Raw genomic sequence first — 136,091 nt, 5'->3', positions numbered from 1 at the left:
ACTAAAGCAAGGTGTTAGGTCAGACTTCAAATGCAGCACCACAAAGTTCTGCTTCATTCATGAATATCCTCAATTTGTCCTTTTCACATACATTTTGCAGAGGAAGGAGTGAAAATTCTTCTGACCTTTAAAACAAGCCATGCACATTTTCTGAAATTTTTTTTGCCTTTTTTTTCCCCTTGCTATTAGACTGCAGTTTTTTTCTCCATTTATCTGTACTTTGCTACGTAGCATCAAGTATTTTTCCTAGAAAAACACTCCCACAGTTAAGTTTGACAAATGTATGTTTGAAAATGGCAGAATCAGCTGCAGTAGAGTTACAGTTTTATAGATATATTTGTTGGGAATTGCACATCCAAAATTATATTTAACAGCTACTTAAATAAGCCCCTAAGCTTTCCTCAACAACTTAAAACAGTGAAGGGAAAAAAAAGTCTGATGAGATGGATAACTGTAGTATTGTACACAAGAATACAGTACTGAGAACCAATCACAAGGGTGTTTTGGGTTCTGTCCCCTTCCAAAACATCAGTTTACCAAACAATATTAACTCCCAGCACATGAACATATACAGAAGAAACATGAGCAAGTCATATAATAATAATAATCCTTCCTACTACATATTCAAATAGTAAGTTATCACACTATTTCACAAGCACAGTTTTTCTGCTCAAAAACTCAAGACACCACAACAAAATATTTCTTGAACACAGAGACTTCTCCATACCAATACATTTCAGAAGCAGAATACATATGCAGGTATTGTTTTTTATTCCCATAAGGAACAAGTACTTGCTATAATCATCCTGCAAACCAGTGTTCTTCTCACAGGGACTTCTTTTACAGTGGACCAGAGCTTTATCCATGTGCTTTAAGGACTTGCATTTGGAAAGTCTGTTGCAGAGGGCAGCTCCTTTGGTAGATTTGTTTTCCCCAACAGTATATACCAGGAGTGTTAGGCTCTGTCCGTAGAAAAGTGCCAGAGAGGCATTTACCACACTGCCCACAGGCAGCCCTAGACAGGGGCAGCAGTATCTTTCCAGACTAACACTTTCTAACCAAATGACTTCACACATGAGAAGCCTACAGCAAAAGCCTAATTTAGTTAAAGCCACTGATTTAACTTGGCTGTTTTCAGGCTCCTTGGCTTTTCTGAAAATCATGACCATACTGTATCTCAGTCACTACTTTCACATTTCAAAATTCATGGGTTTTGTTTGTTTCTACAGTCCTCATTTAATGACAGCAGGAGCATTTAGTGATAGCAAATTAGTACAAAGATTTAAGAATATCAGTCTCTAGGAAAATAAGCAGCTGTCAGTATTTGAGATTATAAAAGGCATTACTATAATGCACTAAGGTCTACCTAAAGCACCTAGATCCAAGTCCTAGGTCTTACTTTCCTTTTGTGTCTTTTAACAGCTATTTTGCACCAAAAGAAACTTTCACATCAAATTCCTTGAATATATTAAGGGGGGGGGGGGACAGGTAATCATTTGCACACACACTTAAGAGAAAGTTAGAAAGCTGGTTTATTTGAAACTGTGAAATCAAAGTCCAATAAATAAAATGTTTAACATCACCACTGGACACTATGTAGGAAAACTCTGGCAAGACTGGACTGCTCCCTTGGTGCCCCAAGCACGGATGAACCCTGAAATGACTTCCCAGCTCCCCACTCCAAGCCATGCTGTTACCTCAAGAACAATCTTTAACCGTTCATGGCAAGCATTCCCCAAATGCACGCTGCCAAATTCCTCCCTGCTGGAGTTTCACCAATACCAGCAGAACTACCCAAAGATGACAGGGCTCACAGTATCAAGGTTTTAAGAGTGAAAATGAGTGCCTAGATTTCAGAACTTCTATAGAGCATCCCTCTTCCTCACTCAGAGCCCTTCAAACTGGTTCACAAACTGTGCTATGCCCAAATATCATTTTTTTTCTTTTTAATGAGCTATTACTAGGCTACAAGAGCACACTGCTTCTTACTCACTGTCACTCTTTGGGGTGGGGCGTGCAGACGATCCCATAAATGGTGCTTATGTTTGTTCAACACTGCTATTAAATGACTAGGTTTTTCCAAATAGCAGATTCTCTCAGTTTAAGTTAACTGTATGTTACATATACATTAAATTTCTTTGAAGTTATCAATATGAAAATATCAAGATTGTATCCAAAATAGAACTTCAAACAGCTTATAGAACCTCAGGTGGACAGTCACCAAATTCTGTTAAAAATGTCATGCCCTTTTAGAAACGGCACAAAAACCAATTCTATATCTGTTTTAAAAACCATTGCACAGGGCAAAAGTATGCTTACTACTTAAAATAAATAGAAATAAGCTTGGGCATATCACCCTTTCCTTGTAACACTAGCACAAGTGAACTGACAGAAGAGCCTGCTCTTTTTTTTTCTTCTGGGAAAGATGGGTGGGGAGAGGGGGATGAAGAGGAGAAAGAAAAAATAATGCATATTATAGTTCATTTATTATAAAACTGGCTATTAATGAATATTGGAGGCACTGTTTGACAGGCCAGATGAAACCAAGCATATCCAAAAAGAAAGGACAGTACTAAACAAGGATGCAATATGGCCACCAGTACTATAGTTTGTTCAACTCAAGTGAACCTTCCCAACAGCTTTTCTGTTACCTGTAATAAGGATGCTAGTTCATATTGAACAAGACAGCCTATTTGGGTTTTACACTATTCTTGTGCTCTCTATAGGACAATAAAAAACAATCAGTACGCGGGTATCATTGGTTCAGGTACTCAACAGTTTAAAGCCTTGATGCTACCAATTCATCCAGTTTCAGTTTGTACAATTTCTGACTCAAGAGACTTCAAGCCACATATCTAATTTGCTGGGGAGGAGGCACTGCTCAGTTACTACCTCATACAACAGCCATTTAAAATAAAAATCGATTTTTCACCAAACTTCAGTGATATTTGGATAGGGCTTCTACAGATAAGTGATGTGCACAGAAGTCATATACTCCACGTATCAAAGCAATCTGACACTCTCCAAAGCAGTTCTGCTTTTTGAAAAAGAAACCAAATGCTGCTACGAAGCTTTGAACAATAGGTATTTAAACAACCAGGCTTCAATACCAACAAAAAGAGTAAACACTTCTGGTTAGCAAGATCTATTTAACAGATTTAACACAACCATTTCAAGTCAGTTCATTATAACACTTCAATAGGCACCCCCAAGCCCTTCAATCCCCACCATGTTAATACTAGTTAGATACAAGTCACCAGACTTACTGGCACAGGTATTTTGACTGAGAAAAAAAGATTGCCATGTATTTTATTGCTACCAGTGCACTGGGAATTTGAAGGGGCAATGGATGTAAAGGCTACAATCACTTCTTCAGTAGATAAAACGAAAATAGGTTAAAAAAATTAGGACTTAAAACCACAAATAATCAAATGGATATTTTTCACGTAGTTTACCTCAGTATTTTAACCAACATTATACATTTTATTGTTTAGAAAAGATGATGACATTGCAGAAAAATAAAATAAAATTTGTTTTTAACAGGACAAATGTTTTACATGGTGGTATAAAAAGTGTAATGGGAGCCTGGAGGGGAAGAAAAGGAAATGGAAAAAAAAAACAACCAAAAAGTCACTACTCTGGAAAAAGTAAAAAGCTAAAACAAATTCCAGATGTGTAAGTCTGAAGGTTTTAGCTTTTTCAAATACACAACTACGTGTGCCTTTCACAATAACAGTCACAACTGAATGGACTTTTTGTACTACTGCACCCTTCAACAGGCCAGTCTGCAAGTTAAAAAAAATAATAAAATAAACTGCTAAATCAATAAGTATGCAATTATGGATTGCTTTTAGCTGTTATAAAAAACTTGTTTACGTATCTAATGATTCATCTTTTATATTCAAACTGTGCTTAATATTTTTTAGTTCAGACATACTGAAACCCAGCAGCACAGATGGTTTGTGACTATTTATCGCCTTTAAGCATATATTCCTCCTTTTTCCAAAGAATGATGCAACATCAATTTTCCACGCATATAACAGTGAGGAAAGTAATTCCATCTCTTTTTTAGAAGGATATGGCCTCTCATGAAAGTAGTCTGTCAAAAACTGTTTTTGAGCCTCATACGAATTGTGATCATACTGTTTAGGATCTACTGCTAGAATGCGAAGACCCTCACTAGAAGGAAGCTTCTTCATCTCAGTCCTAGTATTAATCTTTTGTCGTTTGAAAGGCACTACCCCTGAATTCACTTTTTCTGGAGATAGAGCTATGCCAGTACTTAAGCTCAGAGGCTGCTGTTCCTTATTCCTTTGGTCTTCCGCAACAAAGCAGGAATCCGACTGCTTTCTTTTCAGTATCACAGAGTCATGCTTTTCACCATTCACAAACAGCAGCTCTTTCTTCTCAGTACGCTCAAGCTGCATCTTCACACTTGAGTTGCTGTCTTTGGGAGCACTTCTACAACGGAGCAAGTGTACAGCAATAGCTGTCAGAGTCATATTTCCAGTGTACACACCACAACAGTGGATGCACTTGAAAGCAGGAGACTTTAAAATTGTATGTACAGTTGGCATTATATGATGCCGCTCTTTCAAATGCATTTCATAGGTTTCTTTACTAACAAACGTACCAAAGCAAAAGGGACAGGTTAACACTTTTTTGTTGCATCTACTGTTCACTTCTGCTGTCTGAGGTTTCACTTTGATGTAAACAGGGACAAGTGTCCTTGAATTTAGTCCAGCAAGCACTGCCAAATGTACTTCTCTTTCACCAATGTCTTCTTTTGGTAACACTGTACTAAAATCAAAGTGTGGAAATACAAGGTCACCCTGAGCATCATTACCTAGCTGAAATCCTCTGTTGCTATAATCTGCATGTAACTGCTTTTTACCATTGTGTGTAGCTTTATTGTGCTCCACAAGGCTTTTTAAGTCATGGAAAGTAACTGTGCAAAACAAGCAAGCTAAGCCATGCATCAAGAGATGTTTCATGAGCTCTTCCTCACAGAGAAAGCATTTACAAGAGAAACAGCGGACTGTCTTTTCCGTCATCCACCTCAGAAAGGGCGCGCAAGCTGCAAGTTTGTCAGGTTCTGCGGTTTCCTCCATTTTTACTTCCCCATGTTTGTGGGCCACCTCCATGTGCACCTGGTAGACATTTGATGGGAAAAGCTCGTTGCAAACAGGGCAAGTCTTCCACTGCTTAGCCTGTCTGATAGCCTGACTTGTTTCAGGACCAGGTGGGGAGGCTTGTAACAATATATTCGGAGACGTTAAAACCACTGGAGGAGAGGGTGCACCAGCCGGTGACTGGGACAACTGAGTTACTGTCCCAGACTGCATTAGTTGGTTGGGCACTTGTGGTGGCGTAACAGTTGCTACTCCACCACCAGGAGGTACCGGCAAAGTAACTGAAACGGGGGCAAGCGTGTACGTAGGTATCCCATTAACTTGCTTACCAGTTGGAATCAACTGCCTAAGTATGGAACCTGCAGTCAAAAAAGTTGTGTTTTGAGAAACTGCAGGTTGAACTGGCTGATTTACTAGGATAACTGCTGGGGCAACAGGTTGATTAAGCTGAAGAAACCCCGGTCTGACAGGCTGTCTGACAGGAACAACGCCAGAGGCAACAGGCTGGTTAAGCTGGAGAACCCCTGACGCAACTGTCTGCGCCACAGGAAGGACCCTGGGACCAATGGGTCTATTCACATTAGCAAGTGATTGGTTGACAGAGAGAACTCCTGGTGCAACCGGTCGATTCACAGGGAGGACTCCTGGCGCAACCGGTTGATTCACAGGGCTGACAGGCTGTGTAACAGGTAGTGTTCCAGCTGCAACCGGACCATTTATAGTACCAATGGGATGATTAATAGGAAAGAGCCCAGGCCTGACAGGTTGATTAAGAGGAAGAACTGTGGGGGCCACAGTTCTATTTACGGTCCCAACAGAATGATTAAGAGGAACAGTTCCAGCTGTCACAGGCTGATTAAGGGGGAGCCTGTGGGAAACAATGATAGGCTGGGAAGGTGATGGCTGAATATTAACATTATTCTGACCTAGAGGAAGATTACTAGATACAAGAGTAACATGCGACGGGGTAGCAACCGGAGCAGAAGTTGTATGTGGAACGCTACCAGAGGCACTTGGAACAGTCAGTGACCTGACCGTGTTTTGAACTGCTTTTGGCTGCACCACACTCTGATTTTGATTATTCTGTGGAAATGCAAGCTGGATGCAAGCCGGAGCTGTGACGGAACCTGCTGGGGCAGTGGCAGGTCCTGCAGATGGAGCCGCCACTGCCACACCTTGGGGAGGCTTTGGAGCAATATGCATTTGTTTCACGAGTCCTGGTTTCTTAATATGTTCTGAAATCACAGACCGAAGTTTGTTTTCCAGGTCTCGGTGTGTTTCAGCTGTCAAGACATGATACATTAAAGAATCTTGGCTGTTTGCAGAAGCATTACATTTTTTACAGTAGTGCTCAATAGAATTCTCTTTACTTTCATCAGGTTTCTGGCCAAAATATGTACTTATTAAGTTTTGAAAATGGTTCATCAGCACATGTTTCTTCATATTGTAATACAATGTGTCTGTAAAGTGACATTTTAGACATGTAAAGTTTATGATGTCACTCCTGAATTGTTTCATGCCATCCAAAATGCTGACTGTATAGTTCTGTATTCTTTTATTAGATGAATGAAACATCCGGATATGTTTTCCCACTATTTTGGGATCAGAAGCAAATGCACATTTTGGGCAAGGAACCACCAGCTCTTGGTCCATTTCATCCTCATGGTAACGGTGCAAGTGATTCTTGAATGAAGTAAGCAATTTTGACGAGAACTTGCATAAGCTACAGCAGTACGGCTTTGTTCTGTATCTCTGCAAACAAAACAAAAACATCTGCTTAGAAACTGCCAGTTCCTAAATCCCTGTTATCTGTTTGAAAATAAGTCTGCACTATCACCTGTCAAAAATGCCTTCATTGGATGTATAGCATGTATCTTCTCAGTTTCATGGAGATCTGTTTTTGAAAAGCAGACTTAAAGATGACATACTTAAAGGGAGAAATATTTGTGCCCTTTTTGCTTCTCTGTAATTTATTAAGAAGCCTTAAGTGAGTTCATTTCTACTCCAGTTCACAAGAAGTAATCTGAAGCCTGTTTTTAAAGATGGGAATCACAGAACAAGCTAAGAAGAATTTGTATGCCACTGTACATAGGAGGTGAAACCTTAGCAATTAGGAATAGCAGCCCTTTTAATATGACACTTTTAAAGTGTCATTTATTTAGTTCAGGGCCACCTCCTATCTACTGGAGAAAAAGGGAGAAGAGAGAAGGGGTGGGGGTTTTTGTGTATTTCCATACCCTACCCTTCACTGAAAGCTCTCCAAAAGTACCTCTGCCAGCAAAGCCGTAAAAGACTAATTTTTTAAGAAAATTCTTTTGGAGCCAGATTAATAAGAGAAAGGAATAAAATCCCCTTTTATGATAAAGCAGCAATGACCTGTTGCTATTATCTCAACATACTGGACATCCAATCACAGTAATTTCTTTAAGAAATTTCCTCTAGCACACTCATTATGGAACATACAGATTCTTCTCAGAAAAATATTTTAACTGTATAAAAACCAACCTAACTATTTTCCACTAAACAGTGGTTTGCTCCCTCAGTTACATGTCACTTGACAGGCATTACTTTTCATATCCATATGAACATTATTTGCTCTTTCCAAGAAACTGGTAGACCTGTCAACCATTTTTTATGAACTTCCTAGGAAGTTCATAAACTTAACCCTTGTTCCTGCCAAAAACTACAGAATCAGTCACAGCAACATTCAGGTGACAAATCTGCCCTCTCAAACATCTAGTGGAACTTGCCTGTTCCCTCAGATGTGTTTTTTACCTTACTGACTTCTGCCCCTTATGAAACACCATCCAAACGGAACAAGCTGTTCCACCACTACAGCATCCAGCCTAGCTAGATCGCCCACATACATGTCACAGACACATTATGAAGAACTGTAGCAAAGATTTGTGCAGTTATTTTTTTGTCATTTCATATAGCCATGAAGGTGTCACCTATTAGCAATACTAGAAGAGTCTCCTGATGATAACCAAAAATCTAACCTCCAAATTCAGAAGACTGGGTCAGATAAAGCCACTGGCTGGCTAAGGCTGCTGAAGAGTACACTGTGAAGGTATCAGTGAATTATCTTCTTATCTACTTATACTCTTTAGGTATCTGGTCTCAGCTGCTAGTAAACAGCACCACAGCAAATTAGAAGAAGCTTCAATCTTACTTTTAAAGTATACCAAGTAGAGAAAGGCCACTGACACTACTGAACTAATGAAGCGTACAGAGCATTATTAAAAGCTGCACCTCACTAGCCTTACTTCTGATTAAGTCAGGTGACAAAGAGAGGTGACTGCTTGTTTTAATTGGTTGTCCAAGGCTTAGAAAAGCTTATATGTTTTTAAATACTGGGCGCACACAGTCTTTACTTCCCACCCCATTTCTGGTTTGGGTCTTTCTGTCCCCATAAACTCATACCACAGTGTAATACACTGTCAGTACTTCCTTGCTGCCAAGCCTGAACAATTGTCAGGTGCAGTAAGAACACTCTACTTTACAAGTAAGTGGTCCAAGTGCTGAATTAATTTACTATTCTGTAGTAACAATGTTTTTACTTCTTATGCAAACAAGTATTGCAGTATACCACTAAGAAACTGTAAATATAGGGGAAATAATGTTCCATGCCTTCTTAGATCATTTATTTTTTGATGGAGGTAAAAATTATGAGACTTCAGCAAAAGAAAAGTTCTGTACCTCAAGTTCTATTAAATTAGGACAAATCCTAAAGTCCCACTACATAGCTCAAACAACAACAACAAAAAATCCCCAAAAATTCTGTTTTAGCAGAACAGAAGTATGTGGAAGTCTGCTACTTTTATGTTTTCTGTATGAAATAGAGCTCTTCCACACAGACACCTTAGAAAATAATTTCGTTAGCATGTTCCCATTGCATACACATCTAAGCTGGTTTTTATGTTAGCAAGTGCTACTACAGTCTAATGGCATCTCAGTTTTACAGACAATTTGACAAAATAAGAATTCTAAGCCACTTAAGAAAAATTAAGTGTCTTGGAGATTGACCAACACAACCCTAAACTGTACAAATGGAATCCAGAAAGACTTATTAGAGGCATTTAGGAAAACTCAGTTAGTCCCACTCCAAAGAATATACCCCAGAATGTAGTAACACTTCTGTTGTGTAGTCTCGCATTCCCCACAACCTACAGATAAGCAGAAAGACACAATAGCCTCCAAAAACTGAAGTTCCTCCAGAATTATTAACATGTCCCTAAAAACAGTACTAATGGTAGAAACCACCAACTCATCTAAATAGACATCTTCTCCAGCCTACTGAGTTTCCAGTGTAGCTCAGACTACTTATCTTCCCCTTACAGCAACAACTCTGAAACAGAACATCCTGAAGGACCAATTTATTTTCTCCCAAATCTAGGCAGCATGATGCCAAGATATGTGAATGATATATATCAAGGAACCATGGTTGTTTAAAGAAAATGGATAGGAACAAGTTTAGTACCCAAAAGATGTAGCTTGGCAAATCTGTTCCACAGCAACATATTACAAACTCTACACAAGTTCATCAGATCAGATTCTAAACTTGTTTTTTGGACAGATATAGATACTACTGGTCATGCTGACTAGCTGAGTCAGGGTCTGTATTTCTCCCTTCCAGTAAGGGATCAGGTCTCTCTGCCTGGTCTCTCTCCAGACAATAGGGATGAAAGAAAATTCCCTGTCTAGTGCATGATTTTTAGTTCTTTTCCATTTTGACTAAAATGGCTAATCATTTTTCCTAAAGGACTGTGGAAGGAAGACAGCAAAAAAGAACAAACCCCTTCATCTTAAGTTTTAGGGAGCTTCACTTGCTCTGTCTTCATCCTCTTCTTCCCTGTTTCATGTCTGGGGAGGAGGGGGAACCTCCCCTGCTCATCTAACACAGATGATCTCCCAACACTGAATTTCTTTCTTTAGTCAGAAGGTGGAGGAAAAGGCAAAAAAGACAAAATCAGCAAGGCTAGAGATCAGATAGCATGCTGACTGGAGCCAGGAGACCTGATAAAAGGAGAAGTTTTCCATGCGCATAAAGAAGAAAGAAAAAGGGGGGGGGAGAGAAACACCATCACAGCCATTAATTGGATTTATTCCTTTCACCTAAACTAAAGGTAGTCTCGACTGAAAGTAACTGTAAGCCTTACCTTAAGTGGTGCTAAGAGGCTAGATGCAATCTGTCTCTACAGATCTAGTCAAACAACAACTCATATCTGACTCTTTCATCCACAAATTCATGTGAACAGATTGAACCTCCAGTCTTAAACGTGTGAACCCAAGTTCAGAAAAGGAGAACTAGAAGACAAAGCAGACAAAGGTCCTGAAGGGTGGGAGGGGTCACTTTCTACTAAATGACAGTTTGACAAAGACTGAGTGCCTTTGGTCAGCCTGTATGTTGAGGGCTTTGTTAAAAAAAATGCAACTACTGCACTTGGCAGCCTCAGTTTGTTTTAAAGATGGTAAAGGCAGATAAAAAAATTCCTGACAAACCACCGCCACACTATTCTAAACCATTACCTTTCAATTCAGGATGGAAAGAGCAGACCCACTGCTGTTTACATGCTGTTGACAGGCCTTCCTCATGGAAGCAGTAAGAAGCCCTAAGACTCTTCAGCAAGACTGAGAAAAGACTACCTTTCCTTCTGGATATACTCCTATGCTCTACACAGTATCTTAGAAACTTGCTAGAATATAAAATTATGGAAATCCTTTGGTTTGTTCATCTCAACCCTGCCTTTCTTGGAGATTCTAGCTTCACACAGCTACACAGAACTAAAAGCTGTTTCACATACACAAATCTAACTGGAATATGTTTTCCACTACGACACTATCCCAAGCCACTAATGATAATTTCAGCTTAATCTACTTACATCTATGCAATTACATTTTCACCCTTCCAATGAAACAAGAAGCATGTTGTATACAAAAGTGTGTTAAGACTACACATCAGATTAGGCTAAAAAGGCAGAACATTCATGTGACATGTTAAATACTGATGCTCAGGGTTGCACCCTTAAAGACAGCAAACGGCATACATAGTCCTTATAACCAGCTGCATTACAGGGAAGAACACGGAGGAAATGAAAGATTATTCCCTGACTAATAGTACTTAGAAAACAGATGTTAAAGCTATTTATTTTACCATTAAAAAGGTGTATTTTAACTTTTCCAGGAATTCAAGTGATAAAATTCAGTGACACCACATGCACGTCCACTCAGAATTTCTAACACAAATATACATACCTTCCTTTTGCCCACAGACTCCCAAGGAGAGACATCACTCCATGAAGTGTTACAAAAGTGTTTTTCACCTGGGTCAAAACTTTTAAGATTCTAAAAGAAAAAAGAAAACAAGAAATAATCTGCTTTTGCAGTCTGTTCTAAATACAAAAATACTCTCAATAGAGAGCAAGGAAAAAGAAAAGGAAAAAAAAACACACAGAGAGGATGAATGGAAAGTCCATACAGTATTTGGATACAGGTCTCAAAACTCAGTTCAAAGAAATTACTTCTTTGACCCCTCTGATTTATTTTGCCTCAAATACTTGTTCATATGACTGCCTCATAGTACAGTAGGAATTCTGAACACTTCATATTTACTGAAAATAATGTAAGAGTGAAAATATTTACACTTTAATTCCATTGCTTCTAGCCAAGTTCACAGTGAACACTGAAAGATATTTTCTCCCTCTACCTTCCTCCTCCTAAATCTGTAATAGTTCACTATTTACTTCCATTTATTAACTTACCACTATGGTTTACTTTGCAACAGGTTTTAGTGTTAAATCTTCATAGCATTGCTATGCTTCTAACTTGGAAAAACTAAGACATTCCCAGAAGCTTATTTCAAAGACCAGCAGTATTTTTCCTCAAGCTGTAAAAGCAACAATATTATTGTGTCTGGAACAACCCTGTCAGGGTAAACAACTTTCCTTACAGCATTCTTCTAATCAATCCCATCAGAGCAGTTTATGTTCCCCAAGTCAAAGCCAGCTACTACTCTAAAAATCTTAAATTCCTCTACAATTTTCTGAGGCCCACACATATCCAAACATAAACTTAACGAAAAAAGGTAACTAGATTCCTGCTTGCTAGGCATTTCTGAAGATCCTAGGATAGCTTCAACAGCACAGTAGAGCGTCTTAGATGAAACACAGGCTACAAATCCAGGCTTAACACACAGAAAACTAGCATCGCTTCTCCCCTCACATCCTCCTTCCCTTTCACAAATCCCTCTTCACTCAAAATTCTACAAGATGCTTAGAGAGGGCAAGATGTTTTCACCTCTGCACCAAACCATTGGAACAGCAGAAGCAGGTAATAGAGACCACTTAAGATTAGATCATCTTCAACAGAAATGGAATTCATAAATCTAATAGTTTGTGGTCAAAAACCAATGCAGTATTTATGTGAAATTTACAAGGAACACAGGATATACTGAGCAACAAAAAGAAACAAAGCCTCTAGCAGTCAAAACAAATACACAATCCTACTCAATGCAGGCCCTGTCTGCACTAGGCTCCTGTCCACACTGGGCAAACGTGACCATCCCTGTATGTGTAACAGATGGTAGTGAGCCAGGTGGTCATGACAGTGATAATTTAATTTAAATTAAATTATTCACGACTTTAGAAAAATGCAGCTAAATTTGCAATAAGCTTTCTAGCTTTTTCAACCTTCAAGTTTCCCCAAGGAGAATCCTGAAGAGCTCAGGGCAACAATAAACAAACCCCTTCCATTCTAATCAACATCTAGGCACTGAATGACTCATCTATTTGCCTTTCAGCCAAACCTTCTTAAAAAACACCTTAGAAAGAACCCTTGCATGGAACAAGAGAAATCTCACAGCCTTAGAGAACATGATGCTTTTCTTATGTATGTTTGATAGAGAAAACGAAGAGACTCAAGATTTATTAACAGTTCTTCAGCCGAACACACTGGAGTGAATTACACAATGTTAAAAAAGTTTTCTTGATGTTTATGACCTACCCCAAACACATTCTGCTTTCGGTTTGAGTACTCTCCACCAAGAGAGGCTCCTAGACTTGAACACCAAATTCCTACAAGCCAAATGTGTGTGATAGTAAGTCTAGCTCATTTTGCTGAACCAGCTACTTCCTACAGAGGAATATTCACTGATAAAGATAACTATTCTTATCACTACAATTAGTCAGTGCTGCGAATGGCTATTCTGAACTCTTGCTTTAAACACTGATCCATGTTGATGTCGCAGAAGCAAGCTTTGATTGGCTAACTCGTTATGCCCTTCCCACATTTCTCACTTCGAGCAGGGGAGGAAAACAGGAGAAGGGAAAGGTAACAAGAAGGGCATAAAAACCCTCTGAGAAGCCCGATTAATCCCGATGTATAGTGGGTATTTCTAAGTTTAATAGAAAAACATTTTAAAACTAAGAACTGTTCTCCCCTCTGTATTAAAACCATCACTGTTTTCCAGAACAAAAGGATAAAATGCTCAGAGTTTAAATGAAGACCTAAAGATCACAATATGTGAGAAGCTAAGATAGTTCATTAAAGGAAAGCCTCTGACGTTCTGGTGTACTTAAAAGTACTACTTTGAGAATCCAACTAGTAATCTAGCACAAAAGGCTCATGTTTTCTTCCTAGCAGAGATCAATTAAGAACTTTTAGCCTAAAAATTAATCCATTTGGTCTCCAAGCTACAGAGAGATACTAGTTTTAAGTGAAATTCCTTCACCTTCCTCACTAACTACCGTCCATTATCATGCTTTATTGGAACAGTTTAAGACCAATTTTAAGACCAGATGGCAGGTCAAGTTTGTATCATATCATTTCATACCATTTCCTAAATTGTCTAGCCTCCTCACAAGGACAACATCCAGAAATCAGTCTTAATATGAGGGAAAAAAACCACTTTAGCTATTTCTCACCTATTAAGACATCACACATCCCATTCTACCAAAAAGAAATAACATCATCATAAGAGCCAAGTACAACTCAAGTTCTAAAAAACATTCTTCTTGCTGCTAAAGTTATACCAAAACCAGCCCCATATTACCTGGAAGAAACAAACTGAAGTTATGAACTCGGTTGAGAGAGAATTATTTGAAAAAAACTAAAATGGTATTTTTTTGGCCCACATCTCACACAGCTTTTTCCAGAATGGAAATGTTTGCTGGGTGCCCCACCACCACCATTAATTAAAAATGAAACAAAACCACACACACCACCACCCCCAAAAAACCAAACACAAAACAACTTACTCCTCATTCACCATTAAACCCCATACTGGAATCAAAAAGTTACACTACAATCAATTTAATAGGAAAAACCTGGCATGATCAAAACATTTCTGCTTCAAAGGGTCAAGACAGAACAGCTTCTGACTTAGAGGTTTAATTACAAATCAATGTACAACACAATAAAAACAGTTAGAAAATGGAAATTACTAGACAAATACACTTTTCCATGAGCTCTTACAGCATTTAGATATATCAAACATTGTTCAACCGCAATAAACAAGAACGTTCCAAAATTCAACATGCATGTAGATCTTAAGCATGTTTTTTTTCCAATCGTTTACTTACGCAGTTTCAGAATAACTACCACAAAACACACCTACAGAGAGTTAACCTACTTTAGTACCATCATGCAAAATTAATCCAAACTCTTGACTACGGTCAATGCGAAGTCATGAAGATACTAAACAGCCAAAACAGCCTGTGTACCAGCTGGCTGAAATACACTACTGATGACTGAAATACACTATAGTGACACAACAGTGACTGCTGTGTCACTGAGTTGCATTACTGTGTGTTGTGGTTTAAACCCGGCAGGCAGCTGAACACCACATAGCCATTTGCTCACTCTCCCTCAGTGGGGATGGGGGAAGAGAATCGGGGGGGGGGGTGGGGGGGGAGAAGGTAAAACTCATGGGCTGAGATAAAGACAATTTATAGACAATTTATAATAGGACAGAAAATGAAGGGAAAATAATAATAATAACAATAAAAGAATATACAAAACAAGTGATGCACAATGCAATTGCTTACCACCCACTGACCAAGGCCCAGCCAGTTCCCAAGCAGTGGACCCCTAGCCAGCTTTTCCCCTAGTTTATATACTGAGCATGACGTCATATGCTACAGTCCTCCCTTTGGTCACTTGGGGCCAGCTGACCTGCCTGTGCCCCCTCCCAGCTTCTTGTGCATCTCCAGCCGCCTTGCTGGCAGTGCAGTATGAGAAGCTGAAAAGGCCTTGACTCTGTATAAGCACTGCTCAGCAGTAGCTAAAACATCAGTGTGTTATCAACATTATGCTCATCCTAAATCCAAATCAGAGCACTATACCAGCTACTAAGAAGAAAATTAACTCTATCCCAGCCAAAACCAGGACAATATCCACCTCTTATTCTAGACCATCTACATCATGCCCAGGTCCCACACTTTCCAATACATCCCAATTAAGGACTACCACTTTTTCTGTCTTTCGATATATACACACAGATATCATTCCCTTAGTTTATGGGCCATCCCTGTAAAACGTCCGTTGAGTTCATTTAGTCCTTGACTTTGGGCTCCATCTGTCATAACAGTCCTTCCGGGCAGGAGAGATGGCATGGGGTGTTGGACTGTTGCATGCTGAAGCCAGTGCTGGTTCCATCACCGCTGCACTTGTCTGGTTCTATCATCACTGCACTTTTCTCGGTTTCATCAAAATTCATTCTTCATTACTCTGGGTGATTCTTACTGTGATACCATTGATATGGCATATAGTAACCATAGTAGTGATGACATGCGGTATTATATAGCAATAACATCATACAATTCAAATCATTGACTAATCTCACCCAAAATCAAATCCCCTTGAGGTACACATTAGACTTCCCCATCCTTCCACATCACCCACCAAGTGCACCCAGGTCCTCAAGCAAAAGCAATCCCGTGGATGGGTTTGCCTTTGCCCGAGGCAGGAGTAACCCAGACTGTCTTCCCCAGCATATTTTTCATGTGCGCTACAGGGACTTTATCCCCTTCTGCGGTATGTAAAAGTTTTGCCTGGGCAGGGCCAGCCCGACTGGCAGATGCCCTAGCATTGACTAACCGGGTAGCTTTTGCTAACTGTGTATCCCAATGTTTGAATGTCCCAGTACCTATTGCTCTCAATGTAGTCTTTAGCAGTCCATTGTATTGTTCGATTTTCCCAGAGGCTGGTGCATGATAGGGCATATGGTACACCCACTCAATGCCATGCTCTTTGGCCCAGGTGTCTACGAGGTTGTTTCAGAAGTGAGTCCCGTTGTCTGACTCAATTCTTTCTGGGGTGCCATGCTGCCACAAGACTTGCTTTTCAAGGCCCAGGATAGTGTTCCAGGCGGTGGCATGGGGCACGGGATATGTTTCCAGCCATCTGGTGGTTGCTTCCTCCATTGTAAGCGCATGGGGCTTGCCTTGGCGGGTTTGTGGGAGTATGATATGATCAATCTGTCAAGGCCTCCCCATGTTTATGTCGGCCATCTTCCTCCATACCAGAGAGGCTTTAACCGCTTGGTTTGCTTGATTGCAGTGTGTGTTTCACATTCATGGATAACCTGTGCAATAGTGTTCACGGTCAAGTCCACCCCTAGATCACGAGGCCATCTATATGTTGCATCTCTTCCTTGATGGCCCTCTCTATCAAGTGAATCGGAAGAAGAACAATTTCAAATGGGGCCCTGAGCAACCACAAGCCTTTGCACAAATTAAACAGGAGATAGATCATGCGGTAGCCCTTTTGATGTTCTTCAGCGGCCCAACTCTTGGGTACGTGAGCATCTATGTGATGTACTTTTACAACCAGGTTCTCTGCCCCCAGGCAGCAACATCTTGCGACAATGCAGCAGCCCAGATAGGTTTGCCTCTGCGCTGCCAGTTGCTCTGCTTCCCTTGCTGTAACCACCCCCACAGGGCATTTGCCACCATCCATGAGTCAGTATAGAGGTAAAAGCACTGGCCATTTTTCTCAGTCAGCAATGTCTAAAGCTAGCTGGATGGCCTTCCCTTCTGCAAATTAGCTCCATTCACCTTCTCCTTCAGCAGTTTCTGCCACTTGTCATATAGGACCCCACACAGCAGCCTTCCACCTTCGATGCTTTCCTACAATATGACAGGACCCATCAGTGAACAGGCCATACTGCTTCTCATTTCCTGCTAGTTTATTATACAGTGGGGCCTCTTCAGCATGCACCACCTCCTCCTCTGGCAATATTCCAAAATCCTTGCCTTCTGGCCAGTCCATGATCACTTGCAATATTCCTAGGCAACTGGGGCTTCCTGTTCGAGCCCATTGTGTGATCGGTGCGACCCACTTACTCCATGTAGCATCAGCTGCATGATGTGTAGAGAGGACCCTCCCTTTGAACATCCAGCCCAGCATCGGTAGTCGGGGTGCCAGGAGGAGCTGTGCTTCAGTACCAACCACTTCCGAAGCAGCTCAAACCCCTTCATATGCTGCCAGTATCTCTTTCACAGCTGGAATATAGCGGGCCTCGGATCCTCTATATCCCCAACTCCAAAACCCTAGCGGCTGACCTCGAGTCTCCCCTGGTGCTTTCTGCCAGAGGCTCCAGGTAGGGCCATTCTCCCCGGCTGTGGTGTAGAGTACCTCTTTTACATCTTGTCCTTCCAAGGCTGGCCCAAGGGCTACTGCATGATCTATCTCCCATTTAATTTGTTCAAAGGCTTGTTGTTGCTCAGCGCCCCATTTGAAATCGTTCTTCTTCCGACTCACTTGATAGAGAGGGCTTACGATCAGACTGTAATTTGGAATACGCCTTCTCCAAAAACCCACAACGGCTGGCAAAGCTTGTGTTTCCTTTTTGCTAGTTGGCGGGGACATAGCTGTTCTTTTGTCGATCACATCCATTGGGATCTGATGACATCCATCTTGCCATTTTATTCCTAAAAACTGGATCTCCTGTGCAGGTCCCTTGATCTTACTTTGTTTTATGGCAAAACCGGCTTTCAGAAAGATTTGGACTATCTCCTTCCCTTTCTCAAAAACCTCTTCTGCTGTGGTGCTCCATGCAATGATGTCATCAATGTATTGCAGGTGTTCCGGAATCTCACCCTGTTCCAGTGCAGTCTGGATCAGTCCGTGGCAAATGGTGGGGCTGTGTTTCCACGCCCGGGGCAGTCGATTCCAGGTGTACTGGATGCCCTTCCAAGTGAAAGCAAACTGTGGCCTGCACTCTGCTGCCAAAGGGACTGAGAAAAACGCTTTAGCGATATCAGTTGTGGCATACCACTTGGCTGCTTTTGACTCCAGTTCATATGAAAGTTCTAGCATGTCCGGCATGGCAGCACGCAGTGGCGGCCTGACTTCATTCAGGCCGCGATAGTCTACTGTTAGTCCCCACTCTCCAGTAGACTTTTGCACTGGCCATATGGGACTGTTAAAGGGTGAGTGAGTCTTGCTGATCACTCCTTGGCTCTCCAGTTGACGAATCAGCTTATGGATGGGAATCAGGGAGTCTCGGTTGGTGCGATAGTGCCACCGGTGCACCATTGTAGTAGCGATCAGCACCTGTTGTTCCTTGACCCTCAGCAACCCCACAACAGAAGGGTCCTTCGAGAGACCAGGCAAGGTGGACAGCTGTTTAATTTCCTCCGTCTCAAAGCCAGCTATACCAAAAGCCCACCAGTACCCTTTTGGGTCCTTGAAATATCCTCTCCTGAGGTAGTCTATGCCAAGGATGCACGGAGCCTCTGAGCCAGTCACAATGGGATGCTTTTGCCACTCATTCCTGGTTAGGCTCACTTCGGCTTCCAATACAGTTAGCTGTTGGGATCCCCCTGACACTCCACAAATACAGATGGGTTCTGCCCCTTTCTAGCTTGATGGCATCAGGGTACACTGTGCACCGGTGTCCACTAAAGCCTTATACTCCTGTGGGTCTGATGTGCCAGGCCATCGAATCCACACAGTCCGGTAAACCCACTTGTCCCCTTCCTCCACCTGGCTGGAGGCAGGGCCCCTCTAGTCCTGGTCACAATATTCGTTACTCACTTCTTGTAAATATGAATCAGAAGTCCCTTTATTGAGATCGGGAATAAGATCAGCCCTTCTGCTCTGTCTGGGGAACTGCCCACTGGAAACTGGAGCAGCAATTTTCCTGGAAGAACCCCCTTTTGTGATTGTTTTTCCTTGCAACTCACATACCCGTACCTCTAGGGTCAAGGTAGATTCTCCATCCCACTTCCTCATGTCCTCTCTGTGGTCACACAGGTAAAACCACAGGGTGCCCTGTGGTGTGCACCCACTATATCCTCTCTTGAGCAGAGGAACGTTTACTCCTAATAGCTGAGCTACTGGTCCATACAGGTGAGGAGCAGGACATATGTTCTTTGAGTTGCTGGACCTCCTGGGACAGTTTCTCCACAGCCAAGATGCAGGCCCATAGGGAGGAAGAGAGACTTTCTTCGTATTGCCAGAGTTGGCCAGCCAATTCATCCACTGTTTGTCCCTCTCCATCTTTCCAAGTCATTACTGCCAATGAGTTGGCATATGACGATGGTGCACCCTGTACAAACTTCTGCCACAGGGTTGTGTGCACTTGACTTCATCTGGATCTTTGGATAACTGCTCACTGTCTAGCTCACCATAAATCACCTGCAGCACAGCTAGGTACTGGATACCTCTCTCCAAAGTGGTCCGCTTGCCTGGGTGATATGTAACATCTTCCTTGAAAGGGATACCTTTCCTTCATGCCTGACAGGAGTCGCCTCCAGAGGCTGAGGGCTTGGGCCCCTTTTCCAATCGCTTTGTCAATGCCCCCTCCCCTAGAAAGGGATCCCAGCTGCTTGGCTTCCCTTCCCTACCCTCTAATTCCAGGCTACTGTTCCCGTTATCCCAGCATTGGAGCAGACAAATTAGTCTCACAACCAGTAATTTTATCATAAGCCAGTGTCACACAGTACAGTAAAAAGATAACCTTAATCCAGCCCCCAGAGGTGATAAACAGCACAACAGGGAACATAGACAGCAAGGAAGGTGTCACATAACACAACTCTGAGAACAAGCACAACAACTCTGAGAGCAAATAAATCAACATTGCGACCAGCAACTATTAACCTAATAATGAATGCTTGTAACAAATTTCTTTGAACACACTCTGGTCAGATCTGTTGTTATCTCAACCCTTCGAGCCCCACGTTGGACTGTGATGGTTTAACCCAGCAGGCAGCTGAACACCACACAGCCGTTTGCCCCCGTCCCACTGAGAGGGAGTGAGAAGAGAATCGGGGGGGGGGGAGGTAAAACTCATGGGTTGAGATAAAGACAATTTAATAGGACAGAAAATGAAAGGAAAATAATAGTAATGATAAAAGTATATACAAAACAAGTGATGCACAACGCAGTTGCTTACCACCCACTGACCGATGCCCAGCCAGTTCCCAAGCAGTAGACCCCTGGCCAGCTTTTCCCCTAGTTTATATACTGAGCATGATGTCACATGGTATGGAACATCCCTTTGGTCACTTGGGGCCAGCTGTCCTGCCTGTGCCCCCTCCCAGCTTCTTGTGCACTTCCAGCCTACTCGCTGGTGGGGTGGGGTGAGAAGCAGGAAAAGTCCTTGAGTCTGTGTAAGCACTGCTTAGCAGTAACTGAAACATCAGTGTGTTATCAACATTATTCTCATCCAAAACAGAGCACTATACCAGCTACTAGGAAGAAAATTAACTCTATCCCAGCTGAAACCAGGACACTGTGTTTGCACTTCTTCTGGTATTGGGCTTGCTGATCTGATGGTGTGAATTCCTCCTGCACAATACTTTCTCCTGAGAGTGGCAACAATGGTACTAGGTTCACCATGATTGCCCCAGTACATTTGCATACGGTTTTTAAGATGCAGAACTGAACTACAACTCAGTAAGACAAGTTTGGCATTTTTCCCTCGACACAAAGTTTAGAGGCCTGCAAAAATATTACTGGGTCTAACTGCTTGTTCATTTTCAGAAATACTGACAATCTGTATATCCTTCACAGGCTTGCCCTTGATATGTGGCGGGATGCCTTTGAGCAGACTCAAGTCTTCATCGGCTTGCGATTTTAAAAGAATCGCAAAAACGTTGCTGCTGCGTAGTACACAAATAACATTTCATTATTCTGTGGTGTTTTTCCTAAAACTGTATTGTTTCCTTTTGTTGAAATATTACTAGCAGAGAATACACAGCACCATCTAGAACACATCTTGTTAAGAGAGATTCTTTCAATGTTATGTACTAAAACACTAAATTCCAACCCTGGCATATGAGTAGTCAGTCATGAGTAATCCTTCAAGTAAAGACCCCACCATGAAGATCTATGGCAGAGGAGTATCATATATACACTAAAAAGTGAAATATTTTCCAAGGGTTTATGTTTCAGACTGGTTTACATTATTTCAAATGCTTTACCTTCAACAATTCCCTGCAGCTGTCAAGCCCAAGATCCACAAGAATGCCCTTCACCTTTTTTCGAGCCTTCCTGATATTATCAAGATTTTGAACAGGGATTTGAAACATTTTGCACTTTTCCTGAAAAAGAAATACAAAGAAGTGATGGAATCCTTGAACACAGGTACTTGCATTTAACAGTATTTAAACAAAAACTGAAGTCTGAAAAATATATTTTTAAATATTAAAACCCAAAAGCCTTAAGCCAAAGAACTGGTCTTATTAATATTTCCCAGTTGACCACTTGCTTCCTCTTAAAGGAAACAGAATCTGATTTTGGGGAGAAAAAAATCCTTTACATTTCTTCTATCTAAACAAGATTCCAAGTTTTTCTTTCAGATGCCTTTGTGTCTATATGGCAGCTATACTGTGTTTTGTGGGTTTTTTGTAAGAGAACATGAACACCAGAATTTTACTAAGTTCTATTCAGAAAATTACTATAATCTCATTTAGGAAGGAGGAATTCAACACCTTTCACCTTGAATGTTAGTGTCAAGATGAGAAGCCTCTGATGATTTGGTTTGTTGTCATGTATGTACATGCTTAAAATGATTGCTAGTAAAATCTAAATTTCCTGCAGAAGTTTCTGCTTCTTTAAGCTGATATGGACCTTGGCATAAAACAAGCTACTACAATATTAATGCAGTAGAGATCAAATATAATTAATGTATGGCACTGATAGCTAAATATGCTGAAGTGGGACAACTTTTTTTAATACCCATATGCTTTTAGGTCTCCTCCTCTGAAGAATTGTGTGTAGCTATATCATCTTCCCCTACTCCAGAATTTGGATTTATACCCTACCCTGCTCCCTCCAGCAAGCTGCGATAGCTGGAGTCCAACATACAGAGGAGGATGATGACTGAAGCAAGATTATAGAAAGACAGATTATCTGCTGCGGGTCATCTATCTGAACGGTTTTGCGCAGCAGGGTTGCCCATCTGTCTAGAACATACCACCAGAAAGGGTCTAGCACTTCCCCAGCAGCTAGGCTTTTATCATTCCCCATGCAGCTGGGCTATGTACGCATCAGTTGCTCATCTTCCGCTCCCAGTACATCATAAGGTATCCCCATGGGCTTAGCTTTAGAAGTATGTGCCTTTATCACCTCCTCCCTAGATTACAGCAAAATGCAATTTAGACTGAGATTTAAGAAACAGAATGCAACAGAACTATCCTGCACTGAAAAAGGTCACTGGGAGCTTCGCAGGTAATTCTTTGTTCTTAAACAGCTGGCAGAGGACCCAACAGAGTTTAAAAGATCACAGTCCTTATTGCTAAACAATTCAGCCATCCAGGACAAGTTCTAACAAGAAGAAAAAAAAAATCCCCAAATAGTACTTCAGCCTTGATGGTCCTGAATGTCTTGAAAAGCTATATACTTCTCAAAAAAAAAAAAGCAAGATCACTGTCAACGTGAAATCCTTGCGTTGAAAGGCAAGACTTTCCTGTAAACAGTTGCAAAAAACCCTCCCACAGAAGACAAAAGCTACAAGCTAAGCCTCTCCAAAAGCAACCAAAAAACCCCAAAAAACCAAAACCAAACTTTTTCCACTCTGTATGTCATCACTCAAGAAGAAAAAAAAGCAAACCTTAATTTATGTACAAAACATACAATTGAGGTGGTTTTTTTTTAATAAAAATTCAAACAACTCACATGCTATTCTCCTCTTCTTCTCCCCCCAAAGGAAAGGTGTGTAGAGAGAAATGGAGAGGGAGCCCCATTTGACAGATGCTAGTCTTGTTTTCTAATATTTTTTATCGGTAAGAAGTCTGGAAGACATTCTGATACCATTGGGGTGGGTGTGGAACAGGAACCTATACAGAATGGAATAAATCAGAGTAACTAGTCTGGCATTCTGTCAAAATCCAAGGAGTAAAATTAAGACGTAAAATCCTCTTTTTAAAGTGAAGTCAACCAGGAATTTGTACAGTCTCTGGTTAAAGCTTTACGATCAGTCCCTCTATGATAGCAGGTTATGTGCACCAATCCCATGGTCCACTGCAGGTAACAACAGAGCTGACAGGATGTCACCATGCTCAGATCAGCCACAAGGAGACGCGATTCAATACAGTAGGCTCCACTGGAAACAGTTCGTCCTTCTCAGTCCTTTAACTGATACACTGATGCTACTGAAGAAGGTGAAGCACACATTTCTTGAGGCATGTCTATCTCACAAAAAAGAAACATTAGTCTACAAAGGTGGTATAGTATGTTAACATCCATGTATCTCAAGAGTTTTCTTAACCAGTAATCTTTCTGAAATGGAAGTCAATGGAAATTCAAGAAAGAAAGAAAGAAAAACAAACAAAAAAACAAAAAAAAGAAACTTTAATACAAATTGCTTATTTGCCAGTTTTCAAGTAGCTGGTCTTCAATCCAAAAAGATGTATTTTTCTGTATCACATGCGATGTCATTCAGCTGGTCTTTAAACAAACTGCTTGGGAGTATGACTAAGTTACTCATCTAACACCCTCTGTATCCATTAGACCAGTAATGCCCCATCATAAATGTAAAAAAATTTCAACCTTCTAAGCTTATACCTCAAGCCCACAGTTTCATTCCCTGATTACTATACAGTTTATTATCCATACTCTTTTACTACTAATTTATCTCTCTTGTATTTTGGACATTCTTCAAGCCTTAGCTTGCACTTTGTTTCCATGCATAACTACAGTCAATCTTTTGTTGGTACGCATCCCATTCTTAACCAGAAAATTCATCATTAAAGCAGTACAGTAAAATTAAACCTGAGTTACTCTAGCCCAAGAGCCTTGATCCTTTTACCGCGCTGGCTACCTAAAAGACAAATTTATCTTAAACTACTTTTAACTGTAGTTTCCAGAAAACTGATAATCTATTGAGTTTTCACAGACAGTACCTTTTCATAAACAGAACCAAAGCAAGTTAATAGCAAAATAGAAGAATCATTGTAGCAGCTGATTTTGCAAACTCAGTTCTAAAAAGGTCATTCAACACTCACTCAGGCATTTTCTCCATCAATCTATTCCTGTATTTACTATTCATTTAGATAACACCTCCGTAACGATAAAGCAAACTGGAGTTTTATACAACACTAAAGGTTCCCTTCATTTCTACATTTGTGATCATGTAACATCCAATTACGTTCAGCTTTTCAACAAAGATCACAAATGCAACTCTTCCAGTAGTACTGTAGTATTTTAGTACTAGTCTAAACAACAAAGTAACAGTCTGCACAGTATCTTACTAGTCAAAGACAAATACTACTAGTTTGCCAAGTAACTATGCTTGACTATAACTTCTCTGCATTAAAAAAAGAGAAAATACTAACATTTCACCTCTTCGAAGTGAGAAGTCACCACGAAATGGAAAGTTCCTATTCGCCTTCCTTTTAGTCTACTTCTTAGAGCAATATTCATTCACCTTGGAAGGGACCACAAGAGGAGCCTCTTATTCAAAGCAGGCTCAACAATGGATTGCAACCAGGGCACTCCGCATCTTGGCCAGTCAGGTCTTGAAAACCTCCATAAACAGAGGTTTGACAGCCTCTCTGGGCAACCTCTTCCAGTGATTGACTGTGCTCACAGTGAAAGGTTTTTTCCTTGCATTAAATCAGCACCATTTTAGTTTGTGTTCCTAAGGAAACTAGGCACATGCAATCAAATTAAATAAGAAGCTGGTATGGAGCCGGAGCAAGGAAGATGCACAAATGTGCCTTCCACGTGCATGCAAATACATCCAGCAAAATCCCAACAGCAAACTAGATAATCAGGCATTTCTAGTGATTTCATGAAAACAGGCAGCTAAAGAAAAACCCTATTAGAAGATGCACAGAGGAAAAGGCTACAATGTAACACTTTTTAGACACCAGATAATCTACACAGAAGCCAGATTCTCCAGATGTGTTCCTAGGAAGCTGGCTTTCACTAGTCTCTTGCTCATAGAACCACTTATAGTAGGGAAATTACGAAAAGCTTACGGAATTTTGTCCTTTCATATTATTTGCTTTGGAAATTCAATCAATCTTAGTTTTTATACCTTTTTATCTAGTAAACTGTCATTAGTAACTGTGGAAGAGATTTTTACAAAGACTTTCAGGTTTTGGGATATTTGGGTGGGAATTATTTTTAAAGGTTTCTTTACCAACTTACATTTCAGCAGTTATCAGAGTTGACAAGCACCAATAAAGAATTCTTTATTGTCATTTTAGTAAACTCATTAGAAGTTGGTAATGCAGTGTTAGTTGATAAAACAGTAAAAACTGCTTCATTCCTGAAAATGAAATGAGAGCGTGTGATCTACTAATTCTCAGAATCTGAAGAACACCACCACTGGCTAGCAAAGACAGCAACTAGGAGGATGGGCACACCGAGAAACTGTCTAGAAGAATGTGAGTTCAAGTTGGCTATGCCAAATTTTACTCTCATCAATTTTGTTTTGTTTCTGATAAGCTTACAAGCCCTCCAAGAAGTCATACCTGGATATCTGTTCAACCGCATATTACATGGACGGTTCCATTCCCTGGACTCTTATCTGTGCCTTCTGAGAGAGACCTAACTGGATTTAAGAGTACGTTGGCACCATCAAAGCTTATCCAGCCTTTGGAGGAAGAGGAAAGAAATGTATATAGCTTCCTATCAACATCTCTACATGTTTTAACACATTTGAAAGATTTGATTCCTGGAAAGAAAAACAGTAAACTGATTAGAATGGATACCATTCTTGTTTATTATTTCACTTGTCGTAAACTAAAATGAAGCTGACTACAGAAAAAAATAGGTTAATAAAACTCACTAAGAGTAGTTCTGGTCAACAAAATGCTGCTACTTTATTTTCTTAAATTCCAATCTCTATATAAGTGCTACTTGATAGAAATCTCAGGTAAAAAAAATTAAACATTTTTTTTGTGCAACCAACTCAGAAACCTTTAGGGGTCTCAAATTATAGATCTCATAGTCACTATAATTTTGCTCTTTTCTTGGCTAAACATCACATACCTGTTAAAACAGTCATCTAATCCAAAGATGGCCATTATTCAATAGTTGCTAGCACACTAAAAAGCATTAAAGTATGCGATTAAATAAAGATACAGCACATCAACCTGCATCTTTACCTAGAAAGTCAAATCAAAACAGACTTAGATCACTAACTTTAGCTACCGTGGTTTAAATAACTATTGTGATGCTTCATAAGCACACAATCAAGTCTCTGTTATCCAAGACTAGTTAGAAGAGAAAAAGGGACTACACCATTCAAACTCATGGAGCCTTCCTAGAGTACTGTGACAGAGCTTGACTCCCCTGGGGATCAGCATTAGCCAGAAATTGAACCCAGCAGGACCCAAGCTCATTCTAGATGACTTGAGCATCTACATAGAGCCTACTCAAATCCTGCAGGACTCATCAGCCCCATGCATATGTGAGCAAGAGAGTCACGCACCAAGCTGAAGAAATACAACTGCATTTGTATGGCAATAGCCAGCCTGGTATGACTCAAAGACACTTCATTCAGATACACAAAACAGTCCACAGCACAGATAACCCACAACCTGAATAATTCAGCAAGGGGACAGAACTGAAAAAAATAAGGCTGTGCTACAGGTTTCAGCAGAAGGATTGAAGTGCTTAAATACAAGCCAGCTCTACCAGCTTTCAACAAGACTTAACCCAAATCAACAAGTTCCCAGTGGTAAAACATAACGCATTATAAAACTGTGTTTGTGTGCTCTTCATTGTGACTGAAGATTTGCTATAATTTGGGGGGGGGTTGTTGTTTTTTACAAAACTTTCACGAAATGAACTATTAGAATTACAGATCTTATTACAGCTCATAGTATAGCATATTTATTACACACAGTTTGTCTAAATATTGCTCTAAAGAAATCCCCTTTTCTTGTTCAAAATTAAACTGAAAGTTTATCAAAAAGCGCACTAAGATTTCTAGAATATAGATTGGATTGGGGATCCCAAGAGTGAGTCTTTATAAGCATTTCATTACAAGTCTTTAAAACTTTTAGGGATTCAAACATGTATTTTTGGTGATAGAAAACCGTTAAGGAAAACAACCAATTCCCCCCCAATGGTTTACCTGTCAGAACTTAAGTATTTATCAGTTGAGAGGGAGTTGTTCATAATTTTGACAGGACCGAACTATGAACCGTTGCAGAAAAAGTCAAATACCTATTTTTTATTCCATTTACAAATCAGGACAAAAAGAACTTCCCGCTGCTTGCTCTCAAGCCCAAGGCAAGCATATCCAAATGGTTTTAATGATTTGCATTGTACAGGTTATGATTGTTTACATTATTCATAAACTTCTTTATTTTTTCAAAAATTTATGCATTGGTGAAGTACCACAAGAATATTTAATGCAATTTTGCAGTCCATTAACATTTGAGTTCTAATTTTGCATGCATACTATTCCTGTGCACATTAGTTTTCCATAAACTGTTTCAAATACCCATATTGTCTAGAAGTAGTTAAGACTTTTCATCCACAGACTTTGAGGCAACCTGTTAAATTGGTTCCTTAGATACCCTATCGCTTAAGCATTGACAGAAATTAAAAAAAAAAAGGGGGGGTCCTAAACAGCTGTTTAGTAACCAGTAGTCGTAAAGCAGTGAGTCTTCTCTGTGTTAAAATATCTCATTAGACTAATTTCTACTTCCGATCATGGGCAAACCCGGAAGTGCCTCGTCCGCTCATGTGCCCTGCAGGCAGGGGAAAGGGGGATTATTCCCAGGCAAGCCCACAAGGGCTGCCTTCAAGGAAACACGGCGGACACCGCTGTGGTTTACCGGAGTCTGCTACGGCGGGAGCACCCCGCAAGACACCGGCAGTCACAGCTCCGCCGGAAGGCAGGGTCCCCGCCGCCCTACCCCACCCGCACCCCGTTAGCCGGCTAGGTCTCTAGAGCACGCCAACCAGCACCGGCACTGGCCGGCAGCCTGGTGATCGCAGGGGAGCCGACAGCCCCGGGGCCGACACCCTCGGGCCTGACAGGAGCCGCCCCCGCCCGGGCCGCCTAGAGCGATCCAGCCACCGCGGGGGTTTCAGCATAAACGCCTCCGGCGCCTCCAGGTGCGTCCCAGGCAGCGAGACTCGGCAACTCCACTCTTGCGAAGGGGCAACACCCCCTGGCAGCGATCCGGCCCCGCGCCTCCCGCGGCACGGCTCGGCGCACGGAACCTCCCCGCCCGTCCCCCGGGGAAGCCCCCACCGGCGAGGTGGGCTCTGGGCTCGCAGCACCCCGCCAAGGCGAGCCGAGCACCGCCAGCGAGGCGCCGCTGAAGCCGGCGTGCCGCCTCGCACCCGCGGCCACAGCACCTCTGCCAGCGCAGGCCGCCCTGCCTGCGCCGGGAACCTCCGCCCCCGCCTCCCCGCGCCCCTCGGGGCGGGCCGCCCGCGGGCGCCGCCTGCGGGCGCCGCTAGCTCACCCCGCTGGCTCACCCCCCTGCACCTACCCGGCCGGGCTGCAGGGGGAGCCCGCCGCCGCTCTGCTGCCTCGCCGCCGCCGCTCCTGCCGCCGCCGCCGCCTGCCGGGTCGCGGCCCCGCGCCGCAGCCTCCGCCTCCCGCTCCTCACAGCGCTGGCCCCGCCGCCGCCGCCGCCGCCTCGGCCGCCGCGCCCCTCCCGCGCCGCGCCGTGCCCGCCGCCCCGCCCCGCGGCTCCTCCTCCTCCGCCGCCGCCTGCTGCCGCGCTCACTCCGCGCACCGCGAGGGCGGCGGCAGCAGCAGTAGCATCGCTGGAGCCCGGGACCGACCTCGGCTCAGCCCCCGCGCGCAGCGCCCGCCGCCCCACGCCCGCCCTTCGGCCTCCGCCCGCTCCTCATCCAGAGCCAGAAAGAGAAAATGGCGCTCGATTTATCCCAGGAAGTGACGTCGAGACTCATTTGCATGCCAGGCAGCCAGCCAATGGGAAGAGAATTGGGCCAATGCTCCCATTGGCTGCCCAGAGGAGCTGGGCGCGGCTGGGGGCGGGGCCTCAGGTGGGGGGGCCCTCCGGCCCCGAGACTCACCTGCGCTCTGGTCACCTGCCCCTCCTGCCTGCGCTCTCCAAGGGGCTGCCACTGGGGGCTCTCGCGAGAGCTGTAGGCGTGACGTCATAACGGGGTGGGAGGAGCCTGATGACATCGTGTCCATCACGTGAGGTCACCAGGTGACCACCCAGCAGCGGTCTCCTGATTTGCATGGAATGTTGGGTGAAGCCTCATTTTCGTCTGCTGGGGGCTGGAGGCCCCTCCCACCTCCACCAGCCAATAGGGCGAGGTGAGGCCTGGCAGCCAGGCTTCCCATTGGAGGATGCCCCACGTGCACCTCTGCACATGGCTCACACCTGCCCGCCCTGGTGCTCTTCTCCCAGGCTTGGCGGCCATGGCGGGGTTGGGGCTCCTGGAGGCCAGGGTGCCCTGGCGACGAGCTGTGGGAGCTGTGGTGCGGGTCCTGGGCAGAGGAGTCCCACCGGACACCTCTCCGGTGATGTTGTCTGGGAGCATGGTGGTATCATGCCCGTGGCGCTGGAAGGCGCTGCGGTCTGATGAAAGGTGCATCTGTAGGTCAGTCCCTTGAGCTGTGTCTACCAGACGTCTCCATGTCAAGCAGTGAACACAGTTCTTACTCCTACCATGATGGCAGATGGTTTCTAAAGAACACAAGATAGAAACAGAATTGATGCCCTGTGCTGGCGGGTAACAACCATACCAGAAGGACCAAGACAACCAGCCACATCAGCACCATGGGTGGCTCTCCACCGCTGAGACATCTGGTGTGGCTCTGTGGCCAGAGCAGGCAGGAGGCAGGTCGTGACAGGAGGTGCACTGCAGCGGAGGTGCGTGGGGCCATGCTGGATCCCATCCTCAGCACACTGGGACCTGCTCCCTGCCATCCCTGCCATTTTCCTGGGACAGCTTTTAGTCTTCCCCTTCCCCACAAGGTTGTCCTGGCTTTGCTCTGGCCATCTCCAAAGGGTTTGCAAACTAATTACTTCAACTAAAGTTTCTTTAAGTGTTCACCGTGTGAATGAAATGCTCATCACATGGAAGCCAAGGGGAATTTTGCCATTGGCCTTGGTAGCTGTCCAATTTCACTGTCTACATGTGCTCGTATGCAGGTCAATGTGTTGGCCAACTCCCATCAAAGCCTGTGAAGGCCACAGCAGTAGACTGACTGGTATCTTGTCAAAAAGTAATACTAATAAAATATTCACATTGGCAGAAAATTATTCTGTTTTTTTTACAGTAGTGACCACAAAAATTATTTACCTTTGTAGTCAACACTCTAATAAGTACATTGAAACATAATTAGTTCTAAGTTTTTTTGGGTGATAACTTTCTGTTATTAAAAATTGCTATGATATAAATCTATTAGCCATGTACTTTCTGCACCATTGTATATGCAGTAAGGGTGTAGGTAAGTCAAGACTCAAAAATATTAATGGAAAAAAGGGCAGCCATCTATGAAAGATAAATTATTCATTGTAGATATATGACCACAATATAAAAAATTGTTATTATACAGTGCAAGGAGGGATATGACCCAGTTAGTTAAAATGTAGCATTTAAAATAAAGTTATCAGCTGCTGTCTAATAATTCATAAAGTAAAATAATGAAATATGGCTCTGCCAAAATGGAAATGCCCAACGGCTCCCACATAATCAACAACACTAAACTTCTGTTGCAACAAAACATCACCAAATAATCGTGGAGCGTTTCAAACAATGGATATGTTAAAAAATTAAGTGAAAGATTAAGATTAAAACAGTTGTGAAAGGGTCTTTCACGGTGGAACATTACAGCAAAACTGTGGAATATCTCCTGGAGGCCTCTGGAGGCCATCTGGTCCAACCCCACCTGCTCAAGCAGGGCCACCTAGAGCCATTTGCCCAGGATCATGTCCAGATGCCTTTGAAATCAGCCAGTATTTTCTATCACGGTAGTAAAAATGGGAGCTACTTTATAAACAGCGTAAATTAAATGTACCTACATAATAGCTTTAGTTATGTGTTTATCTCCAGCTGTCAAATTGTGCAGTGTGCTCAGCAAACTCAGGTCCTATTTAAAAGAGCTGGAGTTAGCACTCATTCACTTGGGAAAGGAGGTTACGTTTTCACATTGTGGGACCAGCATTGAATTATACACATTGAAAGTCGGTCCATTACCCTCCAGCACACGCTTAAGACTTTCCAAAGTGAAAGCTGTGACTAGACTTCAAATTTCTCCCCTTGTAAAAAACAAATAGGATAGCAACATGCAAAATTAATTTAAGAGGAGGACTTGGAAGAATAAAAATGGATAAGGTTAAAAGGGAGGACCAATGTACATATTCATTTTTCCCATAAGTCAACAACAATTTCAAAATATAAAAATAAATGGGTTTGAGGACAACAGAGTGAAGAGAAGTCAGAAACACACAAGGTAAAGAAGAGTAAAAAGTAAAAAGATCAGTTAGTTTTTCTTAGATAAAAGTAATAGCTTTGATCAACTAAATCCAATGGGATTAGTGATTTGCATTGGAAATGTATTTCAAGACAAGTACTTCTCCAGCTAGGAGACATCAAGAAATTTGGGGATTGTGTTTTAATTACATGTAGCTTTGCTGTCATACTGGAGTTAAATATTTCTTTAGTTAGTTATGCCCTTTAAGTAACATTTTAAGTAACATTTAACACTAACATATTAAATAATATTTTTGCTTATACTGTTGGACAGTTCAGGGCCGGAGGAAGTGACAACAGCAAGAGAGTGCTTTGACAGCTCACAGTGACTTGTGAGCACCTTAGCCCTGTCTTCTCCTTCCTGTGGGTGAGATTCACAACTTCAACTCTTTCCCATTAGCTCTCTCCAAGTAGAACAGCAGGAGCAAAGAGCACCTACCTGCAGGTGTACAGCCAACAGTTGGGTTGGCAGAAGGGACTCCTCAGAGTCTAGAAAAGTCAGGAGAATTAACTTCTATAGCTGCCTTCCAGGTCCTGGAGTAAGATCCCAAACCAGTACTGACCTAGATGGCTCTTCTGGGGAAGTGCAAGAGGACAGAGGGGAGCTCTGTCTTTTTACAGGGATTTTCAGCCAATAAGTTTTCTCTTCAACTCTTCAGTACATTTTCTACATCAATTTATAGTAATGTAATGGTAGCAAAATTCTCCTTGCTTTTGAAGCAGATGCTGCAGCACATACCAGTCTCAGTGATCATTTCAAAACTGCCTCTTGAATATTTTCATTGGCCTATTCTAGAAGTTTAAAGATTAATGTAATTACTTTACAAAATCTCCTCCCAACAAACAGAAGTTACAAGTTCTCCCTTTGCATAGTCCATATGTTTAATTTGTCAGAAAAAGGTATTTCATTGATTGTTGTAGTGTTGCCATGATTCTGGAGAAACAGAAGACCTGGGAAGAGTTTCCAAAGGAGCCATGCGCCAGTCTTCCACTGCCATCCCATTCTTCTGCTCCCTGCAGGAGACCTTCTCTAATCCATCCTTCCTAAGTAACAATACCCTACAGTTATGACTCCTGAATTCTTTAGTTCAAACAAAATTATGTATTAAGAGCTAAAGTACTTTTCACTTAAGTCCAATTAAAATAGCAGGATACCTACTGTGCTCAGGGTTTGGTGATGCAAGCTGGCACAGCCCATTCTCTTAGATCAGCCCCAAATTCCACTGAAGTCTAGAAAGCCTTTTACTGAATGCAATAGATTTTCAAGCAAGTTTTTATCAAGAGCGAAGGAGCTTCTCTTCTAGGAGAAGAAAAGGAAGCCAAGAAACAAAGCACAAAGAAAAGGCAAAACACAATGCCAGGCAAGAAGAAGTTATGCAAAAAGTGACCGTATTCAAAAAGTCTGGTTGTTTTTACAGCTTAAAGCACATTGCTGAGTCACTGCTGGAGAAATTAAAAGGATGACAGAGTTAAAAAACTGAGTGCCATTGTAAAATAAAAAATGGATAGAGAAGCTCTTTCCCGGAGGCTATTCTCTCATTTACCACAATAAAACTTTTTAATCACAACTTGCTGTTTTCACTTTCTGCTGTGAGACACTGTCATAGCTAGGTGGCATGAGACTTTGTTGAGAACTCTTTAAAACCCAAGCTCTCATTTGCAAGGTACACAATGGGTCTTAATTTCTGTGCTGAAATTAGACACATTAATAGTGGTAATATAAACATGTGCCAATCTCTAGCCTCAGTCTTCATTAGGTAATATTAACAAAACCAATAGATCATGTCATATGCCAGAATACAATATCTCGGCCAAATTAACCTGTCCTTGATATTTATCCCTAAATCAGTTGTATTAGTTTGGATACTTAATTAAATTACCTCTCCTCATGTTCTATATGAATATTTTTAATATGAGCATAATGTAAACATTTCCAGAGGAAAAATTTATCACAATTGCTTGTTAATTATAGCTGAAGCAAGATCACTTCCTTTACTAAACAAAACAAAGTTTATCAAGATGTTTTTACCTACAAAAATAGATTTAAAATTACTGTTAAACTGTGTGACTTATTTGGCTAAAAGAAAGATGGATCTTAAAAATCCAGGTCATGTTGTAGAAAAGAATTAATAATTCAGACAAACTAAGAAGTAAAGGTAACCAGAAAAGAATGAGGAATCTTTCCAAGTCCATCCACTAATTAGTATCTCAGGCAATAATTCACACTTAAAATTAATCAAATTAATTTTAGAAATAATCTGGTATTTCTGAATTTCAAATATCATCAGCAAATTTTCAGTTTCATTTACATTAGAAGCACTTTAGCCAAATTTGAAAAAATTATGTCTAGAAAGATTAAATATCTGGTCAAAAAAATGTTAATCATAAAATGTGCACAGTAATGCAGGAAATCAATTCCTCAGTAGGTGCAAATATTTCTACTTTGAGAATTCCATTGGGAAACACAATTCAGTCTACTTTTCATAATTTCTACAGTCTGGAAATGCAAACAAGAAAATGGTAGAAAAAAATCAATCAATCACCACTGCTTTTGCCAACACTTTGCACATACAATTCTGATATTTTATTTTTCAGATGTTCCCTATTTTTAGAAGAGGAATTAAAAACCAGTTATAAAAATGTATTAGGTGTTGCCAATCATTGCCTATTTAATGTCAAACATCCCTTCAAGTTTGGTCCAATTTTCCCTAGGTTGTTCTGGAAGTACATGGGTGTATGTGTACCAACATCAAAGGGAGCTGAATAACTCTGTAGGAGTACATATTCGGTTCACACAGTAGGGCTAATAAGGCTAATGAAATCTACTAGAACTTCAACATTTCTACATTATTTTGAACTTTATTAAACTGGAGAATATAGTCAAAGAATGAGGTATATTTTTCTCACCTATATTTTCTCCTTGTTTAAGTTTTATCAGCAAATAAGTTTCCTATAGTGCTTGATGTCATATGTAATTTGTGTGATAAATAAGTACTTATACATGCAGATTATTACTAACCTACTCAGCCTTTCTGCTATGTTCCACTAAAGACAGTGTTTCCATCAAGCAAGTATTCTGAGAAATCTATAAGCCAGTATCATATAGCTTCTTTCTGAATTATGTACATATTACATATTAAGTATTTTTCTTTGTTCAGAAATAATGTTTAGCAAATTCTTAGAATAAATGTAATTCATGTATGTATTTATTTATATAGCCACAGTAGTTAGAGGGTAGTCTTTAAGGAAAGGCAACATTCCAGGAGGTGTACCCGGTCTCGGCTCAGCATAGTGTGCTGGACATCTGATGGGAGATAAAACAAATCATAAAATAGTTGATGTTTAACAGAGCTGCAGACTGATCTATAAGAGAATAATTAGCAGCTTGTTATCACTAGATTTAACATTAAGTGGAGTTTTTAAAATTATCTAACCAAACAGATAATATGCCTAGTCTTTGGCCAGGTGTAAAATCAACATATATCAGCTAATTCCAAGAAGCTGGGCTGACTTTGGCCAGTCCCAGCCCAATGTTTGTGGAGTTCTTTGAAATAAATTACAGCCTCATTTTTCCAGTTAGCATGCTGCATAAGTACTTGAAATAATTAAGTGAATATTTAAATATTTCATCTTATGCTATTCACATATAAAGGAATTTTCCCATTCATTTGAAAGGTAATAGCTTTAAGTCCAAGACAATTAACAGTTTTGTTAAATATGGTGCTATGAGTGTTTATCATCAATCTCAAGAAGTTCGAACTTCCTTTTTAAAAACATAATAATCACATTTGAATATTTCTAGAGTTGAAACTCCTTTGCCCTCTGCACAAGAGAACAGACATTTAATTTTACAATTATAGTGCTTTAGCTATATAACACCCTGAATAATCCCTCGTCTTTTATGGATTCAGAGGTTTAATGAAATATTGCTGGGGGAGGGGAGGGGGAAAAAATAAAGGTCACTTACTGTGGAATCAGAGCAGTCCTCTAGACAGCTTAGCCCGTGCCCAGAAGTGATGACTGGCAGACTTGCTCTTGGAAATGAGATGTTTCAGCTGGGTAAGTGAAAAAATGGTTGTGGTGCCGCCCCCTCTCCCAAAGTTGACATATAAATACAAGTCTCAATATCTAAAAAGTTTAAGTTTATTCCATTATACAACCTTTCAAATGCCTTGTCTTGACATATTCCTAAAGCAGACAGAAAGGTTTACCTTATATTTTGAGAGAGATTAAGTTTATGTTGAGTGTGAGAGGTACACAGGTCAGCTGATAGTACAGCAAGGAGATACCTTTTTGGTGGCTGGTCTTGACTAGAAATATCTGGGTTGGAAAAAGAATGGATTGGTTCTGTCAATGTATCAAAGTAAATTCTGAATAATTTAGGTGCATACAATTTCTTTTCTTCAAATTCTAAGTATTGCTTGAAAAGAAGACAGATGAAGAGGCCGATTTAGATGATATTCTAAGATTACTTTATCAAGATTAGGATCTTCATGTTATCTTATCCTTATAGTTTGCCACATACTGTGGTTTGTCTAGAGACGTCCAAATGAAGGCTGCTGGAATCTCAGGAAAATTGTAGCAGACTCATGGCCAACAAAAAACCGTTCAAGAAAGGTGGGAAAAAAGTGAGATTGTTGTGAAGTTGGGCTTAGTACAGCTGAACAGATTCAATTGGATTCAATGCCAGCAAAGGAGGAGCGGCATGGTGATGATTAGGAAGCGTGTATTTCTTCAAAGCGCAGCACCTAGAGGTGATTGTGAGGAGCCTAGTTCTGATAACGTTTTTAATACTAGGAATGTTTTTGAAGCTGCTGATATGAAAGCCCTCCAGACATATCATTTGTCCAGCCTCCTCACAGATCTCTGGAGTTCTCATCCTACCTGGCTGCTTAGGAACTTCTCCTTGAAGGAACTGTGTTTCACATCTAGACTCTGGATCTATTTCTAAGCTTAATCCAACTATCAAAGTCCTGTTTGCAAGCAGGTACCAAACTGCCAGTCCCAAGGTGGCTGGTACAGTTGCTTGAACAACCATCAGTGAGATAATTAGTGTTAGGGAACTTCATGTTGAGGATGTCTGGGCTAAAGGACTCTTCTTCCTGATTCCTCATCAGAGGAAGGGGTATCAATATCCTAGATGAGAAAAAGCCTAGATGAGCATGACACATATTTAAAAGAGGAGGGTTTGAGTTCCACCATGAGTTATGACAACTGGCCCAAGGGTGCTTTGCCTCACTCCATCGGCCAGGTTGGTGCTTAATTTCTCTTGTGTAAAACATGGAGATAGGTCGCATTTCTTCACAAAATAGGTTCCAAAAAGTTTGAAAAGAGAATCACATAGTGGACTGGATAGTTGCTGAGTTCAGACCTGCAGTCCCAGAGGCCTTGGTGAAGGCTGTAACTGTTCTGCTTTTCATGATCTTACATGGAAGTGTGGTTATTGAAGCAAACCCAGTATCATATGAGAGGCACTTGCATATCTGGAGTGAAAACCATGATGATGACATTGGCATCATTGTGGTGAACAGACACACTTTGAACTTGACTTGATATGGACGTTACTCCAGGCTTAATGTAACACAAGGTCAGATGCAGAAGAGGAGAGTTCAAAATCATTGCAGCCGAGCTGGACATCCCTTAACACCTATATAAATGTGAAGAAAAGAGTGGAAAAAATAATGCAAGTAAAGAGGATCAAATAGTTTTGGGAATAGATGGACTAATGAAGTATGCTTTCTTATGGATGTTATTTTATCATTGGGTTTCAGTGTCTAATAAGGTAAAAGCATCCCTCACAGGTTTCTCCACAGCTGGGGCTTGCAGAACACCTTGCTTTTATTTGGATTTTCTAGTGCCTAGTAAGCTCCAAGTTCATGCTGCAGTATTTTCTGTAGTGGGAGTCCTACCAGCCGTCTTGCCTCTGATGGGCTTCCTAAAGATTTACTCTTAAATAAAAAAGGTGATGTTGCTTACAGCTAAAAGGGATTGAAAAACAAAAAAATATATCTTTGTGTCAGGGCCCTGAATGCCACAACAGACTCTGAACCTCTTCCCCCACCTTCCCCTGAGAGTTTTGGCTGCCTGCACCCAAGGCCAGCTCTCACACAGCCCAGGTATGTACCTGGGGTTCAACTGCTGGGAGAGCTGGGAGAAGCCTCCAAGCTCAGGGCCTCACCTCCGCTAGGCTGTGGATATATCCCTGCCAGGAATCATACCTTGCTGACTTGCTCTTCTGGCTTGACCTCAAACCTGCCTCATCCCTATGAACCTGTCTGGTGACCGCTGGAGCACAGCTGTCCATGGTTACCATCATGAGCCCTGCTCTGGTCATCTTGCTCAAGTGCTGTGAGACCATGTCCTGTTGGGGAGCTCTGCCTGCCTGTCTCACTGTTCCCCTTGACTTCTGGCTCCTCTTGCTCTGCAGAGCTGCCCTGCTCTGGCTGTGCTCTGACTTTCAGCTCAGACAGCTCGATTGTGACAGGCTTGTCCTTGTCAGGGTCTGTGATGGGGGAAATATGTGAACCAAGCTCAAGACAAAAAATGTAGGACCTGAGGGCAGGAGTCTCATTTTCCACTGCTGCATCCTTCGTAGCAGAGCTTCTGAACAAGGAAAGACATCTACCAGAGCTTAGGCCTCTTCTCTAACTTCTAGTGTCTCCAACAATAGAGGAGAACAGATACATTTTGCAGATACCTGTTGGGCCTATCATAAAATCCCTGGAGAGTCTGGTGTTTAGGGAGTGGTCCTCCATCCCTCAACATGACAGATAGCTTTCCTAACTCATCTTGGGCACTTTTAGATTTCTTTTTATCACTCAGATCTCTGCATTATCTGCTCCCAGACTGGCTCATCCAGCTTAGATAGAGACCCACACATCAGTCGTTCAGGTACAGTGCTCTGCATCATGGTCCAGATTCCCAGTGAAAAGGGTTGCCATGTCCTGGGGGGAGAGGGCTCTCAAGGTACCAATTTCAAATCACCCTTAACGCCAGCCAGATAAAACAAACAGAGGATTTATTTGCAAGATCTAAGAAAGGCAACACAGACACAAGTGCCATAACTAAAGAAAAATATGCTTTACCTGCCTCCACTCAGAAGAAATCTGAAAGGTCTCTCTTTTTCTCCTTCTAGCCAGCTGACACCACCACCAGCCTCTTACCTAATCCATGTGGTCTGTGACTGAGTCCTCTTGCATTTCTGCTCCTCCATTGGCAGAGCAGGCTATTTTTAGACCCACAGGGTCCAGCCACATTCTCTTCCTCCTCCCAGAGACTACTGAGATATAATAATGCTTGGGAGGTAACTTTAATGCTTTTAATACTTTTCCCTTTACATAATTGACAGCCTTCACCTCTTTGGAAATGCTTGCGTCCCTTTGGCATGGTTAAAAGTGGTTAATAGCTATCTGGACAGTATATGTAGTCAGTCAGCAGTTTTCCTAGTGCTTAGTTAAGCTACAAGCAAATCACTAAACCATTGAGAAGATAATGTCCTTTTGCTCTGCATGGGATCCAATGAAGTTCACTGGGGGAAGCTTGTTTATCCCCAGAACCACACACATAACATAAAACATGTAATTTGATAAATACACTTTACATAACCATAAGCAAGGGAGGGCAGCCCTGTAGCCCTTTTCCCTGAGTGAGACTGTGGCAAAGCAATACAGGTAGAGAAGGGTATGGTCTGGACCAGTGCCTCCAAGTCTTTCCCACTCACCTCAGTTTTCCTGCTTCCTATGTCTTGTGTTGGACCACTGCTGCTACTCTGTTATACGCACACAAGCACTCATGCTTTTAACGTCCTCTGACCTGACAGTCTTCCCTGCATCCCATTCCCCCATACTTGGTCTAGCAGCAGCCACTTCCTACCATGGACTCTGTCCTGTTCCTCACTTCAGGTGTTAACCTGCCTGCGTGTTGGGTAAGAAGGGTCCAGAGGTCCAGAGGGCCTGCAAAAGCTAATTTCTCATACTGCCTTTTGCATTCACCACATGGTGTTTCAATCTGCAATTTCTGTCCATGTCCTCCTGAAAACGAGACACTTCCTCTCCAGGGAGGAATTTCAAACCTTGGGCTGACTAGGCTCCTACACAAAACGCTGAAAGAACTGGTCTCCTCAAAAGGGGATCCAGATGTGATCAGTGTCCATGAGCAGGGGACTCTGAACAGCTATCCAATAAACCTTGTTTTGATTTACAGAAGGCTATTCTGTTGGTAGACAGAACCACTGCTCTTAGCATGGTTTCTCTTACACACTTTGAAATGTCACAATATTTCTCAGCCACCCACACTCCCATCACCACCTTTGTGTCTAGTCTTCAACAAAAGCCAGAAATGTGCTGTGTGCATTAATTCCAGACGTAGTTGTAAGAGACATGGTTGCATATCATACAAGGTTCATATGAAACAGCTTTGACCAGGAGTTGAATAATGCTCAAGAAGTTCTGTCCCACAGTGGGCTAACAAACTGCTTAGGAGAGAGCCAGACATTATCTGGTCAGTTATTAGCACACTCAGGTTTGTGGTATGCTAAGTGTTTCCAGAGTGGGACCAGACAGCCCCTCATTATTTAGGACAAAGCTCAAAAATCCTTTTTATTTAATGGAAGGATTAAAAAATTATCCAGAGGACTGCAGAAGATATGAATCTCAATAACCATAACCATTTCTAGAGGACAAAAAGAAGTGGCAATCCCTAATTCCAGATCATCTCCCATGAAGGGTAACCTAAGGGTGCAGAATTGCTGACTGGCTTATCAGTCAGGAGGTTGAGAACAGCAAGCAGCCCGTCACCTTCAAAATGGGAGGAAGCTTAGATGCTGAAGGAAGAAACAGGAATGGCAAAGCTCTTTTCATTGTTTGTAATTGTTTCTGTAGATTCTGCACCTCCTGTGTTTGTACATACATTTTGTAAGGAAATTGCTTTCTTCATGTATAACTTAACATTAAAACTGAAGGGTGATTTCAGGGAATGGGTGGGAGTTACAGTGCTCAGTTCTTCCATGATGCCAGTCCTTGTAACTGTGATACATGACCACTGATGTGCTTCCCCCAGGCATTCAGCCAGTGAAAGGGTGCTCTTCTACTTATCTGCATGAGGAATTGGAAGGGAAGAGTGCTCTGTGGAGGAACTATCAGCTAGGGGTACCAGGTATTTCCTGGCTGCAGCTGACCATTGGGGGAAATAAGTAAACATTGAAGGGCCGCTTGTTATTTGTCATGGAGTTGCATCGGTAGAATAAGTATCAGAAGTTTTTCAAAATGAAGGATGCCAAATCTATGAATAGAAAACAATGTTTTCAGGTTATTTGGGCTTCTACCACAATTAGTTCAATACGCACAATGCCATTATGGATCTGAAATCTTTCTTACATTGTCAGCTGGGTCATGAAGCCAGCAGACTGTCTATGGCTATAAACTGTGTTGTTTTTTCATATTTGTCCCTGCTAGCATGAGCCAGTTCAGAGATGAGTCCAGTGCAAACACGTGTCCAGTCAGGCACACATTTGGATGGTCTAATCAGCTTTAAGCCTGCATAGAAATAAACATCTCTGATAGCACCTTTCAGCAATAACGCAGCAATGCTATTCTAACCAGCTAAGCAGTTAGACTGTTTTTTCATCAATATTAACCTTTAGACTTCAGCTAAGTGTTTATCCTGACTTCACTGAGGCCTGCTCTTGCCCATAAAAAATAAAAGCATACAAGTACTGTGTATCAGGATTGAGAAATTAATTTTTAAATATTTTAATTACTTAGAAGCTGTACTTAAAAAGGCCCAGACCTTTTAAAGAGAAATAGAGAATGGCTTTTCTTTTCAGCTTTGTAAGCACTCTTGCAACTTGCCTGTCTCCCTTTGCAACATCTTTTCGTAAACGAGATCCCAGTGGGTCCTGACAGATAGTGATTGCCTACACTTTTCCATGCTGGAATATCTGTACACGGTCTTGTGGAATAGTATTGGCACAACAGTCAGATAGCTCCATAGGAAAGGGTGCAGAAAGATAAGTTGTTTTCTAGGTAACACAAATGTATCTGTTGATACTGACTTAACAAGAATCCTTAATCATCTGCTGAGCCAACAGCAGCTTTTACATTTGCCCTGCTAGTCAGGTATTTTGTAACTTAGTGTAAATAAATGGATCAACATTTTTGATCATGTCTTGAATTAGATTTTTAGAGTGCTACTAATAATCAGTTCCAAAGTGCATACACTCAACACATACATAAATATATATGTGTATAATGTCTGTGAATAGCAGGGCACTTTGTGCAGAGCTACAGTGTGACACTGGAGACCTGCTAGCTGAGAGTCTCTGCCTCAAAATCAGAATGAAAAGTAACATTGCAGTGGAGTTTGTTATAGCTTGTCTGACTAGGAGGATGAAGTGGATGAGCTACAGACAACTATCAGAAGCCCCTCCATTGCAAGCCCTTGCCTTTATGTGGAATTTCAATCATCCAGATATCTTCTAGGACCGTAAAACAGGACCATGCAAGCAGTTCATGAATTTCCTAGGCTCCGCTCATGACAATTTCTGAATGCAAACGCTAGATAAGCTGACCAGGTAATGTGCTGCTTGACCTGCTTCTCACAAACAGGGAGGAAGTGATGGCAAATATGGCTGTAAACAGCAGTTTGGGTTGCTGTGACCACCAAATGATCCAATTGAGGATCTGGAGAAAGGCTAGGAAGGTAAGTAGCAGAGTTGGGGCTTGGACTCTGGGGGAGAGGACATTGGCTTATTCAGGGTAGAAAAGAAGCAGGGTAGGTAGGGCTCCCTGCTTTGCTATTGAACTGAAAGGCAAAAAGAGAGCATACAAGAGGGGAAACAATGGCAGGCAGAAAAGGAAAAGTGTAAGTACAAGGGTCTTCTGGATGAAATCAGGAAGGACAAAGCCAAGCTGAAACTAAAACTTTCTAGGGATAAAAAGGTCAACAAGAAGGATTTCTACAAGTATATTAGCAGCAGGGAGGTCAAGAGAAAATACGGGTCCATTGATGAATGGTGCATACAACTTATTGGTAGACAACATGGAAAAGGCTGAAGCGCTCAATGTCTTTTAACCTCACTCTTCCCAAAGCAAAGTCTCCTCTCAGACCTGTGCATACCAGCACAGTTTGGGAAGATGAGGGACAGCAAAACAGCAACTACTTAGAGAGGCTAGATGTCAAATCTGTGGTGCTGGATAGGGTACACCCAAGATGTGAGAAGGCCAGGTTGGCTCAGTCTGGTGAAGAGGAGCCTGAGGGCCAATCTAATAGCAGTCTAGAGCTACTTCAAGGTTAATTACAAAGATGAGAGGACCAAACACTTCTCAATAGTGGCAGACAGTAAAATGAAGGACAATGGCCACAAGTTGCAGGTCAGGATGTTTGGATTGATCATTAAGAAACATTTTCTTAATATGAAGGTGTCCCAACCCTGGAACTGGCCCAGGGAAGTTGTGGCACCCCCATCCTTAGAGGTTTCCAAGGCTTTAACACACCAAGCCATGGCTGGCCTAATTGTCAGCAGCCCATGTTTATACTCTGATTGCAATTAAAAATGAACACATGATAAAAGAACAACAGGTCCCTTGGAGAGATATGTCTGAACTTTGTGCTCACTTTGAACAGCTCAAGAACTTCATCTGAGAAAGACAGAATTAATGACTGAAGTGTTGCTGTTGGGAACAGGCACTTTCAAGAATTTCTCTTTCAATATCTACCACTTTTTGCAAGATTTAGTGTTTTTATAATCACTTGATGGTTATGCTTATTTGCTGCCCAGTCTAATTGTTGATACTGTATAGCACTGAGTATTTATATGCAGAATCACAGAACCACAGAATCACAGAATCGTATAAGTTGGAAAAGACCTTTAAGATCATCAAGTCTGACCGTAAACCTAACACTAGCAAGTCCACCACTAAACCATGTCCCTAAGCACCTCATCCAAACGTCTTTTAAATACCTCCAGGGATGGCGACTCAACCACTTCCCTGAGCAGCCTGTTCCAATGCTTGATAACCCTTTCAGTGAAGTAAAATTTCCTAATATCCAGTCTAAACCTCCCCTGGTGCAACTTGAGGCCATTTCCTCTCGTCCTATCACTTGTTACCTGGGAGAAGAGACCGACCCCCACCTCTCTACAACCTCCTTTCAGGTAGTTGTAGAGAGCGATAAGGTCTCCCCTCAGCCTCCGCTTCTCCAGGCTAAACAACCCCAGTTCCCTCAGCCGCTCCTCATAAGACTTCTGCTCTAGACCCTTCACCAGCTTTGTTGCCCTTCTCTGGACATGCTCCAGCATCTCAATGTCTCTCTTGCAGTGGGGGGCCCAAAACTTAACACAGGATTTGAGGTGCGGCCTCACCAGTGCTGAGTACAGGGGCGCGATCACTTCCCTACTCCTGCTGGCCACACTATTTCTGATACAAGCCAGGATGCCATTGGCTTTCTTGGCCACCTGGGCACACTGCTGGCTCATATTCAGGCAGCTGTCAACCAACACGCCCAGGTCCTTTTCTGCCTGGCAGCTTTCCAGCCACTCTTCCCCAAGCCTGTAGCATTGCATGGGGTTGCTGTGGCCCAAGTGCAGGACCTTGCCCTTGGCCTTGTTAAACCTCATACAATTGGCCTCAGCCCATCGATCCAGCCTGTCCAGGTCCCTCTGCAGAGCCTTCCTACCCTCAAGCAGATCAACACTCCCGCCCAGCTTGGTGTCATCTGCAAACTTACTGAAGGTGCACTCGATCCCTTCGTCCAGATCATTGATAAAGATATTAAACAGAACTGGCCCCAACACTGAGCCCTGGGGAACACCGCTTGTGACCGGCCGCCGACTGGAGTAAACTCCATTCACCACCACTCTTTGGGCCCGGCCATCCAGCCAGTTCTTTACCCAGCAAAGAGTACACCCATCCAAGCCATGAGCAGCCAGTTTCTCCAGGAGAATGCTGTGGGAAACCGTGTCAAAGGCTTTACTGAAGTCTAGATAGACAACATCCACAGCTTTTCCCTCATCTACTAGGCAGGTCACCTTGTCATAGAAGGAGATCAGATTGGTCAAGCAGGACCTGCCTTTCCTGAACCCATGCTGGCTGGGCTTGATCCCTTGGTTATCCTCTACATGCCATGTGATAGCACTCAGGATGATCTGCTCCATCGGCTTCCCCGGTACCGAGGTCAGGCTGACAGGCCTGTAGTTCCCCGGATCCTCCTTCCGGCCCTTCTTGTAGATGGGCGTCACATTAGCTAATCTCCAGTCAACTGGGACCTCCCCAGTTAGCCAGGACTGCTGGTGGAAAGGGGCTTGCTGAGCACATCTGCCAGTTCCTTCAGTACTCTCGGGTGGATCTCATCAGGGCCCATAGACTTGTGAATGTCTAAGTGGTGCAGCAGGTCACTAACCATTTCCCCCTGGATTACAGGGGCTCCATTCTGGTCCCCGTCCCTATCTTCCAACTCAGGGGGCTGGGTACCCAGAGAACAATTGGCCCTGCTATTAAAGACTGAGGCAAAGAAGGCATTAAGTACCTCAGCCTTTTCCTCATCCTTGGTCACTGTGTTCCCTCCTCTGTCTACTGGGGGCTGGAGAGTCTCCTTAGCTCTCCTTTTGCTGCTACTGTATTTGAAGAAGTATTTTTTGTTGTCTTTTACAGCAGCAGCCAGATTGAGCTCTAGCTCAGCTTTGGCCCTTCTAATTTTCTCCCTGCACAGCCTTGCTACACCTTTGTAGTCCTCCTGAGTTGCCTGCCCCTTCTTCCAGAGGTCATAGACTCTCCTCTTTTTCCTGAGTTCGAGCCAGAGCTCTCTATTCAGCTGGGCTGGTCTTCTTCCCCACCAGCTCGTCTTTCGGCACCTGGGGACAGCCTGCTCTTGTGCCTTTAGGACTTCCTCCTTAAAGAATGTCCAGCCTTCCTGGACTCCTTTGCCCATTAGGGCTGCCTCCCAGGGGACTCTGTTGACCAGTCTCCTAAACAGGCCAAAGTCTGCCCTCCGCAAGTCTAAGGTGGCAGTTTTGCTGACCCTTCTCACCGCTTCTCCACGTATCAAAAACTCTATCATTTTGTGATCACTCTGCCCAAGATGGCCTCCAACCATCACATGGCTCACAAGTCCTTCTCTGTTTGTGAACAAGAGGTCCAGCGGGGCACCTTCCCTAGTTGGCTCACTCACCAGCTGTGTCAGGAAGTTATCTGCCACACACTCCAGGAACCTCCTAGACTGTTTCCTCTCTGCTGACTGGTATTTCCAGCAGACATCTGGTAAGTTGAAGTCCCCCACAAGAACAAGGGCTAGCGATCGTGAGGCTTCTCCCAGCTGCTTATAGAATAGTTCGACAGTCTCCTCATCCTGGTTGGGTGGTCTGTAACAGACTCCCACCACAATATCTGCCTTGTTGGCCTTCGCCCTGATTCTTACCCATAGACACTCCACCCCATCGTCACCATCATCGAGCTCTAAACTCTCCAGACACTCCCTAACATATAGGGCTACCCCACCACCTCTCCTGCGTCGCCTATCCCTCCTGAAGAGTTTATAGCCATCCATTGCCACACTCTAGTTGTGCGAGTCATCCCACCACATTTCCATGATGGCAACCATATCATAGTTTTCCTGATGTACAATGGCTTCCAACTCCTCCTGCTTGTTGCCCATGCTGCGTGCATTGGTGTAGAGGCACTTCAGCTGGGCTGTCGTCCGTGTTTCCTTCATAGAAGAACACCCCTTGTGTGCTTTGAGGCGTTTCACTGGCATTTCCCTCTTGGCTCCTATTGCCTCAGTATCCCCTAGCTCAACTCTGTTACAAAGCCAACAGAGTTCAGAAGACTTTGCCATGCATTTTTCTAGGTTCATGACTCCACATACCACAATCTCCATTGCTATCAGAGTTTGGGGCAGGGGGATGTTTTTCTGTTAGGAGAGCATTACTTTAATTCATCTCCATCAGCCCTGGGAGGGTGGAAAACAATTGCCCACTTGGTAATTCCTCTTATTGTGAAAGAAAAAAGACAGCAGATACTACCTGGGAATAGTATAACACAATTATCACAATTTGAATGCTACTGAACATAGATGAGCTTTTCCATCTATGGAAAAGATTTTCCAAATAGAAATTGGGGAAAGAATTAGAGCTTGCTGTGTACCTACAGTTAATCTTCCTGCACCTGTAGGAAGTTTGGTCATTACCACTAACAACAAATGGAAAACATGAGTTTAATTGACAATTTAGTTTCCCAAATAAGTCAAAACTTTGTCTCCATTGGGAAAAAAGGTGTTAATTACCTTCCTTGGTTTTTTCCCTTTCTCTGGTGGTTTATAAGCCACCAGAGGACACAAAAGACAACAGGATGCCAGCCCTCACACCTTCTACCACTCTGGGACCTACAAGTACCCAATATGCCGCAATGAGCTACAGAGCAGACAATGAGGCTCTTGTGGCCTCCTAGTGTTGCTGTAGTCTGCATCCAGTGAAATACTTCACAGGAAGACATGCTACCTGTCACTGCTTCCCACAGCCTGTGCACCACTGAGTCCGGTGGAAGAGCTCCTGTCCCCGCTGTGAGCCAGCTCAGGCTTACAGCAAGTTTTACTTTGTTTATTTTAGAGAAATTCACATGGTTAAAATGGCATTCATAAGAAATTTGCAACGTAGCTTCTAAAATGCAATCGTGCAATTGACTTCCTTTTTTTAAAGGTACATATACATAGACTGATATGTGCAGAGCAACATACAAATAACACTATGGCTCATGATGACATTCATTATTTTAGTCATATACACACTCATCTTAAGATCTGTTAGGTTTAATATTTTAAACTGTCTATTTAATATGGGCCAAACTAACCCTATAGCAGGACCATGCCAGGATTGCAGTTGCAGGTTTCCCCCTCTGCCCATTCCCCATTAAGTAAAAACAGTATTATCTTGGGTCTCATTCTGCCTCACATAAACAAGACTGTCCATTCCTTTCATTATGGAACTCCTGTTGCTCACTTCCTGTCCTATGATTTCACTTCTTTTATTTTATTCCCTTTCAAAGAGCAAGGAGTCAGGTTTCTTTTGTTGTTGTTGTTGTTAATTTTGTGATCAGTTCCTAGATCAACCACTTCAGGTACAGTTAGGCTGAAAGGGGTAGGATGCAAGTAGCAGTAGAATAGGAGAAAGAAAAGCAAGGGATGGATCAGTTTTCTAATCCTGTTGCTATTAAATTCCAGTGTGCTCTTCTGCAAACAAATCTTTCTAGGTACATCTACAGAGCACAACGCTGCAGGATTTTCTGATAGTCAGCAACCACTCGTAGGTGTACTAAAAAGCTGCAAAGCACTTTTCTAAGGTTTTTGTGTTGTCAGCCACTGACCTAGAGAGTCTCATTCCAAGCAATGGCAGACGTCAGGGATATGCTAAGGGTAAGGGGGGAAAATTTATGTAGTTAATGTATTCATTTTCTATTAAGAGCTATCACTCTTTCCACCCCATATCTTGCATATCTGGAAAAACAGAATAAGTGAGTTGTAAATCACAAAACAGGGAAAGGCTTTATGGCATTTAAAGTTATTTGTGTTTTTATCTCTGTACGAGAGATTTGAGAAGGGCTGAAGGGATGGCCATTTGAGAACAGAAATAATCTGAGCAAAGTTGTGTAGAGCCTTTCTAAACACATGACTGGTACAAACCTAGTTGTCATTAGCATTCCTGAGAAGAAACAACTGGTGGAATCTCTTTACTGGATCATCACCTACATAAAAAGAAAAAAGAAAAAAAGAAAAAGCCAAAACCAGTTAGGAGTGGAGAGGGCAAGTCCATGGGTTCTCCTGAACTTAAGTTACTTGTATTCACAATCCGAGTCACCCAAGCATGCTAGTTCAGCATGCCTCAGTTACACATTTATTGCTCTGCTTTAAAACTACTGAATGGAGGCCAATGGAGAGCATTAGCAGTGTTATCTGTAGCTCATCAGACAGAACTGACACTTCCCGTAAAAAAAGATAACAATAGACAGATATAGCAATAAAAGTAATTAATTTTAAGAGTAAGACACTTAACATGCTAATCCTGCAGATTACTACAATTCTCACTTTGAGCTGACCAGCCACCATAGTCAGAGTATAACTATCAGGAGCAGGCTAATGGTCTTAGGAAGTTACACTGTGAGGAATTTTTTTTTAATGGAAGACTCTGTTTTGAAGACAAAATTTTTGTATTAATATACTTCTCTATAAGGTAAACCCATGCATTAAAGCCTTTCTTTCCATTAATGTACTCTGGATTCTCCGCCTAAAGGAACTGTGCTGTCTTATAACTCAGGGTGAAGTGCCAAAGACTGTAATACAGACATTGGCCACCTGAATGTTAGGCCTTCAGCTTCTGCATATTCTGCATAATGTTTATTCTAACATTTCTGCAATTAGGACAGTTAGCTGTAGTACAGTATACTGACTGTATTTTACTAAGTGTACAACTACATCACAGCTGCCTGACTAATCTGGTAGCTTGCCTGTCTAATCTGGTAGCCTTCTGCGATGGAGTGACTGCATCAGTGGACCTCACTGATGTCATCTACCTTGACTTCTGTAAGGCCTTTGACATGGTCCTACACAACATCTTTGTCTCTAAACTGGAGAGATATGGATTGAATGGATGGACTATTCAATGGATAAGGAAGTGGCTGGATGGTGGCATACAAAGAGTTGCAGTCAATGGCTCAATGTCCAAACGGAGACCAGTAAGAAGTGGTGTTCCTCAGAGGTCTGTATTGGGTCTGATACTGTTCAATATCTTTATTAATGACATTGACAGTGGGATTGAGTGCAGCAGGTTTGCAGATGACACCAAGCTGAGTGGTGCATTTGATACACTAGAGGGAAGGGATGCCATCCAGAGGGTCCTTAACAGGCTGAAGAAGTGAGCCCATGTGAACCTTATGAAGTTCAACAAGGCCAAGTGCAAGGTCCTGCATTTGGGTCCAGGCAATCACCAGTACCAGTACAGACTGCAGGATAAATGTATTGAGAGCAACCCTGTGGAGAAGGACTTGGAGATACTAGTGGATGAAGAATTGGACATGAGCTGGCACTGTGCACTTGCAGCCCAGAAAGCCAACTGTACCCTGGGCTGCATAGAAAGAAGCGTGGCCAGCAGGTTGAGGGAGGTGATTCTCCCTCTCTACTCTGCTCTGGTGAGATCCCACCTGGAGTACTGCATCCAGCTCTGGGGCCCCCAGCCCAAGAAAGACATGCACCTGTTAGAGCAGGTCCAGAGGAGGACCACAGAAATGATTTGAGGGCTGGAATGCCTCTCCTATGAAGAAAGGCTGAGAGGGTTGGGGTTGTTCAGCCTACAGAAGAGAAGGCTCCAGGGAGAACTTACTGCGGCCTTTCAATATATATAAAGAGGGCTTGTAAGAAAGACAAAGAGAGACTTTTTACCAGGGCCTGTAGAATACAATGGAATAGAATAGGAATAGGAATAGGAATAGGAATAGGAATAGGAATAGGAATAGGAATAGGAATAGAAATAGGAATAGAATAGTTGAGTTGGAAGGGACCTACAACAATGATTGAGTCCAACTGCCTGGCCACTTCAGGGCTGACCAAGAGTTAAAGCACGTTAATAAGGGCATTGTCCAAATGCATCTCGAACAGACAGGCATAGGGCATCGACTGCCTCTCTAGGAAGCCTGTTCAAGGGTTTGACCACCCTCTCGGTAAATAAATGTTTCCTCATGTCAAGTCTGAACTTGCCCTGAGGGACACAGCTTTGAGCCATTTCTACACGTCCTGGCACTGGATCCCAGGGAGGAGAGATCAGCACCTCCGTCTCCACTTCCCCTCCTCAGGAAGCTGGAGAGAGCAAGGAAGTCGCCCCTCAGCCTCCTTCTCTCCAAACAAGACAAACGCAGTGTCCTCAGCCGCTCCTCAGAGGACATGCCTTCCAGCCCCTTCCCCACCTTTGGTGCCCTCCTCTGGACGCATTCAAGGACCTTAACATCCTTTTGAAATTATGGGGCCCAATTTACAGGACTGCATTCCCATACCAGGTTTCCCCACAGTACGGGTGTCCTGGTTTCAGCTGGGATAGAGTTAATTTTCTTCCTAGTAGCTGGTATAGTGCTCTGTTTTGGATGAGAATAATGTTGATAACACACTGATGTTTCAGTTACTGCTGAGCAGTGCTTACACAGACTCAAGGACTTTTCCTGCTTCTCACACCACCCCACCAGCGAGTAGGCTGGAAGTGCACAAGAAGCTGGGAGGGGGCACAGGCAGGACAGCTGGCCCCAAGTGACCAAAGGGATGTTCCATACCATGTGACATCATGCTCAGTATATAAACTAGGGGAAAAGCTGGCCAGGGGTCTACTGCTTGGGAACTGGCTGGGCATCGGTCAGTGGGTGGTAAGCAACTGCGTTGTGCATCACTTGTTTTGTATATACTTTTATCATTACTATTATTTTCCTTTCATTTTCTGTCCTATTAAATTGTCTTTATCTCAACCCATGAGTTTTACCTCCCCCCCCCCGATTCTCTTCTCACTCCCTCTCAGTGGGACGGGGGCAAACAGCTGTGTGGTGTTCAGCTGCCTGCTGGGTTAAACCATCACAGTCCAACGTGGGGCTCAAAGGGTTGAGATAACAACAGATCTGACCAGAGTGTGTTCAAAGAAATTTGTTACAAGCATTCATTATTAGGTTAATAGTTGATGATCGCAATGTTGATTTATTTGCTCGCAGAGTTGTTGTGCTTGTTCTCAGAGTTGTGTTATGTGACACCTTCCTTGCTGTCTATGTTCCCTGTTGTGCTGTTTATCACCTCTGGGGGCTGGATTAAGGTTATCTTTTTACTGTACTGTGTGACACTGGCTTATGATAAAATTACTGGTTGTGAGACTAATTTGTCTGCTCCAATGCTGGGATAACGGGAACAGTAGCCTGGAATTAGAGGGTAGGGAAGGGAAGCCAAGCAGCTGGGATCCCTTTCTAGGGGAGGGGGCATTGACAAAGCGATTGGAAAAGGGGCCCAAGCCCTCAGCCTCTGGAGGCGACTCCTGTCAGGCATGAAGGAAAGGTATCCCTTTCAAGGAAGATGTTACATATCACCCAGGCAAGCGGACCACTTTGGAGAGAGGTATCCAGTACCTAGCTGTGCTGCAGGTGATTTATGGTGAGCTAGACAGTGAGCAGTTATCCAAAGATCCAGATGAAGTCAAGTGCACACAACCCTGTGGCAGAAGTTTGTACAGGGTGCACCATCGTCATATGCCAACTCATTGGCAGTAATGACTTGGAAAGATGGAGAGGGACAAACAGTGGATGAATTGGCTGGCCAACTCTGGCAATACGAAGAAAGTCTCTCTTCCTCCCTATGGGCCTGCGTCTTGGCTGTGGAGAAACTGTCCCAGGAGGTCCAGCAACTCAAAGAGCATATGTCCTGCTCCTCACCTGTATGGACCAGTAGCTCAGCTATTAGGAGTAAACGTTCCTCTGCTCAAGAGAGAGGATATAGTGGGTGCACACCACAGGGCACCCTGTGGTTTTACCTGTGTGACCACAGAGAGGACATGAGGAAGTGGGATGGAGAATCTACCTTGACCCTAGAGGTACGGGTATGTGAGTTGCAAGGAAAAACAATCACAAAAGGGGGTTCTTCCAGGAAAATTGCTGCTCCAGTTTCCAGTGGGCAGTTCCCCAGACAGAGCAGAAGGGCTGATCTTATTCCCGATCTCAATAAAGGGACTTCTGATTCATATTTACAAGAAGTGAGTAACGAATATTGTGACCAGGACTAGAGGGGCCCTGCCTCCAGCCAGGTGGAGGAAGGGGACAAGTGGGTTTACCGGACTGTGTGGATTCGATGGCCTGGCACATCAGACCCACAGGAGTATAAGGCTTTAGTGGACACCGGTGCACAGTGTACCCTGATGCCATCAAGCTAGAAAGGGGCAGAACCCATCTGTATTTGTGGAGTGTCAGGGGGATCCCAACAGCTAACTGTATTGGAAGCCGAAGTGAGCCTAACCAGGAATGAGTGGCAAAAGCATCCCATTGTGACTGGCTCAGAGGCTCCGTGCATCCTTGGCATAGACTACCTCAGGAGAGGATATTTCAAGGACCCAAAAGGGTACTGGTGGGCTTTTGGTATAGCTGGCTTTGAGACGGAGGAAATTAAACAGCTGTCCACCTTGCCTGGTCTCTCGAAGGACCCTTCTGTTGTGGGGTTGCTGAGGGTCAAGGAACAACAGGTGCTGATCGCTACTACAATGGTGCACCGGTGGCACTATCGCACCAACCGAGACTCCCTGATTCCCATCCATAAGCTGATTCGTCAACTGGAGAGCCAAGGAGTGATCAGCAAGACTCACTCACCCTTTAACAGTCCCATATGGCCAGTGCAAAAGTCTACTGGAGAGTGGGGACTAACAGTAGACTATCGCGGCCTGAATGAAGTCACGCCGCCGCTGCGTGCTGCCATGCCGGACATGCTAGAACTTTCATATGAACTGGAGTCAAAAGCAGCCAAGTGGTATGCCACAACTGATATCGCTAAAGCGTTTTTCTCAATCCCTTTGGCAGCAGAGTTCAGGCCACAGTTTGCTTTCACTTGGAAGGGCATCCAGTACACCTGGAATCGACTGCCCCGGGCGTGGAAACACAGCCCCACCATTTGCCACGGACTGATCCAGACTGCACTGGAACAGGGTGAGATTCCGGAACACCTGCAATACATTGATGACATCATTGCATGGAGCACCACAGCAGAAGAGGTTTTTGAGAAAGGGAAGGAGATAGTCCAAATCTTTCTGAAAGCCGGTTTTGCCATAAAACAAAGTAAGATCAAGGGACCTGCACAGGAGATCCAGTTTTTAGGAATAAAATGGCAAGATGGATGTCATCAGATCCCAATGGATGTGATCGACAAAAGAACAGCTATGTCCCCGCCAACTAGCAAAAAGGAAACACAAGCTTTGCCAGCCGTTGTGGGTTTTTGGAGAAGGCGTATTCCAAATTACAGTCTGATCGTAAGCCCTCTCTATCAAGTGAGTCAGAAGAAGAACGATTTCAAATGGGGCGCTGAGCAACAACAAGCCTTTGAACAAATTAAATGGGAGATAGATCATGCAGTAGCCCTTGGGCCAGCCTTGGAAGGACAAGATGTAAAAGAGGTACTCTACACCACAGCCGGGGAGAATGGCCCTACCTGGAGCCTCTGGCAGAAAGCACCAGGGGAGACTCGAGGTCAGCCGCTAGGGTTTTGGAGTTGGGGATATAGAGGATCCGAGGCCCGCTATATTCCAGCTGTGAAAGAGATACTGGCAGCATATGAAGGGGTTTGAGCTGCTTCGGAAGTGGTTGGTACTGAAGCACAGCTCCTCCTGGCACCCCGACTACCGATGCTGGGCTGGATGTTCAAAGGGAGGGTCCTCTCTACACATCATGCAGCTGATGCTACATGGAGTAAGTGGGTCGCACCGATCACACAATGGGCTCGAACAGGAAGCCCCAGTTGCCTAGGAATATTGCAAGTGATCATGGACTGGCCAGAAGGCAAGGATTTTGGAATATTGCCAGAGGAGGAGGTGGTGCATGCTGAAGAGGCCCCACTGTATAATAAACTAGCAGGAAATGAGAAGCAGTATGGCCTGTTCACTGATGGGTCCTGTCATATTGTAGGAAAGCATCGAAGGTGGAAGGCTGCTGTGTGGGGTCCTATATGACAAGTGGCAGAAACTGCTGAAGGAGAAGGTGAATGGAGCTAATTTGCAGAAGGGAAGGCCATCCAGCTAGCTTTAGACATTGCTGACTGAGAAAAATGGCCAGTGCTTTTACCTCTATACTGACTCATGGATGGTGGCAAATGCCCTGTGGGGGTGGTTACAGCAAGGGAAGCAGAGCAACTGGCAGCGCAGAGGCAAACCTATCTGGGCTGCTGCATTGTCGCAAGATGTTGCTGCCTGGGGGCAGAGAACCTGGTTGTAAAAGTACATCACATAGATGCTCACGTACCCAAGAGCTGGGCCGCTGAAGAACATCAAAAGGGCTACTGCATGATCTATCTCCTGTTTAATTTGTGCAAAGGCTTGTGGTTGCTCAGGGCCCCATTTGAAATTGTTCTTCTTCCGATTCACTTGATAGAGAGGGCCATCAAGGAAGAGATGCAACATATAGATGGCCTCGTGATCTAGGGGTGGACTTGACCGTGAACACTATTGCACAGGTTATCCATGAATGTGAAACACACACTGCAATCAAGCAAACCAAGCGGTTAAAGCCTCTCTGGTATGGAGGAAGATGGCCGACATAAACATGGGGAGGCCTTGACAGATTGATCATATCATACTCCCACAAACCCGCCAAGGCAAGCCCCATGCGCTTACAATGGAGGAAGCAACCACCAGATGGCTGGAAACATATCCCGTGCCCCATGCCACCGCCTGGAACACTATCCTGGGCCTTGAAAAGCAAGTCTTGTGGCAGCATGGCACCCCAGAAAGAATTGAGTCAGACAACGGGACTCACTTCTGAAACAACCTCGTAGACACCTGGGCCAAAGAGCATGGCATTGAGTGGGTGTACCATATGCCCTATCATGCACCAGCCTCTGGGAAAATCGAACAATACAATGGACTGCTAAAGACTACATTGAGAGCAATAGGTACTGGGACATTCAAACATTGGGATACACAGTTAGCAAAAGCTACCCGGTTAGTCAATGCTAGGGCATCTGCCAGTCGGGCTGGCCCTGCCCAGGCAAAACTTTTACATACCGCAGAAGGGGATAAAGTCCCTGTAGCGCACATGAAAAATATGCTGGGGAAGACAGTCTGGGTTACTCCTGCCTCGGGCAAAGGCAAACCCATCCACGGGATTGCTTTTGCTTGAGGACCTGGGTGCACTTGGTGGGTGATGTGGAAGGATGGGGAAGTCTAATGTGTACCTCAAGGGGATTTGATTTTGGGTGAGATTAGTCAATGATTTGAATTGTATGATGTTATTGCTATATAATACCGTATGTCATCACTACTATGGTTACTATATGCCATATCAATGGTATCACAGTAAGAATCACCCAGAGTAATGAAGAATGAATTTTGATGAAACCGAGAAAAGTGCAGTGATGATAGAACCAGACAAGTGCAGCGGTGATGGAACCAGCACTGGCTTCAGCATGCAACAGTCCAACACCCCATGCCATCTCTCCTGCCCGGAAGGACTGTTATGACAGATGGAGCCCAAAGTCAAGGACTAAATGAACTCAACGGACGTTTTACAGGGATGGCCCATAGACGAAGGGAATGATATCTGTGTGTATATATCGAAAGACAGAAAAAGTGGTAGTCCTTAATTGGGATGTATTGGAAAGTGTGGGACCTGGGCATGATGTAGATGGTCTAGAATAAGAGGTGGATATTGTCCTGGTTTTGGCTGGGATAGAGTTAATTTTCTTCCTAGTAGCTGGTATAGTGCTCTGATTTGGATTTAGGATGAGCATAATGTTGATAACACACTGATGTTTTAGTTACTGCTGAGCAGTGCTTACACAGAGTCAAGGCCTTTTCAGCTTCTCATACTGCACTGCCAGCAAGGCGGCTGGAGATGCACAAGAAGCTGGGAGGGGGCACAGGCAGGTCAGCTGGCCCCAACTGACCAAAGGGATATTCCATACCATATGACATCACACTGAACAAAAACTGGGGAGGTTGGCCAGGGGGCAGGGCCACTGCTCAGGAATTGCCTGTGCATTGGTCAGCGGGTGGTGCATCACTTGTGATGTATATTCTTTTTTTAGTAGTATTATGTTATGTTCCTTTCTTTTCTGTCCTATTAAATTGTCTTTATCTCAACCCACAAGTTTTACCTTTTTTCTGATTCTCTCCCTCATCCCACTGAGGGGGAGTGAGTAAACGGCTATGTGGTGTTTAGCTGCCTGCCGGTTTAAACCTCAACAATGGGAATGCAATTAGTACTGCTGTAGTGACTTATTTCAGGATGTGCTACTTCAGCATGCATTTGCCTTGTGGGGCCCTTTGCAAAGAGGTCTGAAAATGCACTGGCTACCACTTTGTAACTCAAAGCATAACTCAAAACTTAGGTTTTAGCTTACAAACTCCATGTCATTTGAAATCCTTGCTCCTTAAAGACTGTCTTCTTCCTAAAAGCCCTCTGGACAGGGGGCACTCCTGGCAAAGGAATTCTACTCTAGCCTCACTCTGCCTGCTGATCCACCAGATCCATGTTTGGGCACATGCAAGGGCCTGTTGTCTCTTCACAATGAGCTGTCATCAAACTGTTGAGATTCTTTAACTGAATAGACAGGCGCTGGCAGCTTTCTGCACTAATTGCACCAGTTTTGCAAACTAATTACCAAGTGCTAGAAGAGTGTTTGTTGTAGTTTCTTTTATCAATCTAAAAAAACAAACAATGAAGTTCCTTTGTATCTGAATAATGTAATCAGTAATTTCATCACACCGACATTCTCAGGTGGTTTCAGGTGGGCGTATAAAAAGCAAAATCCTCAGTCCTTCTTTGCAGCTTACAGGCGCGTAGGGACTCTTAAAGAGAGGCAGTTGCCTTTTGGTGTTGGATGGCCACCTGGCCAGCCACCTCCTTACCCACATCAGCACGATCAGCAGCAACCTTCCTCTTCCCTAAATACCTGCAGAATTCATTTAAAAGCTCGGCGACCTGTCTTCACATTCCTGGAGAGTAAAGCTAATCCCCACAGACGGCTTTGCCACTAACTGCATCACATTGACCCACCAGTGTTTCATCTCTTTGAGCTTTTTCAGTGTCTGGCACTTTCTCCAAGGAAACTTCCTTGGAGAAAAGGGAAGCTCAGTTAATGCCAGCTGTGGTTATTTCCTTTCCTAGGAGGAGACATCCATTCCTAAAGGGACTAGACTGACACCACCAGCTTCCTGTTGAGAGCCTACCCACACAGTGCATCCATTGCTCACCCAGCTGGTGGGAGGGCTGGATCCGCTGGTTGTGACTGCATGGAGCTGGACTCCAGCAGGCTACTGATGGGCGAAAGCCTCCTTAACACATCTCTCAGGCTCGACCCTTCAGGATTTGATGTCATTAAATTTATGAAAGGGTGAAGTTCATTAGATTTAGATTACAGAAAACCATCGTTCAAGAATTGTAGGTTTCATTTTCTACATCATATTCTGGATTTCATGGCATCCATGAACCAGAAAAAGCTGTATCTCATGGTCTATTTCTATGGCCCCCATACTCCTTACCAGCTGAAGCTCTGACAGAAGAGATAGATAGCCCCTACATCAAGAAACCATGCATGAAGCACTGCACTAGAAACAGGTAGCACAACGTCAGGTGGAGTGCCATGGGTTTCTGCTCCAGTCCAGAAGCATGGGAGTAGACAAATGTTCCTGGAGGCATGAGTAGATCACAGGGTGACTATGAGCCACCAATGTGATACAGGCAAATGCCTTGTTGTGCATCAGGCAAGATATTTCTGAAGGAAAGGCAAGCATTGTGCAAAGCCCTGGTGAGAACTCACCTGTACCACTATGGACATTTCTCATTCCTCAGGTTCAAGAAAGAGAAATTCCATCTGGGATGAAGGCACACAGAGTAAGAAGCTGATTAGGGGCGTGGAGGGCCTGGGGAAGAAGATGACACCTAGAAGGAGCAAGACAAAGGCTGAGAGGGCTGCCATCACTTTCCAGAAAGGTAGCAAGGATGAAGGCCAAAGAAGGAAAAGAGCTACTGAAGTGCAAGGAAAACGATGGTCAAGAACACAAACCAATTCAGTACTTCTTTCCAAGAGGAAGGCCTCACCATTAACAGCATAGAAGCAAATGTCCCTTGGTGCATTGGGAAGGAATGGTGAGGAAATCATGCATGCTCTCTACATCTCTGCAGAGTTCATGCAGAGGGAACCAAAACCCTGCCTTTCACCTCTGGCATCACCACAACCAAATGAATGTACATGGTAGAAATGCCCTTATTTACATAGTCTGAATGTACCTACCAATTTTGGCACCAACGTACAAAATGACAATAATAGTACCTTCTTTCCTCTTTCAGGACTCTAAATACTAAATCCTAAAGGAAAAAGAGATTTGCCAGGCTTTTAGAGAAGATCTGAACATCTTCCCACAAATGGAGATAGGCTCTCAGAAAGGTTAAAGTCACCAATGAACTCTGAAAACTTTACCCTGTGGCTGAAGCGCATTTTGTATCCTGTCTAAACACGGCCAGCTGCACAGCTTGGTTTCAGTGGGAAAAGGGAATGTGAGGATGATAGCAGCAATGGGCTATTTTTACAGTTTGGAAGAGTCGTTGTTTGCCTGTATGTACTTTGGGCACGGATCCAAACGTTCTAGGTCTGAAAATGACCACCAATTTCCACCACACCAGTGTAGCCTCCGCTCCCTTGTTTTTCAAAGCCTGTGTTATTTCCATGGTGGTCTCTTGGCACCGTCCATCCCAGCCTATGGCTCTGGTTACGCTTTGGCTTTCCTCCAAGCTGCAGCTGCTGAAATCACCCCCCTTGCGCTCCCGGGAAAAGGGTTTGTGTCCAGCCAAATCAAGTCCCTGGTCCTCCTCGCTGTGTGACCTCATGGCCATTAGCTCTGGCACAGAGAGGGGACAGCTAATAGGGGTGGTCTCTGGGATGCAGGGTTGGTTTCTGCATGGCCTGAGAGAAGAGTAACACTAGGTTTGTCCTTGGGAGCTGAGTGGCAGAGGACACATCAGGGACATCCAGCAGCTGTGACCAGTGCATGGCCACCAAGGGCAGGGACAGCCCCCTGGGTCCCCGGGCCACAGGCACTGCCTCGGGGCCAGCACCCCAAAGGCCTTCCTCCGAAGGATGCTGGGCAGAGGGGTGGCAGGGGGGCTGCGCATGGGGGCCTTGTCACCCGCATGTCACAGTGCAACCACCCGGCAACGCAGCAGTCACAATGCCCTGGAGCAAGATAAACGGGGCATCCTCCTGTCGGGACAGAGCTGGCCCGGGGAAAGCCCACAGACATCCAAGAGGAAGTCCTTGAGGAGCTGGCAGAATGACTTGGAGGGGGCTGAGGGAGGAAGACCGGAGGCTGGACGAGGCTGCTGGAGAGAAGAACCAGCAACAGCTGGAGGTGCCAGAGGCTATCGGGCCTTTTCAGCTGGAGAGCAGTGGCAAGAGCAAGGGAGTGTCTTCTTCAGGAGCACAGCAGAGCTTGACGTCCTCATCCCCTGCAGAGCCAGGGGCAGCAGCTGTAAGAAATGGGATGCAGAGATGTTGCCAGGGGTCCCAGTGCTGTGGAGCACCCACTGCTACTCCCATGTCCTGCCAGGCACGGGAAGGATTCTTGCCCTCAAGGTTGATCAAGCCAGGGGCATTTGGCCACTCTGGGAAGCCGCGGAGATGGCTCCAGGTTGAGGGAGAATAGGGCTTGGGCATCTCCTGGCAGGCGTGAGCAGCCTGTGGGAGAAGGAGGCAGGTCTTGCTCACGTGCTCAGGGAATAGCCGATCACCAGCACTGGAGTCAGGAAGGAATTTTCCCCCGGGGAAGACTGGCACTGGTCCCCGGGGGTTTTTTGCCTTCCTCTGCAGCACTGAGCATGACCACTTACATGTCAGGGCTCCTCTGGTGCCTTTTGGCTAGCTTACTGCCTGCTGCTCATGCACCACGAAGATGGCCTCTCATGCCCTGCAGCTGGGGGGAGGAAGGCTTTTTTTCCCCCACGCTGGGCTAGAAAGTGTCCCTGGGGGTTTTTTTGCCTTCCTCTGCAGCATTGAGCATGGCCTCTTGCCAGGCCTTCTTTGGGCCATTTTGGCTAGGTGCCTGCTGCTCATGCTCCACAAAAGTGGCCCTTGTGCCCCAACATCTGCGGGGAGGAAGCTTTCTAGACTGCCAGGGTGGGCCCCCAGGTGGCCTCCGCGGCTTGTTTCTTGTCCTCTGTAGCACTGAGCACAGCCCCTTGTCAGGGCTCCTCTGGGCCATTTTGGCAAGGTTCTTGCCCACTGCTCTTGCACCTCCAAGGCACTACTTGTGCCCTGGCTCTCAGGCTCTCTTTTGCATTGCAAGTTTGGAGCGGGAGCGAGCTCTGCTCTTCCCTTGGCTCCATTTCCCCAGGGGTTCTTGCTTGTGCAAAACAGCCTGTGCTTGGAAGGGCTGCAGGCTTGCTGCCCCGTCAGGAGCTGCCACTTTCCAGCTCTCCCTGCGTGCAATACAAGCGCGGGGCAGGCACGAGAGCGCTTTTCATGCATCGCTGGTGAAGAAGCACAGAGGCAGAGCAAGTTTGGAAGGCAAAAAGGATGCTAGTCATTGCTATGCGTCCTACTTTGGAAAATGCCCCACTGTACCACACACTTCTTCTTCTTCGTCTTCTTTTGTGTGTGGTCGGTCCTGATCCTCATGCTTCACGTTCTCACTCTTCAGGAAACAGGGCCTGCTTGGCCTGTGTTCCTGCTGCTACTTTCTGCAGCTCTGTGACGTGCCTTTGCCAGACTGCAAGGGATCTTTTTTGAAGCTAAACTGAAGAATGCATCAGCCTCTCCTGGCTACGCATGTATTTTGTGTTAATGCTTGTGAACATCAGCTCTGAAACAGATTCAGAAAAATAACATAAAATAACATAAAAATAAAAATAAAATCCTGCTTCCACTTCCAACCTTTGCGATGGTCCTTGAAAGTGTTTTGGGAGCTGAAAAACCCCTGGCATTTCAGGCAAATAACAGTCTCATCGTTATTCAACTCATCGTGAGTGCAGGGAATAGAATAGAACAGACTAATTATGCTGTGTTATGCTTAGAGTTCTGCATGAGAAGCCATGGCCTAGGTCTGAGGGGTCCATCCAGGAGAGCAGCTCTCTGCAGGGCAGGTCCCAGGCCCATCCAGGAGACAGGGGCAGAGACGGGCACACCTACCCCATCGCTCAGGCAGGGACCGAAGGCCCCAGGCTGAGCTGAGACACGTCCCCTGGGCAGGAGATGGTGTGGTTGGGGAGCCCAGGGCGGGCTGGTCCCAGCCACTGAGGCCTATGAGCACCCCCAGGACCCTGGCAGAAGTAGACCTGCACTGCTCATATTGTCTCCTTCAGGCTTTTATGGTTGGCCACTTTGGAGACAAGAGTATTGGGCCAGATGGACCTTTGCTCTGACCAAGTCCTGTTGTTCTCTGGCTCTTTTGTTTTAGCATGTTTTTCCAAGGGAAACAGCTCAGGCATTTCTAAAAATTACTCCAGGGAAAAAAAGAAAGCCACAGGGAAATGGACAGGTATTACTCACATCAAAAAGGTTTGCAACTCTTTAGTCCCGGAGCACTTCCTGCTTCAGACTGAGGGCTTGATCTTTGAGCCTCGCTAGTGTCAGAGATGTGGTTTTTTGCCATCCTGTGGAAACCCAGCTAAATGGGATGAACTCAGAAGACTCAAAAACCGTGGTTCCCACATGCTTTTTGCAAATGTGTTCAGGTGGTCAAATTATCTCGAGACGATGCACAGTTCTCACCCCCATCAGAAGGTACATGCCTCCTTCCCACAATGTGACAGGGCCAATGCCTAGGATAGGACATAGTTACCCATTCAATCCCTTCTGCTAGTGCAGGCCTGGGAAGAAATGTCATCAAAGATGTCCTCAGCATGTACTGGTAGGGAAAGAAGGAGGGAGGAAGAAGAATCAAATTGAATCTAATTGAAGAGTTGAGTTGGAAGTGACCTACAACAATGATTGAGTCCAACTGCCTGACCACTTCAGGGCTGACCAAAAGTTAAAGCACGTTAATAAGGGCATTGTCCAAACGCATCTTCAACACTGACAGGCATGGGGCATCAACTGCCTCTCTAAGAAGCCTGTTCAAGGGTTTGACCACTCTCTTGGTAAATAAATGTTTCCTCATGTCAAGTCTGAACTTGCCCTGAGGGACACAGCTTTGAGCCATTTCTACACGTCCTGGCACTGGATCCCAGGGAGATCAGCACCTCCGTCTCCACTTCCCCTCCTCAGGAAGCTGGAGAGAGCAAGGAAGTCGCCCCTCAGCCTCCTTCTCTCCAAACAAGACAAACGCAGTGTCCTCAGCCGCTCCTCAGAGGACATGCCTTCCAGCCCCTTCCCCACCTTTGGTGCCCTCCTCTGGACGAATTCAAGGACCTTAACATCCTTTTGAAATTGTGAAGCCCAGAACTGCACACAGTACTCAAGTTGAGGCCACACCAACACTGAGTACAGCAGGATAATCACCTTTCTTGACTGGCTGGTTACACTGTGTTTAATGCACCCCAGGATGTGGTTTGCCCTCTTGGCTGCCAAGGCACACTGCTGACTCCTATTGAGCCTGCTGTCAACCAGCACCCCCAGATCCCTTTCTGCAGGGCTGCTCTGCAGCCACTCCTCTCCCAGTTTAGACTTGTGTCCAGCATTACTCTGTCCCAGGTTCAGAATCCAGCATTTGTTCTTGTTCAATTTCACGCCATTGATCATTGTCCAGTGCTCCAATCTATCTAGATCCCTCTGCAAGGCCACTTGTCCCTTGAGTGAGTCAACAGCACCTCCCAGTTTGGTATCATCAGCAAACTTGCTAATGATGCATTCAACTCCTGCATCCAGATGGTTGATAAATATAGTGAACAGAACTGGCCCTCGGACTGAGGCCTGAACACTGCTGGTGACCGATTGCCAGTCAGATGTAGCCCTTTTGAGCCCTGCCGTTCAGCCAGTTCTTCAGCCAGCGCACCGTCTACCTGCTGATCACACAGCTGGACAACTTGTCCAGTAGGATGCTGCAAGGGACAGTGTCAAAAGCCTTACTAAAATCCAGAAAAACTACATCCACCGCCTTCCCTTCATCCACTAGGTGGGTGACCTTATCATAGAAGGATATTAAATTAGTTAAACAGGACTTTCCCTTTGTGAACCCACATTGACTGTGCCTGATGATTGCACTGTTCTTTAAATGTAGTGATTGGACAAGGTGTAACTCTTTTAAATGGAAAGAGGGTAGATTTAGATTAGATATAAGGAATAAATTCTTTACAATGAGGGTGGTGAGACACTCTAACAGGTTCCCCATAAAAGTTGCAGATGCCCCATCATTGGAAGTGTTCAAGGTCAGGTTGGATAGAGCTTTGAGCAACCTGGTCTAGTGAAAGATGTCCCTGCCCATGGCAGGGGGGTTGGACTAGATGACCTTTAAAGGTCCCTTCCAACCCAACTCATTCTATGGTTCTATGTAATAAATGCTGTATTCATACCTGACAAGTAATGTGGTAAAGGTCCTGACTGATAGCTTAAAGAAGACACTCCTAAAAAATTTTGTCTTGTGCCACATGACTATGTAGTTCTCTAAATATACACTGTCTACTGGTATAATAGAGACAGAGATATTAGAAAAACTTTAAAAAGTTCTACAAGTTTGATTTAATGTGTTAGTTGACAGGTGTATGCCACCATAAAAATTAAACAATGATCTGATGAAGAAATGGCACCTCTTTTCTCACTCTCTCCCCAGTCCTTTCATACATTTTCAGAATCATACTTGTAAAATTTCATGGCATGTTTACTATATCTAACTCCAGTCTGCAAAGCAGTCACAGCTAGGTGAAGCACATCCCACACTGCTTCATTGACCCATTTCTTGCAATAGCAGCAGGTCCCGCAGATGCCACAGGGGCCTGAGCACAACCTCAGGGAATAGGGAAGCCTCTCCCTGTGCCAGGGATCTGAAACAGAGCCTCTGTAGATCAAACAGATCTTGAACTTGTTATCTAATACCACAGCAATAAGCGTGGACAAGATAACCCATACTGATCCAGTGTGAACTCTCTTTGAGCTGCAGTTGCTCAGAGAACTTTTTCAGTTTTTTAAAGAGGCTGCATGGCAGGTGAATGAAAGCAGTGGTTTGAAGTGCATTCTCCTTTTTCTCTTCTAGTATACAGCCATATATCATCAATTCTTCCATAATGTCTGGCTTCCCTTGAAATTGCTGACCTGTCTGAGGAGAGAAAAGAAAAATAAATACTGTCAAAGCCAGTCATCTGTAAAGATAAGGTAAGGTGGGAATGTAGCCTCAAAAAGAAAAAGGGGGGAAAAACAGAGTTATGTGAAATGAGTGTGAAACAATGCTATTTGGGCACTATCAAACAAAACTTTGTTATAGCTAAGAATCATCCAGGAGATGGCAGATATTCAGATATGAAAATGCTAGGACCTGGAGATCAGAAATGAACACAACAGCACCAGACATAGTGTTGTTTTACAGACCAGTTCTGTTCTGCCTCTGCTCATCTCGTCTCACTTCACTGGGATTGCAGCATCCCATCCCACTCCTAAACCTACTGGAAATTTCCCCAGAAAGATCAAAAAGCTAAAGTGATAGCATAGTTCGTAAAACTGAAAGGCAAAACCTATGGGGAAAAGTAGAAGCAAGTCTGCCTGCTTGTGCTTGCAAATTGCGATGTTTATTTACCATGACAAGTGTCTTATGAATCTGCCAGCAAACAGCCCATCAACATAAATAAAAAGTAAGCATTCGATAAGGGATGCACTCAGAATAATGATTTTTAAAGATTTCCATCCCATTGATCTTAACACAAGAGGGAAACAATTACCCAGAGTTATACACCAAAGGGTAAATGGCAGCCTGAGTGTCTGGGACCAAGCAAGTGATAGGCATTCATTTCTATTCTAACAGAAGTGTTGACTCCCACTAACTGCTGCTGCTCTGACAGAAATAGAAATGCACAAAATGTCAAGCTCTTAAACAAAGCAGTCAGAGGTACCAATGAGGAAGTTAAAGTTCAGGCATCCAAATCAGTGACGCACAGAGAGCACCTGGCTGTCTTCTGTTACCCTTCGAACGCTGGTGAGTGCATAAAGCTTGTCCCAGCCTGCTCCCTCACAGGCTTTTCTGCCATTCTTTGTTACATACTGCTGAAAATACAATTTAAAAAAAAAAAAGTCTAATTTCTAGTGGAAACTTTGCAAACAGAGGAGAGTTTGGGAGAGGAAAGACTGAAAGACGTTTCCCCTTGTCTTGCAATACATTTCAGTGGTGACAAGAAGAAAAATACTTGAACTGACTTTCCATTGACCAAATATGCACAATTTTGCTGCTTATCAGCTGTCGGAATCATTTTCTTCAACAAACTCTTTGAACTAACTAAACTGCCAAATTTAGATTTCAGTTTTGCAGCAAGGCTTATGTTAGCAGGATGCAGTAGCTCTGCAGCAGCCCCGCAGCCCGCCCCCGCCTCGTCTCTCTTCCCCCAGCAGAGGTGGGGCTCTCCCACAAGCCAGGAGCTGGACCCCCTTCCTGTCTGGGAAAGGGGAGCTTCAGTGTGGTTGTAGTTCTCAGGCAGGGGTGAAATCTGAGTACACATAAGGTGAGTAATTGCATCCAGCCTGGAGAACACTCTTGTGCATTTTCTGCAGGACACGGTACTTTCTTGCTTCTACCCCAAAATCTTCTGTAACACAGCTGTGTCTTGCGCAGTGTTTCCTCTCTTCTGTAGCAAACCTCATTATTTTTTTATGGTAGATGAAAAGGGCTCCCATTTGTGCTGTAAGCCTTCATAACATACTACAGGGGCATACAGTGGTGTTGCTCTCAGTTTCAGATGTTTTGGGCCCAATACCTACTTCCTGGGAAGCTGTTGAGACCTGCTCAACAGCTGCAGGGACTGCTGCCAGGACGGGAGCAGGGCTGCAGCAGTAAGAAAGCCCACATGGATCTCCTGTTCGGGGCTTGCCCATGTGCGTGATGGCACGCAGGTGCTTGGTGCGGCACCTTGCAGCCCAGCATAACTGTGTTTGTGTGTCTGCTCGGAGCTCCATCATCCACTCTCACACCCTGGGTTCTTACCAAGTTTCTTTCACTGTGTTTGAGGTCCTGCCCGGTGGCAGAGACCATGCGACATGAGTTGGCAGCAGTGATGAACAATTTGACTCTCATGCCTCTTAATGAGGAGATGGTATCTGACCATATAATTGCTTACTGTTTTGCTTTTGAATATTTGTTTAAATTATTCAATATTTCTTTAAGGAGGCACATACTCTGTAGGCTGCAATAACCATGTGGAGTCTACCAAGCAAAACTAGCACTGCTAGCAACAGGCATACCAGTCTGCATGTCAGCTCTTCAAATCTGTTGTGCTTGCCTAGGGAAAGAAAACATGTGAAGTAAGCATTTTGGTGGCTCTTTCGGTATATATATGAACTGTGAAAAGTTAGATGAAGAAACATAGTGTTTATTTTGAGAGAGTTCAGCTTCCTCCCCAGAAGAACAGGCCATCAATGCAGTTATTTGGAGTCCATTAACTGACAACCTCCATCTTCGTGTTTTGGGGGTAATCATTAAAGCCTAGCAAGATCATTGCTCAAGAAAAATGACATGGTCTCCAGCCAAGCACTCGGGCACGGCAGATTTACTGTGTGAGCAGCACTTGCTCTGTGAATGAAGCTGCCTCATCTTCAACATACTTTTCTCATTGATTTTTGGCTGTTTAAAAACCTCAGGCTAGGACAAAAATGTCAGGCACTCCCTTTGGTGATCAGTTCAGCATTTAAGAAGGTACAAGATTTCTCTAGCACAGCTGATCCTTTCTTTCTATTGGCCTGTCAAATGAGAGACAAAATTTTCTTTCCATACCATGGGATTTATGCTGGATAGGTATTTTATTACTTTAGCTACAGATACTTTCTAGCCTTAAGTTTGTAGTGGGTGGGGATTTTTGTTATCTGTCCAGGTGTTCCCTGGAGTTCAGGAGTTGGTCAAGGACTGGGTTAGGTGCTTCTGCATTGTAGCATTTTTGTTTTGAATTGTCTGCTTCCTCTTTGGGAACACAACGCGCTAGAAACGCTGCATGCATTTAGCAAGTCTTGGCTCCTCATTTAGTAAGTACTTAAACATAGGCTCAATATTAAGATGATAAATTATTTCAGTGTTATTAATTGTTCACAGTATAGGGCACAGAGCATGTCTTATACAAGGGGAGACTGAGAGACCTGGGACTGTTCAGCCTCGAGAGGAGAGGGCTCAGGGGGACCTTAGCAATGTTTATAAGTATCTGATAGGAGGTGCAGAGAAGACAGAGCCTGGCTCTCCTCAGTGCTGCCAAGAGACAGAAGAGGCAACAGTCAGAAACTGAAATACACAGGATATTTTGTCTGAGCAAAACACTGTTGTACTGTGAGGGTGGTTGAACACCAGAGCAAGTTGCTGAGAGAGGTTTTAGAGTCTTCATCTTTGGAGATACTTGAAGCCCAACTAGATACTGTCCTGGGCAACCTGCTGTAGCTGACCTTGCTTTGAGCGGGAGGGTTAGACTAGACAGTCCACAGAGGTCCTTTCCCACCTCAACTGTTCTGATTTTGTGGTTGCCATTGCTGCTTGTCATCAGGCCAACAGGAGAAGAACTCAAGCTCCGTTGTACAGGTTTTCTTTTGTCAGGAGCCACCCTGTGTTCCTAGGAGACTCTTTTTGGTCTGATTGCAGCCAAAGATGTATTAAGCTGCCTAGAGTCCAGCAGTAGCAGCTCCTTCTTCCTCACTGTTTGTTTGAACCCTCTCCTCAGAATCAGGTGATGATTTTCAATTACAAGTTAGCAATGTCAATAAAGTTTGTAAGGTATTGTGAACCACAGCTGTGGATGGCTGCAAAATCCTGAACCAAAGTTTTCCACTGAAGAAGTAAACAACAGAAATAGACAAGCCTCCTTCTCTGAAGTCACACAACAGGGGAGACACTCACAGACTTCTCAGTCTAGCACCGAAGCAAGCACTTAGCACCTTTGAAACCCTCATGTCAAAGAGTAAATACTGACTTCTGGCTTTAGTGTGGGAGCCAGGAACAGACATATATGCATTCCTTTATTTGGAAAGCCACTAACACACCACCAATAAAAAACAAGTGTATAAATCTTGCAACTGCAGATGGTTCAATGAAAGGCTACAAATATTGCTTGAACCTGCAGAATGAAATAATCACTTGAAATTATGCCAGGTTGTCTCAGGTGACTTGCTGAAAACAGTGACAGCCAATGGATCCCAGCCACAGAACTTGTCTCCTTTACAAGACACCACTGATCTCAACACATCTGCTGTAGCATTGCCATTTTACTATGCCCATTACCATGGCTTTGTTTTCTCTCTTTTGCTTTCCTTACCTATTCCCTGAAGCCAGAGAGAGAGTAATTAACTGAAATTAACTACAAGTGTTCTCCATTAGAATTTGTTTTCCAGTAAGTTTGAGGAAAGCCCACCAGGTAAGATGGACTACCTGAAGAACATACTACCAAAAAAAGTGAGAAGTAATTACCACAATAGACAAACATTTCTGCATTTTTATTATTACAGTTTGAAGTGTGATGTTTGTTCATTAGGTGTTTATGAGAATGACTGGTCTTTCACCATAGCAGATTTTAAAGTACAAATGAGTGTTTATGAGAATGACTGGTCTTTCACCATAGCAGATTTTAAAGTACAAATGAGTGCAGTGCAGCAATGATTGAATGGAAGAAAAACATGTATGCAACTCATTATTCCTAGTTAATGAAGATATTCTTCTGGTTTGATAGGGCACATTCTACAGAGCTTTGAAATCTTTAAAACTAAACCTTTTTGTCTTTACTTACCCTCTTGCAGAGTTCGATATAGGACAAAATGGCAAAGCATTGGGCAATATACTAATTTATTTCTCTTTGCTGAGCTTTTATTCCACTTTTCTTGGCTTTACACATGCAAGCAAGGCCTAAGGGTAGATTGGCTTTCACGACAAAGAAGTAATTCCTTGGACAGAAGATTTCAGTGAGATGTGCATGTTGGTTTTCTAATTTCCCTGGCATTATGCCATTTTTGTCAGTGGGTTTTCTGACTCACATGAGTAAGGAGACTGTCACCCTCCTTGAGTTACATGTTTTGGAGAGGGTTAGTAAACTTCTCGCTGTCAGCCTGTCTGCAACACAGCAGTGTTACTCAGCAATTCTGCTGGAGAGACACTTCTGTTTTGAAAAGACACAAAATGCATAAACACTTTCACGGCAAGGTCTTAGAGGGGTCAGAGAAATCAAACCGATTGGCTAAAGCGAAGCAGAAGAACTATATGCCCTCATTTCCCCTTCAAAATCAGCACCTTCTAGGACCAGGTATTCAGGAAAATAACCAGATTGGAGGGATAACTGAGGTATTTCTTTACTTTCAGTCTGAAACTTAGATCTGAACTTGTAGGGTCCCAGAGTGTTTGGGAAGGTTTGGATTGACAGTCATAGGAAGCAATGAAAGCTCTTGTGTTTTTTAAAACTGTCATTGACTAATCACATTGATTCAAACACTAGTGGTCTAGTACACGCTCACAGGGGCTGCACGTCTGATTCTGCAAATGTTAAGTAACAATTACTCCCAGCTGTGTATTCCTAACCAGGATTAACAGCTGAATAGAGGACTGCAGCAAGTGACTACCATTAAAGGTAGGGGACCAGGTCTGAAGGCCCCAGAAGTTCCTTCCCCATCTGTGGTTATATAATACACAAAAACTAAATCAAGGAATTCTGCAAGTGATTATAGTTCATATTGCTCAGATAGAGTGTAACATTCATTTATTGTCTTTTACAGCTATAGTCTTGAGGTTACTATTACACTGGTAGCATAGTAGAGAAAACTTCCCACCCTGCTTCCCTGGGAAGCCAGCGGACACTGAGGCAGAGCAATAGCGAGAGGGAGGCCGGGTATGGGGCTGCAGCTGCTCCCACCCACCTGCTCTTGTGCCATTCTCCAGATATCCCCTGGGCCGCTTCTTCCTTCCAGTCCACCCCGCCTGGTCATTTTTAAGATTTCAATCTCTTCTAAATCTGGTTGCTTTTGCTTCGTTTTCCTCATCACCAGTTTCAGAATGGCTGTCCCATCCCTGGACACCCTGAGTAAGTGCTAGGCCATCTATCTTCTTCAACAAAGCCTGGTTTCTGTGACATTAGCTGTGGCAAGCAGAAGAGGTCAACTGCTCTCACTTGCTTAACAAGGGAGTAAAGGTACTAGGGCTGACAGTGAGGACAGTTTTAGTTGTTTTTAGATGAAATCTAATCTATGAACTGCAAACCTAGTTTATAGATGTCTAAACTAAACAAGTGCAGAGGTAATCAACTTTGTTCTCTTTGCTCTTTCAAAAGCCTAATATGTAGGGTTTTTTTTTTTCCTTTGTTTAACCTTTAGGTAGAGTCAGGACAGTCCCACATTTTATACAGCAGAAAATAAAGATGGAGACATTAGTATTCTGTGGATTCATTTAGCAAGTACCAATTAACAGGTTCCTGTCGTTCATTCAAAAAGTTAAGAGCTTTGTTGCCAAGTTGCGACAAATTAATGGCTAGCTTTGATTGACAGTGATACTGCACATGAACAGTTTCTGATATGATAAATACCCTCACTCACTAGAAAACAAACTAAAGCATCTACTTCAAAGTGTGTCCATCCTGTGGAATTTAGGAAGAACTCCTAGAAAGCCTGAACAAGGCATGCAGAAATTTGTGGGATTATTCACCTACTTCAAGTTAGGCAAGTACTAATGTGAGCTACAGCTTCAACATGTATCCTAATAAAAGTGATGCATAAATTTGTAAGATCCTGACCCTTACTCAATACAAGCTCTTAACGGCTTATAGGAATATCCTATGGACATTCATAGCCCATATCCTCTCCATATTCTTACAGGCAATCAATCTTCAGAATGTGCTTCAAGGGGATTATTAAATAGCTTACAGTGAATTTCAGTGTTCTTTGCTGACCTGAACTCCTCTCTTCAACCTAAAAATCCTTCAGACTATTTTTTATATTCTGGAGCTTACACTCACTGTCTTTTAAATCTTTTCAAAAAAACTCGAGCACCACACTCTAGCGCAACCTCCCCTGCATTGTCTGTCTTTACTTCCCCATTAACTACTGGAATTAAAAGTTGCTTATTAGAATTCCTTTTTACTACCTTGTTAGTTATAGCTTATTTTTGATGCTTCAGCCCTTCTGACTTGATACACTCATGCTATTATTTTTCACTTGCTTTGAGCCAGAAAGCTTTATTCTCACTTTTTATATGATTCCCCATTTCCCAATCTCAAACAGTTACTGGGGCATTCTTCCCTGCTGCTTTTTCTCCGCCTTTGAGTTTTTAATACATTTTTTCAGTCACAGTCAATGCTTTGCCCAATTTTACCCAACAGATGAGCAGTTCTCCATTCTTTTCTGGTCACAGTTCCCATTGCACAACTGTAAATTTCTGAATATTAAAATAAATATATTTATTTTCTTTTAGGGTTGTAACTTCATCGGCCATAATTTCAATGAGTTTCACCTTCTTGTGTAAAGAGTTCCCCCATTAGACTACGTCCTCTAGAGAATACCCTGTCTTGGTCTTTGTGCACTGAAGGCTACTCTTTGAACACCACTGCCATTATTTTGCTTCCCTCTTCCTTCCTGACCTTAGAATAACAGACACCATCGCTTTGTGATTATTTTTATCCAGATCACTCAAAAAAAAAAGAAGACATTTTATTTCAACACAGAAACCATAATTTTATTGGAAATAACCAACAAAACTGCAAGAAGTTTTAACTCAGTGCTGCACTACGTGTATTTTGTTATTGCAAAACTGTTCTCTGGTTGAAAGTCCTACAACTGCAGCAGCTTAAAAGCTGCTTAACAGAATGTCACAAGTAGCATTTTTGTTTTTCTTACATACCTTGTGCTAGCAAACCTCCCCACATGTGGCAAACCTATCAGTTTAAAAGAGGAAGTGGTAAACAGGCTGTACAAAACTAATCTTTCAGTATCTATGGCAGTCTTTTTTTTTTGCTATTGGCAGCCTCCATTTTAAAGGGAGTGGCTTTTTCACTTCATTTCAGTTTATCAGTAGGCTGACTTACAGTTTTGCCATCATCTGCTTCCAATTCATTTACCTCTTCCTGTAATTCATCCTCCAGTTCATAGTCCAAGATTGATTCAGTGTTATCATCCCAGTAATCAGCTTCGTCTCTGTCCAGTAAGTATTTCTGTGGTGTAATGTCATCATCAGGAGGATTCCTTGGTTTTTTCTTTTTCATTTTCTTTTGAATCTTAGAAAGCTGCTGCTCCTGCTCTTCTGTCCAAGCAATGCTTTCTGTATCTCTTGACACTTTCAGTCTTTTGTAGTCCATTATCTGCTTATTCAGCAGTTCATGATCAATACCAAAAAGATTAGACCACATGGGTGAATCTGAAGATTGAGTTGCTGAAGAGAACAGTTTACTGTGGAAAGGAAAGCAAATGTTGTGGGGTTTTTTTCATGTGTATATTTTAAGGGGCAATGGTAATTGTGACAACTTGAATAACACAGAAATAAACTGGAGTTTTCAGTTTGACTTTATGAATGCACTGTGTTCAGCATTGTGCTCCCTGTGTTAAGAAGGAAGAGATACCACCGTACTATGTGTCCAAGGACAGGCTGTGTATAAGCCTGTCAGCACATCAACAGATTTAATGGGAGGAAGCCAATACAGCAACTACATTCCAGATGAAACTGCTTGCTTCTGGCAAAAGGTATGCATAGGTAACAGAGTGAGCATGGGACCTGGGAGCCCCAAGGAAGTTAAGATTTCTCACAGCTCTTCCAAGAAGTGAGAAGCAGCAGCCTGTGCCCAGAACACATCAGACAGGCATATGAATGACAGCATATGGCACCTTAAGCTGGACTTAAGTATTTCCGCAAGACACAAACAGAGGAAGATGTTAGGTGCCCTGTGGGAAAGTCTGTCACAACAGTGATTTCTCCCAAGAAGCCATTTCCGATTTAAACCTGATGAACCGTCCCGTGACACGTTAAGGCACAAAAGGCATTTCCACCAACAGACTGCAGCACACAAGTGCAAGGCTGTGGCTTTGAGAGCATCCAGTCCACAGAATCATTATTCCAATAGATTGTTCAGCCTTATCCCCCAATAGCCAAAAATCCCTCACAGAAGAATGCTAAATTAACTTACTTTTTATTAACTTAGGGAGATTTATCAGTATACTTGTACTCATGTATAACAATCCAAACTTATACCAGAAAAAAAGTAGCCAAGTAGAGTAGTGGTAAATGTAGAGCTTTTATCCTCATGAGAAAATTATCAGCAAGAAACAAATATTACTGCTGCAAAGCATTTTTAAAAATTTAATTATCACAAACACATTGAGTCTTGAATTCTTAGAAATTCTAAAAATATTTCCCTCATAAAAGTAAATATACTAATACCAGAAGAAGTATTGGGTCTGCAAGTAACAAGTCTGATGACTATGTCGCTCAGAGCATAGACATCAAACACAGCTGATTTCTAAGACTGTGTTCTGATACCACCTTATGGGTTAGTTGCCTCTGAAAGCATATACACTATGCTGTTACAAGTGACCATTCAGTCATTCTCCACAGCTTAACAGAGGTCCACTTATATATAAAAAATAGACTTTCCCTTTCCATATTTGCAAACCTGTGGTCTGCAGCAAGGTACCTGTGCACGAGAACCAACAACAAAATAGCCTATGAAAATGTGTCTGCGCTAAAATATAAAAGTAAACCAGAGCATATATAATAAGCAATATTTTTCCTTAATTTTAATAAATGGGTGTAACATTGGTAAAGAAAGCTTAAGACACAAAATAAAATGCCATCCTCTATATTTAATTTCTGGGTTGATGACACACTAGTTTTGTCTAGGCTATTCCGTAGCCTCTTCTGTTAATAAAAGGCCCCAGCTGATCTCTTTAAAAACTGAGATGCCTTTTCGGTAAGGTCTTCCAAAAAGTCTCTCTCTTCTACTTTCTATTTCCTCACATGTTATGTTATGTTATGTTATGTCGCTGAACTCTGAGATAACACCAATGTACACACCTAATTAAAATATACTTTCTGTCGTGTCAAATAATACCCAATTTAAGTTGGCCAACAGAGATGAAAACAGACACTTGTACAATTCTGATTCAAAAAACCCACCTAGAATCATTTTGAGATAATGTTTCTACTTCTTCTGGAGGTCCAAAATCAGCGATTGACAATAATTCCTCAATCTGTAAACACATGAAGACAATACATATTAAAGGCCCTGTATTAAATTTACTTTGTTCACACCTACACAAGAAACAGACAAGTATCAAACAGCAAATATTTTATTTTCTACATGTTTGGAATATTTAGCAAAACCATTTCAAAATAGCCTTTTCCTCCATTTACATGGAACTGCTTATAATTCTTGCCTAGGAAGTTTGTGTCAAACAGCATAACTGATCCAGGGATTCCTACAAAGTTTTTTGCCTTATGTACATTCTGAACAGTTGGCTAGGGATTGTGTGACATATATCATTTTTGTTTTATTTGGTCTTCAGTCTGGCAAATCCTTTTTCATAACATCCTTGCACTAGGATTTTTTTCACTTCTTCCTCCTTTCTGCAAGTTTGTATTTCTATTGCAAGTAAATACTGAGTTCCCAACTCCTTTTTAACATGGCAACTAACCAGTAAATGCTACAAATCTAGTATATCCAGTGCTTATAGACTGTACTTAATTGTGAAAATTTTATCTCATTTGAAATTTTTATTCCTACTTTTCTTTACATTACTTCCCTTCTAATTCAACATATTCTTCTAGGAGTTGAATTGGATGGTCCTTCCCTGTCTTCCAATACTTAAAAATCAGGTTCAGCTATGTTATTTCAAGCCCTGTTATTCGAATCTGTGGATTACATAAATCTGATGATCTGCAAACTGTGAAAAGATGATCCACCTAAGTGCTTCCCAGTGCCATTCACTGACAGAAGCTATATAAGGAGAGTTTTTACTTGTCTTGTGTGGTTAACTTTCTTGGTGCCTATGCACTGAACTTGAAGGTAAGATAGTCCATGGTTTTCTTCTTCAAAAAGAGTAAGTGGTCATTTAACAAAGCTTGAGAAACAGTGATTAATGGAACAGGTTCCACAATAACAGACCTGAACAGCAGGACCTGCAGGAGTACATATTTGTAGCTCCATCTAGGTATGTTAATAACAGAGTAATAGTAATGACAAAGTGCTTCCATAATCACTTGTTACTTGTTGTGTAGAATTTCTCGTGTTGATTAGGGGGAGAATAACAACAAATATAAACAGTTTTCAGAAGTGTTTAGTTCATTTCTGTTCTTGTGCTTTTTGTTGATGCTAACGCAGGTGAAAAACATTTGCACTGTGGATCGGCATATTGGCATGAAACTCAGAATTTTTCTGACCACAGAAAGTTCAAGCAATTCACTGCAATTCTAGAGAGTCTGAAGTTCTTGTTATCCCTTCCAGCTCTGCTTATACACACCGCATGAGCCCATAAGTCACTAACAGTAATTGGTTGTAATAGTAACACATCTATGAATAAGGCACTTCAGGGCACAGAAATGTGAACGTGCTTTTTTCAACTAATGTTCTTTCCATTCACATCAACAGCTCGAGGAGACGTTTTTCATTAAATTCCACTCATTGGTTCATCTTTCTCTTCTGGAAATCTCAGTATTTAAGAGATCTCACTTCACAGTCCTAATGACAGCAAATTCATAGAAAACATCATTATGCTAGCAATATTTCAACTAGTTAAAACTATCAACATCTTGACAGAAAATGTGAAATAGTAAAGATAATTTTAAAAGTGAAAAAAAAAGTAGTATGAGTGATCTTACATCTTCTATGCAAAGATCTGCACTTCCCTAGAAACATGTTAACAATTGACAGATGGAAAAAGCTTGGGGTAAAAAAAACCTTAAAATCACTGATTAGATTCAATGGCATTTTAAAAACACATAACATTTAAAATGTGGAAGACAGCTCCTCAGACCTCATTTCTATAATCATGTATACCAGGCAACAGACAACTGCCTACCCTATATTATCCCTTAAAATTGTAATTTCATTTTTTAGGATTTCTTTATTGACCTAACGACCTGGCCTACAAGCTTCCCTGAAAACTTCACTTCAGAAATTTTAATAGTAGCGTCAAAAAAAGTTCATGAGGCGATAGCTACAAGGATTCTTTTACGTTGTATATAAGCATCAGTCTTACTGAAGATTCTTTGCTAAAATGCTTTGGAACATGAAGAGGAAAGGGTATAGACAAAGACTGATTTTTAATGTAGATTGGTAGAGCAATTGAATGAGCAGCTCTCTCCATATTACTAAGCATTATGGTATGCTAAGTCACCATGTTTGCATATCATTATCGTTGTACATTGAGTCAAAGATTACAATTACCTCTTTTACAGCTGCAGCTTCTTTGTCTTTTACAAATACTATTGGGGGTACATTTCCTAGAATCTGCTGACTCGTCAAAAGATACCTGGCAAAAATACAGCATTCACCAGTATGAGTAACAGTACAGCACCTCCAGGACAGATAAAATATGTTAAATTAATTCCAGCGGTACTGAAAATTTAAGGATATGGTTTGCAAAATTTACAGTCTGATGGGTATCCATTCAGGTTAGTGCTAAGCAATACCTCACTGCACAATCCCAACACTGAATGTATAACATACAAAAACTACTAGCTGCAGATCCCACTGAGTGTTGATGATATTAGATTTGTCCTAAATGCACAGGCTAGCACGGGCCTTTCCCCACTTCATTTGGCTTCCTTATCCCCACTGTATGGGTGAGAGCAATGGGGGATAGAACCCTCACAGCAGGGCAAGACAACTAGTCCTACATGCTAGCTGCAGGAAGGACTGACAGGGCTCCCCTTGTCTTCTTCCCAGCCAGCAACATTCCTTCTCAAATACTGAAAGCTGCCGGGAGTAGAAGAGAGCATTGTGCTGGAGCAGGAATTACACAGCCTAGGGAAACAGGGGGAAAGGAAATGGCTCTACAAGTATGCTTCAATGCCACCTTCCCCACGGGGTGAAGTCCTGATCCTCCAACAGACTGGCTGGGTAGCAGACGATGAGCCCAGGAAAGAGGGACAGACAAAAATCTCTATGATATCCTGAAAACTCACTGGACCCTCTGCCAAAAATGGGTAAAAGCATCACAATACACGGTAGCATCCCAACATTTATTTTTTGGTATCAGTATTGTGAAGAATTTCTGTAGTACCAGTCATCCCTTCTGGAGGTCCAAATTGTCCCTAGCGATCAGAATTGCCCAGTGAATCTGTAAGGAGATACTTGTAATTGCCAGTCCTCCTGCGCAGCATCATATTCTGGCCTACTGTTGTGCACAGCATGTCCAGCCCACCATCACTAATACAACGAAGTGAAACTTCATCCAAATTCCTCTTTCTTTCTGCTCAGCCCAGTCCAATCCTAGGAAAGCACAGAAGCCAAATAAGCCAGCTGTGCTCCAGCAGGAGAATATACAGCTGGTCTGACACAGTCATCCTGTGAAGCTCATCACAGGAGATGCTCTGACTCCAAATATCTAAAAACCTAAAGCATCCTAACAGGTCAGATATAGATTGTCAGAAATACTTAAGAAATGGTACTAGTACATGGCTATGAATTTATGAAGTGGTCTAACTGTTTATCCCATAGCAGTACCGTATACGTGGAGCACTCTTCCGCAGCACACTTTCAACGTAACTTTCATTCTCCACAGTAGCAGCAGGATTCCAGTACACACGACACGCTGAAAAGTTTGATGCCAGGGACACCTGCAAAAAGACAAACATTTCTTTAAAATTATATATATACACACTCTTCATATACAACAAAGTCTCTAATTCATGAATAAGCATACAGTGACCCAAACCAAATATGTAAATTCTTAGGAGAATCTCTTCTTCCATCTCTGCTCTTAAGAACCAAAATTACTTTACAGAGGTAGAGTTTAACACCAAATTAGATTTATATTCAGTACCTGAAAGGACTTTTTTTATTTAGGCGAGTCACTGCCTAATCTCCCCTTCAACTGAAATTAAACAGGGAGAAGTCTGTCAATACCTGTATGTTACTGACAGTGCTACATTTAGTCAATGCGACAGTGCTACCATCACAAATAGTCCAGAATGACAATTTATGGCATGTTGTTTTGGAATATAGTTGAAAGTGTAAGTTTCCACTAAAGAAGGACCTGTGACACTGCCTGGTTTGTTGTCACCCAGAGTTTGGTTTTGATATTGACAGAAAAGAGGATGTCCTCCATGCTACTGTAATGTAAGAGTCTCTCCAGCTCTAAAGCCTGCTGGGAACCTCCAGTGCTGTAGCTCACTAACAGATAATATTCATAGCTGTCATGCATGCAACTGAAAATGCATGGTGTGCAGGGGCCAAAGCACACATGAGATAGACCAAGAATCTTCCTGAAGAATAAACTTCTGAAACACAAATTGGATTCTGAAAGATTTCTATAACTGTCATTCATCGCATCTAGCAGCGTCTTACAGAACAGGTTCTCGCTACGAGAGTACACTCAGCAAAATTCTAATAACCTATCTGGCTCAACCAAAGGAAAGAGCCGAGGAAGAGGGAGAAGGCATAAACTACCCATTAGAAGGCACAGTTCAGAGGTCATCTAGTCCAGAAACCAACTCTTCAAACAAATAGGTGTCTACAGACGTTAGCAGGAAAAGACAACTCCATCAGAGTACTCCCAGGAATCAAACCTGCATCACAGTCTGCTGTTGACAGTGCTACTCTTTCCTAGGGCAGAATGGACTGTCCCCAAAAACCAAAGTAGACACTGCTTTTTTCCACCACCAAATAACTCCTGCCTCGGGAAACCCATCACTCATTAAAAAAAACCCCACAGTGATCATCAACTGGCTGTTTCTACTGGAGGATCAAACCTCCCCCATCTCCCACACTGAGTCTAATGTAAGCACATCAACAACCCTGTCTAACACAAGCCATTTCTTCATCATCACGAGTAATATTATCGAGTGGATAAAAGTTTGATGTATCAAGCCTGAAGCATGATTCTTATCTGTATTACTATTATGTAATTTTAACTTTTTATACCAAAAAAAACCCAAATTCTGATGGATTGTAGAAAGCCTACTAGAATATTTATTTTGATAACGGAAGTAACGATATTGGACCAGAATCAGCTCAAGAGTAAATCAGGACTGAGTCTCAGCCACGTCCCAGTGCACCAGGAACACTTAAGCACTATGCAGTTATAATAAAATCTGTACTATATTTGGAAGAAGGCTGTTTCTTTCCCGCTCTCATAAGTTGTTTCATTTACAGCAATGCCTCCTGAAAGTGCTGTGGCTTGCCTACACTAACCAGTATTTTTATGTGCAGACATGCCATCCGAGTTAGACAAGCAATCCTCAAAGCCCTAGAGAGAGAGAAATACTTTATGAAGGATACTGCACATACAGAGTCAAAAGATTCATCTTGCCCATGTAATTTTAATCACTTGCCTGAAGACAGAATGAATTCAGCTGGCAACAACATCTGTTTCAATCATAAATGACAAACCCCTTTTCATAAATGCAGCTATGAGGTGCAATTTTTTTTCCATGTTTCTAACTAACAAAGCTAAGTCCATCAAGCTTTTAAGCCAAACACTGGTATTGTTTAATCTTAACAAAACAGCAAACAGAAGAAAAAACTACAGACAACAAACAAGAGACTGACTTAGCTCCTGAATCAGAGCTTTAACATCCCTTTCAAACCCATGAAATATGACAACACTAGCTACAATTAGGTACAAATTCCAATTCTTTCTGGAACCTTGCTTGCCAGTGTCATTTTCTTAGGCTTGCCTTTTTTTTTAATTAAGCTCATGCCCCACTTAGGTCTTCCGCCTGTGTAATGACGCTGGTGAGGGTGTCAACAAGGAGGTACCAACTCTCACACAGCTGCATGAAGAAAAGGCTCTTGGAAAGATACACTTAGGTTGGTAAAACCAGGCACCTCCTTCTGAAAGGGCAAGGCAAATAGTCCATGTCTGAGTAGCAGAAAAAAAAAAGTCATACCAGGAGAATCACCATTTAGTTGGCCTAAGTAGCATTTGCATTAGAGTGACAAAGGTCTACTAAGCCAGGTACAACAGCAGCAAAGTTCTCCTAGTGTCCAAGTGAATCCAGAGCCTCATCTTGCTGTGCTGTGCCACATCAGAAGCAATGCAGTCAAACTCCTCCTGCACACATCACAACACCCAAGGAAGCTCCTTTGGCGCACCATGCCAACCTCAAGGCGTAGTCAGAGCAACTCAACACAAGCTGTAGCTTTGGCACTTGCCTTGCAGATTTCCAGCTTGAGATCATAAAGTTCTTGATTAACTTCACAGGTAGTCATCATCTCTGCCACAGCTTTATGAATAAGACTATTCAAGACTCTGCAGCGTATGTTATCTTCTTTCCTAGTTTTTGTCTGGTTATCTTTCATTACAGAGGCCAACTTGGTTGGTTTATACATCTTTAAAAAAAAACACCACATTAATAAGTAGTTACAAACTTGTATTAGGCAATTATATACAGTTTTGTGCACTCTACTAAGTATGCTCTTAGAATGCCATTACTGGAGCTGTAATGGCTTTATATAGGTCTTATGTATCAGGTGTTTCAATAAAGTATATTTCTGTTCACAAAATCTTTGACTTTCATGTATTACTCAAGGTTTTTACTCAAAAGTATTACTCAAGGTTCTTTATTATTTTGTAGCAAGTTATACTGCTCAATAAATCAGTTTTCTAAAATACAGCACGTATTAACTGCAAAGCATTGCTTGTCTGAAAAACAAACGTGAAAATTTGTTTTCTGTAAAAATAAAACTAAGCTGGTATACAGAAGTTTTAATCTGGATCAGTTCTCTGCTATGGGCTCAAGAGCGTGCAAGAGAGTGTTGGTGCTGGTGCAGATGAAAGATCGGTACAGAAGAAATGGCCATGGGGAGCCAAACGGCTTCTCTCAACAGCAATCCTGGCATGTCACACTGAAACTGGAGCTCTAGTATGCATTCACAAAGTTCTGCTATTTCTCCACCAGAAAATGTTTTTTTCCAAAGTTAATCACAATGGCAGAAGCAGAAACCAGTTCCTCCTGGCACAGATAAACACAGCACCTTAAAAGCTCACACTTACCATTTTAGATCCCAGGGTAGGGCTGTCATACCAAAGCTTCTTTCTTTTGGAAAAAGGAAAGGAAATCAGCTTTATCTTTCAGCAGCTCAGAGAAACAACGGGTTCCCTGTGTAATTAAAACGTCACCTGCCCTGAAGGCACACGACACAACACCCAGGTTTTCATGTCTGCAGGTAGTTTTCCCCACAGCGGTTACAGGCGCGGGTGGGGTGCGGGGAGCAATGCTTCCATTCACGGCTGAGGCTGCACGTGGAGGGGGGGAAAGAACAACCCTAAGGTTTCTTTAGAGATCGGTGTAACCTGGCACAGTACTGAAGCACCGTTATCAGAGCCCCACGGGCACCGGAGATGCTGCTCGCAGGGCGACTCAGGGTGGGTGGCTCTCCCCCGTGCTACCGGGAACACGGGAGCGCCCCCATCCGAGCCTCACAACCCCTCTCACATAACTTCGCCCAGTGCCCACAAACCACCCTGCCAGGGCCCGGCACAGGCACGGCGGTGCGGGCGCAGGCGGAGCACGGCCCGGCCCGGCCGGGAGCCTGGAGCACACTCGCCAGGCCGCAGGCAGGCACGGCGAGGCGCCCCGCGGGAGCACGGCCTGCCCGCGCCGGCGGAGGCAGGGCAGGCCCGGCAGCCCGCCCGACCCCGGCCGCCTCAGCCTGCAGCGAGGCCCAGCCCAGCGGGAGGGCCTGCTGCCCGCCAGCCCCCCGACCCAGCCCGGCCGGCGGCCCCGCACCTACTTCTTTTTGCGGAGCATTTTCTTCAGCAGGTCCCTGGAGCCGCTCAAGGCGCCGGAGCTGCGCAGCGCCCGGCACCAGCGCGGCACCGCCGCCTCCTGCGCCCGCCGCGCCGCGCCCGCCGCCGCCCGGGCGCTCCACATGCTGCCGCAGTGGCCTGGCCTGGCCTGGCCCTGCCCGGCCCGGCCCGGCGGCGTGGAGCTCCCCGCCCGGCGGCTCCGGCGGTGCCGGCTCCCCCTCGCGGCGCTGCGGCCCGGGCCTGCAGCGCCCCGGCGGAAGCGGCGGTAACAGCCGCGCCGGCGGGCAGCTGTGGGTGGCCGTGCCGGCGCCGGGAGGGAAGGAGGGGGGCTGAGCTGCCCTGGGGCGCAGGCGAGCTTCGGGGCCCGAGCAGGGGGAAGGCTCATACACACACATAGCCAAGCCCCGTGCAGGCATAGCTATGCACGGGCTCTATTACTTGGATAAGTGAGTTATCTTGGAGGTGAAAATAAACCTGGTTGCTGCGTTTCCATTAAAAGGCTGCCCCAGCAAAGGCCTTGCAAACTATTCCGCAAAGATAATAAGCATTGCTGCTGGAGCGTCAGGAACAGCCGGTCTAACATACCGCGGTTTGCTGTGCCATGTAGTTCGTCGGTGGCACTAGAATACGATTTAAACGTCCTTCAATTTGGTGTTACATTGATGGCCATTTTTAAGAGGATGCAAGCAAAATAAATTACACTGATGCAAGACTCTGGACTCGAGTTTTTCATTGAAGTTCATGACAAAATACTGCAGTTTTCCACACAGAATCGCTTTTGGTTATTTAAATGAATTAAACCCATACATTATACATTTTATCTGTATGGCACACATGGGATAATTACATGAAGAGTGATCAAATTACTGTTTCCTCACACCAGGATAAACACTAATGGCATTAACATTAAGTGCAGGCCACTTTACAGAATACTTCATTAGGGACAGGAAGACCTGCAAGACCTGCTTGTATGCTTTCCGTCATGTTTTCCATCATAAGGCGGCGTGTCTTTTTGGTGGCGCTTCCAATGTGAGGAGTTATTATAACATTCTTCAGCTTTAACAAAGGGTGATCCCTGGGAAAGGAAAAGAAATACTGAGCTAGTCACTCACAGACCTTTCATCTCTTATTTCGTCACCTGAAGGGAACCAGGGAAATATTTAAAATAATAATTAAAAATAAAAACTAATTGCATGACCCAAGCATACGCAGAGGAGTTCAAACTCCTGCCTGGCTTGCAGGATTTTTATGCAACAAATCCTCCAAATGAGTCAGTGTGAATTTTGTGTGGCTAGGACAGAAGGATTGGGGACATCGCTTCAGTAGGACTAGTGCACATACATCATGTACTCCTACTAACAAAATTATGTAACTTCTCACGCGCTCACAAGCTTGTACTTATTTTGAACCACACACATACTCTCATTTATATTTAACTGAAAAACATGTCCTACCTTGGCAAAGGTTCAGGATATGTCACATCCAGAGCAGCCGCCTTAATAACTTTCTTTTGAAGGGCTTCCACCAAAGCATCCTGATCCACAACGAGACCTGGGTTACAGTAAGAAGGATACTCTTATTTTCATATTCTGTACTGTTCTCTCACCATCCTTTTGGGCATGGTGGTCAGGCAAATGGCAGGGCTAGCAATGTTCACAAAGCAGAAGCAGCAGTAGAGAGAGGGTGGTGAAGCACAAGGAGGAAGCTTGAGTATATGCATCAGAGTTGGACAGTCAGGAATTTTAAAAGGCAGTACAGTACGTAGCACCATAAAACAAAGTACAGTGCCAGACTTCAGAATGGGCTGTGCCACCCTGATGCATGTTAGCAACAACAGTGCACTAAATAAATAAAAAGCCTAAGGAGATTATACAAATATACACGGGCTTCTAGCACTCCAAGCTCACTAACATTTCAGAGACCTACTTGCTCATAATTACGGAAATGCTTAAATGTTTTGCTGAGATATGACCACAGACATCAAAATAATCTAGTAATCAGAGAATTTACTGAAAATTTCAGAGTGACGGACTCTGTACTAGGGTTGGGTTTTCCCAGGACTTTTTATGCCAGCAAACCATAATGCAGTTTTGTTTATTCCGCACCCTACCTCTGCTGATATTAATGAGAGTAGCTGTGGGTTTCATCAGCTCCAGCTCCCTCTTCCCAATCAGTTTGTGTGTCTGTGGAGTCAGATTCACAGACAGCAACACAAAATCTGACTGCTGGAGCAAATCATCTATCTTCTTATAGTAAATAGCTCCAATGGCACTTTCTTCTTCCTTGTTTCTGAGGGGAAAAACCCAAAATTAAACTGCAGTAGTAAGCAATAAGAAAAAGTTCAAATCACCATTAGAGAAAAGGTTTCTTAGTTGTTTTCTTCACTCCATAGTGCAAAGCAGGTAGCCAGTTATCTGACTGAAACTCAGTAAAGAGAAATGTTAGGCTGTTTCCCACAATACCAAGTGCACTATACACAAATGTGCAGGACTGTACCTGTGGGGATGGAAACTAAGAAATCAGTATCATGTAAATGCACTGAATGAATAATAAAATAAATGCATTTGTGTCACAGCTCCTGGTTGTAACAGGGATTCTTTTCCAACCCAAAAGCAAAACCGATGTTTGACATGAATTCCCTTCCCTGTGAAAAGTAACTAATCTGAAAATTACTGATGAAACCCATAAGACAGGGCAGGGGTTAAATCTTCAGAAATTTGTGTCAGCAGCAGTCTGCTTGCTCTGTGCATCAGTCCTGGTTCACTGAAACCACATGCTGCAGGACCTGCCAGTGCATTTGATCTGTATCAGGACAAGCGTGGGGCATGTACTGCCCAGCCCCCCTCAGATTCCCACAAAAGAAAAGGATGGGATGGGCCTGGTGGGAGCCATGGCATATGTGAAGGGCACATACACCTCATCTAGAAGACAGCAAACAGGCTGGCAAGTCCGGCTCTTCATTGTCAGCTGGCTCTGAAAGAGGAAGATGTCTCTGCCTGTGTCCCTGCCTCACCTAAGTCACAGGAGTTATGTCCTCCCAGACTCTCTCTCCTTTCCTCAGTCTATTGCAATGTCACCGACATGACAGGAAGGCCCAGGGAGCCCTGACTCACAGGGAAACCAGTGAGACGTATCTCTCCCATTCCTTCCTGACTTTGTTTCTGTATAAATTGGGAAATTAATGACTGTCTTGAAGCAAGTGTATGTACTTTGCCACTTAAAATAAAGAGCCAGTAATAAGGCAGCAACTTATTGCCATGGACCTGAGGGAACCACCAGCCCTGGCTGTCCCTGCCTGCCCCCCCCGGGGCTTCCCCACATCCCAGGACCCCATGGCAGCTCCCCCTGGGGCCGTCAGCCCCTGCCCCAGTGATGCCGCAGCAGGGCTGGTCTCCAGCTCCCCGCAGCCCCGGTCTGGCCTCCGCCCTGCCTCATCAACATGAGCTCACCTGATGATTTGGACTTTTGGGTGAACCTGGCCACGATCTGTGGCCCTTGCTGCTTACTGGCACAATATTTAATAACACTAGTGCAGAGAGCACATAGTCCTACCCTAACACGGAGAGAACAGGAGATCAGTTTGGCAGTGAAAGGTACAAACAATGTTTAAAAGCAGTGACAAAATAGACTTTGCATGGAGCTGCAACCAGCTTTACCTCTGGTTCCTGTTGTGGTACAAAATCTTCATTTCAAAGGCTTTGGCTCTCTCGGCCACTTTGTAGCCAATGGTGCCCATTCCCACGATCCCCAGGGTCGCCCCAGAAACCTCAGCCCCCAGCCAGTCAGCGGGGAAATACTCCGTGTCGGCGGAGACTGCCATCTGATAGCCTTGGAGGAGGGAAAAGAAGGAAAAATGTCATACCTGCCCATCATCTCTCTCTGCCTGCGGCACAGATTATTGCGCCATTGAAATGCACCTTGCCAACACAGCTTCTTACACATGGTGGTTCATCAGCAGGGCTTATGAAGCTGGCAGTGCCACAGGTGTCACCTACATTGTAAATACTGAATGGTGCAACTGATGAATCAGTTGTAGTATCATCAAGACTTTCAGTAAGGCCAAAATATGATTCCCAGCTATCTTGCAGATACACCAAAGTTATCATGGAAAAGAAACACAGAGCATGGTGGACAGATTTCTGGACAGCTTGTTTGTAATGACTCAGATACATGTCAGCTTGGCAAAGACAGGTTTTAAGCCTCCTTGAAAACATCTCCTTTTAATACCCTTTTATTAAAACTTGAAAAGCAAGACTGCAGTGAACAAGTAGAACGAATAAGTGGCTACGGGCTGAGGGAGAGGAGACCTGAATTTAGGGCTGTCTGAAGAAGAACACATCTACCTTGCTGATACGCCTGTTTGGAAATGGTATGCACTGCGTGCAAGTTCTTGTAAACATGACAGATTTGTCTTAACTTTTTCCTCATCCCTGTATTTTCCTGTATTTCTACTTTTAAGCTTACCTTTGCATCAGCACATACTTTCTAACTGCATGTTTTGAAGAGTCACCTTTCCCATAAAAAGACTAAAACCATTTCAGTTATTACCTTCCACGAGTCTTCTGGAAGATGCCAGCATCAAAGCCATCCCCATGTCTGCAGTGTCAGTGGAAACAACAAATGGAGTGTTGGACACTTTCACACCATAGCTGGAGAGGAGGTTCACGTCCAAGTGATCTATTCCCACTCCAGAGCTTGCAACTATCTTCAAGTTAGGCAAGCTCTGGAGCAGCTCTTCATTAATAACTGGTTTGTGATACCACATATAAATAGCTCTGATCTTTTTCCCGAGAAATTTCTTGTTTTCAAGATATTCTTTCATGGTGATGAGATGAAAATGTTTCTCCAGAAATTCAATGTGGTCTTCATAGACTCCATGCTTCCCTCCTATACAGTCAATTAGCACACAAGGCAGTTCCTGACCCTCCATGCCCTACAAAAGCAATGAGAAACCAAAAGGACTTGTTCTTAAGTGACTCATTATACCTTTTTTAAAAAACAGGAATTGACTGGCTCCATTACATGCTGTTTTCCCACTTGATGACAGAGTTGGCTAAAGTTATGTACTCCCACATGCAGAACTTTTCTTGTGTTCTTCCTGCATTATTCAGAAGGATATTCAGTTTTTATATAATCTTGTTAATACCACAAGAAAACATTGGTTCTGGCATACCAGCTATGCTAACACTTAAACAAAAGAGCTACCAGATGTTACTCCTGTTCAATATTCAATATTTAAAGGCCAAAGTCTTGATAATTTAAGAATGTGGCCATGTGAGTGGAAGGGTATCTTTTAGCCCCCAAGTTCTGCCTTTGATTGCCACATACGCAACCATATTAAGTAATTAGCATGAATGAGATTATCTCAGGAAAAGTCTTGTTAACATAACAGAGCTATAATTTGTCAACTACGAACTTTGGAGTTATCAATTTACCTCCTGAACGTAAGTTTACCCTTTTTTGCCTCGGTCTCCTTCAGTGTCCTGACAACTCTTCACTCTGCCGACTCTGGAAAGAATCAAGTCTATTATCTCAAGTTAAAGACAAGAGCCACTTAGGAAAGAGCCGTAGGGTCAGAGGTCCAGAAAAGACAAATGTGCGTTGGGCCCGACACCAGCCGGCAGCCCTTCTTCCCTGGCTGAGCACAGGCAGGGTGCCCAGCTCCAGGGCTGCTGAAACAAGGCGCCGCTGCTCTCCCACCGCCTGCCTGACAGGACCAGCGCCCCCCCTCCTCCCGCAGCTCTCCAGCCGCCGGAGCGCGGTGTCATGGCTAGTTTTCCCCGCTTAGGGCGGGTTGAGCCCTTTCTGAAGGCGTTGGCAGTTGTCCCGGCGAGCCCGCAGGTGGGACTAGAGATAGGAAGGCGCTGGACCGGCGGCCGCAGGGCTCGGTTCGGCCCTGAAGGACGGCAGGGAACGGGCGAGATCCCCTCCTGGTCCTGCTCCCAGCCAGGGCTGGCCGTCGGGCGGGGCGCGGAGACCCCCGTGAGACCCCCGTGCCCCGCACGCCCGGTCCTACCGACGGTACCGCCGACCTCCCGTTGAGCCGCGGCGACGCGCGGCCGTGGCTGCAGCGGGGGCCGAGGCGCGGAGGACCCCGGGGGGACGGCGGGCAGCCGCGGCCGGTGGCCGCCCGCCCGGCAGAGGCGCTCCCGGTGCCCCGGGCCGGGGTGTCCCGCGGAGCTGCACGCAGCACTCACCCGCGCCGGCCCCGCTCGCCGCCGCCGCGCCCCGGCCGGGCCGCCGGGCCGTGGGAGGACGGGGGCGAGGGCGAGGGCGGAGCGGGGCCGCCCCGCGCTGGCACCGCGCCGGCCGCCCAAGCGGGGGCTGCGTGGCCGTCCACACCCCCGCCGCGGGGCCAGGTGGCTGCCTGCGGCCGCCCGCAAAGGTGCATCCGCGGGCCGGCGGTTGGGGTGGATGAGGAGGAGAGGAGGTGCCAGAGCGGCGGGAGGTGTACCCCAAACCCCTCGGGGGAGCCGAGAGAGAGCAGCAGGTGTTCACAAATAATTGTATGGTTTCAAAAATGTATCGTGTGTCTGTGCTGTTAGTAATTTCAAAATAATCGGGATTTTGCATTAATGTCAAGCATGCTGTTTTTTCCATACTGTCGTTGAATACCAGCTATGGTCGGGTCTCTCTGTTGGTCATTACACTATTCCCACGTGAGTTAACATGGCACAACGAGTTGTCTCTGGCCGGCAGACACCAATGACAGATCTTGTTGCATGCATGAAGGTCTTTTCCAACCTAAATGATTCTAAGAATACCCTCAAAACCTTTCTTCAAGAGCTAAGCAACTGGGGCAGGCTCAGGTGCTCAGTCACTGCAGCTGTTATCCCGGCTACAGGCAGTCCTGTGCCTATCCCAGCTGAGAAATGTGTGAAGGTTTTCCTGACAAGGTTACTTGGAGCGTGAATCCCTGGTGATGGAGGCTGCCATGTACAGCTTCAGTACTCTATTCGCTAAACCTGTGCTGGAGCGATCCCCCTTGCTGTGCCAGTGGTCAGCAGACACTCGAGAGGGTGCCTGGCTTCTGGGGTGAGAACAGCTCAGGAGCCGGGAAACCCCGCTGCTGCGGACACTGGGGACCTCTCTCCTTCCACGCTACGAAATACCCAGCAATTGCGCACTGCTGTGTCTCTCCTGACTACTCTAGGGCTTTGCAGAAGAATGGATTACAAAATCGTGTCTTCTTGAATTCTACCAAACACGTTTTGATATGCTGAACATTAAGGCAGTCAAGTTTAACACCAAATCCTCTATAAAATGACTAATGAAGGGATAAAGTATAATAAAGTGTTGTAATAATTATACAAAACCATAAATTGTTCTTGTTATCCTGGTGATTATTTTTGAGTATCATTTGCTTACATGGATTTCAAGTTCAGATGGTTAAAACTTTAAAGCAAAAATTCATTAACCAGCAAGGTGGAGTTACAGCATATTAACTGGATTCTTAGTTAAGCCTACTTGAATTTTATTCTTTTAAAAAAAAGCAACAGACGCTAAAATGCTTACACATTCCCTGTTTCACATCAACCGCTTCCAAGCTTGCTGAGAAGACATAATGGGTGATCTTTTAACTTACTGCTCACATTACAATACCTGAGATCAAAGGACCACTGTAAAGCCCCCTCAAAGACACAAGTCATTCCAGCTATGAATCGAGGAAGGAGGGCAACCACTTTTGAGTAGTGAAGGTTAAAAAAAGAATTTGGAAGGACAACACGGTAGTTTTTCCCTTTGTATATCAAATAAACAAATTTGAATGAGGAAAATTAAGAAGCAATTAGTCAGAGGAACCAAAAAAAAACTAGTCAAAGGAATGTTACTCTTTTTTAAGCAAAAAACCAGGACATACATATCAAATGTCAAGAAAATGGATGTGTTATCTGGTTAGATGTGGAGAGAAACAGATGGCTTCAAAGTTTTTTTGTGTAACTTGAACATTTAATTTTCAAGTTATGGTTCAGGAGCTGATATATCTCTATAGGAGATATATCTCTATAGCAACATACATGACAGAAGAGGTCAGGAAGCCATTTATATTTTGAGTGATTGAAGAGCTGTTTGAATTACTAGGACACAGAATGCCACAGAAAGTAGAGTGTGGGCAGCAACCAAACAATAGGTACCATAAGCTAAGTCTGATTAAGGTTAAACAAGATGAGAGTGTTGCACCAGTGAACTATCATGTTCTAAGCAGATTTAATTTGTAGAGTACCTTAAAGACCTCCATGTGTGTGTTAAGCTGAATTACATAGTGTTGCAGTGTGCTATTAGTTTTCTATTATAGAAAAGTATCATACCGACATTGTGACAAAGTTCTCTGAAATTAGTTATGTCTATGTGTACGGGGAGAGAAGTATTGCACAGTCTGTGAACTTCATTCCCGTTATTAAATATTGCCATTGGTGTCCATGTAATACTGCAGGGCAAGCTGATGCCTGCAGTCTTAATAAGGTGCTTGCATAATAATTGTTTCTTAGGATTAGACTTTTGAAGTATTGCGTTAGCCTAGAATATTTTTGTATCATGTAATACATTTCCCAGTTGGGATGTATAGACTGGCTTAAGCATGAAACTGGATAAGGACATACACTTCCCACGTCTACGTTATGTTATAAAGCAGTATTATATGTGACCAGGATTCATAGGAGAAAAAAAGCAGAGGCAGCAAATCTATATTCATGAGTTTGTTGTTTCAGGCAAGGCCAACTCAAGCGATGCATTTATTGTCACTGACTCTAAACCATCATAAAATGCTATCACTAACCCATCTGCTTGCCATAGGTGACGCCAGCTTTCCCAGTAGACTACTGTAGCAGCACTTTATGCCAGATCATGTACTGTTTGCCCATCAAAAGGTTTCAAACAAACCTGAATCAATGGAGTGAACTGTAATGGATCATCTCTTTGCTCATGTGGCCACTGCATTTTTTGATCCATTTTTAGTAATTGTAAGATTGGATGTATTGTGTTTTCCAAGCACAATCTAAGCAGAATAGCAGAGATTGGAAACAGCATCTAGTAAGTACAGGAAGGTTTCCTTAACTGTATGTCAGTTAATTTGATACTATTCAATAAATATTTATAAATTAAGGAAAGGTGGGAAACAAAGGGCCAGTTTTTGCAATGTAATTTGAAAAGAGAGGCAGTTGCTTCCTGCAGACATTTTGGGAAGCTGCCCTTCAAGTGATGACTTCCAGTCTGTGGAATGCCAAGTCGTTAGGTGTTGTGTGCAAGTCAACCCATCACTCCAGTGACTGACAGATATCCTGTTGTCTAGCGCTGTGTCTTCCTCTCTAAAGCACCCCACCGGCAGGGAGCACTTCTGTAACTAATCAGCCCAGATTCTTGAAATATCTGCAAAAGTAGAAATAAAACTCCAAGCAAATGCCAAGCATGTTATATTGTTTTATGTAGAAGTGAAATGAAGTACTATATCTGATTTTATGTTTGCTGCTTCACATCTGGAGAAAAGTTTGCATGTGCAAAAGCTTGTGTGGTTTTTCCAGTTTTAGGATATTGACCTAATAAAAGGTATTTTTTTTCTCTCTGTTATTTTAGCTTCTTGTAGCTTTGTTTTCAGCTCTGTAATTTATTGCTTAGCCTTTTATTTTGAAAGAATAAACTTATTTTTGTCAAGGACATACAGGTGACAATGAAAGGCATACTGGGCACCTGTACCTCAGAGAATAGGGAGGTACCTGGGACAGCCTTGAAATTCTTGCCAGCCAACTTGCTGCTCCTAAAAAGCTGCAATGTTGTTTCCCTGAGCTGCAAGAGTTGGTAACATCATCATATGTTAAACCGCAAGGAAGTGTCTTTTGGCAAGCACCAGTGACAACCTGCAAGAAAAAGGAAGTGGAAATGGCTCTGTAAAGATGCATGAGACTACAGGCAAAATCCTGGCTGCACTAAATGGCAACTTTCCTATAAATTTTACTGATAGGAATAATCATACTATTCATAAAGTCATACCACATAATAAAATGCATAGCACTGCCATTCTTAGTTGTGTATTGGTTTGTTTGTCTTTTGGACTTGTATTAAGACAACAGAGAGTACATAAAGACAACTGAGAGGACAGCAAACTTGTTTCCTACAAAGCTTTAGTGAGGTGGATAAGCATTCTTCTATTTAAAGAGATCCTTTTCCTGTGGAATTTGAATAATTAATTGTAATATAGGTGTTATTTCTAGTGGAGGAAAGCCATGGGATTTTGATTTTTTCTATAATAATTGCAGTAACAAAAACAATTTGTCAAAGTTTTTTTTTTCTCTTTACAGTAGTGGAGCTCCCGGTTATATCTTGTTTCAAATATAGTTATTCCTGCGAATATCTAGAAGCAGTGATACAAAGGAAAACATATAGATTTGGATTTTAATGCTGTGTGTGTTTTTACAGACTTTTGTGTTCCCACTAATTTACAGAATGGTGCTGGAGGCTTAGAGGGCTCCAAGTGTTCTTCCAAATATTTGCACAAAGTTGAAAATATGGAGGTAGACTGCACATAAATTTGGTATTACAAACATAGTAGCACATTCATCTTGAAGACTAATTTTCCTTAGTGCTAGTACTTTAAGTTGTATCCTAAAATCCAGTCTGCTTTGAATAAGTGATTCTGAGTATGTTTCTGAAAAGCGACTTTTGCCTCAGCATTTTGTGTCTCAGGAACTAGTTTAAATGGAGACATCCATATGGCAAATCAATAATATTTCTAGCCAGGTAGCTTACTTTGTTGTTTTTGACAGCTAATAGAATGGGAACAAAGAGAATTATGTAATCTAAAATGTCATTTTATTTAGGACTAGGGAGCCTAGCAAGAACTGTAAGTGCATTGGCAATGAGAAGTTGTTTTTCCCAGAGCCACTTAAAGCCTGCATGCGTCTATCTATGGTTGGAAGTGAAAAGTAATGTATTCCTCCACTTTGCAAGGAAATTAAAATGTAAAAGCTGTTTTTTAATTACATGTGAGACCCAGCCAGAGATTTCCATGCCCACTTGGAATAGGTTTCTCTTAACGGGGAAAAAGTAAGAATAAAAACCTTTAGAGCTGATGGGGGGAAAGAGAAGAATAGAGAGCTGTGATATCCTTTTGCACATCAGCGAGGGAGCACTTCACTGGGTATGGGGAGACCATTAAAAGCTGCTGGTATGTTTTCAACTGCTTCCTCAGTTATCATGTAGGTGGCCCTATCTGTTTTAATGCTGAAGTGAGGTGTTATAATGATGTTCTTTAATTTTAACAACATGTGATCTCTGGAAGAAAGGCAAAAAGTGATAGTTAAGTTGCCTACTGTTGTTTATCCAAATAAAGAGGAGTCCTACTTCAGCTTTTGCACTGCTTTTAAATATAAAGTTAATTTAATATGACTTTACAAGTCCCACTTACATCCACAGAACCTGATCACCTGTGGTCAAGTAATTTTGGACATTAAAAGGACATGTTAAGAGTTTATACTGTGCTCTTTTGTCCAGAAACAGACTTTTGCCATTAGGCAGCGATTTGAACTATGTCAGAAGAGAGGATTAAGCCCTCCTGACACATTAACCCTACAAGACGGTCTGACGTGTAGTTATGCGACTCCGATAATGGACAGTGACGTTCTGGCACACAGACATAACAGGACCAAACTCCCCCCAACCCAAAATGCAGCCAGCACAGTTAACTCCATGAAGCACCATTCTGGTAGAAGTGTCTTTTTACAGAAGCTAAGTAGCCTCTGTGCCCATGAAGCCTCTGCAGTACTTCAGCCTTGTATTGGGGAAACAAGGCTGCAGGGAGGGAAACCTCGGGGCAATGCAGCAGGTCTAAGAAGGGATGACTCAAGCAGCTTCCACCCATTCAAGGCAAGTTGCACCTTCACATAAAGCAATTTGTAAGTGAAGCACTGCTGCAGCTTCATATGGTGATTCTGTGGAGAGAGCTTAATGCTCCCCATGGCACACAAGCCCCCTCCTGCTGTTCCCTGGCGCCCAGGCTTCCCTTGGGCCTGTTATCAGACCCAGCACCTGGGCTGCATCCCATTCGTATTCATGGCACTTTTACACAAACCTCCACCCCACGGGCAGCTGGGGCTGCCTTTGCCAGATCCCTGCCTGCTGCAGGGACGCCTCCTGCCTCCGGCAGGGCTCACGCATCGTTTCTGAGAAATAAGCGGAGATGGCAACCTGGGCAGTGGTTCCGGGTAGGCGGCATCCAAAGCTGCGGCCCTGATAACACCAGTCTGCAGAGCTGTCACCAGGCCTCTTGGTCAACTCCTGCACCTGGTTTGGAATAAGAGTGTCTCTGAGTGCCATTTGCAGGTAATGATCTGAGAGTGAAAAGAGAATAGAAGGGGAGAGAGAGGAATTTTCGCCATGCCTGATCTGTCCTCAGGGTATGCACCGCCTGTGCGGTGGACACAGCATGGTGCTGCACGTAACACAACAGGAGCTGGTTCGTACTTTCTCGTCAGGCCAGTCAACGGTTCTGGATGGCATGTCAGCTGATGTTAATGAGAGGAGCTGTGGGTCTCATCAGCTCCATCTCTCTTTTCCCAATCAGCTTGTGTGTCTGAGGCGTCAGGCTCACCACCACCATCACAAACTCTGCCTGCTGGAGCAAGTTGTCTGTCTTTTCGCAGTAGGTGGCACCACCAGCTTGCTCCTCTTGCTCTTTCCTGGTGGGGAAAAAAAGGATCACTCTGTATTTCAGGGCATCAGTCATGAAAATATTTTCTTCAATTATGTCACTGGTATACAAACTAAAGGATCTGAGTATCACATTCATGTAGCAAACAGGTGGTGAGCAAAGGTGAATGTAGTCTCAGATGGCTGTTTAGGCCCTTCTGGAAGGCTGCAAGCCCTACAACAGGGCATGGATTGCATGCCTGCCTCTCAGCCGCTGCAGGGTCCAGAGGCTTCTTTTAAAGTCTGCAAGTGGACTAAGGCTAAGCACTGGAACAGATGGCAGCACATGGTCCACTCTCCAGGATCCCCTGTGGGGATGGTGCACCTCACAGGATGCAGTAATAGCTCAAACCACAGTAGTGGTGTTCAACAGAACTCATCCGTGTGAGCTCTGAGCATGCCAGTGGTCCTCATCCCGTTGGCACCCTCCAGTGAGCCTAGCATTTTCTGATGAGTGGAATTGGCAAGGCAGCTCTTTGGCACGCTCCTGGTGTAGTCTAACAGTGTAGTCTCAGAGGAGCTGGTGAAAGCCAAGGCTTACGTCCTATGTCCCGCTTCTTTTTAAGGCAATGGTGACAAGAGTAAGGCCTTTGTCTAAATTAGGCACTTTAAAGTCACTTGTGATATCCCATTTGGAATAATGTCTGGGGCTTAATTCTCCTCTGGCTGTTCACTGGGTGTGTTGTTTATAGCTGTAAAAACTGAATACAAAATGCATCCAAATCAAATGTCACCACTTCTTCATTTCCCCTTGGAACAAGTGTTAGGAGCTACAGGAAGGTACAAAGCATTAGTGGCCATGTCTCCATCTCTAGACCAGTAATTAGTATAACTCTTCATTTTTTTCCTGCTTCTGCAAAGAGTTTGTCTAAACCAATGGGTTGTATTTGCAGAAGAGGATCAGCATTGTTATTGAAATAGCTGGTAATCCTTTTGACAGAGTTATTCCAAACTGTACCACCAACATTAGTTTGTGTCCTTAAAGGTAGGTCCTTTCCCCACATGCCCTTGCTATGCAATGCCTTTCAGGGGAAGGAAGGTGTCAGTAGAGACTATCACAAGAAGTTGCCTCTGTCTTCAGGGACTCATAGTGTTTCTGTCACCGCTGCTCTACCCCTGAGCATGAAATAACACCTCATTCCCCGTGATGTTTTCTCACTGTTGCATTTTGCTGGACCTCAAGTTCTTTGTATAAAGGCTCACAGAGATCCCTGGCTGAGCTGGAATTTGCAGCCTTCACCCCCAGTCAAGCAGTGGGGCTGCTTTGGGTTGTGATCCAGGAGAGAAATGGTGAGATTTACCCCAGTTAAAAAAAAAATGAAGTCAGTGCTTGCAGGGTGGTAAGTGTCAAAGAAGCTATTTTTGAATTTCCAAGAAAATACTTCAGTCATGGAAGAGTTACTTCCCTGAGGAGCCATTCCTCCCAGCACAGTACCCACCCGGGAGACCCCTGTGTTACTGGCTCCTGCCCTGGCTGTTGCAGGGAATAGCACCATCCAGGCCCTTCTATAAACTGGTCAAAATGAGCAAGGATATTTTGTAAGGGGTGCTCCAGAGCCCCACTGCTGTGATGGCAAGAAACTTTTTCTTTCCCCCAAACCTACGTTTATGGTTGATTTGTACCCATTTAGCATGTGTTTACATTCAGGCTGCCAGATTGCGGTTTCTGCAGACACAAAGTATTTTGCTGTTGACTGGCTGGGAGTGGAAGTAACCAGAGCGACACTTGGGATCATCGGGATGGGCAGCATTGGGTACAAAGTGGCTCAGAGGGCCAGAGCCTTCGACATGAGGATCCTGTACCATAACAGGAACCGGAGGTAAAAACGTCTGGTTTCTGCATGTAATTGGTCAGGGGGCAGTGTTGGAAACCACAGTTCTGCTGTGTCCTCGGTCTTCCTAGTATTATGGAAATTACACGTGCTAGCCACCGTAGCAAGGTTCAACTCTAGGTTATCGCTGAATCACTAAGCCGCAAAGAGATTCTTCTATAAAGTCCTTTTTGTTAATAGCGCTACAGCTCGAGCTGGGTGCCTCCGAAGAGGGACCTTGAACAAAGAAATCCCTGGGCATTTATACCCTTACAATCTAAATTCCCCGCCCCTCACGCAACAGTTCGGACCAGTAGTAATATTAGGCTCTGGGGTCGTCCCGTTCTTCATTGGGTCTTTTCATTGCCTCTAGGCGGGCCGTTTCTTCTCTTATCTCTAAGGTTGCAGCTTCTGTTAATGAATGTAGCTGCCTTATCTTCTGGTGTGAACCAGCTCTGGGACCTTCTTTTACTTGACTAGGTAAAAGTTCAACATATCTAGGTGAGAGTTCACAGCTTGCGGCCTAAGGCTTCAGCAAATTTAGCTCCTAATGCTAAGCAAGCTATGCTTAACAAGTTCTATGTAAGTAGTATACCAAATCGCACAACACTAGGCACTTGTGGCAGTTATAAGCAGCATGAGGAGCACCAGCGTGCCGCCCCTCCCTCGCTTTGGCTCCCTACTGCTCCCCTCAGGAACCAGCTCCCCCTCGCCTCCTGCGCTCGCTCTGCCCTGGTTAGCTACAGGCAGTTTGGAACAAGGGCCGTGTAACCTTTCTGAAGATGTTGTCCAAGCAAACCAGGCCTTGTGCCCTCGGTGTGTCCCCTGTCCTGCCAGACTCTTCTTCAGGCTTCTGGCAGCATCCCTGGCCCACCCAGCCAGTCACCCCTCTCCTCAGCCCAGCCAGATCACTCATCACACCAGCACCAATGACAAGGGTCTTAACTTCTCTTAGTTTTATAGTTCCCTTTCTTTCAGACTTCACTTCCCCTTCATTCCTTTTCCACCCCGTCCTAACTCACATGTCAGGCAAGGAGAGAACTCTACAGGGACTGGCATAGACACAGGAGAGCAGAGTGGGGTCTGACTGCATCCCCAACCTCCTATACCTAATATCGCCTATGTGCTTCGCTTTCACTCATACATCACTCCTTCAGTGTCCCGCCACTCCTCTAGCCTCTTGCTCCCTCTAGCCTACATCCTTCCCTCCTCCCTTCCACCATCTGTACCTATCAATGTCTTTTCCTTTTTCCTTGGCCTCAAACCTCTCCATCTCTATGCTGTTCCAGATCTCACCTAGGGTTGATTGATTGTTAAAGCCAGTTAGAAATAGTTGTGTCAATTTGGGAGTGTGTGCATTTTTCCTTCAGAAGAAAGGAGGAGGAAGAGGCAGTTGGTGCCCACTACTGTGAGAAGATGGAGGACTTGCTGCAGCAATCTGACTTTGTTATGTTGGTTGTGAACCTGACTCCTGAGACTCACAAACTGATTGGGAAAAAGGAGCTGGGGCTGATGAAACCCACAGCTACTCTTATAAACATCAGTCGAGGTAGGATGGTCTAAAAGCACTGTGTGTGGCTCCACAGTTAAGGATGTGTTTTGTCTGATTATGTTGACATTCCCCTTCAACCTCAGTCTGGGATATCCCTGTATTGGTTGAGTCATGAAGTAGCTGGCAGTCTACAAATGAATGACTTACCATAGATCAGATGCTATGTGTTCAAAGGTCGTATGGAATTTAGGATGCTCGGCAGATGTTCTCTTCTTTTTAGCCTTATCCTAAAGATGGCTTTTTAGTGGAAATAACTGAAAGGTTTATCATCACCAATGATGAATGGGGTACAAGGAAAAACATAAGTGTCATTTGGAACAGCTACGTAGGAAAGAAACCTCATATGGTATTACAGACCTGTTGGCACTGAACGAGCATATGAGAGAGAGATTATAGTTTCAGTGAACAAAGCAGAGATAAAAGAGTGGAAGGCTTGAAGAGATTAAAAGATTTGTCTATACAGGAAGTCAGTGTCAAAATGAAAAGACTGAAAGACTGAAACCGGTCACATCCCAGGAAAAGCCTTATGCAGTGGACCATAATCCTCCTCTGAAGATTAATAAATAAAATCTGTTTTGTTTGGTTAATGGTTATTAGAAAGACATTCTACTTCCTAACAAGATGAATATCCTGTGATTTTTCACACTAGACCCTTGAGACCTTTCCCCACTCCCAGGTAAAAATGTGTTTGTTAACTCATCACGATAGCAAGATTTCATTTCAACGCAGGTGCAGTTATTGATCAAGATGCATTGGTAGAAGCTCTCCAGAATAAGGTTATCAGGGCGGCTGCTCTGGATGTGACATATCCTGAGCCTCTGCCAAGGTAGAGAAACGTCTTGCTCCCGATTGCAAGAGAATCAGATTGCAAGAGAATCTTGCTCCCGATTGCAAGAGAATCTTTTGCTCCCGATTGCAAGAGAATAGCTTTGAGTTATCTCCTCCCTAATCTAGAAATAAAGGAAGAAGTCACACTAAGAAAATAACTTCAGTGTAACTTTGGACCACATGTCTCCTAACACATGCATTTCATTGTTTTCTTTCAGTGTCCAGGTCAACAACTAGAGATTAAGTGGGTAAAGAACAGACTGGAACTACAGCCAGTTTTGCAGCATGCAGAGTGCATCTTGCTTCAGCACATAAGCTTGAAGTGTAAATGTACTTTAAAATAAGCAGGTTTTTAATTTCTTTTGCACTGTGCATTGATTATTCATCACAGCACTCTTACATAAATATTACTTTAAAGCCTGAAAATATTAAACAGAGAGAGTTAGTCATGATCTGCAGGGAAAAAAAAGAATTTGTGCCTTCTTTTCTCTTTTTGGTGTTTTATGAAGAAATTCTGAAAGATCTTAAGGAGGGCATTCACTAGTACTTTTTCAGTGTGAGTTTGCTCAGCTGTTTTTATAATTTCTGAAGTAACAGGAATGCCAAGCAAGGCTAGAAATTTCTGGCCTCATCCACCCTTGTGATTTGGTTAGAGCTAGCTAGAGCAGTAACCCTCCTGCTGCAGTCTGCATATGGAGAAAATAACAGAAAGCCACATGTACTAGCACTGCAGCTTCTGAAGAAATTGTAACGTGATAGCCTGCAAGAAAAACACTCCAACATGAGAAATGAATGGGGTCCAACACAGAGGAACAAGGCAAAAGAGTCTGGGCTTGTGCTACTGTAGCACACTTTTAACAGTTACAAACACACAATTTTAAATAGCAATGGTTTTTGTAATGTCCTAGATGACTCCCTAATATATCATCTTTCCCTGCCACATGTATGTGACATTCCCATTTATTCTCACCATACTACAAAAAGGCTTTTGATGTAATATACCCTAAAAATCTTTAAGCAGGTGCCAGCAGCAAAGCTATTCCAGTATCTACTGTGCTGCTAGAAACTGCATGTGGAGCGTTAGCCATCTTCACACCAAAGCTAGCTACAAGTTTTAGATCCGGATGATCTATCCCTCCTCCTGAATTTGCAATCACTTTCAAGTTTGGCAGGCTCTGGAGGAGCTCTTGGTCAATGACTGATTTGTGACACCACAAATAGATTGCTTGGACCTTTTTACTCATATGCTTTCTGTTTTCAGGAAATTCCTTCATGGTTATGAGGTAGAAATGTTTCTTCAGGAATGCCATGTGGCCATACATTATCCCATGTATGCCACCAATTTCATTTAGCAAAAGCCCAGGTAGCTCTCCTCCTCCCATGATCTGTACAAAGAAGAAACACACAAAGTGTCAGAAGAAAGATATATAATTATTTCCAGACGTTTTAAAGAATAATCACTTTCATGTCCTGTTTCATGACATCTATGACAAGAGATCTTATAAGCCACATATTTAGATAGGGAGGTAAACAAACCAAGACAAGAAGGCAGCTCTTTTAAGTATACTACCGATTACACACAGAGGTATTCACATAATCAAGTCTGAACAAGTTCTGTCCCTCATGGTCGGTAAGGTTTCATATCACTGCCACCAGGCTCATAACACACAATTATTTCTCATTAATTACTGAGTTTCAGACCATCAATAGTCTGGTGCAATAAATGTCCTTCCCTACCCTGAAATCACAAATTACTGTGTCTAAGTAGTTTAGAAAAATGTTGGACCAAATCTAGTTCATGAAAACAAATTGCACAGCTTTGTCATGAACTTTGAGTTACCAGGTTAATTTTTAAATGCTTCATTGCAGAGATTTTTTGCAGCCTCCTGTCTTGAAGAGTGACTTCTTAACTGCAGTGCCTTCTCCTGAGGCTATCATAAGTTAACAAAATAATAGAAGCTTAGGCAAGTCTTTTCCAAGAAGGACTTATGCACTCAAATTAAAGTGTGGGGTTTTTTGCAGGAATCACTGACCATCTGTTCGTGGTTCCCAGAGGGTCTGTGAATTGACAGCTTTTTTTTTTTTCTTTTAAGTAGACTATTTACAGCTACCATTGATTTTCCATAGGAATGTTAGGAAGAGATGTGGAGAGAGTTGTTCAAGGGCTGAAGATCTTGGAATCCCCTATAGCAATACTTGCTGTTGTCTTGTTAGTAGTATTTCACTATTTGCATCTGAATGTCTAACTCTTGGCTTGTCTCTTCCTGTGCTAAAACTGCATTTTACCGTCCCTTTAAGAAGCCTGACCATACTGTTATCCCACAAGTGTGAGGTCGTTTACCCGGTGTGCGAGACGCCAATATACACACAGGGCAGAGGTATTTTTATTTCATGTCTACACAGAGATGGGTGCTAGGTGGTAGCTCCACAAAGCTAGCACACAGTTTGGTCATACAGGTACAGCATTTATACAGTCTGGTTATGCACAAGTAATTACAAAAAGCAGTTTTCTATTGGTCTACATTTCTCTTATTTCAACTTAAAGCTACAGTGCTACTTTAATATTCTGCGCACGCTCAAAGGTGAGGGGTCTCTGCTTGGGCCGGGGTCTCCAGCTCGAGGGGTGTGACTTTTAGTATTAGAATGAGGATAGTTCACGTGAGGGAGCTTCTTATCACACTTCTACTAGTTGTTTCAGATGGTTCCCCAAACATCTTAATTAGCTTACGTATTTCTTCAGGATGTGCTTCTCTCCCAAGGACAGAAATTCTTGTTTAGACGTTCCGCTTTCCAGCCTCAATCCCCCTTACCAGCTTTACGTAAGCCTTGGCCTTCCACCAGCTCCTGTTAGACTACACTGTTGGACTACAGTTCCCCCCTTTGAGACTATGAGACTTTTCTTCATAGTCCTCATATGTCTCATTATTAGTTCTCACTAAGAACTTGTGCAATTAGTCATCTAACACATTTTAAGGCACAACTAACAACAATACAGATTATTATAATGATGAGTAAAATTACAATTATCATTTGAAGTAAACTTGCCAACTATCCAGTTAGGGACAATCCAAAACCTTGTAATATTTTGTTTAGAGGCCTGAATATTTCTACTTGATTTTGCCCCTTGTTTTATTTCGTATATTTGTTGATCTAAATGGTCAGTTATACTGGGGATACGAATGCAACAACCTTTGTTTTTCAGCTTTAGGTACCCACATACCCAATGTTCATGTAATAACATTAAATCTAAGGTTAGCCTGTTCTGCAACGTCATCTTTGAAGTTTCCTGTAATTGAGTGCTTTAAATCTTGTAATCCTGCTCTAGTTGCATTTCCTAATAGTTCTACTTGTCCTGTTAGATTGTACAACCACATTGACTCTGAAAGGAGGTAATTTGGAGACCGAAGAAAGCTTCTGTTTAAATCTAAAGTTAAAATTCCCCATGTGAGGGGATTGGCTGCAGATTTAGGTAATGGTGGCCATTATACTGCTATTATGGATTCTTCCAAAGGACTGGACAAGTTTTAAGACTAGATTTCTGTTACAAAAACTAAGTGCTAGGCTAATCAATGTCAGAGATACAATTTTCATTATAACTATGCTAAATTAATAACACTTTCGGAGAGTGTCCTAGGAGTAATTTCAATAATAATTTTCTAAAAGAAAAGCCTTGATACAATTCATTGACAGTCCCTGGTTAGTTGGAATTCCAGTTCTCCAGCTGAAATGGAGGTCCACTTGTCCTGGTCTGGCGCCTTCTTTACTCTAGTATGATGAATCCAGGAGTCGATCCTGTTCACCTTTACTGCTGTATAAGTTTTTAATAGCACTGTATAAGGTCCTTTCCACTTTTCTTTCAGGGGCTCATTTTTCCAAGTTGGTGCGTAGACCATGTCTCCTGGCTGGAATGGGTGTACTGGGGTGTCCAAGGGAATGGGTGTCTTCTGGTTTAGGTACCTATGCAGGGAGGATAAATTCTGTGAGAGAGAAATCAAATACTCTTTAATTACAGCCTGTCCCTTTATATGCATTTGGTCTCCCTTTGTGGTTAAATGATTGATTGGATATGGTTTCCCATACAGGATCTCAAGTGGACTCACACCTTCCCTAACTCTGGGTGTAATTTGTACTCTCATTAATGCCATGGGTAGAATATCTACCCATTTCATCTGAGTTTCCTGACACACTTTAGAAATCTGTCTTTTTAGAGTTTGATTCATTCCTTCTACTTTGCCACTGGACTGTGGCCTCCAAGGGGTATGCAAATCCCATTTAATGTCTAGAAATCTAGAAACTCCCTGCACTATTTCTGCAATAAAGTGGGGTCCGTTGTTGGAGGATATACCTTCTGGAACACCGAATCTGGGGATAATTTCTTTCAATAAAATTTTAATCACTTCCCTAGCCTTGTTAGTGCGACAAGGGAAAGCTTTGGGCCAACCAGAAAAGGTGTCTACCGTTACCAATAAATATTTATACAGATTACACCTTGGCAATTCTATAAAATCTATTTGCCAGTATTCCCCAGGAGTTATTCTTTGTTTTACAATTCCTCCCATGATTTTCTTTGCCATTTTTGGGTTATTGGCGCAACAGATAGCACACTTTTCAACTATTATATCCACTAAGCTTTGCATTCTTGGCCCAATGACGTGTCTTTTGGCAATTGGTACTAATGCATCTGCTCCCAAGTGTTTTTCTTGGTGCAGTTTCTTGACTAGAATTTCCATCATCTTTTCAGAAATTAGCAGAGTTGCAGGATTTAGAGTAGAGGTCAGGGAGATTACAACATCATCTTCTTCCAGCAGCACCGCTTGATATTAAGCTAACCTGCTTGGGGAGATCCAATGATGCCCTTTATTTTCAAGGAGAGAAGACACAGCATGAGGTACAAACACAGTAATCGGCTGGCCTAACGTCAATTTCCGACATTCTTCAATCAAAGTTGCAGTCACCACTACTGCCCTCAGACAAGTGGGCTGGCCTTTACTGACCTCATCTAATTGCTTTGAAAAATATCCCACTGGTCTTTTCCAGCTCCCCAATTTTTTTGTCAAAACTCCTAATGCCACTTGCTGTCATTCATGTACATATAATTGGAAGGGTTTCCTCAAATTCGGGAGTCCCAAAGCAGAAGCCTCCATGAGTTTCCTCTTAATTTCATCAAAACTCTTCCTACATTCAGGTGTCCTGAATGGACACCTGATATAGACTGATATAGGGGACACCTGATATAGATGATATAGACTGTACCAGTCTATATTCAGAAGAATGGGGCTTCTTTACAGGTAGGATGGGAGTATTAAGGATGGGAGCTGGGACCCCAGCTCGAGGGGTGTGACTTTTAGTATTATAATGAGGATAGTTCACGTGAGGGAGCTTCTTATCACACTTCTACTAGTTGTTTCAGATGGTTCCCCAAACATCTTAATTAGCTTACGTATTTCTTCAGGATGTGCTTCTCTCCCAAGGACAGAAATTCTTGTTTAGACGTTCCGCTTTCCAGCCTCAATCCCCCTTATCAGCTTTACATAAGCCTTGGCCTTCCACCAGCTCCTGTTAGACTACACTGTTAGACTACAATACTGCAAAATAATGGAAAGGCTTCCAGATTTTATGGAGGTGACAAAAATTTTACTAAATTTTCTCACTTTGTTGCTTGCTCATAAGAAAGAGAATGTAAGAAAAAGCTTGGCCCTGGGCTGGAAGTTAGGACTAATCACTGATTTTGCTTTAGGCTGTGCCCTCACCCATGTGATTTCAGTGGTAGATATACCATTGTTTCATAGCCAGTCAAGGTAAAAGCATAATTTTTGTCTGCATGGAGGAACTAAATCTCTTGGGAGTTACTTTGGTTTTCAAAGGAACCCCTCAAGAAAATCAAAGATACTTTTTAATTATTTGCTTTGCTTTGCTTTAACATGTAGATGAAGCAGAGCTCTCTTCTTACATTAGAAAACCTTAGACCTACGATCATTTCAAAGGAGTCTGCTTTGTTCAGTGTTTTGATATAAAAATAGAATATTGCAATATTGGCTGAAAAGTGTTTTAGGATACAGTCAAATTTCTGCAGGGAATTAATGCTCAATTCACCTTTAATATATTTGAGAGTGTTACACAAACTGCTTGGTATACTTGCTTATCATTACGTAGCAGCAAGTCCTGGGAACAGAACACAGGTATTCATTGAAACAATGGACTGAAGATATTAAAGTGCATAACTGCTCAGTTTAAAATCTTCAAACAAATCCCTTTTATTAGTTCCACTTTATTTTTCAGAATTGTAAATAACAGTACAGATCAAGTCTAGTGAGATGACAGCTTTGCGGTATCATAACAATAAGAGCAGTGCAGGAACAGGTTGCTTTTTTTTAAAAGTCGTACTGTAAGAAATAGTGCCTTCCCATACATATGAAATTTAGTGATACCATCTGGCACACATCATTTGGGAAACACTTCACTTGGAATGGGTTGGCCATTGAGAACAGCCAGCATATTTGCTATTGCTTCTTCTGCCATCATACGGATAGCTTGGACTGTTGCGGTTCCGATATGAGGGGTTATGATGATGTTATTTAATTTTAATAAAGGATGATCTCTGTAAGAAACAGAAAGAACAGAATGTATTACACAGGGAACTTACTCTGCAGCTATCCCGTGCTAGTTGTTAAGAACCGAACCTCAGGGAACAGCAATGGCATGTTGAGATAAAAGGGCCCCAAGCAGAAAGCCATGGGAAGCTTGCTTACCCATTTCTTCTTCCTCCCTCTTGGTCTCGTTGCCTTGCCTGTCAGTTAGGCTGGCAAAGAACTGACAGATGTGGAAAAGGCGAAGAGTTTGTCTTTTTTTTATGACTGTGTGAGACAGGCTGAGGTTCTGCCCTTAAACAGTGAGGGAGACTCCCCATGGAGATCAAGGTTATGAGCACACTTTTGCACAGTTTAAAACATTTCAGATTAACAGAATGGAAAACACGTTTCTCTACCTTGGCAGAGGCTCAGGATATGTCACATCCAGAGCAGCCGCCCTGATAACCTTATTCTGGAGAGCTTCTACCAATGCATCTTGATCAATAACTGCACCTGCGTTGAAATGAAATCTTGCTATCGTGATGAGTTAACAAACACATTTTTACCTGGGAGTGGGGAAAGGTCTCAAGGGTCTAGTGTGAAAAATCACAGGATATTCATCTTGTTAGGAAGTAGAATGTCTTTCTAATAACCATTAACCAAACAAAACAGATTTTATTTATTAATCTTCAGAGGAGGATTATGGTCCACTGCATAAGGCTTTTCCTGGGATGTGACCGGTTTCAGTCTTTCAGTCTTTTCATTTTGACACTGACTTCCTGTATAGACAAATCTTTTAATCTCTTCAAGCCTTCCACTCTTTTATCTCTGCTTTGTTCACTGAAACTATAATCTCTCTCTCATATGCTCGTTCAGTGCCAACAGGTCTGTAATACCATATGAGGTTTCTTTCCTACGTAGCTGTTCCAAATGACACTTATGTTTTTCCTTGTACCCCATTCATCATTGGTGATGATAAACCTTTCAGTTATTTCCACTAAAAAAAGCCATCTTTAGGATAAGGCTAAAAAGAAGAGAACATCTGCCGAGCATCCTAAATTCCATACGACCTTTGAACACATAGCATCTGATCTATGGTAAGTCATTCATTTGTAGACTGCCAGCTACTTCATGACTCAACCAATACAGGGATATCCCAGACTGAGGTTGAAGGGGGAATGTCAACATAATCAGACAAAACACATCCTTAACTGTGGAGCCACACACAGTGCTTTTAGACCATCCTACCTCGACTGATGTTTATAAGAGTAGCTGTGGGTTTCATCAGCCCCAGCTCCTTTTTCCCAATCAGTTTGTGAGTCTCAGGAGTCAGGTTCACAACCAACATAACAAAGTCAGATTGCTGCAGCAAGTCCTCCATCTTCTCACAGTAGTGGGCACCAACTGCCTCTTCCTCCTCCTTTCTTCTGAAGGAAAAATGCACACACTCCCAAATTGACACAACTATTTCTAACTGGCTTTAACAATCAATCAACCCTAGGTGAGATCTGGAACAGCATAGAGATGGAGAGGTTTGAGGCCAAGGAAAAAGGAAAAGACATTGATAGGTACAGATGGTGGAAGGGAGGAGGGAAGGATGTAGGCTAGAGGGAGCAAGAGGCTAGAGGAGTGGCGGGACACTGAAGGAGTGATGTATGAGTGAAAGCGAAGCACATAGGCGATATTAGGTATAGGAGGTTGGGGATGCAGTCAGACCCCACTCTGCTCTCCTGTGTCTATGCCAGTCCCTGTAGAGTTCTCTCCTTGCCTGACATGTGAGTTAGGACGGGGTGGAAAAGGAATGAAGGGGAAGTGAAGTCTGAAAGAAAGGGAACTATAAAACTAAGAGAAGTTAAGACCCTTGTCATTGGTGCTGGTGTGATGAGTGATCTGGCTGGGCTGAGGAGAGGGGTGACTGGCTGGGTGGGCCAGGGATGCTGCCAGAAGCCTGAAGAAGAGTCTGGCAGGACAGGGGACACACCGAGGGCACAAGGCCTGGTTTGCTTGGACAACATCTTCAGAAAGGTTACACGGCCCTTGTTCCAAACTGCCTGTAGCTAACCAGGGCAGAGCGAGCGCAGGAGGCGAGGGGGAGCTGGTTCCTGAGGGGAGCAGTAGGGAGCCAAAGCGAGGGAGGGGCGGCACGCTGGTGCTCCTCATGCTGCTTATAACTGCCACAAGTGCCTAGTGTTGTGCGATTTGGTATACTACTTACATAGAACTTGTTAAGCATAGCTTGCTTAGCATTAGGAGCTAAATTTGCTGAAGCCTTAGGCCGCAAGCTGTGAACTCTCACCTAGATATGTTGAACTTTTACCTAGTCAAGTAAAAGAAGGTCCCAGAGCTGGTTCACACCAGAAGATAAGGCAGCTACATTCATTAACAGAAGCTGCAACCTTAGAGATAAGAGAAGAAACGGCCCGCCTAGAGGCAATGAAAAGACCCAATGAAGAACGGGACGACCCCAGAGCCTAATATTACTACTGGTCCGAACTGTTGCGTGAGGGGCGGGGAATTTAGATTGTAAGGGTATAAATGCCCAGGGATTTCTTTGTTCAAGGTCCCTCTTCGGAGGCACCCAGCTCGAGCTGTAGCGCTATTAACAAAAAGGACTTTATAGAAGAATCTCTTTGCGGCTTAGTGATTCAGCGATAACCTAGAGTTGAACCTTGCTACGGTGGCTAGCACGTGTAATTTCCATAATACTAGGAAGACCGAGGACACAGCAGAACTGTGGTTTCCAACACTGCCCCCTGACCAATTACATGCAGAAACCAGACATTTTTACCTCCGGTTCCTGTTATGGTACAGGATCCTCATGTCGAAGGCTCTGGCCCTCTGAGCCACTTTGTACCCAATGCTGCCCATCCCGATGATCCCAAGTGTCGCTCTGGTTACTTCCACTCCCAGCCAGTCAACAGCAAAATACTTTGTGTCTGCAGAAACCGCAATCTGGCAGCCTGAATGTAAACACATGCTAAATGGGTACAAATCAACCATAAACGTAGGTTTGGGGGAAAGAAAAAGTTTCTTGCCATCACAGCAGTGGGGCTCTGGAGCACCCCTTACAAAATATCCTTGCTCATTTTGACCAGTTTATAGAAGGGCCTGGATGGTGCTATTCCCTGCAACAGCCAGGGCAGGAGCCAGTAACACAGGGGTCTCCCGGGTGGGTACTGTGCTGGGAGGAATGGCTCCTCAGGGAAGTAACTCTTCCATGACTGAAGTATTTTCTTGGAAATTCAAAAATAGCTTCTTTGACACTTACCACCCTGCAAGCACTGACTTCATTTTTTTTTTAACTGGGGTAAATCTCACCATTTCTCTCCTGGATCACAACCCAAAGCAGCCCCACTGCTTGACTGGGGGTGAAGGCTGCAAATTCCAGCTCAGCCAGGGATCTCTGTGAGCCTTTATACAAAGAACTTGAGGTCCAGCAAAATGCAACAGTGAGAAAACATCACGGGGAATGAGGTGTTATTTCATGCTCAGGGGTAGAGCAGCGGTGACAGAAACACTATGAGTCCCTGAAGACAGAGGCAACTTCTTGTGATAGTCTCTACTGACACCTTCCTTCCCCTGAAAGGCATTGCATAGCAAGGGCATGTGGGGAAAGGACCTACCTTTAAGGACACAAACTAATGTTGGTGGTACAGTTTGGAATAACTCTGTCAAAAGGATTACCAGCTATTTCAATAACAATGCTGATGCTCTTCTGCAAATACAACCCATTGGTTTAGACAAACTCTTTGCAGAAGCAGGAAAAAAATGAAGAGTTATACTAATTACTGGTCTAGAGATGGAGACATGGCCACTAATGCTTTGTACCTTCCTGTAGCTCCTAACACTTGTTCCAAGGGGAAATGAAGAAGTGGTGACATTTGATTTGGATGCATTTTGTATTCAGTTTTTACAGCTATAAACAACACACCCAGTGAACAGCCAGAGGAGAATTAAGCCCCAGACATTATTCCAAATGGGATATCACAAGTGACTTTAAAGTGCCTAATTTAGACAAAGGCCTTACTCTTGTCACCATTGCCTTAAAAAGAAGCGGGACATAGGAAAAGCAGAGGCCTCTGAAAATTGAGTCCTCATAAATTTTTTTCCCTGTAAAAGCATCCCAAATATTGATTTGGACAGATCATCTGTATCATAGTAAAAGTGAGATATGCCAAAGAAGTAGCTAAGATCCAGGAAAATTTAAAACATTACCTTCCACTAGTCTTCTGGCAGAGGCCAGCATCAAGGCTATTCCTATGTCTGCTGTTGGGTCCACCACGGCATGTGGGGTGTTGGTCACTTTTACGCCGAAGTCAGAAATCATTTTCAGGTCTAGGTGATCGACTCCAACCCCAGAGTTTCCAATTACCTTTAAATTAGGAAGGCTTTCTAGAAGCTCCCGGTCAATAGTTGGCCTGCACTCAAACACGAAAACAGATTGGATTTTTTTGCTCATTTCTTTTTTGTTTTCAAGAAATTCTTTCATCGTGATAAGGCGAAAGTGTTTCTTCAAAAGTGCTGCAAGGTTTTCTAGCACACCATGAGTTCCTCCTATATCCAGAATCAAAATGCCTGGCAACTCTTCTGCCATGACCTGCAACAGGGGAATAGAAGAAAATTTCCTTTGTTTAGGAGAACACCCTTAAAGGAGCAATGCTGTAGTGATCATTTAAATTCACATCTGTAAAACAGGAAATGGATGGAACTCAATACTGCTTTTAATGACACAGAATAAATCCACAGTCACTTGGTACTAGCGTGGTACATTAGACAACTTCCCAATATTTTCACTAAGTGCTGATTTAGACTATAACACCAAGGAATATCCACCCCTTTAGATCTAAATCCAGGTGTTCTTCTCAAATAGGACGTGTTAGGACAGGTCTGCAGTTCACCATGAACAGTGTCTCTGATGACGCTAACTGGTTCTGAACAGCAGCAAACAAAGCAATGAGATTAATAGTGCAACCATATTGCAAAGGAATACTGCGTTCTTAAATATATCCATTTCTTGCAACTGAAGTATTTTGAACCCTGCCAGCCCCACATGGTTATGAAAATTGTGCAAATTTCCCCAGCGGTAGTCTGTATATTTCTTAGAGTATCACACAACATGACCTTAGAAGGATAAATTAGATTTGTCCTCCAGAATGAATGACGCATAGAATAAAAGACAAGATTTGATGTCATATTGTGATGGTGGTGTCCAGCTTCTTGATGATCAGAACCTGATGCTCCTGCAGCAACTTACTCAGACAGGACAGCAACTAAACCTTATGCTGTTAAGTGATGGAAAACTGGGCGCCAGATATGATCAACTGACTGGCAGATGCCAGTAAGGCAGCACTGTATTACACCATTTGCTTTCATCACCACTTCCTCCTCCATTATAATACACCACTCACGGAGGTCAGAGTCAGAGCCGCTGTCATTTTAGAAGTACTTCCTAAACTTCACAACCAGAAAGGTGACCCAGGAAGTGCAGAGCAGCGAGAGCTGGTTTAGCTTTAAACAAACCAGCTGATGCACTAGAAACAGGCTAGTCGCATGTAAGTAATCTTTTCATTAGTGTGGACATGCTGTGTCCGCCACAATCTCAGCCATGTTTGATGTGCACGTGAACCATTCATAGACTGCAGCTTTGGTTCAAGAACTAGGGTTCTGCTAGTACCAGGTACAACCTTAAAAAATTATATTGATAGCAGTAAACTAAAAACACTTAAAGGAACCTTGCAGAGGGAAGGGGGCTCTCCAGATACCAACCTTGGTCTGACAAGCACTTATTGTTCGTCCTCCAGCACTACCTGGGCATGTCTTGGACCTCTGTCTGTAATCCACACTTCTCCTGTGACAGTGGTGTCCATGAGAAGCAATAGCTGGATGAATACATTTATAAGCCAAATTTGGCTGGCCAGACATCAAGGGAATAGGTTTTAACAGACCAAATGCTTTGCTCCTGAACATAATTATCCAGGTATCAGATGTCTTGTCCAGTGTGCTAAATGTAACACCTGTTAAGGATATGACAATTTTGGGTTTGGACTCATATCATCTGCAGTATTACTAACTCTCTTTTTACTTTCTTTAAAGTTGTCTCTCCTCACATGTTCTGTTTACATAAGATTATCTGATTCCATGTATGCATGCGTCTATAATCAAATATAACACTGATAATAATGTATGTGTACTGATAATAAGTTCTGGTCCTCACATTGCAAAAAAAACTTGGAAAATATGAATCAGATTGAGACAAGCAGGCCAATAAAAAGAACCGCATGTAAGTATTAACTTCAGTGTTACTGTTTTTCTAAGCTGGCCTTGTTTCTTTTGTGGAGCTTGACTCACTACTTACCTGCAGATTTGTTGACTGGCACTGCTGTATCACCTTGGACTTAGCCAAATCACAGCAAAATAACACTACATAATTTCTCCTAGCTCTGTTTTAAATTAAAGTTAACAGCACGCGTCATCCCGAAGAAATCCCTCCCACTAACTTCTCTGTAGAAGAAAACGAATTACCTGAATAACAACCACAGAGTTAAGCGGGGCCGGTTTCTTCCTGACGACCTTTCTTTCGCGGCTGGGTCTTACCGCAGCTGGAGGAGCCCACAGCTCCCAGTTCCCGCTCCCTGCCAGGCACACCCGCCCCGGCCCTCGCCACCCCGCCCGGGCCGGCAGCTGCCCCAGCGCTGCCTGCGCCCGGCTCCGGCGGGCGGCGGGGGCCGCCGCGCTGCTGCGCCGCTCGGTTAACTCCTGCCCCGCCAGCCGCCGGTGTGCTCCGGTAAAGTCGGCGAACGCTTCCAGGGAAGCTCCGGCACGGCCCGGCTGCCGTCCGCCGGGCGGGGGATCGCCGCCCGCCTCTGCGGGGACAGCTGAAGCCGGAGCGCTTTTGTCCGAAGCGAGGCGAGACCACTTTCCTCTCCTCCCATGCGCCCGGCACGGAATTTTCTAGCTATCTAGGAGATACCGCAAAACGAGGACTTCGATAGTTTTTGGAGAACTCCGCGGTTCTGGGGCAAAGTAATTTGGTGCAAATTCACGCTACTGTTCCAGGGGTGTTCCCCACAGCACTAGCTCAAGCTTGTGTGGATTTTTTATAGTGGAAAATAGGCTTTTCTCCCTGTCTGCTGCAAGCTAACCCTTTAAATGAGTGTACAGTGTAGAACAATATATATGCCTTTCAGGAAGCAAAAAGATTGGCCTGGGATGCCCTATCTCAATGGCCAGCTCGATTCTGAAACCCAGTGCTGAAACGTCCTGGTTTCACTGCTGATCACTTCAACAGAAACATTCACCCTCTGTGTTCAAGTACCGGCATTTTGGCTACAAGAGATGAGAGAGCGTAATGGTACCAAGTTGCGACTACTGCCAGGGGCTAGGCAGCGCAGCTCCCACAGGCAAGGGCTAGTTCTGGGTGTAGGGTGTATCGGAAAGAAACACAGAAGATGGATATGCAGTTGTGACCCAGCTGGTTCAAACATTCCTGTACTTTCACACAGCACTCAAGCCACAACTAGCAGTAGCTCAAGCATGAAGATATTTATTGCTGTGGGTTAATATACTGACAAAATCTTCCATAACCAGGAGATGCATGCAGCTGCTCGCTCTGTTGCAGTACCTCCTTGATCAAATCTAGTGGAGACACAAGGAGTTTTTTTAACATCCGTAGTGGTCAGCAGCAGAGATTCAGAGGTTTGGGCTGTAGTGACCTCCGTTTCATCCTCCTGGTGCCACCCAGCAGCACCGCTCGGGCCAGCTGCACCGACCACCGCGGCATGGCTCCACGTCCTGCTTGCCAGGGGAGATGCCCGTGGCCCCAGCCAGCAGACAGTGAGCACAGCTTGCCCCCCGTTTGGGTGCGCCTGGCTCCTCGGGCAGCAGGGACACCCCCACAAGGCCACCTTCCATTTTGGTTGCCCTCTCAGCCATCGCCCAGGTGCCAGGCCCCAGCCCAGGCCCCCTCGCTTGGGGCTGGCTCTGCAGCGGGTGGGATGGGGGCACAGAAACCCCTGAGAGGACAACGCCTCCGCCTAGCCCTGGGCACGGCTGCCTGGCCCCAGCCCTGACGCAGGGGGCTCTCGCAGGCCCCGCGATATCAGTGCCGCGGTGATGAGCACTGACACCCCATCCCGGCCTCTGCTACGTCGGCCCCCCTCCCCCGCTTGGTACGGTCCAAGCTGTTCTTCCGCCCCTCCCCGCCCGCTTTCACACTTGGTATGGTCCACGCGGCCTACCCCGCCCCTTCGGCGCGTCTTGCCCCGCCCACTGAGGAAAACCCCGCCCCCTCCGCAGGGCGGAAGCGCGTTTTCCCGCGGCGTGCCCGGCGAACGTATTGCCTCACTTCCTCTTCCTTTCACGCCGTGGCTCTGTCCTCCCATTTCGCCGAGAGAAGGACGCCCACGGGGTGCGGCGGGGACGGGGCAGGGCGGGCTGGGCTCGGGCAAGGGGGGGCTCGGCGGCTCGGCCCTGGCGCCCGGTGGCCGCTGGCGTCCCGCAAGGGCCCGGCGAGGTGGCGGCATCGCTGCGCCACGGCAGGCCGCGGCCGCTAAGCGCTGGCCTGCGGGGGGGTGCCGGCGTGCGCCATGGGGGGCTGACGGCGCCGTGCGAAGGCAGGCCGGGCTGTCAGCTCCCGGGTGGTTGCTGTCGTCCCGCAGGCCCGCCACCCGCCCTTCAGGATGTCGTACATGTTGCCGCACTTGCACAACGGCTGGCAGGTGGACCAGGCCATCCTCTCGGAGGAGGACCGAGTCGTGGTCATCCGCTTTGGACACGACTGGGACCCGACCTGCATGAAAATGGACGAAGTCTTATACAGCATTGCTGAGAAGGTAAACTGGAGCTGTAACGTGAGACGGGCACTTTCTGCTCTCAGTGTTTCAAATGGTGTATACGAAGCCTAAGGCCAGTTATAACTCGGTTTCTGGAGAGGTATTCCTGCTTTAGGAGGCAGCGAGAAAGCTGTTTGGTTTGCTTTCATGAGTGTCTCGTAAAGTCATTGACTGTCCTGATGTTTGTCGTATTTAATGGGGTGAAAAAAGTGTTGCAAGTTCAGAAACCAAAGTCGCTGCCTGTTAATAATCCATCATTTAATGAACGTCAGCATTCAAGCAGAAACAAGTGCTTGGTAGTAGGACTGCTGTGGCCCTAGGTAATGCAGCCCTGCCCCTTTACAATCAGAATATGTAGTAGCTTCAGATTTCCATTTGAATAACTTGGAAAGTTACTTTCATTTTGACTCTTAAAAATGGTGAGATCCTAAAATGTACAGGACACTTGATATATTATTAATATATAAATAATATTCTTAATGGAGATAGATGGCATTCTATTGAGTTGCATGGCCTGAATTAAATTTTAGGAGCCAAACTCTGAAGGCTGTTTTCAGATGGAAACTGAATGCCTGCTGACAGCTAGTCACTCACTTAAGAAAGATAGATATTGAAGAAAAATTAGACTGTTAACATATACGATCAGCTATGATTTATCTTTTCACGTATTTGGTAAAGGTTTTGCATAGTGATAGATGTAGAAAATTGACAGCTTTTCTTTACCTGAACCACATAGAAAATGAAGCAAAAAAATCTGAATCAGAAATGGTAACTTGGGTAGAAAAAGGAGTCCGTTATCTTAATGTAAAATTGTGTGTATACTGTGTAACTCGAGTTCTTTTCTTAGTGTACTCCTTTCTTTTTTACTGTTATCTTTAAATAAATGAACTTCTGTCTCTAAAATCCCTACAATGAAAGATCTATAGATATAGCCAAATGTTAAGACTTAATAGAGTACAGTAAGGAATTGTGACATGGTTTAATTTAGTCATTTTGTGTTTAACATGGTGGGAGTGTCTTATGCTCAGATACTGTTAGTATCGACTTTTGGCAGGATGCTTGGCAATTTGGCAGACGTATTGGCAGTTAGGGGTGACTGGGAAAAGAAGGAACAATGTAACTTCTTATTTAAAAATCTCCCTCTGCAGAAATGGCAGATTAAAGGGGGAGATCCTTCCTCATCCTCTTGCTTACAAGCCATGTTTGGATCTCTGCTGTTTTAAAGAGTGAGTAAAAGTTCCAATTGTACAGGTGTTTATACTGGAGAATAATACAGAATGTTAACATGCTGTAATTGCATGCTACATTTGAAGAAAATGTAGCCATATTTTACATTTGATACCATGGTGCAATATTCTTTTAGTCTGCAGCATATTTTTGGGTATCAGTAATGTTTATCTGTACTTTATAATAGGAGAACAGGATTTTTTCGGTTTGACTCCTTTTGGGGGAAAAAGAAACTAGAACACTATATGAAAATACAAAGCAAATTATTTTGACTGAAATGTACTCCACTTACAGTTGACCATTTTTTTTTTTCCCCAGTGTTACATGAAAAAGAAGCAAGGTTTCACTGTGTTTCAAAACAAACGATGATTGTAAGATGTTAGATTTTTGCTTTGTCAGGGTTTCAACCAAACATCTAAGAATTGAGTTTCATAAAATTCCTCTGGAACATCTTTTTTAAAAGTACACTTTTTTTTTTTAAAAGGAGGCTCACAATTATAAAACCCATCCCATGAAATACAGGGCTTTGGCTGCTAAATTACTTTAATACCCCTTTTTTAAGAAATATTTTAAAACCATGATTTATTGAGGACTAAATGCTGTAAATCAGATAACCTCTTGTGAAACCAGTTCACTTTAACCAATAGGTTGTATTGGGTCAATGTGAGTTTAGGGAGGATTGTTCAAATGTTTTGTGTTTATTTAACTGTAATCAGAAGTGTGAATAGCCGTGGCTTTTGCTCAAACATTAGTTGTGCCTCTGCCTTTCTGTTAAGGTTACATGAAAAGTGAGAGAGGAAAAGAAGGTGGGGGGGAGGGAGCTATAAAAAAAAAAACATACTGGTATTATAGTTACTGGTGTTTGTAATTAAAGTTGAGCAAAGCTAATCCGTTTACTCATGTGTCTAGTTTTCAAAATTGTTAGCTGTAAGTATTGCTCTCAGCAGTATAATGTCTTTCTCTTTTCCCCTATGAATTTATCACCTAAACTTACAGCATAATTAGCAAGAAAAAAGATTTAAACGAATATTGACAGTACAGACTTTGCAGTTTGTATTTCCTGTGTTTGCAGCCTCTTTCAGTTCAGTAATGCAAGTCTGCTAGCTGCCTTCAACTTGAATGATTTGTTGCAAAAGCTAGTCTCAGTTCCTGTATATTTTTTCCTGTGATTTCCTTGTTCATAAAGACATCTAAACGTAAAAAACATTGTCTAGAAACTGGTTAGGAAGATGGAATCTTAGATCTTGTCTCACATTTCCTTAGGTATTTGCTGTATGCACTTTGGGCCATAAGGTAACGTGTGGCTGTGAGATTTGCTTCTTAAAGGGAGCTGAAAACTTAACAAAAAAAGAGTATTACTTACCCTAACAGAAATTTGAAGAAACTTCAGGATTACTGCCATTCTTCCTAGTCATTGATCATATTGCTGTGGCAATCTCATGTTGTAGGAATGCATTAATTTTTTTTGGAATGACATTGTTAATGAAGAAAGTCAGGAGGGAGAACTTCGGAGGACAAATGAGATTTTTTTCATCTGGCATACGATTTTTTCCTACATCTGTGCTTCCTATTTACCAGCTAAGTGTGTGGTCTTGATCAAGATAAGATACAGAATCTGTATCTGATGTTAAGGGTCCTATACATTCCTCTGCTTTATAGTCTTGAGCCATTCCATTTAAAGATTTAATAGTAGTCCACCCAAGCAGATACAGTTCTGTGAAGTATTAAAATAGCCTGTAACTGTGGCTAGGCAATATTGTACTTTTGGTTTTTGTATATGCGTGTTGAGTAACATAGACTAATCTGTGAAGCTACAGTAATTAAGAAAAAAAAAAAAAAAAACAAAATTGAAGCCCAACCCATGAAAGTAAGTCAGATAATTTTGAATCCATGCTGCTGTTTGACTTTTAGTTTCCTACTCCATCCCGTCCCCATGAACAGCAGCGACAATGGCCTGGTAAAACAGAGAAAGTTTTGAATTGAAAGATGGATAAAGGAAGTCAGAGTGTCAGAAATACTAACTTCTGAATGTATTTATCTGTCTTGTTTTTCTGCTGAAAATGTTTTTATCTTAAGGTGTTGAACAAGTATGGAACTGTCCAAAAGGAGGTCCTTCACTAGAGAGGTTTTTTTTCCCAGAAAGCAGCTGACTTAACTGCAACAAATTTACTACATTTTAGTAAGTTTTAGTATGTTATGAGGTTAAGTACTTTCAGAATAAACTTGTGTTATTATGTGTTCAGCTTCTAAAATACACAAGGTGTTTTGCCTATTGTCTGGACAGTAAAATTTTGGTTTACATTAACAACCTCAGTGTAGTCTCAATTGTTACAACTGCAGCTGCTTTTATTTAGTGTGGTTTGCTTGCTCAGAGTTGTATTTAATTCTTGTTCTGAGGTCTGCATACTGTATCCCCAGTTATAACTCAAAAGTCAGAAAGAAAACTTCTTAGCAACCACTGCCTTGACATGACAGTGAAGCTATCATTTCCTATAGGAATTGATACCTATCATTCCTATATAGGAATGTAGTTTTTGAATTTGACAACTCTGTCTGGGAGATGGATTCACATCCCAATGGATAGGGATAGCTCAAGTATAGATCAACTCCCGCATCCATACCAGCCTGAATCCAGAAATACTTCAGTTGCTTTTGCTTAAAATTAAGCCTAAGCTAAAGCCTTGTGAATTAAAGCTATCTGTGTGTGAAGCTGGCTCAGATGCTGCTCTGTACTGCTGTGAAGCTGGCTCTCTACTGCTGTATCTTGGCTCCAGTATTGTGCCTGAGACAGTAGGTGCTTCTTCAGGCTGTAAAACTGGTCAATACTGTGCAGAGAGACACATTTGAGTAGTTCTGCAGGGCTTGTCTTGTGTTGAAATAAAATGCCTCTTGGTGACGAGCCTGCCCAGTCTGGCATGGCCACTAAGTGGTAGATATTATGGCCACTGCAGTGCTTCTGCATCACCCTTTCCATATTTAGCCTCTTACCCATGTTTTTATCCAGTTCATTCTTAGGCCTGAATCCCAACATCCTGTTGCATGGCAAGGCCCATGTCATGGGCAACCTTGGCAGCCAGTGTCCAAACTCAACAAAACACATCCTTATTCAATGCAGTTGCAAGTTAAGTGGTTTTGGAGTGGTAATCTTGTCAGATTTGAAATTAAGAAAGCAAGGGGGAAAGAATAGAACCTGTTTTAAAGTTCTGAATTCAAATTTGGGAGTCTGTATGTAGCTTTGAGGTCTGCTTTAGACTTCATACAAGCTTTTGAGCAGGTGATATATGCTGTGCAAAGGTGAATTGAATGATCCAGTCCTTTTGAGTAAGATATATGTAATAACTTTAAGACTTTAATAGTATCTGAGTTTCAGAAGATAAGCTAATGTATTCGTTAACTCTGGTTCTCTTTTCTAAAATCTTGGGCTGTTGATATTCATTGCTCGTGACAAGCATTTCTGGTTCTTCAACAGCTCAACTAAATTAAATGTATATAATGTAAAACTAACTTTAAAAGTTTTGTTGTTCCAGTACTATGTGGAGTACACAGTTCTTGGAAGTAAAATTGTGGTTTAGGAGTGCTTTTGTAGTGGTCTTCTGGTACGACATGTGATCTCCTTGGACTAATCTTTCAGTGAACAAAGCAGGTCCTGAGAATCTTCTATTAATGCTTGGTTTAACTTAAAATCATTTTCTAATCTCCAAATTAAATACTTGTTCAAAGATTGTTTAGTTTGTTGGAATTGCTGAATGTGTTGTAGAAATTTCCCCACATGGCGAAGCTGTGCTGCTGATGCTAAAAATGTCAGCAGGATGGAAGAAGAAATAATAGGAGGACATGAAAATGGCTCTTCAGGTTTTGGGTTTTTAAAACAAACAACAAACAAAAACCAAACTGTTTTTTGCCTCCTAAGGCTAACCAGGGAGTAGCTTTAGTCACTTCTCAGCTAAATTGTTGACTCTGAACATCCCATTACGTTTCTTAGAAATCTTTCATATAAAATTGAAATGGGCATGAATGATCACTTCAGAGGGTGTTAGAGTTTGATATTATGACTAACTTGGGTTTTCAAGGCTTTACCTCTTGCCTGGTTTGGAACATGGCTTAAATTGGATGTTTTCTTTAGATTATTGACAGAGTCTAGGATTATAACTGGCTCCATAAAAGCACAGTAAAAACTATTTAAATGCTGTTTCACTCCAAAAGAGATTTTACTTTCTTTGCTACTAATACTTATTTACATCTTTGAAGTGTGATTATTTTTTATAGTTTAGAAACTGTCTTGAAGCAGAAGTCCATTGTAATTTATTTACTCTGTGCTTCTGTTTTTTTGTAAACAAACATTCCATACTTTCTCAATTAAAGTGCCTGCTAGGATATTTAAGTACGGGGTACACCATATATAATCTTTTTCTGGTACAGTCTAATCCTGTTTTGTGGACTAAAATAAAACATCTTTACATCAAGCAGAAATTATACTAATCGTAGTATTTCTAGATGTTTGATAGCAAAATTAACAAGTGGGAAGTACTGTGACAAACAGTAAGTTTGTCATAAATCTTAGACCACATGTGTTACCTCAGACTGGTAATTTTGCTTAGTGAAATGGGAAGGAATGAAATTGTATTTGTATGTAAGTAAGAATGGGGGGACAAGGTTGTGTGTTCATGGTATAATGCATGAGTATTTGATAATATACCTTTAAATTTAAAGTTTTGTGTAATTTAGATGCCTACTGATTTATATTTTAATGCATGTCTGTGTGTTAATTTCTACTGTACATGTATGAGCTAAGTTTAGAAACTAAAGCTTCCTCTAATTCCACTTAAGGTTAAATATGCTATGTCTAGGAAACAAAAATGTTACATGGTTTTCTTTCAGAAATGAAGACATTAACTATGACATTAAAGGGGAGGGATTCTTGTGCATTTAATTCAGTAACTGCAAAATGAAAGCCTATTTTACCATAATTGCCCAGAGAATAGCTTCTCATCAGGCTCTCTTTTTCATTATCCGTTAAAATTTTTAAGCTGCTGTTTTAGCTTTAGACCTCAAAAAAGCTATCAGCTTTATTATTAAATTATCAGTTTTATTTTCATTTAATGAGCCTTGTTAAACAAATTAGATGGTTTAGAGGGGAAAAAATGCTTGGAGGCAGGCACCAGGGCATTTTAGATCATTAATTTCCTGAAGTCTATAAGCAGCTGATGATAGAGGCAAAATGTGTCAGCTTGGCTTGCACAAAGCAGTTACTCTACTTGTTTAGAGCTGTGCACGTCACTGTGATGTCTCAGTTGTATATAAAGGGCATTTGTTTCTCTGTATGTTGATTTAGCATAGTATCTTTCCAGCTGGTACTGGATGTGAAGTGAGCATTTTGGCTATATTTAAAAATATTTTCCATGTTAATTGGTCGTTGTGGTTAAAAATAATGGCAAGACTGTTTACTGTGATTTTATGACTTAATATTTTGGAAAATAAATGTTGCAATAATGAAAGCTTATGCCTTTTAATTGGTAATACAAATAATCAAAGGTTTGGTAATATATTGCTTTTATCTTTCCTGTTTTGTTCTGTTTAGGTAAAAAACTTTGCTGTTATTTATCTTGTGGATATCACTGAAGTACCAGACTTCAACAAGATGTACGAGTTGTACGATCCCTGTACTGTCATGTTTTTCTTCAGGTACATGGTGGTTCTAGAATGTAACTCGGTTAAATTTTTTGTGTGTCAAATAGTGTCTCAGTAGATCACTTCTAAATGCGTATCAGCATACTGATGCTTATATTTTCATTGCTCTACAAAAGAGGACTGATTAAATAGGAAAATGGCTTGTTTTCCAATTAGCCTAGTAAAAGTGTTTTGGTAATAGAGTAAAAACTAGTGATAGTGAAAACTGGTTTTATTATCCATTGGTTTTAGTTTTAAATCCGAAACTCCCTTTATAGAATACTGCAGTAATACGGCAGTAAAGCTTGTCAAACTTGCTTTAGAGATACACCCAAAGTATTAAGGTTTTTTGAAGCTAAGGCATCTACATTGATGAGATGGGATGTGATACTGACAAGTGTGGAACTCTCTCTGGTGTTAGTAGTGAGAGAGAAATATAAACAATGAGGAATATGCTGAAGGATAATTGTACTGAGTAGCAACCTTGGGGACATGTTTGCAGTCTTTGTTCTAGCTTTAGAAATAGGCAGTAAAATGACAGGATATGACTTGATTGACAGGAGTGGATGCTCTTTCTTTGAGGCTTATTTTGCAAGCCTGTTCATGTTATAAGGGCTTCTTTTGAATCCTACAAAGCATTCTTGTGGGCATTGTAAAGTTTCTTTCTGAATTATAATACCATATTAACTTTTCTGTTTCTTTTCTTTCCCTTTAAAGGAACAAACACATCATGATTGATTTAGGTACAGGTAATAACAACAAGATCAACTGGGCAATGGAAGATAAGCAAGAGATGATTGACATTATAGAAACTGTTTATAGAGGAGCCCGCAAAGGTCGAGGTTTGGTGGTATCGCCAAAAGATTATTCCACTAAATACAGATACTGACGTTTCTTTGGGGCTGCCTTTTTTTTAACCCTATGTCCACTTAAATTTATTCTTGTGTATGTGTGTACATATATACATATATATATAAAATGAAAAAAAACTACAAATCCTTCAACTTTGAGCATATTTTGAATTATTTAAAAGGCATGAATTCAGTTTGGAAAAGACGCAAAGCCTGGAACTGGCTGACTGCAGTAATACTGTAGATGAATTTTGGATTGTTTTTTTATTTTTATTTTGTAAAGATTTTACTCTGTGTTGTCCTTTGGGTATGATGTATTTTTGTACACAAAAAGCCTGTCTGCAGAAAAACATTTCAACTGTTTTTGTTTGCTTTTGTTACACAAATATGTGGGAAAACTATACTATAGTTTTTTTAAAAGAATAAAATGAGTTTCACTTAATTACCTTAATTTTCTTTAGCTAATTAAATTTGAGAATGAAAACAAATGTAATTGGATTCAAAGTCGTAATGTTGAAGATGAAGGCTTATCACTTCTGTCAGGATTTCCTTGCATAGTATCTTGGTCTTATGTATCCACTAAAAATAGGAAGAAAACACTAAGGTGCATTCGTTAATATTTAGCAGAACTCAGAGAAAGTGTCTTCCATGACTTCCCTCCCCCCCAGCTTAATTGACTTGTGGTGATGGACTTCTTTTTCATGGTGATTATGCATACAGTAGTCAGTTTGAAGTACTTAGTAAATTCTGCAGTGCCAAAGGGTAATTGCAGTTCTGGAGCTGGCTGCATAGTCAACAGTTGAAGAAAGGATGAGCTGTGCTTTCTCTCATTTGACCTCCAATTTGTCTAATGGTATACTAAAATGCATATATACTCATGAGACTTGGATTGGATCCCACTGTGGCATGGCTTTTGAAGTTTCCATTTGCATTTCTGACAACTTTTGTTCTGCAGTGATGAAGCCAGTGTTGTGGGGGCCTTTTGTTTCTGTTTTTGGTTTGGTTTTTTTAAACTGATACATGCATATTTACAGGATTAAGAAAAAGCAAACCAGACTATGCAGAAAGGATATATCTGTACTTTTCATCCAGTTTGTCACAAGACAAAGTGCAATATGCTTTCTTACAATCTGTGTGTTTTAGAGGATTTAGAATGAGTCAAGAAAATAAAATTAAATCTGGTTTACAGTGGTTATTAATTATGGAATCATATATGTTGGAAGGGGCTACTGGAGGTCTAGTCCAACCTCCCAGAGTAGGTCTCACTTGATCAGGTTGCCCAGGACTGTCCAGTGCTGAGTATCTCTAAGGATGGAGATTCCTTAGCCTTTCTGGAAAACCTGTTCCTGCTGCTTGAGCACCCTTATAGTTGAAAAAAAGTGTTCCTTGCATCTAGCTGGAATTTCCTGTGTTCCAGCTTGTGTCTATCAACTCTCTTGTGTAAAACACCTCCAACAAGAGTCTAACTGTTCCCCGTGCTCAACCATGGGGTAATTGTAGTCAGAAAGCAAGCCGTAGTCTTTTCTTAAGGCTGAACTGACAGAATTCTCTCAAACCCCTCATATGCTTTGTATTCTACCATATCTTGGTGGCTCTCTGTTCAACTGCCTCATAACAATATATTTCTTGAACTGGGTAGCCCCAAAATTGAAACAGTATTCTGGGTGTGGTCTCACAGGAGTTGAATAGAGGGGAATGACCTGCTGGCTCTACTTACACTAACACTGACCAGTATGTGGCTGCAGCCTTTGTTGCCAGGTCACCCTGCTGACTCACTTCCAACTTGTCTACCAGCCTGCACTCCTTTCCTGCAAAGCTGCATGCCAGCCAGCCCCTCACAACTGCACTGCAGCATAAGCTTACCCTGTCCTAGAGGCAAGGTTTGGCACTTGCCTTTGAACTTCATGAGGTGCCTGTTGGCCCATTTCTCCAGCCTGTCCTCTAGCATAGCAACCTCTCCCCCTAGTTTGATGTGGCTTGCAAACCTACACTGATTAAAGCATTGATTAGTATGATTTCTTTATATTAACGAAGAATCTATAAGAGATAAGTATTAACACCTGCCAAGGTTTTAAAAAGCATATTTATCCTTCATTAGCTGAGGTATTCTATCTGCCTGGTAATGCTTCAATTTCTGCATTTGTTGTAAGAGGTTCCTGTTAAGTTGCAAACAAAACCTTTTCTGCCAAAAGTGCCAATGTTTTGGTGTACCTTAAAGCTAGGGTAGATGTCCTGTTTTCTTTGACTCTGCCACATCTTGTTCAGGGTATGTTAGGTAACTAGAATTCTTTTCTCTCTCAAAGTCTTTAGGCTCTTTCATCAAAATGGCTAATGTTAAAGAAATGAAATTGGCACAGTATGCATACCTGGATGATGTTACCTGCACAGGTGTGCAGAGCTTTGGGTGGGCTTGTGGAAAGAGTAACAACTGAACGGCAGTAACCTCTGCAAATACTACCATTTCTTGTAGTGCAGAGCAGTTTATATTCATTGGACCTATGAAGTTTTGCAAAGGCACCTGTGTAACAACATCGAATAAGGTAAGGTGCATTTTGTAATGTAAAACATTTAAAGGAGCATCAAAATTGCACACGCAAATGGAAGAGTTTTGTCATAGAAGGATCTTGTTATTCTGCGAACATGTAAGTTAAAAAGGCAACAAAGAAATACAATGAAAATTTTAATATTAAATAAAATACATTTTCATACATCAAAAAAGTTTGTGACTGGATAAATTCACTATATAGGATATAGTTTTCTATCCAAAATAGTGGTTTTGCCTCCCCTGAAACTAATAGTTCTTTCCCAATTACATGAAATACAGTGTCCCATTTAGATGAATAAACCCAGCTTTCTACCTTTTTCCTGTGGCAATAGTTTAAAAAAAAAAGAGATTCTATTGTGACATGATGCAAGCGTGTTGGTTTTCCCTGATGCTTTTTGTGACTAGTGACACTCATTGTAAACTCCCAGATTCGGTGCGGTGCTGTTCTCCCTTTATTTTTCTTGATCACATCCTCATTTCAGTGCTGCAAAGAAACAGTGAATAAGTAGGTTAGTGGTTTAATTATTCATGTATGTGATTCAGCATAAAAATAGGAAGATCTCTGTACAGTTGAATACATCTTCATGGATTGTCTTTCTATATTTCTGAAAATTACTACATAGCTTATCATGAAAAAGGCATCAGAACGAATAGATGCCTAAATTACTTCAATATATTTATAGACGTTCTTGTCTTTCACTGGATAAGCAGTCTCTAAATGACAAAAATAATTGATGTGTCTCAGTTTGAATCAGGAAAGCATGTAACAACAGGAAGAAGACATCACCCACACCCACAGAACATGGAAGCAATGCTGTCTCGTAAATACTAAGAACACCGATGTAAGGCAGCCATCGGGGCAGGGGGGAGGCATTTGCAACAGATAGCGATACAAAATCTCACACGCAATCCTGAACTGTAGCATGATTTTATATTGCAGAGTGTTTGACAATAATACTAAAGTTATCCTTGCTCTTTCCATCCCCTATCTTACTGCTGCAAGAACAAACAACTGCTGTGTTCAGGGCGAATGTATTTAAGAGGTGTGCTCTGAGACACTTTGGGAAGCTTTAGCAGGTTTAAAAGCAGATGTACCTAAATTTATACCAGCAAGAATCCTGTCAGCTAGGTTAGCATACTTGAGGGACAGGAATGGTGGGCAGGAGTGCTTTAAGCTACACACATTTTATTACAAACGTACAGCCTCAGTTTACATATTTGGCATTAGTTTGTACTACCCCTTTTATGTGGCACTCAGCTGGAACAGATGCATCAACTACAGTTTTTCTTTTGAAAAAGCGGTGGCATTCTTTGGCTCTTGGCAAAAAGAAATCCAAGGTAATTTTAAATATTTTTAAAAAATAATCTCGGTATACTTTAAAATCCAAGGAAATGCAGGTATGATAAATATATGAACAATATTTTCATGCTAGGTGCTGCCTATAGTTCAAAACTAAGTGGAAATACATAAAACACAGTAAAAATTAAGTTTCTTTACTCTCAACTCTTCATCGGTGTTTTGTATCCCAGCCTCTGTCATCAGGTCAGCAACATGCTTCTCAAGGTCATCAATGCGCTCGCCCATTTCTTCCAGTAAAAAGTTAAAGATAACTTATTTATAAATAATAATAATTTAATAGGTTTTTTTATTCTGTGAGAATAACAAGAAGCTTTCTTCCAGATGTCTCTGCCTCTTACTCATGTTTAATGCAAGATGAAGCATGCACAAAGTTGCATTGTTACAAGACAATCCCACTTTCTCTTGCAACAGAGAAGCATTCAGGTTCTAAATATTTTCAAATACCTTCCTGCATGCCCATGAGTGAACTGGAGTATTTTCTGTATAAGAGACTGTTTTCTTTCTGAGGAACTATTTAGGTGATACCATACAGTCAACCTATACAAACAGTATATGAGTGCTGCTAAAACATTCTTCTCTTACACCAAAGCAGCTGCTTCCTGAAAGGTCGAGTTTCAGAAAAAACAGAAAATTTAATAAATTTACAGTTTCAGAAAGCAGAGGTAGTTTCTGGAAATACATCTAATGAGGAAGCTCGGAGCCCCTTCAGGTCTTAGTTTCTCTTTTTGAGGGCTCACGTTTCCATGCTGAGGAGGCTAACAGTTGTTTTTAAACCAACAACGTGCAGTGATATACTGATTTAAGTGGTGTTTTTGAAGATGGTTGCTTTTTTAATGTACCTTCAGACTCTTTACACATAATTTGTTGCTTATTTTACTGAAAGGCAAGAATTGCTGCACAGAGACTAGCTTGCTGGGAGTTGATGCTACTTTTAGTAAAATCTTTTTTAGGATTTCCTTCTTAGTAAAGGGAAAAATAAACAGGCATGGGGGGCAATTCGCTTGTCTTTAGATCATACGTATTTAACAACATCAATCATAATAGCTTAATTTGATGTTTAGGAGAAAACCGCATCCCGATGTTAAAAAGCAAAGCCCCTCTTGACGTCAGCGCGCGGGGGGGACGCCAAGCCCGGTCCAGCGGAGGAAGCGCATCCGTAGCAGCAGGAAAGCTCTCCCGCGGAGCTAGTAACCCGGTTCGAAAGAGGATATTTCCCAGCGTTATCTTTTCAGTCATTGCTTGAAAATGCTCCTGCAGCTGATGCAGCAGATCTTCCGCCTGGGGGGGGACGGAGAGAAAGCAGGAGCCCGGGGCGGCGGCGGCGCACGGAGTGCAGCAGCGGCCCAGCGAGCCGCGGGAGCCGGCGGCCGGGCCGGGACGCAGGGCCCGGCCCCAGGCACGCGTCCTCCCGCTCCTCTCCGCCGGCCTTCTGCCCTTCCCCGCTCGGCCGTACGGGGGGACCCGCCGGCGAGGCGGGCCCGCTGCGGCCGCCCCGGCGCCGGGTGCCGGGCAGGCGCCCGCCCCGGCGGAGCCCCGCAGCAAGGGTGTCCCCAAACCCGGCCCCCGCTCCCCGCCACCGGTCTCCCCGCCGGAGCCAGCCCCGCGCTCACCAGCTGCGAGAGGTCCCCGGCGCCCGGCGGGTCGGCGGCCGCCATCGCCTCCGGCTCCGAGCCGCGGACCGCCGCCCGCCCGCCTCCCTCGGCCGCGGCGGGGCGGGCAGGTGAGCGTCCCGACCGCTCGCCCGGAGCCGCCCGCTCCGCGCCGCCGGTGAGCGAGGCAGCGGGGCGGGCGTGGGAGGCTCCGCGGCGCGGCGCTCTGAAGGGAGTGGGTGAATCATTAAATACCGCCCAGCGGTGGTACTTCTTTGTTTTCCAAAGAAATCGCCATCTGCAGGGCAGTAACTAAATAAGGATGTTGAGGTTTGATCTTCAGAGGTCTTACTATTTCATAGGACAGAGGTGACAAATTAAATGATGAAACATGCTTGTCTACCAACAAGGCTCAAGTTTTGGGTTTGTTCTTTCTCTAAGGTTTGCTGCCTTTTTCCCATGTAATTAGTTTTGTAATACCGAGTGGTAAAAATACCATGCTTGTTGAAGTTCCTTGCACCAGAACATCTAAACAGACAAGACCGAAGGCATCACCAAGAACTGGGTGGTTCCTCTTGCGGTTGTGCTAGCATACATGCTAGGACATACATGCTGGCATACATGCTAGCATACATGCTAGGGCATTCCTGCGGCTTTTGGCTTGTAGCATAAAAAGCTCCTGGTGCATCTATTGCAGACGTGTCTTGTTCTGTACACAGATGTCCTGGGTGCTGTAACTGTTGCCTGATGTAAAGGAAGAGGTTTCCAATTTACTGTGCCTATATAATTAGGAGAATATCACTGTTGGACAATAGCTTTCCTTAGTCTATTAGTTTATAGGTATGGCAAACACTAACATTGCCTTCACCCATAACAAGTTTCCCTCCTGAGTTAGTGGTGACCTCAGATGCTGGAAAGATTGCCTCTTGTAACCCTACCACTTAGAATCTTTCTTAATAAACTTAATTGTTTTCCTTCTTGACCTTCCCCACCTCATTTAGGAAGGTGTGTTAATCTCTGTGGTGAGATTCTGGCATCAAAGCAAACCTCCGCATTGCTGCCTGCTTCCCATAACCGTGGCTTCTCCTCTGTACATCCTTCTCTGCCCACTCTTGCAGATTCTCCTCTTTGCCTTTCTCATTGTAGAAAGAAAAATCAAGCAAGTTTTGCAGAGCTTGAGTGCTCTAGCAGTGTTACTGCTCTAGAAACCTTCTAGATAAAAGCAATTTGAACAATAATAGGCATATAGATATGCTTTGCATTTGTACGTAGCCACTAGCTGCAACAACATAGCTTTTTCATTCTGTTGCATAAATAATAAGAAACAATTGTTGCTTCTTACCTGTTTATTCGTTGCTAATAAATCTCCTTTCCCTTAGGGCTAGGTGGTAGAGCTGTACAATTTTTGCATTTTTACTCCGCATAACAGCCATAGTTTTCCTGGTTTTCCCTCCTGCCAGAAGAGCTACATAAGCTTCCCTCTTAGGCAGCAGTATTTTTCCCTGGAGGCTGTTGAAGTGGCTCTGTCTGCTTGTGTCCAGACCTCTTGAATAAAGTCATAGAGTCCTATTTGCAGTGAAGAGCTTGCAGGGGTAAAGAAACAGCTGGAAATGTGGAGAAGCAAGCATTATACAGCCAGTGAGTTTGCAAGAATTGCACTAAATCTTTGTAGCGCCGCATTTTGGCAATGGCTAGGTTATTAGAGTTCAACTGAAAACAAGCATGACTTGGTAAAGGCTTTTTGTAAATAGCTCCTCTTGTTTGCGAGGCAGGTCAGTGGGGTCAGAACAAAAAAACATGGTATCCAGCCAGCACAGCAATGGAGGAAGGGCAATTAAAGTGTGAAGGAGACTGAAGGAAATACTTCACCATGCATTTCCCCCTCCAAAGGTCTGGTTCTTTTAGTTTGTGGCCTCCACAACTAATTTGAATGGCCCCCCCTAGTTCAAATCTAAATTATTAGAAGAGACAAACAGCAAGACCAAAAAGACTTTGCTGTTAAGACTTTGCTGAATTTATTTAAAATAGAACTGGCGCTCTCGGCTTTGCCCTCCTGTCCTCTATTCTCTCCCTCCTCAGAGGGCTCAGTTTTTCAGAGCTGAGCTGTTACATACATTTCCAGGATCTGAAATCTGGGAATGTAAGATGAGCCATATTTTAAAAGCAGTAATCCATGTTAGGCGTGCATCCATGGGCTAAGGGAAGCTGAGCAAAAATCTTTTTTTTTTTTTGGTTAGTTTCAAAAGCAGAGGTTTAGCTAAGAACCAGTAAACAACCAGTGCTACCGCTGCTCATAAGAGTATTTACTACAATAAGTAAAGAATACTTAATTTACTAAAAGGGTACCAAGAAGTTCATGTTGGCAATGAATACAAAAACAGGTCTTGAGGGGGTTAGAGAGAGGAACAAAAGAGAAGATTTGACAATATAAATTCATTTTCCATGCCAAAATATGCTCTATGCTACTTTCTTTCAGTAAAAAGCTTAGACTTCAGTCACTTTCAAATTAAATATGTCCTCCTGGTATGAAGCACATGAAGTAAAAATAAAAACTAGGGTGACCTAGAGGCTGGGGAGCCATCTGCTTCCATCCTATTTCAGAATTGCAGGCCTGTGCTGTGAACTCTTCACATTGTGCTTTCATGCTGAAATGGTATCCGAAGCGTGTTTCTCTTGCTCTTTCCTAGGGAAATTCCAGTCCCTCCAATGCTGGAAGGAGAAGCCAGGGTAGCAGGATAGGAAATAAAAGTATGTTTAAACACTCATAGTCCTAAGCTCCAAGTTCAACGCCACTACTATACGATGCCGTGCTGTAAAAGCCTGAGGTGTGGAGTGATAAAGGAATGTTTTATAGAAATGCATCACTCTTGTTCAGATGTTACATAAAGTCCCTTCACTCTCCTCTTTGCTGACAAATGAGATTTTATATACTGGGGGTCAGGAATCCTCCAGTCAGGTACTCCAGCATGTCTGGCTCAGGGCCACTTTGGAATGGAGGTGAAGACAGAGAGAAGGCGTCTTGAAAAAAAGCCTATTATTACATGTGTGCGAAGAAAGTAAATGGGAAATTTAGTCCTGGAAGGAAACAAGAAGGCAAGTATTCCTGGGCCACCATGGCAGCTTGTCTGGCTGTAGATCAGAAAGCAGGTTGCAAATCACACTGCAAATTTTTGGGTTTTGCTTTTTTTTTGCTTCCTGGCAGAGGCATGGTCAATTGTAGACGTTTTCTCTGAAGAGAAAAGGGCTAGGTACAACCTAGTTCTTGCACCACAGTCATGGTATTTCTGCTACCAAATTGTAGGGTTGGGTCTTTGAGTCATGCTGTGCTTGGTCTCTCCCTCTCTCTTAGGAAGCTTCTCCTGTGTCACTTTGCAGTCGTTTAGCGGGACACAATGTGCAGAAAAAGCTCTGGCTTTGCTAGGTCATCAGCTTTTGTATGATGAAATCCTAAATGGTGATGATGTTTCTTGCAAGCAAACTATTAGCGTTTACCTGTTTCTCTTGACTCAGCATAGTGTAGTTCACTGAAAGCTTGTTCCACTGGAATACTTACTGGTGAAGACACCACTTTTCTTTCATCTGGTAACATCAGTACAAGTAACAAGTAGCTGTTATTTAAAAGCATGGAAAGATGTGGTGACTGAAATGCAAATGCTTCAGTCATGGGGAAAAGGCATTTGGGTCAATGGTGTCTGACAAATGTAGTACTTCTTTGAAAGACAAGTCATTTGAGGTGAATATTATAAAGCTTGGGTGTTTGTGCATGGTTCAAATTTCAGGCTCTGTATCTTTGAAGAGAAAATGGTAATTCCAGTGGTCAGGAAACCTGATCCCTGATGGAAGTGCTCTGCCTCCAGTGAAAGTGTTTCTTTTTGGGACTGCTGCTCACAAATCCCCTTATTGTGAAACTTGTTCAGTCAGCCCCTTTCTGCAGGTTTCTCCAGACAGAAAACTGACATGGTTAAGGATACTCTTTATCAGAAGTTCCTTGTGTGTACTATGGGCATCGTGTGTCGCTATGTAGCTGTAACAGAAAACAGGGTATAGTTTTCCCTATAAGTGTTCTGCATCGGGGATAAACATAGGAGCAGCAGAAAGCCTGCTGCAGATGCTTTGACTAGAGGCTGGCTTGGTGGCATCCTTTGGCTCTGTGAAGTGTTGTGTATAGTTCGTGGCTGTGTGAAATCACCTGCCTAGCTGCTGTTGACTGAATTATTATGTGGCAATCCAGAAATCTCTATGTTTCCCAGGCATGGCTGGTAAGAGATGCTACTTCCCACGCTGCTTTCTGCCCCAGCCTTGTTCCTACTGTCTTTGGACAATGAGGGTGGAGGAGCATTCATTGAGCAGTTCCTCTCCTGAAAGGCTGCAGGAGGGAGCTGGAGCTGTTTGTCCAGAGTGGAAAAGGGAGCAAGGTCTGTTTCTCCAGCCTCGTGGCCCACTGGTGGCATGCCTGCACTGGATCTGGAGGCTGTGTTCAACTCACCCCAGTCTTGCTCCTGACGCTGGGTGTCATGTGTGCACGGTGGAGCTTTTTTGATGAAAATGCAGTGTGTAACAAGCAAGGCTCTGCCAGCCTCCGCTGTGAGGGCAAGATGATGCAGCCTCTGCAGCACAAGGACGGTGATCCGACCCCATGTGTTCAGATCCCACAGCCTCATGTTGCTTTCCTCCAGGTACCTCATGGTCCGGAGCAGAATGTGTGTTTTGTACACAGAGATTAAATGTGGCATGGGTGGGGCTGTGTGGTAGAAAGAGTATTTTTCTACAAAATTTGATAAAAGAGCCTGTGCTGAGAAGAGGCTGGAAGCTGGGCAAAGGAGGGAATGGTTAATTTGAAGATGCACGTTTTGCTTTTCCAGAAGCTGTAAAGAACCGTGGCTAAAGTTTCCTGTGAGCAATCTGCAGCTATGTTCATGCTTCCCTGCAGCTTCAGAGATAATTTATCCCTAAGAAGACAACTGGAGTGTTTTCCTGGTACAAGTAGTTTAAATTCTCCTTGAATTAGTGGAAAGCATTTACTATGATTGCAGAAAACATGGGTGGATTTGGGCAAATATGGGGAATAACACGGGGGGACATCAGGTGTAGGATAAACGATATGTGGTCTAATAGCAAGGTTTGAATCAGTGAGCAATGACAGTAATATAAGAACCCAAGGGTGTGGAAATCTGATTCTTTGGCTGGTTTTGTTGGGAGAAAAAGCTTGTGCTTCCTTGTTTGAAACAAAGATCCTTTGCAAATGTGCCTTTAAGACTGAAACCTTTACTGACAGTGGCCTGCTTGCTTCACTTGCTTTCTTTTGTGAGACATTTGCGGCAGAGAGGGGGATGCTAAGAGTTTGACAGGTATTTTATGCAGCTTGGCTGCTGTAGGAGGCCCTCCTACCCCTACTTTGTTTAGTGCTTCATGTGGGGTTTGCCAGCAGGAGTCTTGTGGGTGTGTATTCCAAGCATGCCTGTCAGAAGGCATCTGAAATGACAAGGATGTAGAGGGACAGGAGGGTGCCAAGGGACACTGCCAGCGTAGGCTGGCACAAGTGTCACCTGAGCAGAAGAATGCTGGAGACTTGGCCCTCCATAGCCAGGGGAAGAGGTGCAGTGGCATGGCCTCATGGTGCAATGGCAGCACATCTGACTCCAGATCAGAAGGTTGTGTGTTATAAATCACACTGGGGCTGGGGGAGGGGGGGCCCAAGGCTGCTCCCACCTTTGGTGCTGGCTGGAGGGGCTCAGAGGACATGTGAGGATGTTCAGCTTCTCTCTGGGGTAAATGTTGTATTGTTTGAAAAGGACCTATAACTGCAGCTCCTTGGGGTTTCAGAAAAATCAGACTGCAACATTTGTGTCTGTCTCATCTAGATTATTGTCTTGGACTCAATTCTTACTCACGCAATAAAGTTGGGTTTTGGTTTTTTCCCCCCCCACTTTGCTCCTGGTAAGGGCGGTGTAAATTTGTTTTGTTCTGTTCTTATGTGTAGAAGATGTTCTTATGTGTACCACAGATGCTGAGCTTATCTCAACAGAAGCAAACCAGGAGTGTGTTACAGTGCATAAATGCCACCAGAAGCACTTTGTCCTTGTCCTGGAACAGAGAAATAAAAAGTAGTTTGGGTGCTGTAATGCTACTGACTCCAGATCACATGGTGGTATTTTGAATCATGCTGAAGCTATAGTTTCTCTGTCATTTTTCTTTTATCTCTCTGCTCCCAAGCCACTCCACAGCTTCATCAAGAGGGAGAGAAAGTGAGTCAGAGAAGGCTAGGGATAGTTCTGGTGAGACTTAAGACACTGCACTTGCACCTTCACTCGTTCTTCAGAGATAAAGCCAGTTTAAGGACTTCCCAAATTACGTTTCACTCCCTGTGCTGGGTCTGGCTGGGATGGAGTTAACTTTCTCCATAGCAGCCCGTATGGTGCTGTGTTTGATTTGTGACCAAAACAGTGTTGACAGCACACCAGTGTTTTAGCTATTGCTGAACAGTGCTTGCACAGCATCAAGGCCTTCTCTGTTTCTCACTCTGCCCCCCTAGCAAATAGGCTGGGGGTGGGCAAAAGGGTGAGAGGGGAAACAGTCAGGACAGCTGACCCCAACTGACTAAAGGGACATGCTGGACCATGTAGCATCACGCTCAGCAATAAAAATGGGGTGTGTGGGGGGGTAGTTTCTTCCAAGGTAGCTGTTGCTCGGAGACTGGCTGGGCACTGGTCTTGCTGGTGGGAGGTGGTGAGTGATTGCCTTTGCATCACTTATTTTTGTTCTTTTTCTTCACTTACTAAACTGACTTTATCTCAGCCCATGAGGGTTTTTTTTTCTCGGTTTCACCCTTCTGATTTTCTTCCTCATCCTGCTGGAGGGGAGCGAGCGAGCGACTGGGTGAGGTCTTCACTGCTGACTGGGGTCAACGCACCATACTCCCTCTTTGTCATCTCACTCCCTAGTATCAGCAGCTTCTTGCTGAATGCAATGATCCTGTAATTAGTAAGTATTCTGCCCCAGGAGGGGTGAAGTGCGGGAGAGAGGGAGATGGTGTAGGGCTCTTTCTGCATCTCGGCAAGAAAGGTCCAACAAAAAATGGCTTAATAAAGTAGCCATTTTAATAAGAAAGAATAAAAAGAGGAATATAGATAGTGAGTAAATGTTATGTCCCTTCCAACGCTGGGCACCATACATTGGTTCAGCACTGGACGGAGCCTGCATGGATTTTCCCATGGCATGCTGTGTAGATCCCATCTGTGGAGACATTCCTCATTTCTTGTCCTTCAAGCTATTATATATTTTCTTATGAGAAAACAACTCTACTCCTAAAGTTTGTTGACATGAGAACTTCTGGCTGCATTGTTAGACACGGGCAAAGATGCGCAGGCGGTGCAGTGGGTGGTGCCGAACAGGAGCTGCCTGCAAGCTCCTCTGCTGCAACCAGCTGGCTGAGGTGACCCTGCGGCCACGGCACACGAAGAGCATGTGGGGAAGAAACAGTTGTAGTCAGCTGGATGTGTCTGACAGAAGAACAGGCTGTGGGTTAAGCAGTCCTAGTTCCACTTCTTGCCTGTGTGCTATGTTGTTATTTGTTTATTTCTCCACTCGCCTGAACTTTGCCAGTTGTTTCAAAGCTGTAATGGTTTGAAGAAGGGTTCCTGTATCTCTGCCAGCTGTCAGGTTGATTCCTACTTCTCTGGCATGTTTGGTTTGGGGCTTTTTCTTCATTTGTCTGCGGAGATGGAGCAGTCCAAGTACAGAGAGGAGTCTAATCAGCTCAGCCTGTGTGGTCCTGATTCCTGCTCCCCGGGGCAGAGCATGCCACCATTGCCCAGAAATGGGCTTGTAGGCTGGGCATGTTTGTCAGAAGT

General features: G+C 43.3%; 7 protein-coding genes, 1 non-coding gene and 1 pseudogene across 15 annotated transcripts; 3 read left to right on the top strand and 6 right to left on the bottom strand.

Annotated features, from left to right (window-relative positions):
• Nucleotides 1-561: 561 nt before the first annotated feature.
• Nucleotides 562-29,433, bottom strand: ADNP2 (ADNP homeobox 2). Of its 4 annotated transcripts, none has more exons than XM_072853499.1 (5): nt 29,045-29,431; nt 23,256-23,767; nt 21,560-21,679; nt 11,388-11,477; nt 567-6,884 (listed from the first exon to the last, which is right to left on the bottom strand). In XM_072853499.1, exons 3-5 carry the CDS (start codon nt 21,665-21,667, stop codon nt 3,873-3,875), a joined length of 3,210 nt encoding a protein of 1,069 aa, XP_072709600.1. In that variant the 5' UTR covers nt 21,668-21,679; nt 23,256-23,767; nt 29,045-29,431; the 3' UTR covers nt 567-3,872. The 4 variants fall into 4 exon arrangements, with proteins under 4 accessions (XP_072709602.1, XP_072709600.1, XP_072709599.1 ...); XM_072853498.1 differs by having other exon boundaries at nt 23,256-23,416; XM_072853500.1 differs by lacking the exon at nt 29,045-29,431 and adding an exon at nt 26,060-28,938.
• Nucleotides 29,434-72,472: 43,039 nt separating this feature from the next.
• On the bottom strand, nt 72,473-83,047 carry RBFA (ribosome binding factor A). Its single transcript, XM_072853497.1, has 7 exons — nt 82,721-83,047; nt 81,981-82,023; nt 81,140-81,316; nt 78,488-78,600; nt 77,207-77,291; nt 74,938-75,011; nt 72,473-73,217 (listed from the first exon to the last, which is right to left on the bottom strand). The coding sequence occupies exons 1-7, from the start codon at nt 82,858-82,860 to the stop codon at nt 72,827-72,829; spliced, it is 1,023 nt and encodes a 340-aa protein (XP_072709598.1). The 5' UTR covers nt 82,861-83,047; the 3' UTR covers nt 72,473-72,826.
• Nucleotides 83,048-83,503: 456 nt separating this feature from the next.
• Nucleotides 83,504-88,192, bottom strand: LOC140647044 (probable 2-ketogluconate reductase). Its single transcript, XM_072851407.1, has 6 exons — nt 88,172-88,192; nt 87,285-87,669; nt 86,393-86,564; nt 84,847-85,025; nt 84,191-84,287; nt 83,504-83,811 (listed from the first exon to the last, which is right to left on the bottom strand). Exons 2-6 carry the CDS (start codon nt 87,664-87,666, stop codon nt 83,643-83,645), a joined length of 999 nt encoding a protein of 332 aa, XP_072707508.1. The 5' UTR covers nt 87,667-87,669; nt 88,172-88,192; the 3' UTR covers nt 83,504-83,642.
• Nucleotides 88,193-93,841: 5,649 nt separating this feature from the next.
• LOC140647242 (glyoxylate/hydroxypyruvate reductase B-like) lies at nt 93,842-104,335 on the bottom strand (annotated as a pseudogene).
• Nucleotides 96,847-99,611, top strand: LOC140647043 (glyoxylate/hydroxypyruvate reductase B-like). Its single transcript, XM_072851405.1, has 3 exons — nt 96,847-97,231; nt 98,593-98,771; nt 99,504-99,611. Exons 1-3 carry the CDS (start codon nt 97,020-97,022, stop codon nt 99,602-99,604), a joined length of 492 nt encoding a protein of 163 aa, XP_072707506.1. The 5' UTR covers nt 96,847-97,019; the 3' UTR covers nt 99,605-99,611.
• Nucleotides 104,336-105,859: 1,524 nt separating the features above from the next.
• On the bottom strand, nt 105,860-113,117 carry LOC140647039 (probable 2-ketogluconate reductase). Of its 4 annotated transcripts, none has more exons than XM_072851401.1 (7): nt 112,694-113,101; nt 111,938-112,185; nt 110,387-110,768; nt 108,960-109,131; nt 107,420-107,598; nt 106,588-106,684; nt 105,860-106,200 (listed from the first exon to the last, which is right to left on the bottom strand). In XM_072851401.1, exons 2-7 carry the CDS (start codon nt 112,136-112,138, stop codon nt 106,044-106,046), a joined length of 1,188 nt encoding a protein of 395 aa, XP_072707502.1. In that variant the 5' UTR covers nt 112,139-112,185; nt 112,694-113,101; the 3' UTR covers nt 105,860-106,043. The 4 variants fall into 4 exon arrangements, with proteins under 4 accessions (XP_072707502.1, XP_072707503.1, XP_072707504.1 ...); XM_072851402.1 differs by having other exon boundaries at nt 107,420-107,595; XM_072851403.1 differs by lacking the exon at nt 111,938-112,185 and having other exon boundaries at nt 112,694-113,117.
• A 1,350-nt stretch (nt 113,118-114,467) lies between these two features.
• Nucleotides 114,468-123,938, top strand: TXNL4A (thioredoxin like 4A). 2 transcript variants are annotated; one of them, XM_072853494.1, is made up of 4 exons: nt 114,468-114,578; nt 114,829-115,002; nt 121,808-121,911; nt 122,614-123,938. In XM_072853494.1, the coding sequence occupies exons 2-4, from the start codon at nt 114,850-114,852 to the stop codon at nt 122,783-122,785; spliced, it is 429 nt and encodes a 142-aa protein (XP_072709595.1). In that variant the 5' UTR covers nt 114,468-114,578; nt 114,829-114,849; the 3' UTR covers nt 122,786-123,938. The 2 variants fall into 2 exon arrangements, with proteins under 2 accessions (XP_072709595.1, XP_072709596.1); XM_072853495.1 differs by lacking the exons at nt 114,468-114,578; nt 114,829-115,002 and adding an exon at nt 116,149-116,228.
• Nucleotides 123,939-125,429: 1,491 nt separating this feature from the next.
• HSBP1L1 (heat shock factor binding protein 1 like 1) lies at nt 125,430-128,474 on the bottom strand. Its single transcript, XM_072853496.1, has 4 exons — nt 128,263-128,474; nt 127,864-127,930; nt 126,791-126,885; nt 125,430-125,776 (listed from the first exon to the last, which is right to left on the bottom strand). Exons 1-4 carry the CDS (start codon nt 128,305-128,307, stop codon nt 125,771-125,773), a joined length of 213 nt encoding a protein of 70 aa, XP_072709597.1. The 5' UTR covers nt 128,308-128,474; the 3' UTR covers nt 125,430-125,770.
• Nucleotides 128,475-133,848: 5,374 nt separating this feature from the next.
• TRNAW-CCA (transfer RNA tryptophan (anticodon CCA)) lies at nt 133,849-133,921 on the top strand. Its single transcript has one exon. It is a non-coding gene; the product is annotated as a tRNA-Trp (tRNA).
• The last annotated feature ends 2,170 nt before the right edge of the window (nt 133,922-136,091 follow it).

Source organism: Ciconia boyciana, chromosome 2 (assembly GCF_034638445.1).
Source record: "Ciconia boyciana chromosome 2, ASM3463844v1, whole genome shotgun sequence".
Taxonomy (NCBI): Eukaryota; Metazoa; Chordata; class Aves; order Ciconiiformes; family Ciconiidae; genus Ciconia; species Ciconia boyciana.
Note: the sequence above shows the minus strand (reverse complement) of the source record. Positions and strands in the feature narration are given on the sequence as shown.

What these genes read in the sequence shown, in the direction of transcription:
- HSBP1L1 (XM_072853496.1), bottom strand. Translation starts at nt 128,307, where the DNA reads ATGGCGGCCGCCGACCCGCCGGGCGCCGGGGACCTCTCGCAGCTG. An exon ending in CCGGGGACCTCTCGCAGCTG is followed by an intron (nt 127,931 to 128,262) that starts GTGAGCGCGGGG and finishes GTCCCCCCCCAG; the next exon opens with GCGGAAGATCTGCTGCATCA. An exon ending in TGAAAAGATAACGCTGGGAA is followed by an intron (nt 126,886 to 127,863) that starts ATATCCTCTTTC and finishes TTAACTTTTTAC; the next exon opens with TGGAAGAAATGGGCGAGCGC.
- LOC140647043 (XM_072851405.1), top strand. Translation starts at nt 97,020, where the DNA reads ATGGTTGATTTGTACCCATTTAGCATGTGTTTACATTCAGGCTGCCAG. An exon ending in TACCATAACAGGAACCGGAG is followed by an intron (nt 97,232 to 98,592) that starts GTAAAAACGTCT and finishes TTTTTCCTTCAG; the next exon opens with AAGAAAGGAGGAGGAAGAGG. An exon ending in TCTTATAAACATCAGTCGAG is followed by an intron (nt 98,772 to 99,503) that starts GTAGGATGGTCT and finishes ATTTCAACGCAG; the next exon opens with GTGCAGTTATTGATCAAGAT.
- RBFA (XM_072853497.1), bottom strand. Translation starts at nt 82,860, where the DNA reads ATGTGGAGCGCCCGGGCGGCGGCGGGCGCGGCGCGGCGGGCGCAGGAG. An exon ending in CTACCCTGGGATCTAAAATG is followed by an intron (nt 81,317 to 81,980) that starts GTAAGTGTGAGC and finishes TTTTTTTTAAAG; the next exon opens with ATGTATAAACCAACCAAGTT. An exon ending in TTATCTCAAAATGATTCTAG is followed by an intron (nt 73,218 to 74,937) that starts GTGGGTTTTTTG and finishes TCCTTTCCACAG; the next exon opens with TAAACTGTTCTCTTCAGCAA.
- ADNP2 (XM_072853499.1), bottom strand. Translation starts at nt 21,667, where the DNA reads ATGTTTCAAATCCCTGTTCAAAATCTTGATAATATCAGGAAGGCTCGA. An exon ending in GCTGCAGGGAATTGTTGAAG is followed by an intron (nt 11,478 to 21,559) that starts GTAAAGCATTTG and finishes TTTTTCTTTTAG; the next exon opens with AATCTTAAAAGTTTTGACCC. An exon ending in AGTCTGTGGGCAAAAGGAAG is followed by an intron (nt 6,885 to 11,387) that starts GTATGTATATTT and finishes TTTTGTTTGCAG; the next exon opens with AGATACAGAACAAAGCCGTA.
- TXNL4A (XM_072853494.1), top strand. Translation starts at nt 114,850, where the DNA reads ATGTCGTACATGTTGCCGCACTTGCACAACGGCTGGCAGGTGGACCAG. An exon ending in TATACAGCATTGCTGAGAAG is followed by an intron (nt 115,003 to 121,807) that starts GTAAACTGGAGC and finishes TGTTCTGTTTAG; the next exon opens with GTAAAAAACTTTGCTGTTAT. An exon ending in ACTGTCATGTTTTTCTTCAG is followed by an intron (nt 121,912 to 122,613) that starts GTACATGGTGGT and finishes TTCCCTTTAAAG; the next exon opens with GAACAAACACATCATGATTG.
- LOC140647039 (XM_072851401.1), bottom strand. Translation starts at nt 112,138, where the DNA reads ATGTTCAGGAGCAAAGCATTTGGTCTGTTAAAACCTATTCCCTTGATG. An exon ending in TGCCAGAAGACTAGTGGAAG is followed by an intron (nt 109,132 to 110,386) that starts GTAATGTTTTAA and finishes GTTTACATTCAG; the next exon opens with GCTGCCAGATTGCGGTTTCT. An exon ending in TCTTATAAACATCAGTCGAG is followed by an intron (nt 106,685 to 107,419) that starts GTAGGATGGTCT and finishes ATTTCAACGCAG; the next exon opens with GTGCAGTTATTGATCAAGAT.
- LOC140647044 (XM_072851407.1), bottom strand. Translation starts at nt 87,666, where the DNA reads ATGGAGGGTCAGGAACTGCCTTGTGTGCTAATTGACTGTATAGGAGGG. An exon ending in TACCACAACAGGAACCAGAG is followed by an intron (nt 85,026 to 86,392) that starts GTAAAGCTGGTT and finishes TTTTCCCCTCAG; the next exon opens with AAACAAGGAAGAAGAAAGTG. An exon ending in TATCCTGAACCTTTGCCAAG is followed by an intron (nt 83,812 to 84,190) that starts GTAGGACATGTT and finishes TTCCTTTCCCAG; the next exon opens with GGATCACCCTTTGTTAAAGC.